Genomic DNA, 114,526 nt, shown 5'->3' with positions numbered 1-114,526 from the left:
TGTTTGGCGCGACGCGGGCGCAAACCCGCGACCCTCGGATTACGAGTCGCACGCCTTACGCGCTTGGCCATGCCGGGCCTCTCTCGCTAACAAAGCGCTGCATTTATAGATGTAAATAACAAAAGATGAATGGGCGTTAAGTCTTTAAAAATAATCAACACAGTAAGCAACTAATGATTCTTCCTCAGTGTGATCTATTTCAACTCTTAATTAATCCGAATAATAAGAAAATTGTCCCCTACGTGTTCAACAAAATCTAAAGTGATTAATACAGAAAGCCGTTTTAAAATCCCGAAATACGTTTTTATGATAAAATTACGAAATATTAAGAACTTTTAAACTAAAAAATCACTGCTAAATTTCTTTATCTGCCTACTAACAATTAACCAATAGACAAAGATTCCGAGCTGATATATTTGTGAAAAACTTGCATCTTTATGAAAACTAAACAACTTGTCAAAGGAAAATTATCACATTTTTGACTATGTTAAAGTGAAAGTTGGAGATTTTTGCTTGTAAAAAGTCCCCTGTTTGAACAAGTAAAAACTGTCAGTTGTGCAATAAAAGATAACTTTTCTGAAATGTTGAAATCGAAACTTGTCATACACAATGCTCTATATGGTATTCTATGGACTAAAGATTCGTGGACCACAGATTTTTATAAAAGGATAGCGTGGTATCTAAAACACAAATTAGTTTTAGGAAAAGAGTAATACAGTGGAGAAAAGAAGAAAGCTGATGTCAAACTTGTCTTTTAGGGGGGATTCAGAACGATTTAGAAAGGCTCAAATGCATAAAAGAACATTGTCAGGAAGGAGATTAAGAAAGAACAAGGCCCGGCATGGTCAGGTGGGTTAAGGCGTTCGACTCGTAATCTGAGATTCAAGGGCTCGAATCTCCGTCACACCAAACATGCTCGTTTTTTCTGCCGTGGTGGCGTTATAATGTTACGGTCAATCCCACTATTCGTTAGTAAAAGAGTAGCCCAAGATAGGTGATGATGACTAGCTGCCATCCCTCTAGTCTTACACTGCTAAATTAGGGACGGCTAGCGCAGATATCCCTCGAGTAGCTATGCGCGAAATTCAAAAACAAACAAACGAACAAGAAAGAACAAACTCAAAAATCGCAACTTAGTAGAAGAGAGAAATACTGTGTCAATAATATAGACGTGTTTAGAGAAGATTTTGTATTTGTAATTAAGCACAAATCTACACAATGGACTGCTGTGCTCTGATCCACCACAGGTATCAAAACCCGGCCTCTAGCGCTGTAAGTCCGACGACATATCGCTGTGGCTCTGGGGATGAGGTATTTAGGTAAGCAGTTATCTTTATGAAATTGATAATAACATAGCATTTGGAACATGCAGACACAATGGGTGCTAAAAATATTTGTATGTAATAAAAAGAAAGGAGGCGTAGATGGAAAGGTTACTTCTGATGTGAAAACTTAAAAAATGAAACGGGAAGACACGGTGGATCGAAAAAAAGACTGAATAATTTGATTAATTATTAGTGGAAACTGTTACTATATGTTTCAAAATCAGAAGATTTGCAAGACCAGTCATTCTAGTCCAACAAAACATAAGAAAATGATTCATAGTAAGCCTATTATGTTCAACTTGAGATTATTACTAGTTTGAATGAAGCCTTTCAAAACGAGGATGTCTGGGCGTGATTATCCTGCTTGGACTGTGGATCCTGGTGTTCACGGTTCATGACCCATTTCTGTAAAAATGGCGCTCCTTAAAGGTAGTGGGACTGTGGGTGTATTACAAGAGTGACAGATAAATCTCACTATTCTGTCAGATAGGAGTAGCCTAAACGTTGGTAGTGAGTGTTATAACAACCATGGTTAGCTGCCTTTCCTGTTGTCTGTCAGTTCCAAAATAGGGTCTGCTTTACGCAGATAGCCCTTTGTTTCTTTGCTTAAGGTTTCCAAAAAAAAAAAATGTAAAGACTTCCTTCTCGATATAATTGTGAATAAATAAGAAATTAACATTACAATACGGTTCATAATTCGAGAAGAGACGAGGTGATTTGTTTGTTTATTTGGAATTAAGCACAAAGCTACACAATGGGTTATTTCTGCTAAAGTGAGATAAATCTTCGTATAAGCTAGGTAAAGGTCTGAATTTTAAAATCAACTAATTCATACAGGATTTCTTAAATCGTGGTAAACGTATTCTTGAAATGTTACTTCTCGCTCCGGAAATAAGATTAACCTTTCCTGGCGCTCCTGAAATAGGGTTGACCTTTACTGGTGCTCCTGAAATAGGGTTGACTTTTACTGGCGCTCCTGAACTAGAGTTAATCCATTCCAAAGCTTGTAAAAAAAAAAAAAGTCAAGTACCTTTTACTGAACTCTTGGAACAAAGCCAATTTATCTAAAAGATTCTAAACCACACCTGAAGGCTTCATTATCTTGGTATATAAATCTGTTTAATCAAAACGTCTGACGTGTACAAAAATAGCCAAGCTACGATAAACGGGTCAATCATATAAATACGTTGTGTCAAAAAGGGACTAAGTTGTATAGAAAGGTATAAAAACAAACTGAGGGGTATTTGAGTGTTTCTTGTATTGCAACTGGAACAAGAAATAGCATAATTATAACTGAATTCAGTCTATTTTGTTTGTGATAGATATTAATAGAAAACAAGATTTCAGTTGAAATTAAATCTAACCCCCAGCTGTGAGGGAAAGCTCAATATAGACGAAGCAGGAGGTGTTTTATACCATTAAATTGTACCCTCCCCTTCTCAAGGACATTAATTCAGTAGTCTAAACCTAGTAGTTCTAAAGAGCAATTTATCATGAAACTATCAAACAATATTAATAAAAAAATACTAATACACGTACTGTAGTCGTTTAACCCTAACTCGGACTGTATCACAGTCATATCACTGTCTCACATTATAATATAAGTATGGATTTATCAACACTGTACATGGTCGAGATCTTGTGTTGTTAATTAAAACATAATCAGAACACCGTTTCATGTTATACAATAGTAAGTATCAGTTCACCTACACCGTACGTGTACGGGAACTTATTTTACATTATAACGTGGCCAGTTTTTGGTTCTGGTGTCAAGTATGGAAAGCAAGAAAACTGGTATGAAATGTGTTATGTGATACTTTAGGTTCACTTCAGGTTGATGTTCAGAGAAGATTAAATAATCTATTAGTTTTTCTCCAGTTCTCAAACTCTCGACTTGCTAATCGTAAGAGAACCACATTTTAAGTCTGACGCTCTCTCGTTCTTTGCTTGAATATCGAGTTGGAACTTGTATAAATAATCAATACTGTCCATGTACTGCTCTAGACCTTTAGCCCGAATAAACTAAATACCCGAACCAAGAAAAACATAGTATTACAACATAGAATGGGATTTATGTTCACGGTTCATGAAAGAATAAAAATAGAAGTAGTTATGGGAAGTGATATTTGTTTGTTTCGGATATTCTTGTAAAGCTATAAATGCTCGAGGAGCATCTGCGCAAGCCTTGCTAATTTTGAATTAAGAGCTTAGAGGGAGACAACTAGTTAATGTCACCCACCGCTAATTCCTGGACTACTGTAATCGAGATCTTACCGTCACTCTTATAACTCATCCATGATTCCAAATGGTAAAGAACGATTTTGCACAGCAGAAACGTGAACCATCGATCATCGGAGTTTCAATTCTGAACTTTGATTTAAGGTCACACCCAGTCCTATCAACCATGAAAAAGAAACCAAATCACACTTATAGTTTGAAAAACTAAAGTGAGAAATAAGAGGTCGAGTTGTAATATTTTAGATGAAACCTGATATGTTGTAACATTATAACATCATAGTTTGTAACATTATAACGTATAACATGATATGTTGTAAACGTTATACTGTGTGACGTCATGGTTTGAAGCATAACATAACCCTATTGTTTCTTTAATACTCCCACTGTATGACACTCAATACGTATGTTAAAAATGTTCTAATATATTCATGAAACAACACACGCAAAAATCAATTTGTTTTTTTTTTTTTTTTTACAAACTTAACACTTGTCTTCAGTTCTTCTATGCAAAGATGGTAAAGCCTTCAGCATACAAAACTGAATCAGTTGCCAGGGTGTACGTGGAGATGAAAATGGAACTGGGTACAATAGTTTATCTGGTTTTGTCATAAATCTTTCTTTCTCACTCTATCATATATTTGGAACCACAACAGATGAAGTACACAAAATAGACAAATGTACTTGCACGTAATTATTTTAAAACGTTAACTGAATGAGACTTAGAGGAGTTTCAAAACGAACAGCAAATCACGTGTTTCGTATTTTGTAACCAGTATGTATGAATGGTATCACCAATTCATTAGAGAAACAGCTCTTTTCATTAACCAGTCGCCTTTTCATAAACGTGTGTAACGAAGTTTCCCAACTAAGTCGTTTTAGTCTCTTTATTTGTGATGCTTATCTTCGTCCCTTCTGTGTGTTGTTGTACGAATGGTTATTTCCAACAGTAGTATAATAACAATATATGTTTGTATACAAACCACATAGTATACAATCGGGCAAGAACTGGTCAACTACAACTGCCCACCAATTTCCAACCCATGTATGTGATATAGTAGGATTTTAATCACAAAATCACGTAATGTGTATACACTGTTTAAGTTACATTTCACCATCGTGAATCTGGGCTTGTGCTTTGATACTTAATTTTAAAATACATAGCTCATTAATTATTACGGTAATGAGACCGAATTCTCCAGGGTTGTACGGGGTTAAATAGAGTTGTATGTCTATAATTTGTTCCTATAGATACATTTGTTACTATTGCAAAACTATTTCCTTAATCGGCCCAGCATGACCAGGTGCTTAAGATACTCTACTCGTAATCTGAGGGTCGCGAGGTTCGAATCCCCGTCACACCAAACATGCTCGCCCTTTCAGCCGTGCAGGCGTTATAATGTGATGGTCAATCCCACTATTCGTTGGTAAAAGAGTAGCCCAAGAGTTGGCAGTAGGTGGTGATGACTAGCTACCTTCCCTCTGGTCTTACAGTGCAAAATTAGGGACAGGCACAAGTAGATATACTTCGTGTGTACCGAGTTGTGTTTCGTGTTTAACTATCGTGTTTTAAAATTCCTTTTTAATTAACTCTTTTATCAGTACAACTATTTGGATATTTTTAATGAGAATCTTACAAATTTGCTTCAGATCCTAAATACAGTGGAGCGCCATTAAGCCGCGGACCAGTAAACCGCGAAATCGCTTAAGCCGCTGTAGCAAGTCTTGTGAGCGAGGATTATCGCGGCTCACCGCTAATTTAAGAACGTGTAAAAACGCGGCTTACGGATTTAATCCTGGCTTTATAACTTCAAGGGGATATTTAAAAGGATTTGATTTGTTTTTTTCTTATTGTTTAACTGCCAGTTAATAAATTCGGTATTAAAAATTTAATAATTTATGCAACTGCGCAATATCGCTACCACGAGATTTAAAATGGCGGCCCGCATGTAACACGGGAAGACGAAATATTACAATAAAAAGGTTTATTTTTATTGTAATCTTTATATTGTTAATAAATCTTAATTAAAATTGTGTTGTATATTTTATTTATTAAAAAGGGGAAAAGCGAATCATCGCAATGCATTGGTCGTTTGTGTTAAAATGGCACTTGTCAATTGTATCTGAATAGTCTGTACATTAATATTATGATAATCACTAAATGGCCCGGATGAGGCTCCTCTGCGGAGCTGTTGGCGACTTCGGCTTTTCAGTCACAAAGGTTTAAGCCGCGGTTAAGCAGGTTGACCCCCTAAATACCGCGGCTTAACGGCGCTCCACTGTATTTCCTAATCTTAATAAATAGATTTTTGAAATAAGGTAAGTACTGCAGCCATCTCCAAATGTTAACAGTCCTTTTGTCTAGATAATACACCCCATACTTTGGAACCGATGGTGTGTTATAAAAGTGGCAATTAAATCAGTCAGGTAAGAGTAGCCAAAAAGTCAGCTGGTGGAGGGGGCGCTGCTGTTGACTACAGGTGTCTTGTCTCTAGTTTGTTTAAAGTAAGAAATGGTTAAGCGTAGATTACCGTTCTGTAGATTTGTGAAAGTATTCGAAATAAACAATTTTCGATTTCTGATCAACGTTTTATAGTATTTTAAAGGGCATCGTACTGAAACACGTTTAAACAAAACAAGTATAATTTGTTTATAAATACAATTTAATTATTCGCAGTTCAATAGATTTTTATGCAACATTTTCTTCGTATAGTTTATACACTTAGATCAGTTATCATTTTAACTGTAGCTAAAGTTTCAACCTTCCTCAGTTATCAGACTTGTAATTAACTGATATTACAGCCTTCGTTACTTATATAGCTATCTATCAGGTCATCCATAAGTAATGTCCCAAAATTTAATACAAAAAGTACATCATCATTTATGTCTTTGTTAAAGGCTTTAATGACTAAAACATGTAGTATTATGCGTGTAAAAATGTTCAGACAAATAGAAGAAACTTATCCAACTCCCACTTTTTCAGATCATTAATCAAATAAACCCTTATGAAGATGGATGTGTCTGAGGAGAACATTAGGCATATAATGCTTTATGAGTTTAAAAAGGCAATAGTGCAACAGAAATTACACAAAACATTCAAGGTGTTTACGGTGTGGAGTCTCTCAATGAAAGAAAATGTCGAAGGTGGTTTCAAAAGTTCAGGTGACTACAGCTTAAGTGCCACGTTCAGGTCGTTCTGTTAAGTTCAATTATGACTTGCTGCTGGCTGCACTTAATGAGGATTGCGCTGTAACAGTTCAAGAACTAACATAGAAGCTTAATTCAACCCATTCAATAGTTCACCATCACCTACATCAGCGTGGAAAGGTGTCAAAACTTGGAAAATAGGTCCCCCATGATTTGACAGAAGCCAACCTGAGAGCAAGAATGGACATTTGCACTTCTCGTGAACGCAACTCACCTTTCTTCGACAGGTTAGTGATCGGAGATGAAAAATGGATATTTTATAAAAATGTTAAGCGCCGCAGACAATGGCTCAGTGCAGGTAAATTGGCTAAAGCACAGCCCAAAATGGACCTCCATCCTAGGAAAGTCTTGTTAAGCGTTTGGTGGGATATTGTTGGTGTGATCCACTTTGAGTTACTGCCGCTCAATGTAACGATTACATCAGATTTGTATTGTCAACAGTTAGAGCGCTTGAATGTTGCACGGAAAGAAACGAGGCCTGCTTTGATCAATCGTAAAGGTGTTATGTTATACCAGGATAAAGCTCGGTACCGTTACAGCAAGAATAACATCTGCAAAGACTGAAGAGCTATACTGGGAAAACCTTCCACATCCTCCTTAATCTCCAGACCTTGCCCCATCTGATTATCATCTATTCTGTAGTTTACAGAACTATCTTGATGGAAAAGAACATATGAAGATGTCAAAACTACCATCTCTACATTCTTTTCCTTCAAACCCCAAGAATTTTATAAAAGTGGCATTCAGAAGCTTGTGAATTGTTGGCAGGAAATAATTAATAATAATGGAACATACATTATTGATGAAATAACATTAAAAGCGTTTCAAATCCTTTCTCTTTTTCTGAACCTAAAATCGGACATTAATTAAGGGATGAACTGATATATAAAAGTAATACTGTGGTCTGTTGTATATCTATATAACTAGTTCGCAGTGTATAGATGAATCTTCACCAGAACTGGTTCAGAGGTTCATCAGGTTAATGGGAAAATATATATAAAGTTTCCGTTTTTACATTTTCAATTTTACTGATTTTATGGACATATTTGTGTTTTTTTATTTATCCCTACGACGCATCCTGTTGATGAATCTTCACCAAATTTGATATGCTAGTTTGATGGATCCATGTGGAACTACATGGAAGTTTGCAGTTTTCATGGAGAAACAACTTTTCATGTCCTAAGATAACCTTTGATTAATCATGAATTTACATAACGTCCGTCCATAGGACGGGTACTCCAGCTAGTCAGACAATTTATTAACTGGAGGTTTAGGTTTCCTCAGTTATCAGCTTAAGTTTTAGCTTTCAATTTATTCGTAATTAAGAACCAATGATATCGTAAAGTATGATTCTAACTTTTTTCCCTCTCTCCTCCATTAGTTCAAAATATAGAGTAGGCAATACATAGACAGCCCTTGTATTGCTTTGCACAATATATATATAAAATAAACAAACAAACAATTTCACTGAGTTTGAAGACTTGGTTTCAAGTAACTCGTATTCCAACAATTAGCAACTTAGTTAAACACTTTCCCTCTTGTGTTCAGTAATAAGCTTGAGGATTAATAATGCTAAAATTCAGGATTCGATCTCTACAGTGGACATAATGCAGAACCTATTTTGTAGTTGCAGTTTAGGGCTTAAACATAAAAAATTTTATTTAAATGTTTTAGTTGCGTTACTAACTGACAAAAGTGTACAATTGAATATAAACGATCTCTCTCTGTTTTTTTCTTTTGAGATTGGTGTTTTCTTTATTTCCATGATCATTTGATAGGCGCTCAGCTGGCATGGGGCAGTTGTTGTGTTTTTAATCCTGAAGGATACTTTTATGAGGAAAGTTGGCAAAAAGAGATGAATAACAAAAAAGGCTGCCAACAAAATCTTGGTTGTGTATAGCGACACCTGGCAACAAAGAAGACTGCCAAAAGTCTTGCATGTGTATAGTTATACTGATAAACAAAGAAGGCTGCCAACAAAGTCTTACTTACATTTACCAGGTTATCTCCTCTTAATTCAAGGACTCCGTAAAGCCTCCCGGTAGTACAGCGGTAAGTCTACGGATTTCTAAAGCTACAATTAGGGGTTCGATTCCCGTCGGTGGGCTCAGCAGATAGCTTCAGTTGGCTTTGTTCAAAGACTAAGTAAAATAAATGTTGTTTTTCCTCCGTGGTTCCCCATTGAACAACCCTTGAGGATGCTGTTGTTAAAATAGGTTTCGTCGAATGACTTTAGACACACGCGCATTGTGAACGTATTTTCTTCTACTACTTACTGTAACACAACTAACCTATTGTCAAAAGTCCCCGGTGAGACAGCAATAAATATGCGTACTAACAACGTTAAAATCCAGCGTTCGATTTCACTCGGTGAACAGTGTGCAGAGAAGACTCTATGTGGTATGATTAAAACACGTTCTTAGAATTACTAGTCAACCAATACCACTAGGCTGAATATTCTTTGTGTGTAAAAATATAAAAACACTAAACAAGTACTTAAAATTGTTAGATATTTGATGAATATTCCTTAATATTGTAGACGAAACTGGAGGGTTGAAACAATATTAAAAAACATTATAATTAAATATAGTAATATTTGTCAATCGTGCACAGTTATCTTGTATACAAATATTATCTTACATATACCAAAATGTACAAGATTGACTTTTAATGTGTTTTTTATATATATAGAGAGAAATTTTGTCTCGTATTTATAAGTCTATATATGTAACGCAAATAAACAAGGTAACCTGTTTCTAAGCCCTTAATTCACACAACCTGGTCACTTTGGTTTTTTTCCTGTGGAATTGCAGTATATCTAACTTGTAATCTTTGTATTTTGAGAATGATTTGTTTTCGTCGACGTGCACCATTTTTATTTACTCCACTTCCTTGTTATGACGCTAACAAAGTCACGTGATAACGTCTTACCATTTTAAAAACTTTTTGACTCGATATGTCGACAATACTGATGTGACGTCATCTATAGAAACCTCTAATTTTTCTCCTTTTTTTTCTTCTTTTTTTTCAGTGACCAATCAGAAAACAAAGAAGTTACGACTAGTGGGTGGAAAGCTAACGAATTCCTCGTGCAGAGTGTTCGCAGTTCAGTGAGTTCGTCTCGAGGGTTCGTGTACTCGCGCTACTAACTGGAAATGGTTATTAAGGTAAGTTTCTGCTTCTTCAAATTATTTGCTTATCTTTTTTTATCTCATAAAAGTTGTGAAAACATTAGAAAAGTTCAAATTAGGTTTAGTAGGTTAACAACACGACATTTTAACACTTTGTGAAATTACTTGACCAGCCTTCACACTGCATTAGTTTGTTATTTGCCATTTATTTTCTATAAAATACCCTAGTTTCAATTAGTACCAGTACTTCAATTTTCACTCTTTAAAAATACACAAATTAAACAGTCAGGTCAGGCCCAAAGTTCGAGCTTAGCCACCCTTAATTTAAAAATATATATTGACCAGAAGGATGGTAGGCAGTCGGTCAGCAGTAGCAAGCACTGTATTATGTAGCCATTCTTAACTAGATGTAGTTATATCAGCCCTCCACAGCTGAGAAAACAAAACGCGTTGGGTGACATACGGCGGCACGAACCTCGGACCTAACGACTTGTAGCTCTGTACTAGATTACTTCCAGCTCTTAAAGTTTCAAATACATTGTTTAACATCATATCATTTATAAACATAATAAAACATGTTAAGACCCAAAAATTGTTACTGTGTTATGCTAAAAAAAGATCTAAAAATATCTGTTTATGTTTATGCAGGTAATAGTTCTCAGCCATCGAAAAAAATTAATACGTGTTTTCGTACGATGTTTGTATAGTGAAGTATTAAGTTGTATATATAAAAATATTTTTTAAAATAATCTTCCAGATTAATTAATGTATTTCATACAAATTCTGATGGCATGTTAGTCTTACACTAAAAGGTGTTTGGGAAATATTTATTAGAAAAATTGTTTGCTTATTACTACTATTAAGCAGAAAACTACATAATTGTCTGTCTACGTTGTGCCCACCTCTAATATAAAAATCTGGTTTTAATTGTCATAAGTTTTTATTTTTACAGGCTTAAAGCTGAGCCACTGAAGTAATTGATGTAAGGACATGAAACTTTCGGATTTGTCCATTAATTACTTTTCTGTTGTATTATTAGAAGTTAATATTTTATTATAGACAGATATAAAAGCGAAAACATATCGTTAATCTTTGTTTTAATGTGTTTATTTTTTAGCGTAACAAGTAGGTTTAGCGAATTTAAATCGAAAATTAAAGTCTAATCCCGCGATGGTTGATCTCCAGGAAGCTATGGTTCGGAGGTCGAGGGTACTGAATGATATCAGAAAGTCATGGTTCGAATATCGTGGGTATTGAAAGTCTAGACTAGACGAGGTCCGATGGCAAGATATTTTCAAACGATTTTTATTAAAGCGGTGCTTCCGAACATAAACCACGTTTTTACCGTATACTGGCTTAGTGCTGCTGGTACCTTAATTAATGCGCAAACCTAATTTCAAATATTTATACTGTTTACGACAGTTTGGAGGAAAATAGATATAATTTTTATCCTTATTGTTTTTTTGTTCGTAGTTGAACACAAAGCTGCAGAATGGACGGCTAACTATGCTATGCTAACTACAAGTATAGAATCCCGGTTTTTATGTTATAAAGCTTAAGACTTGCTGTTTATTTGTTACCTAAAACTATTTAATATTTCAAGATGAGAATGGAATGTCTAAAGAAAAATACATCAGTGGTATTATGGTGCAAAGTCGTTGCTCTTTCTTTTTGTTCCGAAAAGTCTGCATACAGCGAACTTTGTTCAGAATGAAATATCAACAACGTGCTTAAGATTTTACGAAAGTAAGGGTTAGCGCTAACCCTAAATCGATGCCGTTTGGTTACCTAAAGTGCGTTTCTGCGTCAGAAAACTTGTCCGAAACACTTCGAAATACACGTGCTGAATATATTAAAGAGATAACTACGTTTACATTCATGTCTTATAACTTAGGCCATTAGATTTATTTTCACCCCGGTACTAGGGTTAACGGTATCTTGGAGCTTTTGAGAGGTGTATACAGTGTTATCAATACATATATTACTCTAACATACTCAGCTTTGCCCTAGTTTTTATTAATGGGGTTGACCCGTGTGAAAAGTACAAAAATAAAATGTCACGTGTTTTATTTTTCAGCGATCAGTTGGGCCTAACAGTTTGTTGGTTTCTAATCGTCTGAAATATTACCCTAAACCGTGAAATAATAAAAACGAAAAGGTTTCATAGCAAGTCAGTGTAGGGTTTGCCTAAATTGTTAGTGTGTTTGGACAGATTCACTGGATTTATGGTTCCAGGCTCGTTATTGGAAAAACGAACTCCACATTTTTTATGACGGTGATGTTAAAATTAAACTATTCGGTTAGACAAGAGTAGCTTTACAGTTGGCGATGGATGGTTAGCTAGTTGCCTTCCCCCTAATTTCACCAATTCAAAATTAGAAACGACTGCGCACAGATAGCCCTTTTTGTAGCTTTGCGCGAAAATTTTGAAACATGACAAATCTTGCGAAAAAAAAGTTTATTATTGTGACTTAACTGAAGAAAATGTTTTAAGCAAATAAATTTGCTAAAAATCGTATTTAAAACAGTGGTTTAGAGGAAAGGAAAATAAGGTGGTAAACTTTTTAAACTTTGATTATAAGACATTCGTTAGAACGGCGTGAGTACAGTTTTTTTTTTGTCATAAGTTCAGTGGGCGAGAAAAAAGTCAGTTCCTTCTTTAACTGTTACCAGAGAAACATCCCATCCGAATAGACCAATGGTTGCAGAGTTGAAAAGTTTAATACTTTCTGGATTTTCTGTATTCGAACTCAACAATGACATTATCCTTTTATAACACGTCTATTTTAATATTAGCATGACATTCCTTCTCCCCACCCCAGTTGTCCAGATTTCCAGTGTTTTCAAATTTACGGATAACAACATAAAGGTAGAGAAGAATAAATCAGGAACGTGAATTCTGTTAAGTAATAATTATTATTTTGCGTTGAAGTACAAAGCTACACAATGTAATCACCGCGGAGAATCGAACTTCTGGGCTTCAGCATTATAAGCCTTCGTTCCAACCTACTGTTACGCTAATAGGATGAGCTTCGCTTCTTCTTTGTGGGTGTTTGGGTATGTTGAATTTTTAAATACCCAGGAGGGTTAGGTACACAAGACCTCTTCCTCCATCCCTAGCTTTCATGCCGGCTACCAGTAAGAATTTGTTGTTGTTGTAGTGCTTTTGGGCCAGAATATCCCACAGTACTCCGGCCCTTTTCAGGGCAAAAATAGGATGAGCTGATTGTTTCCTTGTTTGTTTTGAATTTTGCATAAAATTACACGAAGGCTCTCTGCACTAGCCGTCCCTAATTTAGCAGTGTAAGACTAGAGAAAAGGCAGCTAGTCATCACCACCCACCGCCGACTTTTGGGCTACTCTTTTATCAACAAATAGTGGGCAAACATGTTTAGTGTGGCAGAGCCGATTGAATTACGCGTGTACTCTAACTGATTAAATTAATTTGTAGCAGAATAAAAATTTAATAACAGTAATTATTTATATCTGTACTTTTGCAAGTAACTACTGTCTTTCTATATATAATTATAATTATTAAGATAGGAAAAATGAGCAGAGTATGTGACGTTCAATCACTTCTTCACCGGGTGAAGACATCATGTGCTACTTTACAACCACCGATTCACATTTTTTTAAGGCCTTTATTACCAGTTATTTGTTTGGTAAGGATTTCCATCAAAAGAAAACGACATCAGGGCGGAACTAAGCTCGCGTGATTAGCAGCGATTGTTATTACGTATACAGGTCGTCTACCTCATTAAATTTCTTCTAACTTGTGGATGTAATTATCGTTCTAAAGATGCGAATACAAAATTAAACGAAAGGTCTCTTTTTTAATACGTGTTTTCTTGTACTAGGTGAGTACGTGATAAGATACGTCATCCAATAGTTTGGGAAGTGGTAATAAAATACTTAATAATAACATCAATTTTCTGTTTAAGTGAAATTAAACATTAATTCTTACTTCAAGGTAACCTAATTTCGGTATCCTGTGAACAAGCATTTTATGCTGCGATTGTAGGATTGTTTGTTGTTAAGCGCAAAGATACACAAAAGGATATCTGTGCTGTGCCTACCACAAGTATCGAAACCCGATATTTAGTGTATAAGCCTTCAGACTTATTACTGAACCACTGGGAGGCAAGAATTTAAAAGCAGAAGTAAAGAAGTAATTATACTATCTTCTACATCTAGTGCAGACCAGTTCTGTTATTTTAGGTAGACATTGGATCAAGTACTGTTTTCTTCGTTTAAAAACTTAATTACAAAATTCACACATTGTAGCTTTTGGTTTAGCTGTGCTCACGAGAAGAATTCGTTTAAGTGCGACATATAAAGCTCTAAGATACTTTATTCCATGTCTTGAGTCTCGTGTTCTATCGTCCTGTTAACATATTTACCTCAATCTGTAGTTTTTTATAGTACCGTCACATTTATCTATTTTTTTAGTGGCCCAGAATGGCCTGGTGGTTAAGGCACTCGACTCATAATCTGAGGGTCGCGGGTTCGAATTCCCGTCACACCAAACATGCTCGCCCTCTCAGCTGTGGGGGCGTTATAATATCATGGTCAATCCCATTATTCGTTTGTAAAAGAGAGTAGCTCCAGAGTTAGCGGTGGGTGGTGATGACTAGCTGTCTTTCCTTTAGTCTTACACTGCTAAATTAGGAACAGCTATCATAGATAGCCCTCGTGTAGCTTCACGCGAAATGCAAAAACAAACCAAGCTTTCTGTAGTATCCTGATGTACCGTCCTATTAACACGCTTATCTCAATCTATAGTTTTTTTTCTGAAACTAAGCAATCGCTGTCGTTTATTTAGTTTTCATTCACTAGACGTTGTTAAGATAATTTTATCAAGTTTTGCCTCGATTGGTGACTCCGAGTTTCAAGGTAATCAATTATAGTACATGAAGAAAATAAATTTATTTTAAAGTCATCTGTTGTCAAATCTCTCCTTTATGTAAAAGTTTCGGTTCAAATGTTTAACGTGTGAAACATATTTTTTTATGAGAGATAATTTATATTGTTAGCTTAATATATCTCGTAAATTTTCTAAGCTGACTGAACCTCGTGAAACATTTTGGGATTAAAGCTAAAAACATTACTGACAGGGAGGCTACCAATTGATGAATAAATGTTTGTAATTAAAACGACGTATTAAGCTAGCTACATTCATTACTGGATTAATTCTTAGTTCTTATTTTTGTTGATAGGTTGGTTTGATTAGAAGTTAATTATAGTTGATCCATTTTCGTTTTATGACGTCAATATATGTGCCTGTATATTCTACCTTAACCATTAAGTTACTTTCTGATATAGGCCTAAGATCCAGGCGTTAAATTGTTTTAAGCATTCGATATTTGTTGTGGATACAGCACATATAGCCTATTGTTGAGCTTTTCACTTTACAGTAAATAAACATTCAAGGAGTCAACCCAACATAGTGAAAATCAAGCATTTATCATTACTCAGAAGTGTGATAAAAATTGTAATTTTTTTTTGTCCCGATATGTAGAGTAATTCTCCTACAGGCTACTACGTTCAACAACGTCCATGGACGCCTACGAAACGACGTGGACCAATAGCAGCTGAGCACACAGGACCTGGCCCCGCCTCAATTTCTTTGCCATCTACATTTGGTAAGATACGTTTTGAAAGATCTACCAGATATGAAACTTACGAAATCGCGCATTTTTAGATTACACGTACAACTGAAATATTTGGCCAGGTGGTTAAGGCAATCAACCTACAATCTGAGGGTCGCGTGTTCGAATCCCCGTCGCACCGAACATCCGTGGGGGCGTAGTAATGTTCTGTCAATCCCACTATTCGTTGGTAAAAGAGTAGCCTAAGGGTTGGCGGTGGGTGGTGATGACTAGCTGCCTCCCCTCTAGTCTTACACTGCTAAATTAAGGACGGCTAGCGTAGATAGCCCTCGTGTAGCTTTGTGCGAAAATTCAAAACAAACAAACAGCTGAAATACGTGTATTTTACGTCACTGTCAGACTTATAATAACTTAAACAAGTTCATTCTTTTCTAGACCAATCTAATTTCAATTAATACGAGTGTATGATACTATTTCAAATGCACGTTATTCACGTTACGCCAGAATTAATGAAGCTGTTCCTTTTAATAATGACTGCTGGTGTTGAACGAAAAGCCTTATCGACATTTGCTTACAACAAAAAGAGCGTAATTGAAATTTTATTAAATAAGATTGTAGATGGATTCTGTATGGAAACAATAAAAAATGAAAGGATTACATTTACTACTAGTTTTGGTGATGTATCAACATAATATTTACTTACCAGGAAATTTGCCTTGTTATCTTGGACATTAATTCTACACCATATTGAAAATTATCTTTCTAACAAAACCTCTTTCAATTTTTGATTAGAATATAATTAGTTATGTCAGACAGATAAGTGTATTCTTTCTACCATTATTGTAAAATATTCAAGTATTAGTATCTATGTATAAATACTGCACAGAGAATCGTTTGGCTTAATAAAACAGTCGTACGTAATATCCAAAGTTATAAAATTATATACATTTTATACATAATATTTGGTTTGTTTGTTTGTTTTGGAATTTCGCACAAAGCTACTCGAGGGCTATCTGTGCTAGCCGTCCCTAATTTAGCAGTGTAAGACTAGAGGGAAGGCAGCTAGTCATCACCACCCACCGCCAACTCTTGGGCTACTCTTTTACCAACGAAAAGTGGGATTGACCGTCACATTATAACACCCCCACGGTTGGGAGGGCGAGCATGTTTGGCGCGACGCGGGCGCGAACCCGCGACCCTCGGATTACGAGTCGCGCGCGCCTTACGCGCTTGGCCATGCCGGGCCTCATAATATTTGGAAAAATGGCCAACCACTACGTTCGATGATGTTGTCTAGCTACCTTCCCTCTAGTCTTATCAGTTCAAAATTAGTGACTATTAAAGCAGATAGCTCGTAAGTAGTATTGTGCGAATATTTGGAAAAATAAACAAATGTTTAAATTTTTTAAAAATAAATAAATTTTCCAGCTACAGTCTCAAATATTCTACAAAAATTTGCATTTCAAAAACATTGTGTTCTTATTTATGTTAATTACTAATTTAGGTCACCATCAATTTAAACTTGCCAAATTGTTTGTTTTTGAATTTCGCACAAAGCTACTCGAGGGCTATCTGTGCTAGCCGTCCCTAATTTAGCAGTGTAAGACTAGAGGGAAGGCAGCTAGTCATCACCGCCCACCGCCAACTCTTGGGCTACTCTTTTACCAACGAATAGTGGGATTGACCGTCATATTGTAACGCCCCCACGGCTTAAAGGGCGAGCATGTTTGGCGCGATGGGGATGCGAACCCGCGACCCTCAGATTACGAGTCGCACGCCTTAACGCGCTTGGCCATGCCAGGCCCTTGCCAAATAGATTCCGGTTAATTTGTTTACTTCATACATGAAAATAATTTAAGAATATTCTAACAATTCAGAGGTCTTGAATGTAAATCTCCTTGAAATTCTACTTTGTTTTTCTTTCAATTTGAATCACACATGACCAAACTGAAAGCAATAGCTGTGCAGTCATTAGATAAACATCACCAAATTTTAGCTTGTATATTTAGTCAAATGTAAAGGACACGTTTTTATAGATGTCAGATTTGTTTTAATCCTTTAATGATGGAAAAACTATATTTTCAATTCCAGATGTTTACGAGACTGCAACCTAACTGGTGTTAGTGGTTTCTTTTGTAATTGTGGTAAACGCCTTGTGTAGGGTTTTATCTCCACTAGTTTTGACCGTTTTACGTAGTCCAGCTGACAACCTGTTAAAACCTAGCCCTATATATGCCTCGCGGTTGTTTCAAGTGAGTCATGAAAAAGACGGGTTAGGCCTACTTTGATCGCACCCATATATGGTCTATACATAGCATGACGCTAACGAAAGGGTGCGCAGGCGGTTCACAGAACATGAGGAAACTACATAATGATATATTATTAAAATCACATATTATAAATAAAACTTAATTTTCATGTAGGTCTTTTAATTTAAACTAAAAAAATTACCATGACAGATCTAATACATTCAATACATTTTATCTTTAACTTGAAATATATATTTATTTTCAAGTTCATGATGTTTTTATTATTTTATCTATGTGTATGTTATGCGCACCATTTTGAAATAACTTAGGCTACATAATCAGGTCGGATATTATAGGTCTTAGCGCTTATAAATTCTGTAAGTAAATAAGACATTTTATTTCTTCAATGTTCTTTCATTAACAGTATTTATTGGAATGATTAATATGTTTTTTTGTTTTTGTTGTTGTGCTTGTTTTTTAGCTTGTTAATTTAGTATCTGGATTTAGAACTAACCTAAATATAAACACTGGCCGAACCTAAAAATAGTATTGGCTTTACAACAGGTGAAACGATGCATTTTGATCAGTAAAAGCATGCGAGTAAAAATAGTATATTTACTAAATCAGTGGTTCTTAACTTGGGGAAATATTGGGGAAATCACGGAGCAGTTTGTAGTTTTTGTGGCAAGTGGCAGTAACTGCTCACCAGTGAGAAACACGCTGAAGTGCGGCAGTTGAACTGCTTCGAGATACTTGTTGCGCAACCACCTGTCTAATTTTGAATAACAATTTTCATATATTACAACATTTTGAATTGCCTAATTTTTTTAAACTATATAATATTAATACATCGAACTTAAAATTTAAATATCAAAGTTTCCATCGTATTTAGTATATTTTCTCATTATATATATATATATTATATCAACCAGGAGCGTAGATTTTTTACACCCGATGGGGGGGATGATTATGCAACCACTTATGTGGATTGTTCAATTTGCAAATTGGTAATCTCTGATTGCGTGAACCTGAAAGCAGTAAACATGCAGTCACAGAGTAATCTTGTTGCTACGATACTTACATGTATACTTAAGCCTACTGACTGGTACTTACGAACAATCGCTTAGATCGAAAAGCTTAGAAGCGCGCCTATATTAAAGATGTACATTTCGGCTACTGAAAAAGCCTACATCTAGGCCTAATTATGTAATTCGATTGGTAAGAACACGAGAATCACAAGAACAAACACACAATTTGTATGCCTGTGATGCAATAAAACAATTCAACAGACCAAACTGTAGGGCGGGATGATTGTATGCACCATATCCCCCCCATCTAAAATGAAGGGGGGGTGTATACCCTACATCCCCCCAGGATCTACGCCCCTGATATCAACCCTCACACTGAGTGAATAAGTAGGTTTTGTATGATGTTCAGTAATTCCATGGATTTGTTTAGCACTTGTAGCATTTCTCAAGGTCATTTATTTGTAACATTTTCAACAAATTAGGATCTTTATATAGTTTTGTTTTATTCTACCTTTACGCAAAGTTCACCATTACAAAAATTAGTATAGGGGTCACGGTGATACCCTGGAGAGTTTGAGGGGGTAAGACGATGAAAAAGATTAAGAACCACTGTTAATTAAATCGATTTTTTAGTTTTGATCAAAGAAAGTAGCTTGCTCTTATCAGAAGCTAATATTAAGTATCGTCTAGTTGACCATTCATTGAATCAAGATGACAAAATTACCGTTTGGTGACTTAAAACAAAGTAACTCTACAAAATGGATGATATACTTGTGAATTTGCTTACTGATTTTGATTAAACAAAAACGAATATAAATCACAGTAGTTTTATTGTTCGATAATAATTTAGATAATACATTCATTTCATTCTAAATATCACCCAAATATTAGACTAAATTGTATTTTATTCACTAGAGTCATCTGCCATTTTCGATACTTTAATCAAATTTAGAATTAAAAGAATTAATAACTCAGTTCCTGTATTAACAAACTTTTGTCAAACATCGTTGAACTTTTCTTAAGTGTGTATTTTGTAACAGTGAACATCGTATTGCATGTACGGAATACGCACGTATTAGTGGGTGTATGTTAACACTTGTATACATATCTACCTTACTCTGCTGACTTTCGTCAACATTTTCTTTTATTACGTATTACTAAATAGCGCTACAAATATTTGGAAAACGACTTTTACATTTGCGAAAACTTTTGTGAGTTTGGGTTCGGACATAATACTTGTTTGATCCTCTATATGTATTTTGTTTTTCATGTTTTAAAAATACAATAAACAAAATATATATATGTTGTTTTAGTGTCAATATATTAGACCTTTGTGTATTGGGGTATTATAACAATAATATGTAATTTATTTATAATAACAAATACTGATTTAGTTTAGTTTTGACACTATGTGTGATTAGGTAGTGGCATGTTAAATTTCTAAACCTGCATATTGCTTCAAAGGAAATCCTACTTAAACTTTATGCCGTTTTGTTGTTGGTTTGTTTTGTGTGTTGTACAATTTAAACGAACTCGTGTTGTGTTCATTTGACAATAAATTAAAAAAAACTTATTTAATCTAGGCCCAACAAGCAAAGACGCAAGTCATTCTAAATCTCCATCGTACACATTTGGAGTGAAGTAAGTAAACTGAGGTCATTGTCGTTTTAGATAATATCATAATTATAACCAAAACTAAGACACTCCTCCTATAATCAATTCTAATTCTTATTATCTTTCTTTTTTTATAGCCTCATCTATGGCTGAAGGGCTAAAATTTGAGTTTCGATACTGGCTGTATTCGGAGCACAGTTTGGCCATTGTATAGTTTTGTGCTTAACAACAAACAGACATATTGTGTCAGTCAGAACGTTTCATAATTAGTCATTATTATATAATTCACACACTTTAAAAATAATATCTCTTTCATTTATCATAAACTTTGGCTCTTAACTATTAGACTGTCAGCATGAAGTTTTACTGTTTCAACAGTCTTAAAAATAACTTCGGAATTAATTACGAGAATTACAAGAAATTAAAAATGTTTGAACACTAAATGGCACTAGTTTTGTTTTGTCTATTTTTTAATCCATAAATTTTCATATACAAAAACTGAATATTAACTAGTGTAAATACATTTGTGCGATGCATAAATGTGATTGGAAAACACCACTAGGGTTGGTTTCAATTTCTACATAACCAGGCGGTTAGGGCGCTCGACTCGAATTCTTAGGGTCGCTGGTTCGAATCCCTCTCTTACCAAATATGCTCGCACTTTCAGCCGTGGGTGCGTCCTAATGTGCGGTCAATTCCATTATTCGTTGGTAAAAGAGTAACTCAAGAGTTATGGTGTATGGTGATGACTAGTTGCCTTCCCCCCTAGTCTTTCACTGCTAGTCCCCCGCTGAGATATCGCTAAGTCTTCGGATTTACAGAGCTAAAATCAGGGATTCGATTCCCCTCGGTGGACATAGCAGATAGCCCGACGTGATTTTGCTATAACAAAACACACACAAAGTTTCACTACTAAATTAAGAACGGCTAGCGCTGATAGTTGTCATGTGGCTTTGCGCGAAATTTAAAATAAACCAAATTAATTTCTACTAGAATAGTTTCTGTATTGTAAACAAATTGTTTCATGTTTCATCACAAATATAGGTTTTGGTATCGTTACACACATCAGTTATTATGATCAAAAACAATTGTAAAGAATCACTTTGTCTTATATACGTATATATATCACATAATCTGTAATTATTGAAAAAAATAATTATTTTTCCATTTCAGGCTACTTTACACTCAGTGTTTTTTATGGATCATTTCTCTGTTTTTGACAACAAAATGCATGCTATTGTAAAACTTAAACACTCGCTTAATTTTTAACGTCATTGGGCAGGTTATTTAATTAAAATTATAAGAAAGTACAAATAATAGGATATTTCTAATCGATATTCGTTTTAATTCCTATGGCTACGCCTTAAAACGCCACCTGTGTGAAATAACTATGTTATTGTGGTAGGGTTGAAGAAAAGAGAAAGGATTACACTCCCGGTCCAGGCACTTACGAAATTTCTGGAATTTCGGAGAAAGGCAAGGAAACGGTGCCTGCACCTTCAATATCTGGAAGATTGAAAGAGCCTGAAAAATTCAAAACCCCTGCCCCTGGAGCCTACACCCCAGAAAATTGCGATAAAACAGTTTTGAATGGTTCTCCCAGCTTTTCGTTCGGAGCGAAATTAAAGGAGCAGAAAAAAGACAACTTTCCTGGTAAGTTGAATGTTCTGGCTTCGTCCATTAACAAGGAGCTTAATTCCATATTGGTAGCAGTTTAATTATAAGCCCATTACTTCAGTTGTATACGTTACGAACATCAACGTGGTGTTTTAATTAAATTGGTAACATATTGGAATTACACTTATAACATAGCTTGGTCAGTGGAAAAAGGACGATAAAATAAATGGTTTGATACCTTTAGAGAGAATACGAAAACTATTGGTGTTGAATAATGGACTGGAACAAGTGGAAATAGAGGACGCGTAAAACGGACCCTTTAAGATGATTGTTTACTTTCCATTTGTCCTACAGATTTGTTTTTCTGCCTTCTAGCTAAATGGTTTTATGATTTAATTACAGCTTCACTGTATGTCACCATGATTCATTCAATACATTACTTAAATATCCAAGATAATACTTTTGCAGATTTGTTATTTGGTTTTTAAGTACTAGTAAAAAAGTTCAACTGATTTTTCGAATATTGTAGGAGTAAAATGACGCATATATATATATATATATATATTCAGTTTTCTAGGAGTATTTTCTGCGTTATTTTATAACCAGCAATGTCTGATAACTTGTATTTTGTGTAGGACCAAACCAGTACAATGTTAATGGGAAAGACACCACATTTCCTCATTCTCCTTCTTATTCCATGGGAGTGAAATTAAACCACGAGAAAATCAACGACGTAAGTAAAAGACTGCATCTAGTGGTTGCCAAACAAGACGACAACTCAGACGATAGAATTAAGGTGGGAAAAGAGAAGAAGGTTGAAGTTTTTGACTTTCTCTCTTCACCCCAACTGAATGTCTGTCGGTCAGAAGTTGCGTTTCAGAACTTACCATCATAAAGTTTAAAGAAAACTTTCTTTCTTTCTCTGTTTTGTTTAACTTCAACATATCTGATAGCTTTATTATGAATAGAAAGTTCTAATTTAACCCAGACGAGTAGCTTTTATTAATAGGCTGACAATAACAGACGTAATGTTTTTCGAATAGTTGCATTTTTTTCGTACATCGTGGACATGTAAACTGTATAACAAGAATCGTCAAGTAAACTCTACTGCTGTTTTAGTATTTAATTTTTTTAATAAATCGTTGATTATTAAGTTAATAAAAAGTAACTTTAGGTTTACAATATTCAGAAACAACACGCTTCGAACCATTCTTTGCCGTAATGAAGTAATGATTTAAGTTAGTCAAAATTACAGAGACAGACAAAAAAAAAATCAAAACATCTGAAGCTGTTAAATTTGAAGTTAGTTGGGTAGAATTAAATTAAAATTACCTGATTTCTACAGGTAAAACTATTTTGCACCATTAGACTCTCTATTATATTGAAGAAAAATATGTAGTTAAAAAAATAATCCCGTATATTTACGTAGAAACTAATTTTCCTTTAGGTGCCTGGCCCCGGAGCTTTCTCCCCTGAAAAGGTAGGTAACCATTTTCTAGTCTTAACGTTTCTTTATCACAAAGTATACAGTGGTAGCTTAGAATAACTCAAATATTTATTTTAAATTTTGTCTCTTTTTCTTTATATCATATCTTTTTAAAAATATCAAAAATTCGAGTGCTTTCTGTCCTTCTTCAATGGCCTTATTGATAGCTCGAGTTTTGGATCATATTTATTGTACTTCTTGTGTTTGATTCTGTGTTAACTTTTAATCAAAATTTGCATCATTGAAAAAAAATATCGTTTTCAAAAGAATCAAACAAATAGGAATAAAAAGAAAACATCCAGCAGTAGCTTTAAGTTCAACAATTATTACATTGTTTAGTTTTAGAAACTTGGTTGTTATTTCTGTATAACTGAACGCAATTATCTCGTTCAAATCTTAACCTCGCCCACCAAATTTTCAACTTGGTTTTCCATCTTTTACCTCCTGCTTGTGTAGGTGTGGATGAACAAACAGAATTCACCACGTCATAGTTTCGGAATCAAACATAGCCCATATGTCTCCATAGTTACCAATTCTTCCTAAGGGAAGGTAGGATTAGGCCTTTACCCTTGAAGTTCCCTTAAAGTTAATATCTGTTGTACCATTTCCAAAACAAATAACTGGTTCGTGTACAGTGAAAATTATACTAAGCTGAACTGTTTTAAAGTTTGTTAATTGTTTTTGATCAATTAAAGAAAAAAAATATAGTTTTTCAAAAGCTCCAGTTTAAATTTTTTTCATATTATCGGAAGTTAATTGCATCCTTATTTTTTCACAGAACTTAGAACAGCTTTATAGAAAGTTAAAATCTACTCCGAAGCAAAATCTTTAGGATATAATTTATATAAAAATTACCCTGTCTTTAAATTTAGTTTTGTATAAGGTTTTTCAAGGTCAACTTGTTACGTAGAACGTACGTCATATTAGTTTCCTTGATGTACTGAATTACAATTATTTTATTTTAAATATCAGGGATTTAGTGAGTCCAAAAAAAACAATAAAAACACAGACTGTACATGAAAGTTCCAAATTTTTCAATAAAATCATGTGATTTTTTTTCATTCTGTACCAAGTAAAATAAACCTATTTTTCTATCATCTTCAGGTGTGCATTGTCTCCCAACAAACTCCGGCTTACAGTTTTGGAATTCGCCATTCACCTTACGCTTCCTAGTCTGATGTTTGCGGTTTAAATTCCACGAAGCGACTAGTCGCGACCGTAATTCCACCTTAGTGTTTCAGAAATACTAAACCTTTTTTTTTTTTCCAATAAATGCTTTAAATTGACTTTATATAGAACTTTTTTATTTGGAGTTATTATCAATAATAATAATAATTAATAGAAATGTGAGTAATCGTTTTGGTACAATAATTGTTTTTCCTCAGATCTGGACTCGCATTGAACTAAAACAGCTTGCACTCGATCGTACGACGCACGTAAATGTGTATTTTGTAATATTTTGTGAAAGAAGTTAACACTTATCCACAAAAGCGAACAAAACGTTGTCATGAACAAATGCACTTTCTTCCTTTATACAAATAACCAAGTGTCTTTTATCCTGTATAAATTAATATTAGAAAACATGATCATAGTTTATACGCGGTAGAAAGTAAACATATGTTTATTAAAACAGCTTAATACATAAAAAATAACTGGTGTGTTTCGTCTTGATATTGTTATATACTGGGTACATTGTCTGACATCAAGTATTTAAGCAAGGTTTAATGTTAACATAAATTACTGACGGAAACATTTTCTTCTAAACGATTGGTAAGCAAACTTCGTCATTCAAATACAATTGTACAGTGTTTAAAAATATTTATTTTTCACCTTAAACAGATTAGATAATAATATATTTTTGAACATCGAAAAATACAAGTTATGTAAGAAGTACAATAATTGGTAAATAATCTATAATTCAAGAGAAACCTTTTTTAAATGAACATATTTATAAGTGGCATGAACTACAAAAATCACCTAATAATCCCACCACCTGGGCTTATGACGTTACATCATAATATATAAAATTTATACCAATAAAACAAATGGCTTATGGGAATATATATTTTCATATAATTTTAAATATCCAGATATCCTATGAACTAAATAACAAATATTCTTATCAACCTATATAAGAGATAAGGTGAGGGTAAGTCCAAGTGGCTATAATGTTTTGATGTTTTTTTTGTTGTTGTTTTTCTGTAGCCGTGGTTTACTGTAGACAGTTCATACTTATTTTGTTTTTATAAGCAGTGGTATAAAATGTTAAATTTTCATTAATATTTTTCCTTACATACTGACTCTGAATTTGGTTTACGATTATTTAGTTGATATTCAAATATGTATTTTTTCAATCCCATTGGTTCTTAATTGTACCTCTAAAATTATTTGTCATCGCCATAACTGTTTATTTATCTTTAAAATTATTATTAACAAATATTATTTTATTACTTTCCTTACTGTTGCTTTGCTAAAAATAAAGCGAAATACGAATACATTTTTCTTGAAATAAAAGGGATATATTTACAAATTGCTATCCTATGTTGATTAAATTGCAATAATACATTGTAAATAAGCGGGCTTTAATATTGTTTTTACCTTCGGAAATATTTATAATATTCATTGCCATTTTAAAATAACTAAGTTAAAGCTACGAAAAAATATGTGTCAGGCAGCTCTTGTTAAATATTCTTAATTTGTTTTTCCGTTCGTGTTATTAGTTTTCTTTTTTCTCTTTTTTGTGTTTGTTTTGCATATTGCGCCATCGCTTGAGAGTTCTAATTTATATTCATTTGTTTAAATTAAAAATATTCAATTAATTATTTGGGAGACACTCGAGCCTTCGTTAAACGAATTACTACGTTTTACTAATTTTAATTAATTTTTATATAAAATAACGTTCAATATTTTAAATTCACATGGAAAATTTTTCTGGGTTCTAAAATTCTGTGATATTCTTGTGCACTGTCTGTTGTATTCAGTATCGGTGTTGGATTTTTGATGGGAAAGTGTTTAGAATTAACCACCAGTTTGATTTATCGTGTTATTACTGCGAATTATGTAACGATTAACTTTACTTAGATTTAATAAATGTTTGTTTGTTTGTATCCTTTGTCTGTTTATTTTAGAACAAAGTTACGTTGAACTATTTGTTGTGTCTACAGTGTGGAATCAACCCCCATATTTTAGCGGTGTAAGTCTATTAACTTACCGTTATCCCACTGAGAGACAAGAATAATTAATAACTTCAAGATATTCGTGTTTGTTATACAAAGGTGTGGCTAGATGCTTAAAATATTCGAGGTTCAAGAATTTTAAGTTTCGATACAACATCGGCCATCATTTTCTACTCTGATTTGTTAAGACACTAACTGGGAATTCAAGGCACGAACCCCGTGTGCCAGCGCCACATCTGGTATTATTTAAACTTTATCTCGGTTTGGTCAAAATTGTCCTTCTGAAACTGCGTATTTTATAAGCAAACAAACGCGCAAGATATATGATTTATATTAACCGACAATTTAGTGACCTAGAGGTTAGAGTAATCAATAGTTGACGATGAATGTTGACTTCTAGTAGCTTTCTCTCTAAAGTATGTCGGTTCCAGATCAGTAAATTACAACACGCACTCTGTAAACACCAAAATTAAATAAAACTAGAACGTTTCAGCTATTTAATAATATTTATTTACTCGTACTGCAGTATTCAAACCAACTCAACATGACTCCAAGTAAGATGATCACCAAACTTAAGTTTTACGAAATCAATACTTCACTTCCCATTTCTGAAATTATGGGTTAAGAAAATACACCCTTATTTAACATTATTGAACTTTTAATCACACAAATATAAAAAAATTATCTTATATTTAGTTTTCTTCTCAAGTCACTATATACAACAATTTCACTTAAAAATTTATATAAATCAATTTTTTTTTTAATTCATTAAATTTTGGGGGTTGAAAGAAATTGCGGTCCACATCTTAGTGGAAAAAACTATTTAGTAACCACATGAGTTTTGCTTATTTGTTTGGAATTTCGCGCAAAGCTATACAAGGGCTATCTGCGCTATCCGTCCCTAATTTAGCAATGTAAGACTAGAAGAAAGGCAGCTAATCAACACCACCCACCAACTGCACTAATAAAAAGTAGAGGCGTCACCAATCCCAGAATCTTAGATCCACAGATCAATACACTCAACCCTACCATTGAAACGTAAGGAAAACATTTCACATTTGGCCATAACATGTCTAATTGTTAGAAATACTTTAAATCAATATTTCCGAAATTTTAACATCAAGTGCTGGCTCATTGCCTTCATAAGACGTCACGAGCTACTAAAATACAAAACTATTATAATTTACAAATGAATATCCAGTGTTTGTTTGTTTTCTTGAAATCCTACAGACCAGCAAGGTGGTTCTGACGGACCAGTGGTTGAGGAACACTGTTTTACGTAACTCGGGTTTAATTATAACAACTAAGCGAGAAAAATAACAACAATACGATACGTGGTATACAGTTTAAACAGTTTCTTTATTCACACACACACACACACACATATATATTATATATAAACTTTGACAAAGGTATATATACATTTCTTTGCTTATAAAACAACTGCATTGAAGTGCATCCATACTTATACTAGTACTTGCATTGTTAAGTTGGTATTCAACGCAAAGATGAAATTCCTTTTTGTTTAATCACATATTTGGCTTAAAATTTGAAATTTCAGATACAGTTAAGCAGTCCAGTTGCCATTTACACGTGTCTAAGTGAAGTCTGGTATGTTTAAAGACCCCTCTCAAAAAACTAAACAATTTTCTTAAACTTGTATCTATTTCAAACAAAATACGTTAAAATTTATATCTGAACAGACACTTTTGTATACTTGTTATTAGGCAAAAAGCTACACAACGAACTATATGCGCAGTGCCCACCATGAATACATAAACCCAGTTTTTATTATTAAAAGCTTTCAGTTTTAACACTGTTTCACTGAAGGCTTTTCAACAGATAGAATCACCTTGCTCTTAAGAGTGAAACAATGGTCTTTTAACTAAACGTTTAATATAAAAAAACTCAAAACACCTGTTTAAACAACAATACAAAAATCAAATATGGAATCATTTTATGGTCACTTGTCTAATCAGTAGCTTGAGGAATTGGACAGCTCAGTTTGAGCATGAGTATCACATTTCTCTGTAATCAAAACTCAAATCTATTACTAGAGAAAAGTAAAAATCACACTGAATTCCAAGTAACAAGCAATTGTAAAAAAATTGTGTATTTTTATTAAGTATTATCAAACAAATCTTACTGGTGTGAAAAGAAGTTGATTGGATTCAATAGCACAACATTAAACAATCTTAAACAGTACAGAAACATAGCATCCTCGATTCAATTTATACAAGAATCAAGAAATTTACTGTCACAATTCTGAAAAATAGTGGTATCATATAAGGTAACTTTATAATCCAAATATACAAAACTTAAAGCTATTGACAGTTTATATACTTTATAGTAAATCCCAACTACCAAATCTTCAAAACCTCAATAAAAACAGAATCTGTTCATCAAAATTCAAATCAGTCTTAAAATATCTCTGATGTCCAAAAAATTAAAGTAACGTATAACAACCTTCTCATTGTTCATCCTACATACCTGAAAATGTTGTCACAAAAATTCCCATAAAAAAAAACCAAAAAGCTATGAAAACCTTTGTTCACCTCCTGGTAACTGATAATAGTTTTGCAAAAAACAATCTTTCATGATGTTTGTTTGTTTATTTTGAATTTTGCACAAAGCTACACGAGGGCTATCTGCGCTAGCCATCCTTAATTTAGCAGTGTAAGACTACAGGGATAGGCAGCTATTCATCACTACCCATTGCCAATTCTTGGGCTACTCTTTTACCAACGAATAGTAGGTTTGACTGTTACATTATAACACTCCCACAACTGAAAGGGCGAGCATATTTGATGGGATGGGGATTCAAACCTATAACCCTCAGATTATAAGTCGAGTGCCTTAACCCACCCGACAATGGTGGGCCATCTTCCACGAAGTAATGTTTTATAGAAATCTGTTACGTATTTCCCATTAGAAACAACACACAAATCATTGTCACCTGTTTTATGAAATAATCTATTTCTTACTCAAGACAGTTTGTTCTAACACAGTTAACCTAGCAAGAACTATTAAGTCTCAACTATTGACAATAAGGAAAGATGAGAAATAAAAATAAATGCTTTGGATGTGAATTTTAATGTTGTAATTTTTTTGCTATCTTACCACATGGCTCAAATGATGTCTGTGTCTGTCACAATATAAATTTATATTTTGAAACAGATAGTGCTTTCAAGACTAAAAAGGTACACCTAACACTATGCCAAAATAATGTAGATACACAAATACAGAAACTTTATTATTATTTTTATCTTTCTTATAATGATAGAGCTGTCACATTCTGCATATTAAAAAACTGAAAAAACACAACTGACATTAAGGTATATCAAAATGGCATAAGAAATGGAAACATTCTAAAGTAAAATATTTGGTTTCAGAAAGCTCACAGTTTTACAAATACTTTATTACATTATTTTTATATTGCAATATGTTTGTAATATCTTAAAACAAAAGTTTTTCAAACAGAAACAAGTTATTGTAAAAGCCTAAAATCAAAATTTATGATCAACACCAAATAGTGAGGTATAACTATACAAATGACTGAATAAACTCCTAGCTGTCCATTATCAAGTCCTAACAATATGAAAACTAACACAAGTTTGTCTTTGTTACTGCTTTGTGCTTAATGGACGTTTAAAATATCTTCATTCTTAAAACACAAAAAAATATTTTATGTGCTTCTCTTTTAGATAACTAGTTAGCAACAATGAAATAAAGAATTATGTTTCTTAACAAACAATGTAATATAGTTACAAGTCTACTGCATGGAGTGAGCAATTTTAACAATTTTCCTCCCCCCACATCTCATTCTGCAGGACCTGATACTTATCTGCAGGATGCATTAAACTACAATAAAGCCTCTTAAAACCTTTCCCATAATACATGAAATGAGTAACATTCTCTTCAGACCGCGTGGTAAATTGATCGCAAGTTTTCTTTCCCAATTAAATTATATATAGTGAAATGTTTATGTATTTTAGTGTGTAAAAAAGAAACAAACTTTTTTAATATTCACAATTAGGTTATTAAGAATGAGTGAAGGACCTTACACCAAACCCAACAATACTTTTCTCATCCTTGTAGTTGTTCTTTAGTTATGGAACAAACTTTAATCAATGAGGTCCAGTCTATGCAATGTCCACTACTTTGTACACTTGGCATCAAATGTTAAACTTCATCATGCATCCCACGACATATTTAAAAAGTATTAATACAGAAAATCAGTGTCATGCAACTTCAAGTTTCTCAAAACCCTGTGAAAAACAAGTTACTTGTAATTTTAAGTTTCATAAAACTTTGTAAAAACAACAACAACAAAATCTACCTATAATTTTAAAACATCAATCGATGGATGAGTTTAAAATTTTAAAAAATATTCTAAATTACCATAAACTGTTAAGTTGAAAAAATATCCACAATGTGCCCTACACAGTCAAATATATATATGTATAAAATTCATTTTATCTTAAATCTAAAATTTATTACCATAAACATTAGATATCAAAGTAAAAATTTCCACATACTGCTCATATTACATGATTCAAGAAAAAACAAAGAGTTGTAGCTTTCAGAAATTCTTTCTTACAAATGTTCTTTAATAAAACTTCATGAAAAAGACGTCAACTCAGTTCTCTTCTTAACAAAATAGCCATTTGTTTTTTGTAATGTTTTAGTACTTGACTGTCATATTATAAGATTTTTTAGTCTCCATTACCTAGAACACAAATGTTCAAATTTCATAGTTTAGTTACAAGTTTGTTTTGCTACATGAAATTGACTATTGAAAATCAAAGAGATGTTTCATATCAGTCATGGCTTTTTCAATCTGTTGAGCAAACTGCTGGGAGTTCTGATCAAATGAATAAAAAAAATAAAATTATCAATAAATTTCCTTTTATATACAATGTATTATGTTTCTAAAGAAATCAATTTAACATGGTATAAAATCACATTGACATGGGTAATGTTCTTGGTCTTAACACTGGTGCAATTAAACTAAGAAACCACTAGCCTTAAGTTAGGAGCAAGATGATATTTAATAAACCAGAAAATATATTTCTTAACACTGCAGCACTGTAATACATGTTACTGCTTCACAAACTTCTGAAATACATTCATATATTTTTCCTATAATAGTTGATAAAAGGTAATTATGACAAAAATAAAAAACACAAGTATACAGAAATGTTCATCACAAAGAGAAGTTTTATAAATGTACAAAAAAATTCTAAATTGAATGAGGTGTAAAAATGAATGAATGAAGATTAGAATATAGTACTTTACAGAATGAAACATTTAATTAGTTCAGATGAAAACCAAGGTAGTCTTAATTAAAGACATTAATGTTAAGATTGAAGATAAAAAAGTGTGATAATTTTGCAAAGATTTAAATGAATCAAACGTCTATGATTTAGTTTTATATCCAAATAATTCAAGCATAATATCTCAGATTATAACAGTTCAGTTGCCTACAACATTAGGATGTATGAAAGTATTCATACTGTATACAGGGGCAAATTTCATCAGATATTCAGAAACAAATGATTTGAGAAACATAAAAGTGTTTCTACTAAATTATAACTATACAGTACAACCTTTACACTACTTAAGTTACAAAAAAACATAAAAATCATGACGTGTCTGGGTGGGGAGTGGGTCATAAGCACTTTGTATTGGTAACCAGCACAGAATGCACTCTGTTACAGAACATAATATATTGATAAATACTGGTTAGTGAATTGTTTTCTTAGTATAACATTGTGGCTAACACTGGCAGCTTGTGTTTTTCAAGTATAACACAATGGCTAACATTGGTAACTTGTGTCTTTCTAGTATAACACAATAGCTAACATTGGTAACTTGTGTTTTTCTAGTATAACACAATGGTTAAAATCAGTAACTTGTGTTTTTCTAGTATAACACAATGACTAACATAAGTTAGTAGTGTTTTGCTTGTATTGCACTATGGCTATCACTGATAAGTGGTACTTTCCTACTATAACAAATGGTTTACCTCACAACTCTTGCATTTTTTTGCTTGAAAAATAGAAATATTTTTATGTATCAAAGACTAAAAGCTAAATGTTAATTAAAGCCTGTAAATAAAATCAAACAATGTGTTATGCAACTGCTACTGAATATATTTTTACAAGTGTAGTGATTACACATGTGTACAATAATCTAAATAAAAATGGTAGAAGAAAAATAATACAGAATAAATATTTTTTCCATGCTACAGAAAAAAAAAAATTATTAAAACAATACTTACGGTTTCCGGAGAGGATCGTTTGCTAGAAATATGGAAAAATATGATATTCTCCCCTGCAATGATGTAGGAGACACCGTATCCATCATCTGCAACCTGAGTTGAAGAATTATAATTGCATTAACAAGATGATAAAGGGGAGATTGAAAGTAGCAAATGTATTCTTCCACTAACAAACTGAATAAGTATGCTGTAAAAACGAGAATAGGCAGTTGTCCACAAAGAATGTAAAACCAGTAGACGTGAGGTCACTGTGCATTTTACAGTAGTGTAAGAAAGGAACATCACACAACAGAATCACTTACAGTAAAATCAATATATTAACTTAGGACCACCAGGTGCAAAACACTGACCCAAATTTAGGAAACATGTTAGAGCCCAAAAAGAGATTGGAGGCACCAGACTACAAAACCATAATCCAATAATACAACCTAAAAAAGCATATTCCCCTGATTGAAAAAATATTCTTGTAAGTGAAACCTCTAACATTTCTTGCTGGAACCATAAACATAGAAAGGAAAGAGACTGTTGTGTTTATAGATGCTGTTTACCTTTGAATTCATGCTCAAATAAAGCAACTCATATTAACTAGAAGCAAAGAAATGACACTGAAAGTGGGGATAGAAGAGTAATGAAAAGGACAAGTGACCTGAGAGGTCAAAATCAAATTGTATCAGAAGAAAGCAAGGTTTATGATATTGATTCTGAAGAAGATGGAAACACTGAAGCCTCTAAAACTATTACTCCAGGCCTTGGTTGTTACCAATAGCATAGCTTTAGAATGTTTACCTACAGAGGGGTATAAAGCACTGTAATGTCAGACAAAGACAGAAGACTGTTCAAATATACACACAAATAACCAGTACATTACTCCAACTTTTGCATTTGACTGATCCATTTGAATTGAAGACATACTTCATCAATAAACTACAGTATAATGAAAAATAAATGACAGAACCTATTTCCAAAAGCTTGTGTAAGCTCACTTGTTGGGTGCAGAAACATTTCTGTGGTTGCTCAAAACATTTTGGCAAATTCACTCATATAATGAATTCATAGTCTACCAAACCAACAAAAATTGCTTGTACTCATTGAAAAACACTCAATGGGAAAAGTGAAGTTTTCATCCATATGAAGGCCATTTGTCACTCTAGAGTGTGGAACAGATCTACCAAGACATAATAATATGTTCCATGTGGACAGCCTGAAGATCACAACAGCAGTTACATTCATTCAACAAAGCCTTCAAGTAGAGACGAGGCAAACATGAAATGTAGGGTTTGACAATGACATATTTTCAGATATACCAGCCTATGAACAAGGTGGATAAAGTATCAAAGACCTTCACAGAGTGTATAAAAACTCTTTTGATAGCCATGAACAGGTTGAAGTACATACATTTCATGACACTGTTAAAATGATGAAAAAAATAGGTGAAACAAAAGTTGGTTTGTCAACCTACTATCTTTGATTCAGATATGTAAGTTCAGTATTCGAGTCCATGATGGCATGATTAAGTAACATGAATTACCCTGAAGAAATTTCAGCAAATGGTATTCAAGCAAGCATTGATAAAATCATCAATCTTACAGAGATAGAAAGAAATGTTATTTCTGACACATGAGCACACACACAAGCATAAGAGTTTATCATCTGACGATGACACCCAATACTGTGTGTTTGCACTAAGTGGACAATAATGTTCAACACAATGCCTATTGTGTTAAGTGTAGCAAATTTTTCAACACTTTGGTTGCAAAAATCTTGGTTCATGTTGCTTCATTACTAATGGATGTTTTTGATACAACAATAAATTAGAATCAATGTTAATTCTACAAAACACAGTATTATGATACATCACCCATAGGCTTAGAGCAAAAGTTCATTTTGGGGCAACCAACAAAATTAAAAAATGAAGACTGATTCATCAATGATTAATGAAAAAAATCAAGTTGAGACCACAGCTAAATCACTAGCTATTAATCAAGCAGTGTCTCCAGTCCACTGTAATCATCCTAAAGTGGATATAAGCTTGTTTGTTTGTTTAGAATCAAGCACAAAGCTACACAACGGGCTATCTGTGCTCTGCCCACTACGGGTATAGAAACCCAGTTTCTAGCAGTGTGAGTCCTCAAACAAACCACTGTGTTACAGGGGGGGGGGGAATATAAGCAGTATAGGAGGTGAAATTATTACACTCTATACAGGAAATACAAAAGATTAAATGCCCAGGAAGTGTCTGGATGAGTTAATCAAGTTATACAAAAATGGAAAAAGAAACAAAAATCAGAAACAAAAATTTTATTGGTGTCCACCAATAAAACTCATCAGATTCTGATGAATTCAACCCTTCCAGGAAATTGGCAAGATAGATTTCACATCACCATTTCCAAGATAAAAACATTCTTTTCTTTAACTCCAACTAAAATGAGAGTATTGGCTGATAGAATAATTCCCAGAGACGTGGATGACAAAACTAAACATTCATATTTGTAGGAAGAAACTACTGTAATATTTTCTGTCTCACTTATTGATTTAAATATTCAAACATATATTAACTTAGTTGTGGCAAACAGCAAATTTGCATACAACTGTATTTTTTTAATATACTTCATGGATTTCAAATTTGAAACAAAACGATTCTGAATAGTACAGTCAAGCAGTTTATTTCTACCAATCAGTGCCTCCTGGGATATAATATCACAAAATTTGATGTAATGCCTAGAGGGGTTGTTTTTTTGCAACTGAAGGTCTTAGAACACTATAATAAATAATAGATATTCACAAAAAGTTTTTTTTACTGTTTGCTTTTTTATGAAATTATTTTAGTTGAACTAACAACTGTTAAAAGATAGCGAAATAAAACGTAATTAAACAATTTACAAGGAAATCTTAGAGAAACTAAAATAAAACTGAAATACAACAAATACGCTCAATTTTATTTTTTTAAAATCAGAATTAACTTAGATGAACAATTGCTAAACAAATCATAAAATAAAATGGTCTACATATAAAAATCCACACAATAAAAAATTATTTTTTTACAGAATTCTCTTGGGCTGATAGTCGTAAAAACATTGTTAAATATTGTGCACTCAAGCTTTATGTTTCACATTTAATAAATCCAGATTTTGTTTTCCCTTTGCCAACTTATATACTTTATGCCATCTATTCCTAATCACAAAGCTTACTTATTAACATAAATTATTGTTTTGTCCTTCTTAGAATAAGGCTTAAATGTATGGTAAACAGAAATGAGTCTCTTTATCTGTACCATTACATCTGACATGTGTGTTATTTATAATTTTCCCATTTACTAACAAAAATATGTCACCACAAATAAATTAATGCACAGTTTGTGCTAAAGTTTACTAATTGTTCATACAGCTGATTCCAATTTCAAGAGGTTTTGTCACATGTTATAAAAAATTGTTACTGGAAATGTACACTCCATAACAATACTAATGTGTTCTTTACATACATACAGTGATAAAAAAACAACTAATTGGGTAACTTACCACTGGTCCACACATTTATATTGATGCAAGATTATGAGTGCTTTGTTACAACATCACCAAACTGAGAATGTATATACTTACTGGTCCAAAACCTCCACCAGCAGAGATATGATTGGGATACTTGTTTAGATCAAACAGACTGGTCTGTCCATGTGGTGTCTGAAATAAAAATAAGAGTTAAAAGGTTGAAATAGAATGTTGTTTTTTTTATGGCAGGGCACACATATAGCAAAACTCTTGAACTATAGATAACATCTGTAAAAAATAAATCAAGCAGTGGATACAACAAATATATGATTCAACTTTATATTGTATATTTTTCTGGATACTGTACTTGTAGCAGGGTCCTCAAGGGAGAATACAGAATTCTTTCAACTTTACTCAACTGTGTGATAATTCAATTGTTTACACTTACAAACAGGGAGAAAAAAACACCTTATACTGTTACTTACTGTTGTACGTCAGGTTTTAATTACACGTCACCAAGTATTTTAGTTGGGTACCAACTTTTCTCTAACATTCATTTCTCAAACTTTTATTGCCCATTCAAACACACTTTAAGACTAATGCCATTATCAACCTAGCTGATAATTTACTCACTAGCTACGACTGAGATGCTACCTGGCTACCATACTGGTGTTGATAAAACTTAATGGTTAAGCACAGTCGCCATGTTATGATTAAAGAAATCAATATTTTAGCTTAGTTTACAGAACAAAAATACAGTACAAAGGAAGTTTTGGGAAACTGCTCAGTTTATGATAAAAGATACAACAACAGAAACTGGTTTAAATTTAAACAACTTGGAACACTAACAATACTTCAAAATTAAAGAAAAAAGGTACACAAGTTTTCCATAAATTTCAAATGAGTTTAAAATTTATTTTAAACCACTACAAATGGCAGGTAATAATAGTACAGATCATGATAAAACAAAATGGTAGACATAAAACTGTTTATTTAAAAACCACCTTTAAAATGCCGAAATATTAACAATGACTATTTCTGATTAGTGGCTGACCAAAACTAAAGATTCTTGTACTGTAAAGTAGCCTAATTTGTTTTATATATATATATATATATATATGTGTGTGTGTGTGTGTGTGTGTGTGTGTGTGTTTTTTGCTTGTGTTTATTGAATGAATCAAAATTTCACTATTTAAACAAGTTATTATCTGAGTCAGTAAGTACACAACGTTTCCAGACAAGCAGATAGAAAAACCAACAAATGTAATCAGTCATAATTTTTCACAAAACTCTTGTCTGGGGTCCCATGATTCTTTTCTTGCACCAGAAAGGATACTTTTGTGAGTTTGTGTGCATGTATGTGAACATGCAAGTGTATGTAGAAAAGCTAAACATTAAAAGAGAATACACCATAATAATGGATAGTGAGAATCTTACACAATATATCTAAACCTAAGATGGAATGCAATTAAATTTAAATTCAAGAGCAAGAGAAAAGTAAAAAAATTGCAGCCACAATACAGGCATAAACCATAAGGTAGGTTAACATGTAATGTGCCCTAAACCATAAGGCAGATTAACAAGTAATGTGCCCTAAACCATAAGGTAGGTTAACACGTAATGTGCCCTAAACCATAAGGTAGGTTAACACGTAATGTGCCCTAAACCATAAGGTAGGTTAACACGTAATGTGCCCTAAACCATAAGGTAGATTAACACGTAATGTGCCCTAAACCATAAGGTAGGTTAACACGTATTGTGCCCTGGTTTTTAGTTTGTTTCATTACTTCCTCTCTTCTCTCTCATGAACGTGCATTTAATTAAACATACACGTATATATGAAAGTAACTGCAAAAGTAGGATCAACATTGTGGTGCAGATACACAATCTATCAGTCTTAGCCTACTTTGGGTATATAACTGGCCTTGAGATGCCTGTGAATACTTTTTTACCAACCTGACTTGTGGTATTTGTAACTTCAGTAAACAATTCTAGTCTAGCTTAAGATCCTAGTAAACAATTGCTACCTGACTAGTGGACAGTTTCCATGGTTCACTAAGAACTTCCTTCAGAAAAGGAGAGTCCACTTCTAAGTACTTGGAGACAACGTACAAACAAAACAGGTGACGATCAATTCCCTTCCCACACATAGTGTCTTGATATCCTCGCTGGTGACGAACACAGGCTTTTCTCAATAAGGAGCACTTCTCTTCTTTCTAAACTCCCACAAATTAACACATTTTCTTTATTTTAACAACTCTTATTTGTTCTCTGCTTAGAGATGCACAGACAAGTAAAATGGAAAATTCTCCATCAAAACATTATTACAATCCATTTTCTTATTTCTCCTTGCTGAAATAACATATCCAATTGAATCAGTACAGCCCAAAGAAAACCAAATGAACTATTCATAATGTTACATATTTGTTAACCTTCAAATAAACAAAGAGATCTGAACAACAAACAAACATATTTCATTCAACGGTTACACAGCCACAGAATTACCCCCCGTTTTCTCTTTCCAACATGTATTTTTCCTGAAGTAACCAACATCTAATAAACTAAATTCTCCACTTGTTAAATACATCATGAAGCTTCCTTTAGTATTTCTACTACAACCATAAGGACAACTACTTAACAGTAGTATCTAATTACAATTATTAAACCCACATCTAAGAATGTGCACATAGCTTAACAGTTTAAAGAACAAACTTACTGAACAGTCTGGATTTTCCATTGCTTTTACCCAAGCACATGATTCCATGCTAACAGATCTGACAGTTTCTGTTCGTCCTTCTCTAAATAATCTTGTCATGGAGGCTTCGTAAGTTAAACTAAACTTCCTGGCATCCTGAATATAATTAACAATGAAAATGGGAGAGTTCATATTAAAAAAATGTTGTTTCTCATTTCTTTAAATAATGGTTCTATTTGACTTTAAGCTAGTTTTTTTACCATTTTAACCACGACTAATTCCACTTCAGAAATTCTTAAATTTTTTATATTTTCATAAACTGAACATTAGTTCTCTCCAAAACATGTTTCTCTTTACCCTTTCAAATACTGGCAAGGGTTTCAGGGTACTTTGAAACTTCTAAGAATAGTTTGCTTATATACTATCAAACACTTCTGATGTTCAGACAGAAAACAGCTCTCTAATCCAAGCTTATCAATACTTACTGCAAGTTACCAAAGCTTATTCACACTAAGCATAATGTAGTCTGTTATTCACAATTATATAACATAGCTCAATACAGGAATTCCCATAGAACCAAGTTTCTACCCAAGATAGAAGGTCAGTCTTCACATACTTTACATAAACCTTCTACTATACAAGTACGTGAGCTTCCAAAGTTCCGTCTAAGTAGACAAAAGTCACAATGGCTCTACCTCATTTAACAATCTTGCTATACAAATATCTTTTCTGGAACAAAACTGTGACATATACCTCAAGCCATTAATCTACCATGACAGTTTTGCATAATTGGACCTACACTGTGAATTAGATATAAGATGATAAATACTTTGTCATTGTTACTACTGTTTATAGCTGTGTCTATATACAGCTGTTTTACCATAAGTAAAAAAAAAAAAAAACTCACACAGTCAAACCTTTAGTAACATTTTATATATATATAATAGAAGCATTACTCATAATACTTCTCTGTGGATAATACACAACAGTACAAATTATGCTAAATTTCTTAGCATACATAGACAAATCATCCTCACTTCTTTTCAAAATACTCAAACACTTTCTTTTTTGTGTGGGAGAAGGTTTTGGGATATAAGTATTTACAAATCTAAAGAATTGTTATATATTTTTTCTCCTACTTGTGTTTAACTAATGACTGAACAGCTTTATTTTTCTCCTACTTGTGTTTAACTAATGACTGGACCACTTTATTTTTCTCCTGCTTGTGTTTAACTAATGACTGCACCACTTTATTTTTCTCCTACCTGTGTTTAACTAATGACTGGACCACTTTATTTTTCTCCTACCTGTGTTTAACTAATGACTGGACCACTTATCTACATATGGTTAACAATATGCATTTTAAGTAACATTGTTTTTTCATGTGAGCATAATTATTGATAATATTATAATATAGTATATAATTGATAATATTATAATATAATACATGATTGATAATATTAATATGTACCTGGTGAGTATGAACCAAAGTGAAGTGGCATCATTATATTGACATACACCTGCCTGGTTATCCTATCAACACATGCTTAATCAGTATGTGCTTCAGTGTCATAGTAATATCACCATATTAGCATGTACTTGGTCAGCATGTAACTCAGTAACAAGACATCACCATATCAACATAAACCTTTACAGTATGGAACTCAAACAGCATGACATCACCATATCAACATAAACCTTTACAGTATGGAACTCAAACAGTATGGCATCACCATATCAACATAAACCTTTACAGTATGGAACTCAATAGCATAACATCACCATATCAACATAAACCTTTACAGTATGGAACTCAAACAGTATGGCATCACCATATCAACATAAACCTTTACAGTATGGAACTCAAACAGCATGACATCACCATATCAACATAAACCTTTACAGTATGGAACTCAAACAGCATGACATCACCATATCAACATAAACCTTTACAGTATGGAACTCAAACAGCATGACATCACCATATCAACATAAACTTTTACAGTATGGAACTCAAACAGCATGACATCACCATATCAACATAAACCTTGAGAGTATGGAACTCAATAGTATGACATCACCAAATCAAAATAAACCTTTACAGTATGGAACTCAATAGTATGACATCACCAAATCAACATAAACCTTTACAGTATGGAACTCAAACAACATGACATCACCATATCAACATAAACCTGGAGAGTATGGAACTCAATAGCATGACATCACCATATCAACATAAACCTTTACAGTATGGAACTCAATAGCATGACATCACCATATCAACATAAACATTTACAGTATGGAACTCAAACAGCATGACATCACCATATCAACATAAACATTTACAGTATGGAACTCAAACAGCATGACATCACCATATCAACATAAACATTTACAATATGGAACTCAAACAGCATGACATCACCATATCAACATAAACATTTACAGTATGGAACTCAAACAGCATGACATCACCATATCAACATAAACAATTACAGTATGGAACTCAAACAGCATGACATCACCATATCAACATAAACATTTACAGTATGGAACTCAAACAGCATGACATCACCATCTCAACATAAACCTGGAGAGTATGGAACTAAATATCAAGACATCACCATATCAACATAAATCCTGACAGCATACAGTCAGTAACGTCAATGTAACAAAAACAAATCACATCAGAAGATTTAGAATAAAACTCAGTTAATAGAGAAACATCTTAAAACCTTGTATGGAATGCTAATGGTAGCAATAAGAAGGTAACCATAGATCAAACTGACCAAAATGGTCAACAAAGCATCAGTGTTAGAAAAGTTTTAAACAAATCTAATGAAAACATTTTCTAAAGAGTCTAAAATATTTTTTCAAAGTAATTTTGTTTCATATATTTTAAAAACTTACTCTATAATAAGCCAACTGCAGAGCCATTTGGATGTAAGCATCGGGACTAACTTTACACTTCTTTATAATACCTTTACCATACGCATCATGCATGTACAGCCTGAGGTCAACATCCTCAAGAAGAGTATAAGCAGAAAGAGCACAGCTTTCGATGATTTCAATACACTGATAGTAGAAAAAAAAATTTTGATTATTGTTTTGGTTAAGGTACACATACCATGGTACAAATAATGTTAAACGAAACATTTTTAATGGCTTATGGACTTCTAAATTATGCAATATTATATTTGAGAGAGAACTTCAAAAACATTTTTCTTATAATATCGAAGTAAATCAAAGTTTACTAAAATAACCATGTAAAAACTCAAAGGTTTAGAATCCTCAGTCACTGTAGTAGCACAAAGCCCAAGAAGTAAACTGTTATTTCCTGCTTGTGATTGGTTAAGAGTAAAGATTCTAATTGTAAATAGAATAAGTCAGTTCTAAAATTTTACTTACATGGGAAGAAATATCCCATTTGAGTCTAGAAGGTCTGGGAAGTTCATGTGTTAATTCCCCTACAGTGTTTCCTTCCTTTGTGTAACTACAAAACAAAAAATGAACTTCCATTAGTACAAGAAAGACAGCTAATATTTTTAATAGCCAGAGAAAAAATTACACTTTAATGCAAGGTTTTCCAGCTACATAATTAAATCAAGTTAATGAATTAATAAGAGAATTAATAAGTTTTTAGAAAAGAGAAATTACAGATATCCATAAAAGCTAATAACAATTTGTATAACATAATATTTAAAGACAAACTGGTACAGCATCCCTAAATAAGAATTACTATCATCAAATGAGTGATGAGTGCATTAAGTTATTATTAACAGCCTCTGCTTTTGATGTTATTTTTAAGATAATGAAATTATGAACTTACTAACTTTACTAATTCAGAAAAGTGTTTAATTCTTTTAATTATAAATAATACAGATATTTAATTCATAAATACAAAAATATATATTAGCTGTCTGCCTAATTTTTTTTCTAAAATTCCCATAAACTTCGTAGAATAAATTTTACTGCTATTATAAAAGTTTTGTGTTGTACAAAAATTAGCCAATCAACTCAGTAAGTTATATTCATTTAAAAATGTATGCTTGAGCCATTAAAAACACATTTTCACAGAAAAATATTTTAAGAGCATAACTGCATGAATATAGTTCTCTTATTTGAAATAATTCATAATATAATTCCTGAGCATCTTTCATTTTTTCTTCACTACCTTTTTAATAACTGTGATGGTAGATAAAGGTTTAACTGTTTGAAAAATAAAAACACATTATTATTACACTAACATTATTCAATAATTACAGTATTTTCTTATTATTGCTTACGAAATATAAAAGATTCCCCTTACCCAAGGCTAAAGAAGTCTTTAGCAAGACAAAATTCCCAAAGATGAGCCAGGATTGGAGCATCAGCCCTTAGAAAATGTAAGAGTTTCCATTAAAACGTTTATGGACTTAAAACATTTTCATTTTATCCACATTTCTCTCACTTTGTGCTCACTTTTTCTCTGTACATGATTATCTTAAACTTAAATAAGCTGGCTGAACAATTACTAAAAAAACCTTTTTATATTTATATATACTGAAATCCTTCACTCAAACACAAACTTTGATACTTTCATAAACTCTACAGTAATTTAGTTTTTTACTAGAAATACTTTATTAAACATGAAGAATTCACCACAATAATCATTATTTTACTGTGATGGAAGATTAGTGCTATGTGTCTCTAGAACTGAATGAAACAAAGAAATTCCACATATTTACCATGAATGTTCTCCATTAAAGCCAACCTAAAAATAGATAATAAATCATTAGAAAGAAAAATTATGGAAAACAATGCATACACTTCTTTTCTGAACAATAACCTTTAGACAACAATTAAAATGGTAATTACATCTTCAAAAATAATTTAAAAATACATAATTTAAGACTTAAGGAACTTCATTCGCTTTATACATTTGACAATTTCAGTAACAAAGCATAAGACTCACATTAAATGTAAATGACCTGTAAAAATGTATAATTAATAAATTCCATACAAAATTATAACTAACAATAAACATCACATGACACCAATTCAGAAATCTAACTAATGCACTGGCATTAAGTTTGTAATGGTTGTGTACATTTTAAATAACAGACAATGAAAAATAATAATATGTCCTATAACATTTCTTCTTTAAAATTGCACATCACAAGAGAAATAGGTAAAGTAATGTTTATGTTATCATTTAAGTTATGGAAATATTACTTTTAATCTGTCATAGCACAAAGATAATAATCAATCATAGTTTATATTACAGATTCAAAAAGAAAGAAAATAAAAATGGCATACAAATTAACATATAACCTGAATTTCATTTAACACAAACTATTTTTAGAAATAACAATAAATAACTAAGTTCACATTACATCTACTCTTTCTGATTCAAACAAATTTGTACCACTTTATTATATTTTAGAATTTCAAGAATCTAGCTGCTTAGGGTTCTAGTATCTCACTTACCCTTCCATTTCTTGACACAACCAGATTAAAAGACTTGTCATACCATCTATCATAACCTTTTCCATGTAGCAACAACTGCCCAAAAGAATCAAGTTTGCTAGGATCTTTCTGAAAGTAATGAACATGAAAAAGACCTGTTAATATATTTTTAAAACAAAATGGTGTGGGAAAAAAAACACGATTTCCAGTTAATTTTAGTGGCCTTTGCAGAAAGCATGATTTTTAATTGTCTGAAACAAAAAGTTCTTAATGTATCTAAAAATTATATCAAGGAAGTAATTATTATACTTTGTATGAATATTTTATTAATGAATCTTACCAAATATATGTATGTGGTCTTCTAATAATTTGTACATTGGACATTATATTTTGAATTAAAAGTATAATTTTGATGGGAATAAGGGTAACAGTGTCATGAAGGAAAGAAATCTTATTGTAATTGTTGATCAGTCTCTCAATCCATTCAAGTAGTGTGCTGTTGTTAGTTGTAGGTTGTTGTTAGTACTGAACACAGTACTCCATATGTGGTCTAACCAATGACCTATATGATAAAATTATAATCTCTTTAGACTTGTGTTCAGTCTAATGAAGGACATTAAATTGTTGGAAATGGTTCACACAATGGTTAATAGGATGGTATTTTGGATGGAAGTAGTTATACAAGGATAGATTAACAACTTTTAAATTGTTTACCTCTTAAGATAAAAATAGTTAAAGTGGATTTGATAAGGTGCTTATAATTAAGGAACTGATTATGCTGATACATCATCTTTTCCCAATCTAATGGTAATAATGTTAGGACTAGGAGACACAAATATAAATTTTGGTAGTGTAGAAGACATCTTCAGTTTAAACAGCTTTTGGAATGGATTGCTTATAAAGCAGTAGGTGCAGTTAATTTAAGGGACTGTTAAGGAAAGGTTTAATAAATATTTAAATGATAAGAACTAGCACTGGTTGTTTTATTTTTATTTTAAAGTTTAGAAAAGTGGATGGATGGCCTAGATGAACTAAGAGATCCTTTGTTGTCCTTAAATTACATAAATGTTTATGCATTATGATTATTTATTACAGAAACACTTTTCCTTGATGATGAGAAACCCATTTGAAATAAAAATGTGTCTCAGAATGGCTGTTATGGGTATTAACACTTTTATTGATAAGCAGAGAACAACATTTCAACCTTCCTAGATCATCTTCAGGTTGACAAAAAGAGTTTGCAACTGATCATTGCCTAAGACATGTGTCCAGCCATTCTGAGATACAGAAATGCTACTTGATTAAATAATTCTCTCAAAATTGAGCTAATAATGAAAATCATACTCTAAACCTGACTTAGACTAATCTTCTTTTTAAATAATTAACAATGAATAACCTAAAAAGGTATTAAAATTTTTTATTTCCAAAGAACCTTAAGCAATTGAACTTATTTGGAAAAATATATTCAAATTCTATATTTAAAAACTCAACTAGTAGTATAAAACCATTTACTACAAATCATTTTCAATAAAATTAAAGAAAAAACAAAAGAATAGCTAAAAATTTCTTTCTGATCAAAATAAACATTATTCATATTATAAACTTACAGGGTCAAACTGAAATTCCTCATCTTCTAGTATCAAAACAAAAGCAGCCTAAAAATGAGAAAAAAGTTATGAATATAATATATAAATAATTGATAAAGTTAAAACATAATGAATGTATAAAGCAACCTAAGATGTTCATCATGTGCCCTCACATCAAGTGTTATTAAAATATAAATATATTTTTCTCATCAGTATGAACTTCCTTGGAACTTTAAGGATCTGATGGCATGCCATTGCAAAATTGATATTTGTTTGTTTTGTTAAATTATGCATAAAACTACAGAAGAACTCTCTGCACTAGTGGTTACTTCCACTATTCAGTGATAAATAATAGTTCCATAGTTGGCTGTTGGTAGTGTCAATCAACTAACCTCCCTGATTCTGAAATGATGAATAGAGCGCGCCTCACCTGGACAACATCACCAACCATGAACTCTTGGATTATTCATTACCAGTGAATAGTGGGAGTTCCCATCACGTTATGATACGCCCACAACAGAGAGTAAATCAGACTCACAACCTGCAAATTACAAAACAAATGTCCTAGTCATCAGATCATACCACAACATTTGAAGTTTGTTACATCAGGTCAAACGTACAGATGAGTGACGATGTAAAGTACGTACAGTACGAAACGTATTTCAGTTACTACGTTTCATACTAATACATAAGTTATGAAGCTTCATTAAAAAAAAAAAAAGGTCATATTTCGTGCAATAAACCATGAAGAATTAAGGAAGGTAAATAGAAATAATTAATCACGAAGCCCATTTTAGGTAAAAAAATTGATTGTGTCTAGCAATTAAATTGTTTTGTATTGTTTTCTAATGAGACTCGAACAACATAGTGTCATGTAAAGTTTCAAGTTTCTTTAGGGTTTCACTATAAAAAATGTTTGTTTGCTTGCTTTGAATTATGTGCAAAGCTACACAATGAGCTATCTGTGCTCTGCACACCAAGGGTATCAAAAACCCAATTTTTAGCAGTGATAGTCCACAAACATACCACTGGGGGCATATCAAAATAATTTCAATACTTTAAACAGATTATTTCTATTCAGAATTCCTTAAAAGATATTCAATTTGGTGTTACAAGCTATCAGCTACTACCTTCTCAATGATATCGAGAGATGTCTTGTTCAGCCCTTTGGAAAAATATTTCTCTCTTGTGGTGGCCCACGTTATTCTACAGAAATAAAATAACTGTTTAGAAAGAACACATAAAAACAAAAAATACATTCAGAGCATGAGCCAAACTTTTCAACAATCAAACCTAAAAACTACCAACTATAGATGACTCACTATTCACTTTACAATTATGACTTGTCAGTAACTATTAATCAGAGAAAGCAACCTGTACATTTCTTGTGGGACCTCAGGCTCTAGTCCATAAAGTCTCTGCATTAATCTAAACCTGTTTATACCAGTCTCAAAAATAAGGCCTAGCATGGTCTGATTGATGGTTTGGGTATTCAATTCACAAGCTGTGGGTCTCAGGTTTGAACCCTGTTATCAGCCATGGGGACATTATAATGTTACAATCACTCCCACTTTTTGTTTGTAAAGAGTAACCAAAGAATTGATGGTGATGACTAACTGCATTCCTTCTATCACTTCTAAATTAGGAACTACTAGAGTAGATAGCATTCATACAGCTTTACACAAAATTTAACAATATAAACACAGTAACTTACCTACATACATCACAACTAAAAATCAATCAAGTAATGATGAAAACTATTCTTACCTTTAATGATTAGAAATGCATTGTTTCATCGGTTAAATACCTTTGTTGTTAATCTGTATTTTCAGCCATTTATTTACTTTTTAGACTTGTTTTTAGGATCTTTGCATGTATGAATTGGCACAACTATGTGTGTTCATAATAAATCTCAACAAACTAGCACTTAATCTTTTATAAGGCATCACAAGAAAGTTAATGAGCATATACAGATACACGAGTACACAACAAATCAATCAAGTTTTGCTGAAATAGCCCCTCCCTTCATCCACTTGCACTGTTTGTTTGTCTCGTTAAACACAAAGAAAAACAATGCTTTTTTCTGTGCTCAGTCCACCACAGATATTGAAACCTGATGTTTAACATTTACTACTCAGCTATTAAGGGACCCATTTTCTTAATTTTTTATTATTTTGTGTAGTTAAAAAAGATATATATCAATTTTAACAGTTAACAGTTCAAATCTATAAGGTTTGAATATAAAATTAAAGCTTGTAAAAAAAATGTAAAAATCATATAATTAAAAGTATATTAAAGGCAAAATAAGGAACTTTAGGAATCTAAAAAATTAATTTGTGTACATTTCATTACAAATATCTCCTCCCAACAAAACTTTAATCTACAATATTATTAGAATAGTTTAATTATATGAAGAGACTTTAAGATAATTGAAGGGTTCAAAATTAGTGTAACCACTTTGATTTGTTTCAGAAAGGATGTATCAGGTGCTAACTTGTACACCTTCACAGCATTTTCTATATCTTTAATTGCTTATGTATGTTTCAGCACATTTAAACTTACATGTTATTATTAACAGCATTTAATTATTCATTCTAAGCAAAACCTTTCAACTGATTTGACAATAACTAAGATCTATACCTATCAGCTGCAGTCAATGCTCCAAGCTTTTCTTCGCCAGGTTGTAGTGGGCTGTTGTCTTGTATAATTTTTTCTAATTGTCTGTATCATAAAAAGGAAAAAGTGAAAAATTCCTTGTAACTTTGGTTTGTTCAAAGCAATTGCATTTTTGTTTTTACTTTCTATATTTCTGGACTGCAATCAAACAAGGTCTGTAATAAACAAATATTTCTTTTTTTGTTTTCAGTCTTCAATTCAACCTCAACAGCTAAAAAATAACGTAATAAAAGCTATCAAGTTATCTCAGAGTTAATGAACTAATGTGTGTAAACGTGTACACTAGTCCAAGACAGTGTTTAATCTTAAAATTTTTCTTAAACAGTTAAAAAAAAGTGTTACTATTACTAGTCACTTAAATTACTCAAAAGTCCTAATAACTTCTGTTAATTCATGTAAACATGGAATGCATAATAAACAAACAGAAACTTCAATAAATATTTTAGGAGATGGATTTTTTACTCCAGCTTTTGCAGAATTTCTAATTTGGGTCATTCTTAAAATAGTGTAATACAAATACATAAAACTAAATTTATACACACTAGTGGCATTTCTTAAAACTTCCATGTGCATCAAAACAAAAACTTGAATAAGAGAAAAATGTCATAATTGAATAAAGACTGTCAAATTAATAGAGAAATTTTTTATATAACAAAAGATAAAATTATTATACTTTCATACAGAATTTATACCCTAAAAACCTCAGTGTGTTAAATAATTAATTTTTGTTTCTAGCTCACAGTGTATGAAATAAAAATGTTTTAAAATGTGACAGAAAAAAGTAGAGTATATTTAATATTAGCTACCTCTGTAACTCAACTGGACGAAGAAATCTGGCTTTGTAGTACACCGGTAACTTGAAATAACGTCCTTTATGATAAATGCAGACATGTTCACTGTCGTTCAGATGAACTATTTTATCTTTGTGAAACAGCAAAAAGCAAACTGTTAGTTACAACTATTATAAGTAAAACTGACACAAATTTTTTACTTTTTCTTACTCAACAAACCAACATAAGAACTATAAACCACATTATTCATACCAGAGCATAATAAAAATTAAATACTTATAAATTTTATTGAGAATTAAAATGACTTATTTTCAAAGTATGTATTAATATTATTACTACATAATATTTTCATGATTTTTTTCTTCGTTACTGAAGGTTAATTCTCATAATTAAAATCTTCACACATGTGTATTCTGCTTTTTATGGGATTAAAGCCTACACGCTCGTGTATTCTTTTCTTTATACTATATGACATAAGCTACAGCATGAACCAATATCTGCCACATACAAGTTTAATTAAGTCTTTGTCTACATGTGTGGGTCAAAGAATGTCACACTTTCATTCAACATAGTATTACACGTGTAATGTCAGAGTTATCAATTATTCATTTTACCCTACACTGCTGATTTAGTGGTAAAGGACTATAAATAGCAGGTAAGAAACAGTGAAGAAAAAGTGAGAATACACATGAAAGGTTCCAGAGGTCTAGTGAATGTAATATAAAAAGTGTCCAATACACAGCAGTGGTTTCCTTCTTTACAAGAACATCACTGCCAACTCCAACATCTGAGAATCTTAGTCAAACTGGTGTTGTCAATTCACAGAGATGTCTTGACTACAAGTACTTGTGCAACATATTTGATTTTTGGTGAATAAAAGACTTCTATATTTTTTCTATATTCTAAATTGTGAATTACAGTCAGTATTCCTTTTCCTGCATATCTGATTAAAATACATATGCACATTAAAGTTTGGATAAAACTTGTTAGTTAGTTGTTTCGACACCATACATTGCAGCATATTTTTGCCCAAGGTTAATTTTAACTTTTACTAAATACTTTATGCTGGTATCTAGGATACACAAGAAATTTCTTGTGAAAACTGCAGACAACAAACTTTTTTTTAGTGCATTCTAACAACTATTATCATTCTTAGAGGCCCGGCGTGGACAGGTGGTTAAGATATTTGACTCGTAATCCGAGGGTCAAGAGTTTGAATCCCTGTTGTGGGGGCATTATAATGTGACAGTCAATCCCACTATTCATTGGTAAAAGATTACCCCACGAGTTGGCAGTGGGTGGTGATGATTCCCGCTAGTCTTGCACTTAGGGATGGCTAGCACAGATAGCCCTTGTGTACCTTTGCACGAATTTCAAAAACAAAACAAACACTCTTAGAATAATACATTACATTAAACTCCCACCTGTCTCAAGGCCTGGAATACGTGTAGTATTAAATAATCTTTCATATTGCCAGGAACACAAAGGCACAGTTTTCTGGACCATTATCTAAAAGCCAAAAAATATAAACAGAGACACCATGCTAAAGTCATTATTTAAGAAAAAAATAAAATTATAAAAATAATGAGCAACTGTAAATCTATCTTGGAGGATGCAAAAAAATAAGTCATTAGTTTTTATTCAGTATTATTTCAAGTATGAAATGAGCCATTATCATAATTTAGACTGGTATACTAGTTCTGTTTACAAAAACACACTTCATTTTTTATCGTGCAAACCTACATTACCTATTCATATGCCTAAACATTTTTCACATTTGGTTTTGACTTACTATGACCATATATTTATATTACAGTTCATTGAAAAAGTACTTCTAATTCATTGAAACTAATAATTTAATGAAATTAGGAAAAAAGACATACTGGCTCTAATGTCTGACTGCTTATCTCTTTTTGGAACAGGAGTGCTGCATAGATTAAGTTAGCCGCTCGAGCAGCTTGGTTTCTAGTAGGATGAACAAGGATAGCATCCTATCAAAGAAACGTATTAAAAACAAAATTTTAACACATCTTAATAATGGAAAAGAAATTTACTTGTAAGTTTTGAACACTACAACTTGTTCAGTCACCACAACAGTTAACTAACTATTATTCAGTTTCCTGTTTAATAACTAAACTGAGCGTTAGTGTTCTGTTTTCTTAACCGTCTCACTTAAATGCATTTCACCAAAAAATGTGCATCACATTAAAGGCAGATAAATCTCTTTGCTTCTTGCACATAACAAACCAACCAGATGCATTTTTAGTCTTATAACTTTCAAATACACAACTTTAAAAATGGCTTGACCTTAACAAAGACTTTGAACAATTTTTGGACATGATCAGTCATTAGAGAACAAAATAACATCTTTCAGAATGTATGTTACACAATATAATTAAATCTGCATCTACTCACAATTCCATAAAAGTTGCTATTAATCATCAAAGATGACCTTCCACGTAAATAAACATATTCTTCCCACCAATCAGTTACCTAGAAAAGCCACAGGTACAAGTTCTTTTAAAAAACGAAAAATGTAATAGGTTTTAAAGTTACACAAATATTTAAGAGAAAGTCTACACTATTCATGGTATTTTTGTTTTGCAAAAACAAATTAAACAGTTTAAGTCAAACAGGTCTATCTAACTTTAAGCTTTAATTTATTTTCCAACCTGGAAAACAAAGTAGGATCCAGTAACTTAAAGATATTTAAAAAAACAAACATTCTCACAATGAATTTGAAACTAAGAAACCCAAAACTGGATTATAATAGTGACCACAAAATCAACTCAATAATTACAGCAAATTTAACTTTAGGTACGATCAACCAATCAAACACTACATAACTAAAGAAGCTACCCTGTTATGAAACAATTAAAACATGTCTATTATTGGAGATAAAAATTATAACATCTATAGTTATAACGTTCTTATTAAAACATCAATGTAAATCAGACAAGTTAATATATAAAACTGGATATCATGTAAAAAGAAAACCTGTGGAACATTTGTTAAACTAAAGGTTGCCAAACTTTAAACTCCACTGACTGTTAATTTAAGCTGAGCCCTTTCTATGATGTAACATGCCCTTAAAATATTTGTATATTTCCTTTGTAAAATAAACAGTGTGTGTTTCTCTCAGTAAATAATTGTTCAATATAAGAGAACTCTTGAAAATGTTGAAAACTGTATACAATTTAATTTGTATCCAAAAACAGTAGTTGAAAACATTATTTTAGATTTTACTTGGTATTGTGTATCACCTACTATTAGAATGTTAATATTCTAATAATTAAGAAAATGTATGACAGAGCAGTTGCAACTATCCTACATTATGAGAGACATGTTTAAAACATAACTATAATATACACTATGCATTTTCCATAGTCTGATTGTACCATGTTATAAATTCACCTTAAAAATAGAAAAAGTAAAACATATGTATACAACAACTCAACTTTATAACTTTTTTTTTATATGACAATTAGAAAAGATACAATTGTAAACCAAAATATTTATTAATCTTAGGTTCAAGTTGCTTAATAAGACTTCCATTATTTTGGTAGTTTATAGTGTTCTCTTTGTTGAGAATTTCAACATTGTCAGGTTGGAAGAAACAACACATGCTCATAAACATTGGAAGGTGTTACATTTATTTGTTTGTTTTAGAATTTTGTGCAAAGCTACACAAGGGCTATCTGCACTAACGTTCCATAATTTAGCAGTGTAAGACTAAAGGGAAAGCAGTTAGTCATCATCACCCATTGCCAACTCTTGGGTTCCTCTGTCACCTTATAATGCCCCCATGGATTAAAGGCTGAGCACGTTTGTTGTGACAGAGATTCAAACCCACTGCCCTCAGACTATGAGAAAAGCACCCAAACTACCTGGCCATGCCAGACCAAAGTGCTATGTTCTGTAGGAGCCTGTGGATTTCACCAATGTAAAACTTCTCTTGTTGTCCACAATTAGTTTGACACATAGAATCAGAATCTTGACATATCTTTTGACAGATGTTGTCCTATTTTTCTGTCAGGAAAAAACACAAATTTCACAAGGAAGTAGGTGTGGTTTCACATTTTTTTCACAAAACTTTGATTAAATGTGACACTTTTGGGATAAAAGAAATTGAGCAGTAAATAGGAAGTTCATTATTACTTGACTTGTGCTGAGACCTCACTTTAGATACAAAATAGTCATTATTACTTGACTTGTGCTAAGACTTCATTTTGGATACAAGACAGTTGTTATTACTTAATAACTGGAAGTGTGGAACTTTGTCACATCTCTTAAGAAGAACATTTAGAAATGGAAGAGTATAGTTTTCTTTCTGCTTGTTGTGAACAATGTCTATAGTAAATTCACTGTTTAAGCACTTTCAACTGTCTTGTGTTCCTTAATTATCAGTAAAAATTACCTTAAAAAAACTATACAATAACTCTTTTGAAAACAAACCCTTGGCTACTACCTACATAATTAGTGGACCACCAAGACTTGAGCCACAAATACTTCTGAAGCTTTGGTCCAATAGTCATCTGAAATTCCTTGGCTAATTTTTCCTTTCTGGCATACTGTTCATCATCACATAAAGGTCGGACAGATACCAAGTACTAATGAAACAAAAAAAAGTTAAGCAAAATAAGTTCCACTTCATTAAGTTGAAAAATAAAAATAAACATAAATTAAAGTATTAGAAAATTAAAGTATCTCCAGATTAATTCCAAATATGCTACTAAACTAGTTTGAAAACTTTACTGGAAATCATTTCAACAGTACCATAATGACAGGACAGGTTTTAATTTAACAATACAATACATAAATGTGTTTGATGAAATGTTGAAAAGTGTGCACATTACGTGAAATAGATTCATAAACTAACCCTCTGCATGGTGTCTTTCAGTGATGGCAGAGGCAAACAGGGAAGAGAATACTGAAAACTGTACAACATTGGTTTCTGTCCTTCAATCAGCTTAACAAATAGCTAGAAGAAAAAGTGAAATATAGGTAAGCTGAAAAAAAAACCTTTTTTACAAGTGAGAAATGTTTTTTTTATGAGCATACTCAACAAAAATTCACAAATCTGCCACCAGGAAGAAAAATACTTCAAAAAATATAAAAATAACTAAGCCTTGTACATTCTTCTACAATCTTTTCAACTATTTCTCTTATATTTTAAAACATATATTAGATTTTGAACTGAATTTTGATAATGTTGTTTGCCTTAATTCTAGTTTTTGCTAGCTTCATTACAACCTTAGATTTACAATTTCAGCTGAATTTCAGCTCAGTTTTGTGATGGGATTAAAAATAATTTGAAGGTAGAATTCAACTAGAGGCCTTCCAATAATACAAAGAATAGTAGGACTAATCATAAGGAAACTTAAGGTAGAGTTTATTAAAATAAATAGTAGGACATGACATTTTGATCAGTATGATCAGCCAGACTATCATTTGAAAGATTTCTACTGCAAATTATGAACCCAAAAAGATGACAATCAAACCCTTTTCCTTCTCCAAATATACAGCAAAATAAGGTTTTCTTGGTAGACAACAGAGAAATAGAGAAGCCTTGAAAACATAGAAAATAGAAAGGTATGGAAGGCTTACCATATTATCTAAACAAACAATTAATCTCTTGTGGTTTTTTGCAACTTTTTATACATTTTGGACAATAGTACATATAATTAAGGTTTCACTAAAATTCAGAACAAATATTTATTACTGAAGTTTTTTGGGTTTTTTTCCTTGTTTGATAAGCATGCTGTGAAAGCAATAAGGATAAAAAACATCAATTTGTTTAGTTATAATATTAAATACCCACAGTACAGTCATGAAAATTATAGATCTTATAAATATACCATGACCGCTGTCCTGGAAAACACACTGTCACATGTTATGAAAGCATTGATACAAACTCACAAGGCACATTAATCAACTCTGCTGTTTCCAGCCTCTTTATTAATGTATCAACCCCTGACATGCTTTACATATACCATCAGCAGCTTGAAAATGATGGAACTCTCAAAGAATGTACCCACCTGACGATCTAACGATAACAAAACTTGGGACACTTCTGTATCAACACAAGCTACTTCCTGTGATAGGTAAGTTACTTGTCTTCGTTACACTGTGACAGACAAGTCACGTGCCTTCGTTACACTGTGACAGACAAGTCACGTGCCTTCGTTACACGGTTAAGGCGAGTTACGTGCCTTCGTTACACTGTTAAGGCGAGTTACGTGCCTTCGTTACACTGTGAAGGCGAGTTACGTGTCTTCGTTACACTGTGATAGGTGAGTTATGTGTCTTCGTTACACTGTTAAGGCTAGCTATGCGTCTTTGTTACACTGTTAAGGCTAGCTATGCGTCTTTGTTACACTGTGAAGGCCAGTTACGTTTTCTTTACACTGTGAAGGCTAGTTACGTGTTTTCTTTACACTGTGAAGGCTAGTTACGTGTTTTCTTTACACTGTGAAGGCTAGTTATGTGTCTTAGTTACACTGTGATAGGTGAGTTATGTGTTTGTGTGACAATTAAGTTTATGAGTTTATAAATATACTATCTTCAACTTCCATTCTAAATTAAAATGCAGGATCTTATCTGTTCAGGTACTTCAGGAACTCCGAAATCTTGTGTTACTGTGTTATCATAGGTTACTAACAACAAGAAGGCCTAGCTGTAGGCTTGCTCACACTTAGTGCCAGTGTACAGCAGCCTCTATAAGAAACATTTTATGTTTAACAGTTTATAAACCATATGAACAGATAACATCCTACCATACAATTCACAGTAGGAGTTGAAGATGACCACTCCAAGACTTAATGACTACCAAGACATATAACTCACCTACAGCAGAAGAATACATATAAATATGTGAACTGTATATCAAACCACCCCAAAAGTGTAAAAAAAGACATTGTAGACCACCTACAGTCCAGAACAAACAACTATAAGATGTCAAAAAGCAAAAAATAAAATACATCAAGACAATTGTAATTGGCAAAAAATACATGTAATGCTTGATAATCAAGGAAATAAAGAACGTAAAAACTATGAATAAAGAGTAAATTAGAGAGAAACAGATGTATTCCCTTGTATCAAAGGTACCTGATACATACAGAGGAAAATAAATGTACAACAGTACTCAAAAGTAACAACACATCATTTTGGATCAGAATTAGTATAAACTAAACTACCTAACAGAAAGAAAAACACCATTTACAACACTAGAGATATTATAGACATAAAAGACTCTGCAACAGATTATTATACCAGAGAAAGCAATACATTCAAATAATATCAAAATAACATGGACCACATGTTAGAAAAAGAAACAAAAAAAAAAGCCTTTTAAATTCACCTAATAATATGCCCAAACATCGTAGCACACAAAATGTAAATACCCCATCCCCCAATCATTAAAATATGTTAATTGTGTAAAATGCTAATAGGGGATACCACACATCAATGGATAGAATGCCAGTCTCACTATGAATAACATCCATCCACAATGAAATTTTAGATACTATCATCACAGAAATAGTCTTCAGACTTCCATTATGGTGGCAGTACATCAGGATATAAAACATAAACAAAACTTGTTAGTAAGTAGTTACGACTTTTAAATCTATCAGTAGTTCATTTGGTAGTTAAACTCAGATGATCATGTAAACTATTAACCATGATAGAGATTTTAATATTCTAGAGCTTGCTGTACTGAAAAATCTATGAATTTAGTGAAAGAATCTCACATACAAGCCATGCTTTTGACTTTGTGGACATTCCTGTTCCACCCCTTAGCTCAAACATCCATCCTTTATACATAAGAAGCAACTTAAGTGTATATCTCTGTAATAAGATCACACCAAGCCATATCAATACACTGTAGAGTCCACAAGTAAGAATGCAAGCAACTGTTGGAGCTAATTGTTCCCTGCAGCAAAAAACAAACAAACAGCAATTTAAACTTGGATAAAAGAAAATTCAATAATAAACTAATTATGTTCCAATTTCAATATCTTACTGCAGTTCATCTTACCTTAATAGCTAGGTCTGATACTACATAGTACATACAAAATATAAAAAGGCCTATTTAGTTAAATCAAATTCTTTTGAAATTAAATTTCCTTTTGTTCTTGTGTAATTGAGCAGATCATTTCTGAAATATTTAGTTTTAACTAATTAACCTATTTTATACACAAGAAGAAATATGGAAAAGAGAATTTGATGAGAATATCATCAAGTTAATAAATTATTGGAATATTCTATTTAAAGGAGATTTTTGGTTTCTATATAAACCTAATATATATAACACAGACATGATCCATCAGGCATTCAGTTACTAAACATAAGTACTAATTCTCCAAATGTAATCAAAACTTCATTTCAAATCAATAAATACAAGATAAAACAATGGTTTTAAATCTCTTTACAGTTTTAACATATTTGAAATTTTGCCTACCCTGGTATCCATAACTCGAAAGAATTAATTAACCCACAGGAGAGATCAATTCCAGCAAAATACAGAGATGTAACTATGGCATAAATAACGAAAAAACTTCTGAGGGATCCTGGATACACTCCATTATGGAAGTTGTTCTGGAAAATGAAAATCAACCATGATCTACTAAATTGCTCAAGATCAGATAGGAAACTATTTTATTTACTGAATAACAACTGTAAGAACAATTAAAAGGAAAGAAAGTTACATTAACTATACAAAAATACTGAAAAATATAAACTGACAAAAGAAAAAATATAGTTAAATCAGTTGTACCACAACAGGTAGCTATGTTTTTATTAACATGTTGCATGTGTGTGTACCTCAAAGGGTAGCTATGTTTTATTAACATGTATGTATGTATACATCAATAGTTAACTATGTTTTTATTGAGATGCATACATGTCAAGGTAAATTTACATACAACATCTAAATAAACACATATACATGTATTTCTCTTCGTCTGACACTATTAAACAAACACCTAAAGGAACATGTAAACAACTTGTATGTGTGTTTCTCTTCCTCTGATACTATTAAACAAACACCTAAAGGAACACATAAACAGCTTGTACATGTGCTTCTGTTCCTCAGCACCATTACACAAACATCTAAACACACAAATGAAATACACTATGTAAGGTAATACTCCTTGAAACAGGTATGGCCACAGCTAAGATATAGTAGCAGTTTCAATCTTAATTTAATTATCTTCCTCAATCTCTTGGCAAAAGTCCAAGCTTTTAAAGATAACATGTTCAATCTCACTTTATGTCAAAGGATCATGTTGTAAAACAAGGTCATTTAGTTTGAATGAATGCATTAATTTCATTTAACTCTGTAACTGTGGATGTAAACAATTTTTTTATTCAATGATTTATAGATACATACTGCCATAACAAACATTTTATGTAATTCAATTGTACTTACAACAACAACAACAATATAGAGAACAAAATAAACTTATACATTCTGTACACAAGGTGAAAGGTAACTTTGTTAGTCATACACTAGCTGTAAAATAAGTATATAAATGGCACATAATACAGTACTGAGCTGAATCTGTATCCACACTGATAAGCTTGTGTTTAATATAACATCATGTATGTTAAGTGTGAGTATGTAAATAACTAATTATCAACATTCAACTAAATTAAAAAAACAACTAGTAGTTGAAAACTCTAATTACAACACTGATAAACTCAACAACACTCAATTTTACTGTAATAGCCAAAAACTGAAAATGTTATGTTCTATTGTATTACTGTTAAACTAAGGTATTTAACCAAAATACGATACACTATATAAGATTTTTTATATTTTGTTGCTTACTAATAAAATCTTTTATCTGACAACTGACTTACACAAAATTAAATATTTATATAGAAATATGTATATAATTTTCATTATTTAAAATTTTGCTTATCAGTTAATAATAAATGTGATATATCACATCCACAAAAATCAGATATCAAAATGCTCAAAATTCATTGAGATAAACATTACAAATTAAAAAATACATCCCATCTATAAACCACACCTTATTGAACAACAAACGCAAGACATCCACATAATATGTGCAAACCATTCTTGTGCAACACACTTGAAATGCTCCAAATTTTCATACTTAACTACTAAATATTCAGAATCTATTTCACTCCAAGATTGGCTTCAAATGCCAATAATTAAAACAATAATTACTAATTTTCTGTAATCTTAAAGTATATCTATAGATACACGAATTTTCAACTGTGTCACTTATATAAACATGCTCATGTTGTAATTATACATATATATAGTTAGAACACAAAAACTTTAAGAATTTTCAACCAGAATCTTGTGATGTTTCTATTTAATTAAAAAAAAGACAAAAACGAATATTTGCCTAGTGTGTATTACAAACTGATATTGCTCATAATGTTTTAAAAATTATTGCAAGGTTTACTTTTGAATTTAGTAAAAGTAAATATATCAAATGATACATTTCTTGATAACATTTCCAAATTCCAAAGTTAAAGCTTGAATATCCATGAAATATAGACAGCTAGATAGGAGACAGGATTAGTCATGGTAAGAAATTCCAAGTTTAAAAAAGAAAACACAATAAAAGCACATTAAATAAAAATTCAAAAAGGACAATTCCACTCCATCACATAACAGAAACGACATCATCATATATTTAACCATTCCCTTGAACAAATACTCCATTATTACTAGCAGATTCCTCTTAATAGTAAAGGTTAGAGGTTGCATGGAACCTGGAATTTCCAAAACATTATTAGAACTAGATTGCCTTTAGACATCCACTCAGCAAGTTGAAAACTTACTTCACTTACCTGTACAATCAAATTGAAAAACAGTTCAATATAGTCTCCTCATGTATCAGAAATATCATACTCTTCAAATGATCTTGTATGTTAAGATACTTCAATTATTCAGGAATGAGTTTTGTGTGGTACAATCAGTCATATAGATACAGTATTGATGTACTAAACTTAAGATGGTCAACAGCTTTTTCTAATCCATAAAGAGGAACAAGTAACAAATATATTCCAATTATTTCAATTCAAGAATAGCATGTAACCTTCTACTGCTTTCACCTTTGTGTATAATAAATGTTCTAAACCTACTACATAGTAAACATTTAATAGAAAAACACATTACCTTCATATAAAAATGAATTTCTATCAATATGGGATCATTCAATAATTCTGTTATTCTTTATTTTCTGCTCAAACTGAAAATTCAAACTAAATAATATTAATGTAAGGTCTTTAAAACTTATGATAAAAGACTATTAATGTATAGTTTGTGATGTTGAAATATTTTATTAACAAAATTACTACATTTAACTTGCATATGTCCTAACTTATAATTATCACATTTAACTTGCATACATCCTAACTTATAATTATTACATTTAACTTGCATACATCCCAACTTATAACTATTACATTTAACTTGCATACATCCTAAGTTATAAGAATATGAAAGAAAATTAAAATCCCACACATGTGAACAATATTGCACTCACAACTGGGGTAATGGCATTGAGGTATTCATTTGTTCCAACCAGAAGATAATTTTTTTACTTGTTGCTATATTACAAAACATTTTATTCAAATATTAATATAAAGTATAATTATGTGGTTTGGTGGATGAGGAAAGGGAGATAAATGAAACATATGGTTTTGTTTGTTTGTTTGATTAAAAAAAAAAGAATGAATATAAATGAATGTGTGATTTTTTGTTTGTTTTTTAAAACAAAGAAGGGGAATGTTAAGATTTGTGTGTCATGCACCTTGACATCACCCTCATGCTTTGTGATCGCGTGTCATGCACCTTGACATCACCCTCATGCTTTGTGATCGCGTGTCATGCACCTTGACATCACCCTCATGCTTTGTGATCGCGTGTCATGCACCTTGACATCACCCTCATGCTTTGTGATCGCGTGTCATGCACCTTGACATCACCCTCATGCTTTGTGATCGCGTGTCATGCACCTTGACATCACCCTCATGATTTGTGATCGCGTGTCATGCACCTTGACATCACCCTCATGATTTGTGATCGCGTGTCATGCACCTTGACATCACCCTCATGATTTGTGATCGCATGTCATGCACCTTGACATCACTCTCATGCTTTGTGATTCTGTATCATGCACCTTGACATCACTCTCATGTTTTGTGATCGCATGTCATGCACCTTGACATCACTCTCATGCTTTGTGATTCTGTATCATGCACCTTGACATCACTCTTATGCTTTGTGATTCTGTATCATGCACCTTGACATCACTCTCATGTTTTGTGATTCTGTATCATGTACCTTGACATCACTTTCATGTTTTAATATACAAAAGTCATTACTCTCAAGATGAAAGTATTACTTGTTAAGCACTTATACAACACGACTCTTTAATTCCATGTCACATCAGTACTATCATTAACCAATAACAAGTTAAACTTACTCTAATTCTGGCAATTCTCTTTTTGAATGAGCGAACCCCACTTTGCCACACAAGATGAAGAACTTCTCTGTCAAAATCTATGTTTACTCCTTCGTGTGTGATGGTAAAACTGAATGCTACAGCCTGATGAGCCTCCGCCATTGTTGATTACCTGCTGAGCAACTGAAAACAATTATGACTTCAAGATCATTATGCTTACAAAAAAACACAGATTAAGGAAATGTTTTGGCCTTTGGAGTAAAATGATTTACAACATAAAAACTTAAAGAATAATAAAATCTAAATTTAAGTGGCACATTAAAAGCATTATACAACAGAAGTTTCAAAACTGGGGACTACAGACCCATGGGAGACTACAACAGTGGTGGGGGAAGAGGGGGCTACAGTAAATACATAAAAAAAACAGTTATGGAGAGAGAATCTCGGACACAACAATGAACATCCTGAAATCACAGTGCTGAAAACATTTGGGGACCCCTATCCAAGAAGTATACACACTGACAAAATATGAATAATAGATAATGAGGTCACATACACTTAAATACCTAAATAAATAAAGGTTTTAATGATACCTACAACAATCAATTGTAAAAGCTTTAATTTTACTTCGACCATATAAAAACCTTTACAACAACAGCTTATTGTTTCATTACTAGTGGACTAGTGCAACACTCAATTTTTATTAAAAGAAAATAACTGTTGCAGATACATGTAGCTTTGCAGCTGTAGTTACAAATACATTTCTATTTCAAAATTTTGAGATAAAACCTTTGTGTAAACCTCACATTGTACACTATCAGTACTTTATAGGTATATAAAACCTATGGCAAATGGAATAAATAAATATATCACTGAGTACTCTATATACAATATATATTTCAACAAGAAAAACATAATACATACAACTACTGTAGCTCAAATGATAACATAAGTAGGCTATCTCAATTAACTCAAGGCCAATAGATCAACTCTGAATACAGGTAACACTTCAACTTTCACTAGTTTTTTTTCACTACATGTCATTTAGAAATTCTGTAATCTTACTAAAAAAACACAACTTAATAATTTGCAACTACAGAGTATATAGTTTGAAGTACATTTGAAAGAGCTCTGAATTAATATGAAAACTGTAAATGTCGTAAAGTGTTATGATACTGGAAAGACACAAAAACATTAATAACACATTTTTCAACAACACTTAAGATACCTGACACAAACAGTGAATATTAATTTGATCATTTAAATTTACCAATATCTTCTTAAAAAGTACAAGTTATGGACACCAATAAACTTTAACTGGACCAACAATATGAACATATGTGTTCTTCATCACGTCTATTAGACAAAACATTGTCAAATATATCAAAAAGGAAAGATTTTTTTACCTAATGCCTAAATAACATCTGTAGTTGATACTTCATATTATTAACACAGTATTAAATATTTAATCAGAGGATTTTCTTAAACACTATTGCTTCATATTGCTGACACTATGAAACACTATCAAATCATTTTTCACTTTTTACATTCAAATAACATAACAATGTACTAAGAGTTTAAGAAGGATTATAACAGATAAACTGTATGTGAATGATTAGATGGTAAACATCTGAGTAAATCTAACTGCAGCTTGAATAGCCAAATATTGAAAGTTTGAGGGATTTACAAAAAACTGTGGTATGGATAGATAGATAATAAGAGTCAGGAGAACTATAACAGAAACTGGAATTTGGATGGATGGATAGATTGAGTTCATAACAACCAACCTGAAATGTAACCTACTTTGTTTCAGTAATTATAAAACCCAGATGCTTATAAACCATAAATAATTTAATCTCAAATTGCCTTTGATAGCTATCATATGCATATAGCTTGTGGCATTAGCTTTCAGTAATTAAAAACAATCAAAATTCAATAGCTTACAAACACACACTATCAAGCACTTAAAATAATTTTACGTCTTACACATGTTTACAATGAACATAATTGAAATGTTTAAAAAGCTCCATCACTTGGAAAAATTACATCAGTTAGAAAAAATTAACTATGTAAGTCATTATATGTATGAATTGATATCCAGTCTACAAGTCAGGGAGACATATTTGGTAGGTTGAGTCTCACACAAAGCTCTCTGGCACTTTTATTTTGTTCTACTTTGAAGTTGAGATGTATGGATCCCAAGCTGCTCATTGGCATGGCCAAATTCATGCATTTTCATGCTAAGAGCAAATGAAACTCCTGTCAAAAATTCCACATAAGATATGGTAGTGTCTGCACACTGCACAATACAAGATCTAGTTTCTCAGCTCTATAAAGCTGTTTTCTACATGTTTATTGCAAGTTCTGATGAAAGAAATTCCTAAAGAAGGCTCCATAAAGCTTTCTTAATCTGTAAGATAGCTAAGTATAGCACTTGCCTGAAAATGACCACTTCTACTATATTTCTACACACGGAACTCTGACCAACCCCCTAAATTTCACATCTTTGTGAAATTTAACATTATTAGAAGAAGAATTTTTTACAGTAGATATTGGTTCTTTAAGATCGAGAGATTTAGCCCTTTATCAGGGTATATTTTTTGGTTCTTACTTCAATACTGAAAAATAAATCACACATAGCACAGAAAAACAAGTAAACACATGTGGCCAACAAAAACAGTACTTACAAAACTGAGAGGATGGGCTTATGTTATTAATTATAAACTTACTGACCAACTTGTGATCTGAATTACCACTATCCAACTGTTAAGGTCAAAGGAAGGTTCAAGAGCTAAAGACAACATAAAACACAATGTGACATAATCAGGAAAAAAAAAGACCCACTTTCATAGTCACATTAATCTAAGGGTGATATCCTATAATACTCAGGTTGCATACTTCAAACACTAGTTCACAAACAAATTTTAACCATCCCAAGAATGTTTCAAACCTAATGCTGGACTTACTGAGTCCACAAGTTCTTTACAATGGGGTACAAATGATAACTTACATTTTAATTCCCATCTTCCCATACAATTCATCATACTAGGTACACCTGTACAATACAAACAAGCATAATATAAATGAAAAGCTTGAAAAATACAAAAACAGTGCTAATAAAGCATGTAGCACATGTGCTGATACACAAAATTTTAAAAGCAGATTGGCCCCTATTTATTCATTCTATGATCAGCAGAGACAGGCAGAATCCTCTTTAGCTTTACCCTGGTTGCTAGAGACTTACAAGTAAAAAACCCATCAGGGTGTAGAAGGACTTAAAAGGAGAAAGAAAAAAATCTTACGAATATTCCAATAACACCAATTTATGACATCCCCATGCCAGCAGCCAAAAATACCTGTTAAGGGAGTGATGATACCTGGTACATGAGGATAAATGCTTGAATGGTTGTCAAGAAATGTTATACCACTCTAATATCCTGGTTTAGTAATTGAAAAGGCCATTTGGGAAGAATGCTAGAATAACTGAGAGTAGTTGAAAATGTTATCTGACCTAAAGAACAGACAAAAGTTAGATCCAAATGAAGACCAGGTCAAAACAGGATATGGTTGACACATTTGGTAAAGTGGGAACAAACTCCTTGTACGTTACTGCCCAGGCAACTTTAGATGTTAAATCACGATTAGCTTCGAAAAATCTCAGTGCATAATGTTGGGTACAGGATGCCAAGAAAGATAGCCAAAGAGGAAGATGCAGAGATGTACTCACTTGAAAACACTGAAGAAGAAGAAAACATGGTTAGACTGGCCAATCTGGGGCTAATAACAGCTCACAAGCAGAGAAATAAAGTATAGCCTTAACTCTGAATAACAGAAAATTTAGGGAAAAGCACAGAAGATTAAGCCTATCCAATCTGAATGGAATACATCTATCAGCTAAGTCTGAGGATGAGGAGCTGAAGACTCCAAAAGTTGTAGCTGAGAACAAATGAGTGGCCAAAAGTGATCAATGGAGACCCAAACTTAAAGCAAGTCTATTGGAAAAACTGCACAATGGAAAATGCATTTGATTACGAGAATGTGAACGTTGAGACTGACAATCTAAGAAATTCATTGTCCAGAAAAAATTGGAAACCAAAAGACTAATATGAGTAGAATAAGCCCAAAAGAAAAAAATAAATAAATTCAAAAACAGTTTACAGAATACATTCCTTTTTGATAGTAAATTTGAGAGCCCACTGTGGAATTGATGAAATGTCTTATGAGATCTAGACCCAGCCTTACTGTATGTTGAACAGCAGGGAAATCTAAATTATAGATGCAGAATGAAGATTCGTCATCCATTCATATGTCCTAGATTAACAAAACACCTCATCCCTGAATGGAAGTATCTGAGAAGTAATAAACTCATGACAGAGGAGCAATAGACATTTATGTACATGCATAAATTACAAAAGTATATATATAAAACACACACTAATGGTAGGGTTCATCCAAACCAACCACTACTCAAAAATTAAGATATTGCTTTTGATGAAAGATAGGAAGATGTAGAGGATTAAGTTTCAGATGCAGAAAACCAAAGGGAAAGCATATATCATTATCACAAAAATTCAGATTTTTCAATAAAAGCCCACAAATCAAAGGAAATAAAAGTATCCCTTAAAGTAAGAACCTACATTCCTGTTTCATAGCCAAGAGAAGGATGAGAGGTGGATGAAAATGTATACAACCCATCAGAAGACATACAATGCTGATGCTAGACCAAAGGATATATCCCTGAACTGTGAAACCTGATCATTGTATACAAAACACAGCAAAAGGTAAAATGAATTCATTGTAAGAATATGAAGAAATGCCTCAGCAACCTCAAACCTGGACATTCACCAACCTGGTTAAGAATGCTAACAAATGGTGAGAAAGAAGACCACTGTAGAATAGGAAAGATCACATAATGGGTTGAGATAAGAGCAATGATTACCTACCAATCCTCCCTTGTCCCAGTCTCAACAAATAAACAGGAAGAACATCCCAGAAGAACAGGATTAAATGTCACTATCACCTCCACAACCAGTAACTCTGAAAACTATGCAATGTAAATGAACATCCCATTGTTCAGGTAGGAATGAAAAAACCACAGATTAGTAGAATAATGAAGGTGGACAATTGAATGACAAGACTATTGATTTGCAGTTAAAAGAAAATCAGGTGTTCATCAATAGTGGTAACCTCACTTTGATCCCTGAGTACCACCATCTAGGCAGATACAGATGCAGTTGACATCAGTTGTCCCATACGGAAGGGCCCTGAAACTAAGGACTGAATATATTCAGCTTCTGGAATCAAAGAAGGTCTAGAGGTCAACAGCAACAACAAAGCAAGTGGACAACATCAATTCATGACAGAAACACCTCTGAGATACTTGTGAACAACAAGCAATGAAGAAAAGAAGTCACTTGTAAAATACAGAGGCTACAACAGGTAAACAAACTCCCTTTGTCAAGAAATCTGTACTGAAAGAACAGAAGCAGTCCAGCTATCTGACCAAGATAAAGTCTGAAAAAGACTCCATTCAAACACAAGAAATGAAGATCAGTAATGGGTTTTAATGGGTTCTTTTGTGTGTTTTTTGAGGGAGGAGAAACATCTCAAAGCAGGAGTGAGAATTAAACAAGCACAAAAATAGTGATTACATGACCCAACATGGAACCACACATATCTAAAAACAAAACATACATTCACCTGTAGGTGGAAAGCTAAAGCAGGCTAACAGACAAACAAGGGTACAAGGTCTTTCTATACCATCATGTAATAAAACAGTAAATCTTCCAGCATGAACCAGAAATATAAGGAGAAAGAACAAATAAACAGTCCTCTTCCCACCTATACACAAACCAGGTACGAATAGATCAAAGTACACAATGGAAAGCCTCAAAATCTCACAAATACAAGTAACAAACTGATGAAAAGGAGTAGACATTTGATACAAATTGGACTCATGAAAAGCTGACTTAATAAAGATAGATGTCAGAATGAATCCAAATTCTCCCCAGTATCAACAAAAAGGACACTTAAAAAATCCTAGTAAAAATTTATGTCTCCATCTCCCAACAGATCAAAACATGGACAGTCTCAACTGAAAGTGATCCCCCAACCATAGAGAGATGCTAGATAACAAAGAAAAAATGGTGGAGATCGAATTAGCCACCATGCCGACAACCATAATATGGGAATTCATACATACAAATACCATGTCTAATTTATTTTTTATTTTTTAAAAAAAGGAAATTATTATTATGTGGAAGTCCACAAGGTGGTGTAAAAATTGTAATCCATAAAGGAACAACATGCAACACTTCACAGAAAACTATGAATAATGAACTGTCAAGAAAAAGATATTAAATAGTCTAACTAAGATGCTTATAGATGGTACCAGGATAGAGGGCACACTGACATGAGTAGAAAGATATCCAAGTTAAATATTTTCAAGGGCAGATGAGTTGGGTATAAAAGACTGGAGCATGCAAGACCATGCTCAGACAGGCAAAGCCTTGTCAAAGAATATCTAACTACAGCATCAGCAAATAGTAAATGTATTCTGGAAAAATAAAATCACTCATAAACTTTGTGACAGTGGATACATTGTAAGAGTGGCAGTCAAATTACACTGTTCAATTTAAGCAGCTTTAGAATTGGCATAGGATACTTTCAACCATCCATCATACCTTTAGTCCCAAGGACCATACAATTCATATCAACCAGCAATAAACAAGAACAAAAATATTGTTTTAAGGTCTCAGGGACTATACAATTCACATCAGCCAGAAACAAAGAATAAATAAAAAGTGTGTAAATATAATTAAACATTAAGAGGTTTCCACTGTAAAACCAGTTGGCTACAGCAGCCTTCCAATATAATTTTTTGTATGCAAGAATTGTAATATTGAACAAAATTAAAATAATAATAGTCCTTTTAAATATTTTCATAAAATTTAGTTCAGTTTACTTCCTTTTTCATTCTGATTGTTCATTTTTAGAAGTCAGTATATAAATGCAGAATTGTTTGCTGTCACTGCAAGAAGAACATTTAAATCACTGTTTAAAAAGTTATTACAAACATAACAAATACTTTGTCAGTCATATATAAAAGCAATACATGTACTATTACATACATCTATAAAACATATTAGCAACTTTAACACGGCAATTTAATTTGTTTTATTTTGAATTTCACGCAAAGCTACATGAAGAATATCTGTGCTAGCTGTCCCTAATTTAGCAGCGTAAGACCAGAGGGAAAGCAGCTAGTCATCACCACCCACAGCCAACTTTTGGGCTACTCTTTTACCAACAAATAGTGGGATTGACCATCACATTATAATGCTCCCATGGTTGAAAGGGCAAGCATGTTTGGTATGATGGGGATTTGAACCCATGACCCTTGGATTATGAGTTGAGCACCTTAACCGCCTGGCCTTAACATATTGATGTAATGATAATAAGTTAACAATGAACTGAATATATAACAAAATTATTTCAAGCCAGCTTGAATATTTCAAGATATAAAATATATTAACATAAGCATGTTGGTACTGACTAAAATAACAGCTGAATAAAGAACAAAACTTATAAAGATATTTCAAGGTAGTTCCTAACCAGAATTTAAAACAAGAAATATTACTTGTTCCAATTCTTATCACATAGCCTATCGCCAAGCTTCGCTAAGTGTTCCAGTCCTTACACTGTATCTATACAACTGGTAATGAAGATTTTCTGACACGTTTCTTCTCTTTGAGTTATTCCATTTTGAACACCGTCAAAAGTTTTGAATTATTCTGTTTTACGGAATATGTAATATTATATACCCACAAAACTGTTACGTTTTACGTATTATATTAATTCGTCAGAGCCAAAAAAAAAAGTTTAATTTTGTCAATGGCTAAAAGCTCTCCAACATTGAATTAGTAGCTTCGAAACTTGTTTACTTAATGTATACGATGCGTGATAAATTATTTTAACTTATTTTTGCTCATGCGCCCGCGCAGCTCTCACAAATTACGTAACTGCGTTACTGAAGGCAAGATTTAATTACGTCACCTATCAAGCACATGCTAGCATATTCATGAGCTATACGTAACAATTGTTTATTTTACTTTTAAAACTTTCTAGGAGAATAAACATGGGAACGTGTAGCATTTGTGCCAAACTGGAATATTCTTCTATCGAAATGTAATATCCATTAAAGAGTTATGTAACTTCTTGAAAAGTCATTCCTTCGCGATATGTAGGGTATATCCTTAGATTTAATAAACTTTTCTTTTTTATGGGGTAATATTAGACAGAAAATAGAAAAACTATACGTAAATAGTATCTAAAGTTGGCGTTGCTTACAACTAAGAACCATTTCATTTCCCTGGATTACTACTGGTTTTTATTTCTGAAAATTCATTCTGTATAATTATACTAAACATGCTGTAATAAATTTTGTTATTTTTCGCTCCAGTGCCACTCAGCTAGTGTTGCATCACGCTAGAGGCCCGGCATGGCCAAGCGTGTTAAGGCGTTCGACTCGTAATCCGAGGGTCGCGGGTTAGAATCCCAGTCGCAACAAACATGCTCGCCCTTTCAGCTGTGGGGGCGTTATAAAGTAACGGACAATCCCACTATTCGTTGGTAAAATAGTAGCCAACGAGTTGGCGGTGGGTGGTGATAACTAGCTGCCTTCCCTCTAGTCTTACACTGCTAAATTAGGGACGGCTAGCGCAGATAGCCATCGAGTAGCTTTCCGCGAAATTCAAAACAAACAAAAAAAGCACCACGCTAGAAGAAGTATATGGTAAGTACAAGGCATTCCAGAGTAGCAAACACAATATTCCTCCGCCGATAAAATAATTCTAACAGCTCAGCCAGTGCCCGAAACGATCGTTTGAAACTAGGACAAAAATTACGATTTTTGCAAACGCTTAAGGTTTTAAAAAACTGTTACTGTCCTGGGCAAACTGGAACGTTTGTTAGCTTTATCTACACAAGGGTGATCAACGTAACGCCATTCCTCATCTTGAAATGATAGACCAGAGAGCAGACTGCCATTCAGCAGTCTTCACCGCTAGCTCTTGGGACACTTTTCTTTGGCCCTGTACTCTTGTTTTTAGTGCACCAAAGGTCCCCTCAGATTCACAGTTGGAGCTCGCTAATCAACAGATCATTCCTGGTCTTATCTAAAAACAATACCAATTACAAGTAAAGCGTGTCAGAGCAGATAGCAAGTGATTTGATTTGTTTTTTTGGTTTATTTGTTTGTTTGTTGTTGTTTTTTCAAAACAAAGTTACACAAAAGTTATTTACGCTGTATCCGCCACTGGAAACGAGACACGAACTTAACTCTTACAGGACATCAAGTTTACAAGTGAAAAAAAAAAAAAATCAGAACCTCATAAATGCAAATATTTAAAAAGACAAAAAACTCAAACCAATTACAAATTTAGATCGTTAAATATCCAGTTGTCGATTCCCGTGGTGAACACAGTGGATAGCCCAATGTGACTTTGCGCTAAAACAAAAACTAGGATTAATAAAAAACAAAAACTAGGATTAATAATGTACTTAATGAAGAAACAGTTAATAGAGTACAGCGGTAAGTCTTCGGATTTACAATCCTAAAGTCAGGAGTTCGATTCCCCTCGATGGACTCAGCAGATAGACCAATGTGGCTTTGCTATATAAAAACAAACAAACATTTAATAGATTAAACTAATCCGGTAATCTAATTTGTTTTAATTCAAATGCAGTTGATTACAAAATTCAATCCCATAATGATCGATCATTTTAACACATTGAATCATAAACCACGAAACAAGCCCGGAAGTACAGAGAGAGCTAATACACATGTTCTGTACAGAAGTTGTCCTAAAATGGAGATAAATAGTGATCCATACCCTGACCTAACTCGTGACGAGTCGGCTACAATTCTCCTGAAGAAATAGGAAAGACTTTGAGACACTTTGATCCCAACTCATAGACGTTGTTCATGTCTCGGGAGTGTAATACGAGACAACCCATGTTCTCCAGCTAAAGAAGTGTGACAAAACATTTTTTACAGAATGTTCTAGAAAAACCTGTATAAAAAATCAAGCAAATGAAAGAAAGTAAATCGTCACACTTTAATAATTATATAGAAATAGTGTAGATGAGAAAATCTGTAATTCTAAATAGATAAGGCAAAAGTCCCACTTTCTTACCAAATTTATGTCCTGAAAGGTGCCCACAGTTAAATACCTTGGAAGCAGAGTCAACCCGACCTGAAATGTATCACGTACTTTCAGGCAGGCGGTAGATTCTTTGAGCGTAATTGGAGAAGCGGGAAGGATAAAGTGGTACATTCAACGTTTACATAGGGCGGGAAAACACTTCCAGTTGCTTAAGGGTGACCCCTTTTTTTTCGATAGTGGTCCTTAATATAATTCTGTGATCTTTAACACTGAGGCCACTGTCGCTGTTTAACTCCTTCCCTAAAGACTTACTTCAGTATGTTCTAGTAGTTTGAAGTAGGTCATGGATAAGCTATCACTTCAGATAAAATGCCATAACTAAAATGTTGTTTCTGACACTAAACACCTGCCAATAATGCACTGCTTTAAAATTTTCTTTACATAAAATTCAAGTACGCTGTGTAGCAAACTGCAAAAAGTGTGTTATGCAAAGTTTATTTGCCATCTAACGAACGATAAAAAATGTACAACGTTTCGGAAAGCTTGTCACATCATTCACAAGATATAAACTTTTACAGCCCATTCAAGCTGAATCCAAACTTTGTGTTCCAAAACGTAAGTTCTTCATTGTCAACTTTGAGTTCGACGTAACAAACCCAAACAGGCTCAGAGACCTACTTAAGCTTAATAGCTCAAAAAAGGATTTCCTTCTAATGTGGTAGTTACAGTTAAATGAAGAAAGATTAAGGAAAATATATCCATAAATTTTAAATGACAAGTTCTGGCTCTAAGAGTTTCATCTTAAACGTTTGTTAAAGGCCAGATGATTAAGGCACTCAACTCGTAATCCCAGGGTCACGGGTTCGAATTCCCGCCACACCAAACATGCTCGTGGGTGCGTTATAATATAACGGTCAATCCCACTATTCGTTGGTAAAAGAGTACCCCATGAGTTGGCGATGGGTGGTGATGACAAGCTGCCTTTCCTCTAGTCTTACACTGTTAAATTAGGGACGGCTAGCACAGACAGTCCTCGTGTAGCTTTGCACTAAGTTCAAAAATAAAACAAACAAAAATAAAGTTTGGTGAATGGATCGGTCTGAATGGGCCAAATTGTTCCACGTGTTTAAATTATACGTAAACAAAAATAAAAGTTATACGTGAGTTACAGTTTTGTTTTTTTTCAAACAAATACTTGTATTTCTAGACTATAGTTTACACAATAAATTTCCGGTCGCACCAAACATGCTCGTCCTCCCAGCCGTGTGGGGGGGGGGCATTATAATGTTACGTTCAATCCCACTATTCGTTGGTAAAAGAGTAGCCCAAGAGTTGGCGGTGGGTGGTGATGACTAGCTGCCTTCCCTCTAGTCTTACACTGCTAAATTAGGGACGGCTAGCACAGATAGCCCTCGAGTAGCTTTGTGCGAAATTAAAAAAACAAAAAAACAACAACAATAAATTTCATTATTTTTTTTTACCAAGTGGTTTGGTACGTGACTGAAAACGTGTCATGAAAACATATTTAAACAACAGGGGCAAGTTGAATGAACGATGTGTTGCTGAAACGTTGTCGTTATTGCGTTTTTTTTTATTATTTACTGTTGCTCACGGATTATCGAGTCCCGGATCCTAACGTCATTCGCAGACTTATCACTGTCCCATCGAGGGACGTTACTATAACGTTAATTCTAAAGAGATTACCGTAAAAATTGACAGATCAAACCTCAAATTATTAAGAGTATAGACAACAATAAGCTTTCCGGTGGGTCGATGGTACATTTATAACTTTAAAATGCTAAAATCCAGAATTCGATTCCAAACAAAGACCAGAGCACAGATGGCCCACTGTGTGACTTTGAACTCAGAAAGCAACGATATAACATTAAAAACCCCAATTTTCTTTTCTTACTAATGTAGAAAACTTCGTTTACAATCCTTTAAAAATATTGTTTTGTTTGTTTGTTTTTTTGGATTTCGCGCAAAGCTACTCAAGGGCTATCTGCGCTAGCCGTCCCTAATTTAGACTAGAGGGAAGACAGATAGTCATCACCACCCACCGCAAACTTTAGGGCTACTCTTTTACCAAAGAATAGTGAGACTGACCGTCACATTATAACGCCCCCACGGCTGAAAGGGCGAGCATCTTTGGTGCGACAGGGATTCGAACGCCTTAACCCATCTGGCCATGCCGGGCCTCCTTTAAAAAAATTTCAAAGAGCTACGAGTGGAAACAAGGTAGGGTATATGTTATAGAATGCCAAAAACGCTATACTTCCCACATCCAATGCTAACGAGGCCCTTCGCCTAATATCAGCACTCAGCATGTATATGGTAAACACAGTAGTGTAATATTATCAACTTTTATGAACTCTTAGGATGTAAAAATGTATTCTCAAGATGGCTGGTATGGGTATTAGCACTTTAGTTAAAATAAAGTACAGAAAAACGTTTCGACCTTTCAGGTAATCTTCATGTTACAAAGATACTTTGCAACTATTAGGATGTTACACACTATTTATTCCCACGGTCATTTATTCGAAGAACCTCAGTTTTAATTTGTGTGGGTGGCTGGGTGGGTATTTGAAATTACGTGAGAATATCCTATATATTTCCAATTTATTGATTACAATTTATATCACATATGATTTCAAACGAATGTAATGCACTCTAATGACATCCAACAAAAGTTGGATTTTCTTTTTTAATCGAAACAGACTTTGAACTGGACTAAAATCGTCTATGTTTTTCACAAATCCTTTTTTTATTTAGGCCTTATTAAGGATTTTATCGGGTTAAAGATCACACAATTCAAAAATGAGTATATATGAACTCTTGTTTAGTCATTTTTAAAGCAATCAAGATTACAATTGACACAAATATAAATGTTCATGCACCAAACACGCTGACGTACAAAAACATTGAATTTTGAGTCGTTTTAAAAGAGAAGACGAGTCAGAGTTCACAAAAAAAAACAACATAATTTTATGAGGTTTTGGTCAATTACTCGGCCATATTTCTACCAATTTACATTGATATAAAGATATCTTCTTGAAGGTCCCAAGCAATGATAGACTGCATTCGATTTTTCTGATGTCAAAACTAATCATGTTGGAATTGCGTGATGAAGACATGATGCATTCGTGAATGTGTTTTTTCAATTATTTACTCATTTTACGCATTTAAGACCAATAATGCTTTTATAAACACTTTTGTTGTCTTATTGAAATATTCTACACCGACAGATAAAAATGCTGATTGAACAAAACTATCGATTAAAAAAATTGGTTGTTTAAAAATTCAAGAGATTTATACAACCTACCGAATGTAATGCTGGTAATTAGTAATCTTAGCTCAAATTTATACTGGTATACCGGCTGAATACTATACGTAATGCAAAAATTAAATCTTCAACCAGCTGTTCTGCGAGGGTCATACTAAATACTATCAAGGTCTCACACCTTGCAACAGTTGCTAGAAAAGCCGGAAGCAGTAACACAGTCTTAAAAAAATATGGCATATCTAAAGCAGTACAGAAGGTTATACGCTGTTAGTAATCCTCGTACGTACCTACCACCATATTCGAATTAAGTCGAATTTAAGAGGCTTAAAGACAAAAAGGACTAGAAGGAACTTCACAGTAACCAATCTCTACTTCCCACTGGCTTACATTACCAAGTGTGAAGAAGAGTGTCGTCCAAATACGATTATATAACTATCTTCACGCCGAAAGGTTTTGAAATGAGGCAAAATACCGTATATTAACGCCTTGTAAGATGCTACATCGTGAAAGACGCACCTTAATTTTGGAAAGACAATTCTAAGAAAAAAATATTTTGACTCAGAAGCCAACACCTTGATGTAATCTTGACATTTTTCAATCTACTGAGTAAATACAGTCAAATACATCATATTCTTCACAATATATCGAGAATATTAGTTAAATTGAATGTTTTATGCTGTTGAAAATACTTGTAATTGAGAAGTAATGATATTACGATCTGTATGAGAGGCCGTTTTGAGTAAATCCTAAGCTAGCCTCTCGTCTTAACCCATCACTTTGTCTTGGAGATACATTGGGATTTTTCAAGGTATTTTTAAAGGAAAAAGAGCGTCTTACAAGGCGTAAAATACGGTAACTAAAAATGGAGTTTTTGGATGTCCTACTCGATTACGATGGACAACCACCATTACGAAAATGTTTACTCGCAATATGTCATATGATGGACACTTTAAATATCGAACTGTGAAGTGGGTATACCGTAGTGGCTACCGTGCTATACTGTTATTGTTTGTTTGAGGTTAAACACAAAGTTACATAGTAGACTGTCCACGTTCTGTCTCCAAATTGTATCAAAACCCGATTTCTAGCTTTGTAAATCCGTAGACAAAACGCTTTGTCACTGAGGAAGGAGTGGGACACTATACTGTGAAACCGAGGGTCCACGGTTCGTATCACTTTCACGCAAAACTGAGTGTGTCAAACTCCACTATTAAGTAGCGCTAGATTGCGTTGACTAACTACTTTCCCTCTAGTCTATCTATAAGTCGAAAATTAGGGCCTTTGTGTAGCTTTGCGCAGCTATCCGAAACAAACAAACCAAAGCTTTATTGTTCAACTAGGCCAAAGTTCACCAAGATAATCACAACATGGCTGGACCTCTCTGTACTTTCTTATATTTCACAAAGTAATAACCCTAGACTTACTTTTACATTCCTACCCTCACTAGCTGGTTTGTAAGATGTGTATCTAATTCCATTTAATTAAATAGGCTAATTAGCTTGCACAGCAAGCAGCTTTTCAGTGTTACTTTGAAAATTATTTCTTTGCTCACTTTCCTATATTAATTGACGTTGTATGTTTTTTCACACTTGACATGAAATCATAACACACGTTTGAAATGCCATCAAAACATGGTGAGGTCTTTGAGTAAGTTGTAGAGGTCGCTGAACCCGATAATTCTAGCATCGAATTTTGTGTTTCTTGCCCGTGTTCTCAAAAAGTGGCGGTATCTAATGTGGAACACGTGCTGGGGTATCACAGTCCTAACCGGCTTTGTTTTAATAGATGGAAACAATGGTGAAGCAACATTGATACATTGGAACCTCTGAATCATAAGGGAACCTTTTAACCACAGATCAAAGTATAGGTATTTTATGTTGGTTAGTATAAATAACCAATACCTTTACTAAGCTTTACAGACGTGTTGAAACTATATTTGCTATTAAATACTGGATTGTAATAAAAAACACATTTTCTTTTCAATAATTGAAGACTGGATTTCTTTGTTTGGAATTAAGTACAAAGCTATACAATGAACTATCTGTGCTCTGCCCACCATGGGTATCGAAACCCAGTTTCTAGTGGTGTTAGTCCACAGACATACAATTGTACAAATGGGTGGCTTAAATACTGGAATTAATTAAGTATTATTCCATTAATGGTTGGGTTAGTTATTAACATATTGACTTTGAGAAAGCCTATGTATTCACCTGGATTATTTCACAATTTAGAAAGGTGGGGAAAGCACAATTATCATAACTAGCTTTCTTCTTTTAGAGGAAGATAAATATTATACATAAAAGAAAACCCTTTGAAAACCCACTTCCTAACTTTACACTAGATTGTTTAATATATAACGTACAGTTATCAAAAATAAAAGTGTACAGATAGAAACATAATTCAGAGATTATACACTGAAACTGAATCTACTTTTTACTTTCCACATTCTGAACTCAACATAGATGCATTAGAACACTGAACAGATTTCTCTTTTAAAAGTGATATCACCCTGCTGGAGGTTATAGAAAGCCTACTGAAGTTTTAAACCCAAGTCACAGAGTTGTTTGAAGACAGAACCTCTCGATAATAGGCCACAGTGGACAAAACACAGATATGTTTCAACACAACACTTCACATGAAAAAATTGTTTTCCACAAAAAGTAAATATTGCACATTTCATGTCTTCATTAAAGTACAATCAAATATTAAAAACAGGTTTTAGTGCAAGGTGTAAAACTGGTGAGAAAATTGCAAGTATTTATGCAATAATGTGAACATAAAAGTAGGTCTAGTAACTTTTCCAGCATAAAAGAAAATTTGTTTATAAGGGTGTCTTGTGTTGTACTACTACATTATAGAAATAACAGTATACTATTTGATTCATTCAAATATTACGCTTTGGAAAATACATTTTCATGGTGATGTGATAACAACTTATCTTAATAGTAACAGAAATACTATTCTTTACTTTGGTTACCAAACATTAATAGAAGAATAGAACATAAAAATAATACAAATAGAGCTACATTTCCATAACTATCAATGTTAAAACATACATTTCTTTTTCAATTTCCAGGTAAACAGAGATATACAATGATTTTTTCCTAGTAACAGAAGTGTTACTTGCTAATTCAGTCACTATAAATCATTAGAAGCACATGACACAAAAATAACACAAACAAATACAATTACACATCATTAGATACTGACATTAAATCTACACCTTTTTCTCAATCTGTAATCAATTAAATATAATGTATACTCAAGGGTCAAGCTTAACTAAGGATACAGTTGCAGTAACCTAGGATTTGTTGGATTATTAATTAATTTCTATCCAAGTTATTTGGTTTCTGAAATTAATGCTTTGTATTTCAAATGTATGTAAGAGTTTCTTGAGTCATTTTAAGGAAAGAATAGATGATTTTTAATAATATTAACTTCCATTTATTGTTGTTACTTTGTCAACTGTCCATTGTTTATATACCTACATAACATGTTTAAAGCTTAAAAACAGAATAAACAACTTTATTTTTCTTATTTGTGATGCAACCTTGGCCCATGAGTTACACAATTTATTTGTGGCAAATAAACTCACAGCATGCAAGTTTTAAAAAATATGTTACAAATAACCTGCATATGTATGAATGACTTCAATAACAGTGTGCTATATGGCTGTAATCTGATCTTATACTTTCTGCTTCTGACAGTGAACTCAGTACTGATCCAAATGGTTAAAAGCTGCCACCTGGTAAGCTATGTTAACAACACCATTACTACTTGAGTTGCTCCAGTAACTGCTTGTAATAGTGTGATTGACTAAACTTTTCCATATGACAGTAATTTTCCCTTTCAGGAATGCTGGTTACTTTCAGACAAAGCTAGGAGTCCAATAAAATTCCTAGTTAATATGACATACCATTATCCTTTAGATAAGATTACGTTTTTGTCATCTTTAATGTACCAATGTGCAATGAACATAAAGGTATGATTTTATCACTGTGGTAGATAAGTTTATAAAAGAAGCAAGTATTGTATACAATGGCAAGTTTATACAAATGGGTATTTAAATACTCACTGCTTACAAACATGTCTGTAATAAAGAATATTAGCTTGTTAAAATATAGTTTTGACAGCAGTGTCAGTATAACTGAAGGTTATATTAGTTTGTAACTTCCAGTTCATCTGTCTCTTTTGAATTTCTGTCAGTTAATATTTAGTGTAAAAAATATCTTTTTTTTTGCACCCTGAAGCATAACTGATAATGAAAACAGAAATGCAGCCGTTATGATTGGCAGCCACAGGTTATGAGAATTTTGATACCAACCAATATATTAAATGCATCATCTAATTATATTCTACAACGTCAACTAATTTATCTTTCTATTAGAGTTTAAATACTGAAAGTAATAAGAAATGTTGGCAAGTTATAATGGTTTAAAACCTTACAAAACTTTTAAAAGTTCACCGTTTGGAACAATGACCTATAGGTTCAAAGACTGTTCTATATATTTATGAAGGCAGCTGACTCAAACGTGAGTTGGCTACAAGCCAATGAAAACATGTTACGTTCACTACCTAGTGTAATATTTGAACTTTTAATACTTTGCTAAGTGTTTAATTTATAATCATTTTTACTTTGATTTCTATTTCTGTAACGATATTACGACCAAATTTGGTGCCAATTGTACGGACACAATAGTATTCTATACTCAATGCAACTGAGAAATTATAGTAAAATTTAGTATACAACAAGTTATAATTTATAACTTACATGCATCGACACTTGTACACGTGTACTTTAAGTTTAATTGGCCTTTACTGTTATATACTAATGAATGTTAACGTACATACAATGTGAAAACTATTTAATTTTAAATGACAATATTAATATACTAATTAACAGTAAACAAACACTGCAGTTGCATAGGGCTCGTTGGAATACGAAATTTTCGATACAAAATCTACAAGTAGTAAGTTATAATAGATTAATACACGTACAGTAAGTATTCGTGTAAAATAATACTACCATGCACTACACTTCTTAAATTAAAACAATCGAGTTTGTTTAAAGTCTAAGTTAATCTTTCAATTTATCATGATATTTAAATAACGTTACGTTTTGTTGTTGTTTTTTAACATAACACATATTGTTTTAATACTCGGTTCATGTAAACACACATATCTTTTAAATATACATTTTTAAAGTCACTCACTCAGTTGTTTTAAAGATGTCTTGTCGCAGTCTACGGTCTTTCCCGATATGTTCCTATAAGTACATACTATTTTATATATGACTCTAACTAGGTCGCTACTGAGATTAACTAATTTGTTATTTTACTAGAACAAATTATAAATATACACAACCACCTATAGGTGTCACTAATGCAAGTATCATGTCTTGCTACGATGAAAAAATTATTATTATTTGTATTTTTTTATTAAGCAGTTGCAAATATATAAATAACTCATTATATATATTTTTTTTATATTTAGAAGAATTGAAAAGTAAAGTACCCACAAGAAGTCGTCTCATTCATACTTGTAGTTAACTTTCTGCAAAAACGTGTAATCTATTTTAATACCTAACTTTTTTTATTGAATTTTGCTCAAAAGATACTCTAAAGTTTTTCGTGATTGTCGTCTCTTAAGTTTGAAATCATAGACTATACGAAAAGTAACTAATAAGCATTACTCGTTGCCAATTCTTGGGATAACTCTTCAGGCGAAATTAATGTTCAATGGTGGGACATGATCCATAAATTGCGAGATGAGCGCCTGAAGCGCCAGGCAATGCCACATATAACACGGTTTAATAACAAATAATAATAATTTTGTAATATTTCCTTAAAGCCAAAGCTAAAGCCGTCAAAATAAATATACTAATATAAAACTAAGTTTTATCTGTCCTGAAACTGTGCACACACCTTTCCATTTAAATTCAGCTGTGAGCACACTTCATTTCAACGTATGTAAATAAATGGCAGGTGTAAAAATAGTTTAGCAGATACTTTGTGAAACAACACATTGAAAGCTTATCAAAACATTTTAACAGGTTTAATATTATATCGTAGAATAATTATAATTTTATTTCATTACAGTATAAAGTACGATAAAGTTTTAGCCCAAACTGTTTGTTTTGTTTGTTTGTTTTTTTAATTTTGCGCAAAGCTACTCAAGGGCTATCTGCGCTAGCCGTCCCTAATTTAGCAGTGTAAGACTAGAGGGAAGGCAGCTAGTTATCAACATCCACCGCCAACTCTTGGCAATGATTACTTTTTTGGCCTTAACCCAAACTAGAGCGAAAAACCTACACAAGTTACAGTGTTAATTTATATCTAGGCCCGACATGATCAGGTGGATTAAGGCGATCATCTCGTAATCTGAGAATCGCAAGTTCGAATCCCCGTCACATTAAACATGCTTGCCCTTTCAGCCATGAGGGTATTATAATGTTACGATCAATCCAACTGTTCGTTGGTAAAAGAGTAACCGAAGAGTTGGCGATGGGTAATGATGACTAGCTGTCTTCCCGCTAGTCTTACACTGCTAAATTAGGGACGGCTAGCGCAGATACCCTTCGTATAGCTTTGCGCGAAATTCAAACCAAACCATGTTTAACCTAGTGAGTTATAGTAGGCCCGTCGCATTTGCCTAGGGAACCTAAGGATGTCGCGTGATTGGTCACCCTCAAGAAAATATTGGTGAGACATAAACGATATTGGAGAATACTGCTTTCGATTATTTTTATACAATGTACGGTTTTGCAACAGCATTCTGTTGGATACATGACTACAGTTTTATCGCCAATGATGTCATAATATGAAGTAATTTTATTTTGTTTCATTGAAACTTGGCATAAATTGTTTATTTCGTCACTTCAGTACTTAACTCCAACTGTGTGCACATCACTATAGATATGAAATGATATTAAGCTTGAAGGTATAAACAAATGTAACTTGTTTATCTTTATAACTTTGTGGCATAAAACACGTTTTTGTATTCATGTTACGCTCGATATTACGTTGCTTTGTGTGGTAATGAAATTCCAGGATGAAACATAAAAAAACTAATTAGATTATTAGTAAATATTAACAATAATTTTTTGAAGGATTAGAATTAATCTTCTAGATGTAAATAAAATAATATATGCAGACAAATAAACAGGACTGCTTGAGCGCTTTAAAACTTTTGATTGGTTAATACTTAACTTGAATGAACCGTGCGTGGGATGTTTGAATCTAGCTGGTTTGAGGCGTGGTTTCTACCATTTTAAACTAATATTATAGTACTAACTTTAAGTTAACGTTGGAAGTACATGTACAATATGAGAACAATGTGAGTTACTGGTTGGCGTATTTAATTATTTTTGCTTCTGTATGAATTATTTAGTTTGCATTTTAACCATAAGTTTTTTGAAATTTAAAATCATTTGCTAATTTGTGACTGATAAGACTAAGAGTTACAAACTAACATTGAAAATGTTATAACTATAAGTATAGTAATTAATAATAATGTAGCGCTGACAACGTTAATAATACCTGGACAGTGAATAACAGTTAACATTATCAAGTTATACTAACACTATAGTGAGCAGTATGCCATGATTATGAAATGTAAGAAATAATGCATCGGTTTTAATTATGAAATCATTGCTCTTCTTCGGCAAAATTCTGCTTCTATTTCAACGTGTTTTCATAATTTATTATTCTTTTTAACTTACATGATAATTTGTTACTACCAGTAGTAAGCGTTTGGGATAATATTACTAGTACTAACACGTAATAAGAGTGTTAATGTTACTAGTTGTATTAGTACTAAAGTCTTACTTTTAGTAAAAGATAAATAAAAAAAACAAAAATTTAAAACGAAAAATCAGTAATTTAGCCTATATTTATAAATTCTAGACTGAACAGCTGGACATATAACTTTTTTTTTTTTTTACTGTACTAAGTTACCCTGTATCTAAATAAGTGAATCAGAAAAAATATTATTTGGACTTCACATGTGTCAATTGCCATAGGGTTATTAGTTAAGAAAAGTGAAAGCCCCCTGTATATAGTTGGACAAGACTAAGCCTTTTTGTTATAACTTTACTGAAAAGTATAGCTACAATAACATTATTTTTGGTGCATATAACCTAAAAACCTACAACTTGTGTGAAATTATGGGACCTCATCGTTCAGGATGCATGTACACTATCCAGTTTACTTCTAAGAGTAAAATAATACTGAAGCATTTGAGGGGAAGTCATAAGTAAATTGACCATATTGTTAAGCCATGATAGTTTTAATTAATTGTTTAAGATTTATTGACTTTATCATGAAACTTATGTTTATCAAAGAAAATGTTTGAGAACATAAGTTATTTATAAAATAGGAACAACAACAAATTTAATTCAGAGCTGACTTTATATGATCCAACTCATCATCTGTCTCCTTGCTTTTCTAGTGTCCTGAGAATAGACTAAATGATAGAATAGCAATCATTCTTTTAAAGTAACTTCTATAAGCACCACAAAGAAACAAAAAAAGCAATACAAAGTTAAATGAATCCCTGATTTCAGATGTAATTATCTGAATCTTTTCAGAATGAATTTAAAGTAATGGTTTTAGCAAACACTATTATTAGACAAGTTATTCTATAGGTAGGTAACCTACAAAGAATTTTCATGGATTAATAATAAAATAAAAAACATCATAAGGTTATGACTGTAAGAGAAATTATAAAAAGCAGAGTGTAGTGTCCTATAAGTATTGGTTACCGTATTAAATAGGTGTAAGCTTTAGAATATTGGTACTGGTTGAGGTAAGACCTCCGATGTTTTTGTATAGGAGCTTTGCTTAAGTATATTGAAATTTTGAAATATGATAAAGTTCATGGACAGTTTAGCAGTTAATTGATTGTTCTCTGTATTTTTATAAATAGATTTTGATCTTGTATCTCAAGACTGCTGGTATGGGTATTAACACTTTTATAAAGCAGAGAACAATGTTTCGATCTCCTTAGGTCATCTTCAGGCTAACATGTCTAAGAGGTCAAAACATTGTTTTCTACTTTATTTTGGTAAACGTGTTAATACTCATGTCAGCCATCCCGAGATACATTTTTAATTCAAGTGGGTTTCTTATCATCACGAGATTTTCATCTCGTCACATCTTTTACTGTCTTAACTTGCAGTAAAAACTTGCTTCAAAGGAGAGGAATTAGGGAGTATGATTTTTAATAATATATGGAGTTGTTGTAAAAACTTGCTCTTAAGGAAATTAATAAAGAATAGTGGCATGTGATACATTTGTTTTTTAAAGAAGGATGTGGCTTTGATTGTCAGATAAAATATATTTGGCAGTTTAAGACTTAGAGATGTTTCAGATGAAGACAACTTTTGTTAAGACACCTGCAGAGTAAAGTGTTAGGATAAGACTTGCACCTGAGAAAAAGAGAGTTTTCACAGAAGAAGAGCTGTTTTTCACACAATTTTATTTGTGGAGTTGTTATCAGCAACAGGAAGTATGTTTGAAGATATTTCAACCAATCCCATTGAAATGTCGCATGTTAGGTAAGAATGCATAGTTAATGTATGGTTTAAGAATAAAGGCTGTAGATAAAGCAATATCAAGAAAATATCCTTGAGTTTTAAGGTTATATTTTATATCATTTTGTGGGTGACCAAAATATTAAAAATAATATTTTTGTTGTAAAGGATCATTGAAGCTGTAGATGTAAAAACACTAATGAGTATTTTAATACATCTCACTTTTATGGCTGCTATTGAATAGAGTTCCAGGTTTTAGCTGTTATTAAGAAATGTCACTGCCAATGACATCCATCAATATAATTCTAGATTTGGCCCCATTAAATGTTTCCTTATCCCCCATCACACACACACACACACACACACACACACTTATTTAAGAAGAGTTTGAATAACTAGGACTGTTACATAGTCTTTCCAAATATAAAATGATGTTATAAATAATTTTGATGTCTTTGATAGGGAATTTTTTTTTTATGAGTAAATGAACTGAAAGCTTATAAAAAAAAAAAAAAAAATGTTCCTGAATCTGTTAAAAACTTATTCTTGCTGTATTAATACCACTGATACTGATAGGAACATGAACAGTGAGATTAATTCTGTTTGAAGAAACAAGCTACAACTATAGTTGAGGTTTTTGGGGAGTTGTTCTCTCATGAAAAGGTTTGTTATTAATGTGCTATTTTAGTCATTGTTTTTAGTGTTGAGGAAGATGTGGTTGATGTAAAAATATATTTGGGAAAAAAAATTGTTTATATAGTCAATAAGAGGCATTTTTTTCAATTTTATTGAAGCCAACTTATAAGAAGGTATTTTAAAGTGAAAGACTGAGTGGCATATATGAAGAGTAAAAACATTGGAGCTTGGGATGTTTTATGGTTAGTTAAATTGAACTAGACAAAAAAAATATTCCTTCTGAAATTATATTTCACCAAGAAGCTGCCAATTACTGTTAAAATTAGTGAAGAAGGAAATGTAAACAACTAAAAAATTGTCAAGTTTATGAAAATATGGATTTTTTTTGTAAAATAGTGAATGTCAAGGAAACTATAAAGCCTGACAGGGTGTTTAAAACAGCTAGATTTACTTCAAGAATTGTTAATGGTGTTAATATTAGGTTTAATTTTTTATGGTGTTAGTGGATCCGGGACAATGTTTCACTTCCATGATTACTGACTCACACTTTAAAACAAACTTTCTTTTCATGTTGAATTCCTGTTCATAAATGTAGAGTTTTACAAAAATTTCGCATTACTTTAATAAAGCATTAGATGCATACCTTGTGGAAAATAACTAGGACTTGAACGTGGTAATCAAATGAAACCAATCACTGAAATTTCACTAACTTTTATACACATGTAAGAAGTGTTTTTGAACAATGCTTCATTTGTGGGCAGTTGCTCTTAGTTTCTTTACATGAATTAAATCATTTTTTATATTTTGAAAACAATTGTTTTTTTTTTCATACAAGTATGTCTTGTGTATTTAGCAATTATTTTTTGAAAATGTTTGTCTGGTATTTGAAAAATGTTTGACAATTTTTTTTATTGAAATAGAACTATTTCTTTCTAATGAGATGTCAATTTTATGCAACAAAGTGCTGAATTTTTTTGCAACAATGTGTAATTTCTTATCTTAAAATTCAAGCTAATTACCAAATTTCTAACTTAATTAGATTCTCACTTTGAAACGAACAAACCTAACATTGCAAACACAAGTTTTCAAGATATCTTCAAAAAAGTGTAATAAAAATTAAATAAAAATATTATGTAAAAAATGTTTGGGTGAGATGTCCTTCTTGTTTCAGATCTGATGACATTGTCTGACGAGACATTGTTTCTCAATGTTAGTGTTAGGTTTAATTGTTTACAATGTTAGTAGATAGGGCTGATGGTCAATGTTCTTTGTAGTGTTAGTGGATAGTGTTAATGACATGAAAAAATATTTTCCAGGTTGTCCACTACTGAAATACTAGAATATTTCAAAGATGGGTTTACTTTGATATAATATTTTTATTTTTTGATATTAACCTCAGAAAATGATTTCTAATGGACATTTTATTAATTCTCTAAGTGAAGTGAGATGGTCATACATTGATTGGCTAGCTTATTAACCCAAATTACCGGGTGCCATCTATCGGTACTTATTCACTATTTCCAATTTTTGTTGTTAAACTTTTATAAATAAAGATTTATTATTTATACTTTATACATTGTACTGTTTGTGGTATCATTATTACTAAACATTTATGGTTTTGTTTCACAAAAATTGCCTTTAGTAAGTGGCAAATTCAAACTGTTAAAATATCATACAATATTAAAATATCTATTTGTCAGTTTAACCATAATGTGTTCTTCATATGATGCCATCCATGCTAATCTGAATTAAGTTAATTTTAAATTGTTTATATAAATATCCCAGTGTTCTAAAGTTTTGTCACTCACTATCTGGACCCAGGACAGAACTTGGTAGGTGAATTCAGTTAGATATTAATACTCTAAGTATGCATGTATCAATTTTATATTGGCCAAAATAAAAGGTTTTTATCATTTTGAAAAACCATAAAATCCTTACTTGTTACATAAAAGAACTAAAATTTCTAAAACTGCGCCTAATTGTTTTATTGTTTCCTGCTATTTTAAGTGATCAAGTGATGAGTTATTTAGATTATTTGAGGTTTTTGTAATGACCTTTCTTTGCAGTGACATACTGTACAAGGAGGATAGAAGTCAATTCTTGGAGCCTCCACGCAAGTCCAGATGTTTTCAGTTCCGATCAGTAAGTAATTTTTAAGTTTTTACAATAATTATGCACAATGTTAGTGTTTATATGGAATGTGGAAGTTTGCTGTATGTATCATAATCATGGTTTGAAGTGGACTGCTTAACTTAAGTAAATGTACTATTAATGAATCAAGAACAATGATAAAATTAGCATGTGTTGAAAAGTTTGTAAGTGTACTTAATTAATATTTCTTTGACAGAAGTAACTTTATCTTTTGATAAATATTATATAATTTTGTGAGAGTTATTAACTCAAATGCAACATGGGGCTAATACTTTGTGATGCTGCTCTTACCACATGCGAGGGAGCAGTACATGTACATAGTGTGTGGACAAAAGTCTTGATGGGGGCCCTGTCTGGTGATTGGCTAGGCCATAACAGAGTTTTGATGTCTTGAGTCTCTTATGACTTTTTTTTATTAAATTAAATAATTGTTTAACATGTTTGAAAAAAATATTTCTATTTCAAAGATGAAATTGTTTTTATATGTAGAAAGGAACTTGGTATTAAAATGGCTTTGCTTAATATTTAATGAAGCATTCTAACATACAGTGTGGAACTTTCCAGAGCTTTTGTTTTGTTGCTTCATTGTATACTTTTATGCAAGGTGGTTAACTTTACTGCAGTGAGTTATAGCATGCTTTAAGAGAATTCTTACAAGATTCATTTTCAAGTTTAGCTTACAGTGAATGTAAACTTATGTCGATGTACAAGTGAAATGTGAGTTCAGTCTACCAACTGAAACGATAATTTCCCCCAGAAGCAAACTGTCTACTCAACAAGACATCTGAAGGTTTTCTGTAAACATTTAAAACTATTGGCTTAATTATATGGTATGTTTGAGAGCTTTCTTTCTGTTTGTTACCAGTGGTAAACCTTGCTGCTGGCACCAATTATTGTTTGTCATGAATCATCAAACCACACCACTAGTGGTACACGTGGCTCTTAGAAAAATGAAGACATTTTTCTTTTACAATGTCTAGTTTTAACAAGCTACTGACAGCCCAAACCTGTTGCTTTCAAATTGTCTAAATTAATTTAGACAAAGGTTGCTTGAGCAGAAGAGGCTTCTGTTGATGCTGCCATTCCTATTTTTAGATGTTCATTCTGGTGACTGGTGCTGCCATTCCTTTTTTTAGATGTTTACTCTTGTTACTGGTGTTGCCATTTCTATTGGGTACTTGTTTTTATATGTAAAATAAAAATTAAGAATTGCTGAATTTCATACTTTAATGAATCATTTTTTTGTGGAAGTAATATTAAGCTAAATGTTTATATTCATGTATGTATCACATTTCTTCAGAATGCTGATTCATCACAAAATTAATCCAAGTGAACAACCTTAAAATAATCCTATAAGAAGATTTTTGTTTTTCAATTAATTAACACTTTTAATTACAATTAGTCTGTAGAACATGACATCAGAATTTTGAAGTATGTGACACCATTTTTTTAGTTAGTATAATAAAATTAATATTTCCTGTGAAAAAGCTATGTTTTAGTTTTTTAATTGTATGTACTTACAAAAAAATGTTCAATATTTTCAGAAAAAGAGAAAACAAGAAAGTGATGAAGACAACTTCAGTGTATTAAGTTTTGATATTTCCATTCTCAAAGTGGGTATCAGCTTGAACACTTTACAAATTATTATGATATTTGTAGAGAAATCTTAGTTTTGCAGTAATCTCGAATTGTTTCTGCACAAAAATTGAAGGAAAAAAATTGTTTCACTGACCAGGTAGTAAAGTAAAAGAAATTAATACCTAAAAATAAATATTGCTTTTCTCTACTGTTATCACAATACAGTCTGGGATAATTTCACTTTAACATCATAACTGCAAACTTACGATCATGTAGTCTATAACTAAATAATCAATTTTTGACGTGTATTTAAACCCCAACAGAATATTACAATATTCAATGCAATACTAGATATTCTGATGAAATAATACTTGTTTAAACCACTGAGAGACTTGGAAAGTTTTAGCAACATGATCGGATAATATCATTATGATAAACAATCACTAATTCCTAACAATTGAACTAAACAATGTAGGATTCATAAACAATTACATAAACTTGTGATAAAAAACTGCTTCTAAAAGTAACTAAGTATGATACCTGTGGTATGTAAAGTATCTAAGTCACAACGCTTGCAGCCTGGCATTGCCAGGAGATTAAGTCGCTCGACTCATAATCAGAGAGTAGCGGGTTCGAATCCCCATCACACCAACCCATGCTTGCTATTTCAACTGTGAGGGCATTACAATGTTATGGTCAATCCCACTATTCATTGGTAAAAGAGTAGCCCAAAAGTTGGTGGTGGGTGGTGATGACAAGTTGCCTTCATTCTATATCTATATGTAATATTATATAGTTACAAATATCTAGACATTTATTCACCTTGTCTCTAATAATTTATATTATTGCAACTGTGTAGCCAATTACTATATTAAGCTGTGTTTAATAAATTGTTATTGTAATTGTTTAAACAATTATTCATATTAGGGTATATCTGAACCATGCTGTTTTTTCAATCACTTGCTACTTTAAAAAAAATAATAATAATAATTGTGATATTATTTTCCAATGTAGTAAATCCAGGTTCCCTTATTTTTTTTTTTAAATCAATGTGGGTAACTTAACTTGAATGTTGTATTTTTTAACTAACTGTTTGCATTTTGACATCACTGTACCTATGGATATTTACATGTGTACAGTATACATGTATATTAATGATAATGGTTAAAAAATGTGCTTGGTGTGTGCTGTCAAGTGAAATAATTATAATTATTTACTACTGCAAGTTTTTCTGTAGCCATTCTTTGTAATAAAAGATGAATCTAGTTTTTATCACTTACAAATACAAATTTTATTTGGTATTCATTCCTAGAAAGTCAGAAAACTAATAAAGGAACAAAATCAAAAGAAATTACCTAATCAAGACACTAGTTTTATTGAACACTAAGATCAGCCTTCCTTCATGAGGGACTGTGTCTTTATTACTTATAATTTTACATCAATTATAAGATGAAATGTTTGAAACATTAATATTTGAGTGCTTTAATGTAGGAAGAATCAAAGTTGAAGCAAAAAAAGAGACTTGGGAGCTTTGGATCATTAGCATCGTTGCTGTCTCCAGCTAAACCAGTAAAGAGAGTGGGAAAGATAATTCAGGTATTACTTGTATTTATGTATTTGACTAAGAACTGGTTCTTCAGCCTAAGACTGTGTTATATAATTATTAACTGTATTTTACAGCTTACAAAAATGTGGTTCATTGGGTCAGTGATTTCTAGTTTTATTATCTTGTTAGATTTTAAATAACCAAGTAAACAGCTAGACTCTTTCTTTACCAGAGAAGTCAAGTTTAGATATACTAAACTATTTTCTGTTTTTAAAGTAAAATATTAGTAAACTATAAAGAGCTACTGTAAAGTACAGAGCATTGCAACTTGTGTTAATTTGTAAAAAACTTAAATTTACGTTTTTCCAGAAAGAAAAATATTTAAAAATTACAAATTTGCCTGAATGATGCATATCAAAATTGAAAATAATTTTGAGATTAACTTCAAGTAGTCTTTTGGGACAAAAATGTTCATGGTGTGTAATAGTCAACTTCTTTATTAAATATAGCGTTCCGTAAGCACTTTCAACGTAGCATCCAGTAATATATCAATTGCAGCCTCTCCCACCCTTATGCTTCGGAATAAAAACTCTGGTAAACTGTGTAAAAGGAACATAGAGAATACAGCTTCTTTTCTTACACCTTACAAACAACCCAAAGTAACTCCAAGGAAATTCAGATCTCGGCAGTGGTTGGATACTTTCTCCCAGGAAAAGGCCAAGGAAATGAAAGAGAACATGAACCCCAAAGACCTGAAGCACCAAGAGGTAAAGCTATCATCTTCAGGCTGTGTTCTTTTTATTAAAATATTACGTTCCGATTCACACTGTTATTCTTTTTTCTTCAATAAATAACTTCTGAACAATATAAACTACTTGCTTAGAACTGAACTAGTAGTTAACTTCAACAGTAAATAATGTAGCTAATTTTGTATACTTGTTTAATACACTGTCATACAATAATGGAACTCTTGCTTATATGATACTGGAAAAACTTTTTTATTATGCAGGGTGCAAACCCAAATTTTGAAAGTTTTGCCATTTCACCTCTGTTTCCCTTCACAGAAAACTTTATTTTTCTTCATTCTCAGGATTAGGAATACGTCACGTGCAGATCTAATGCACTGGTGCTATGGGTAATTAAAAATAATCTTTCTACTTGTGAATTAGTAGAACTGATCTTCGAAAACAAAATAGCTTAGACTAAATAGGTAAATCTAGAAACATTGTTGTGATCACTTGAAACTTGCCATGACAAAAAATTTAAAAGTTTTGAACCCAAAACAAACATTAATTACTTTTATTACATCAGTAGAAACATATGGACCATTCTGTGAATTATAATGGAAGAAACTTTTAATGATTTTGATTTGAGTCATCCATTGAATGCATCACTGTGAACAATATTTTTTTACTGTTGGTTCTGATAATATCTCATGACGGTAGGCCAGTGTAGGAAATTTAGGTTAGACCAGAGTTAGAAATGCTAAATATCTCCATAATGTGTGTGTGTGTGTGTGTGTGTAGACTAAACTTGTGTGAATTCATGATTAAGGAAAGGTTATCATAGAACATGAAAAATTGCTTCCCTTGTATGTAGTTGTAAAAAAACATGTTTAAAAACCTAAAAACACAAAATGTAAAACTAAAAATCTGTATGTACTCCTGCATGGACCAAATGAACCTTCATACCAATTCTGGTGAAAGTCCATCCACCCACTGCAGAGTAGTTGCATGGACAGACAACAGACAGTGGCATTATATTTATTTAGATGTGTTACATGTATTTATTTATTTTTCTTTTATATGAATATATAAATAGACACTTAGACTGATTAATATATTATCTGTTTCATGGTTCCAAGAAAAGCATCACTTCACTATAATACAAGTTATCAGAAGTAACTCAAAGGTTTTAATGTGTGTGTCATTGTAGGTAAAGCAAATATTGAGAAAGATTTGACAAGTGTATGCTCAAATCAAACCAAATAATTTGAAGAGTTTGTAAATATATGACAAGACATCTGGTGGTTTTGTGAAATTAATAAATATTTTAGAAGTTAGAAAAGTTAATTGGAATATTTGGTAAATACGTGTAAAATCATTTATCAGTTTCATGGGTTGTGTAAAATGTAACACAAGGTATGTGTGTGGTAGTTTTATAGAACAAGTTGGCATGATCCTATTTAAGGAGTAAATTTTAGGTGTTTAATGGTTAAAGCTGAAGTCCTCCATGATAAAAATATTCATGTATTCTTTATTTCAGTGAAGTTTTAATTATGTTTAAAAGGGAAACAAAACTCATTCTTTTAATGGATTGTATTCAAGTATTTTGTTAATTGAAACTACCTATTATTAATTAATTTTTATTTTTTCTTCCAGGCAATATTTGAACTGTATCAGGGAGAAGATGATATGGTGGAAGACCTGAAGTTGGTGCTACAGACATATCGTCACTCTCTCTTCCAGCTGGGAATCTTATCCAGTGAAGAACTGGGATGGATATTTGGACCTATGGATAAAATTTTATCACTCCATGAAGGTAGCTGTCTTGTAGTTTTCTGAGTAGGTTAAACATATAATTGTATAGTGATGTTGTACTATTTTTTTGAATATCTGAATCTTGTGAAGTAACACAAACTTATTTCTTCCCTTTATACTATATGTTTTACAGTAACTTATATTAAAGTATTCTATTCCAGCTATTAGCTCTGAAAGATGGAGGGTGAAATACAATCAGTATTATTGCCAAATGAGCTATTTAAAAAACTGATTATAATGACTAGCTGAGACTGAAAAAGGATGTCTTAATGAATAATTAACCAAATTTTATTTTTAGATAAATCACCTGCTATATATTTTTGTTATGAATTTACATTGGTTATAATTTGTTTTTAATCTGTTATTGTGTCAGTTTTTTACAGTAATTATTGGTTTGAAGTATTCAAAGTTAGACAGCCTGGTATAAATTCAGTGATATTTATTCAAATAGAAAAAAACCATGACAACAAAGAACTATATACGTACCAGTGAAATGTTTGGTGCAACACCAGCTATGTTTTTTATTATGTTATTTACTGTTTATGTTTGGTGTTTTTGCTCATATTTGTGGTAGTTGTACATAAATATCAAATAGTAGAGTAATACACAATGCTATCTTTATTTTGTACATTTCTAAATCTTGATACTACAACACCATAGACATCATTGTATTAAATTCTATAGGAAAATTGTTTATTCATGTCAGGAGTGGGATGTTAATATTTTGTTATAACTTGTGATTTGATTTTCGTTTCTGTTCAAAGGTTGTATAAGATTTTAACTGATAAAGAATAATATGTTGTTGGCACAACCACAACAGTTAGATTTATATACGCATTATATTCAAGTCCTTATTCATGTCAATGCTGTACAGTTCCTAAACAGGTTTAGAAAAATTTAAATTATAATATCAGTTTTATTAATAAGTAACTGCTTTACTGTGAATGAAAAACAGAGACCTTTTTTGGGGGGTAGAGTGAGAGGTAAAATATTTATTATAGTTTACAACCAACTAGTTTTGGTAACTTTTTTTTGTACTCCTAATATAGTGTCCAAAAATAAATTAACTTCTTTTATATCATTGAGATTTGTCATAAATTTACAAAAATTATTTGGTAAAACAAATTGGCAGAAGAATTAGATAAGAATTGAACTACATTACCTCTTGACTTGAAGAAAGCAACCTCTAGTAGATTAATATGAACTTATCAGACTTAATAAAAACCATTCATATGAGATTACTGTTTAAACTGATTTATTTTGGTCATAAAATCAACAAATGACCGAGATTTAAAGACCATGAACCTCACTGCTTGGTAGCTGGAACTGAGTGATGCAAAACATTCATGGTGAAAAGGAATGCACAGTTATGGATGACTCTTTGTGTGCATTCAAGTATAATTAGCAATCAGCTTCTATTCTAGCCAATTATTTTAAATCAAGAAACGTGGTAATGATCCCTGTGCAGAGACTGGTCCAGTTAGAAATGACTGTACATTGTGTGGTAGCACCTCAGCTAGGTAGCCAGCAAAACTCAGCCAAAATGATAGAGATGAAAATCCCTTAACTAATGAAGTACAAAATTGTCTCTTAAGTTTAGCTAACCATTCTTGAGGTTTAGAAAATGGAGGTAAAAAAGACCATTTTTTTTTCTCTCTGAGCTGTAACTTGTAACCCAAAGTGTACTTACCACCAGCCTATACACCAAAACATTTCATTCCTTCCTAGGATGTACCTTTTCATACCTACAGCAGCAAATGATCCACAATAGGTTAGTTACAGCCCACAGTACTAATTATGGTCTCTGGTATTTAAGCCATTGCATACATTATACAGAAATAGATAATTTTCCATATACCCTTTAACACACCACATAGTATCCCGGTCATGACTTATCTTGCTTTAAGAAGTAACGACTATAGATTGTAATGGCACCCTACAGAACAGCACTGAATAAGTTAACAAAATGGTATCTTCCATCCAGAAGTAATGCAGAATCTCCTCCCATTCCAAATGCTCTGAAGTTTCTAATCGTTTTTTTTTTTTGTCCAATCATAACAGTTAATTTCTTTCATGACAGACTAACCCCCCCCCCCCCATTTTTTTTTGTTATTGTTGTTGGAAAAATCCAGTAAAATATGTAACATAATATTTTATTCATAACAGCATCTATACAAGTTTGCTATTATTTTATAAAATGAATGTTATATTTTCTCTGGTAGCTCTGCTTGATTCACTGAAGGAACGGAAGAAAGAAGATGGAGCAATAACTTCTCTTGGTCAGATTATGCAGAAGTGGGTCTGTATTTCAAGAAGTTTCTTACTTACAAAACTTAATGTAATATTGCTTCAAAGATGAAAAATATATTAAATTTTAAATTTAGCATCCATTCACTAGATGCTTACTAACTTGGCATCATTTTGATTTGAACTGAGTATCTAATTTTTTAAAACATCTATATGAAGTAATCTTAAAAAAATATTGTAATCACTTATTAACCCAAACTTTGCTAAAATTTATACAAAGTGTATTTTACTGTATTCTTTTAAAAGAACCTGTGGAAAATTCTAATTACTTTTGGTTCATTAATAAATACATTTCATAGGAAAATAGGAATATCTTTAGTTTTTGTTGTTTGTTTTTTAACAGATGGAAGACGTGATTGTTTGATATGACTAAAAGATTACAGAAAGCAAAATCAAAACCTTCATGTTCCTGTTTTTCTCTAAACATGTGGATCCCTCTCTGTACATGTGCCCCTTGGTGTGGATTCCTTTATGTGGTGAGGACACCTCCTAGAGAATGTTTTGTTCTTTCAGTTTACATCCTCTGGGATCTAAACATCCACCCATTTGTTTCTCGTGCATGGCTCCCCATGAAGAGGAGGAGAGGATACTGGTGGTTCAGGGGTCCAAGCCTAACACACCACTTTGGCCTTGAATTCCTGTAGACGGACAGCCTTGGGGTGGCTCCCCTTGGATCATTCGGCTGGCCCACAGTGTTAGATGTTTTCAACAGCTGTTGTGGACACTGTATCTAATGCTGGTGTTTGGGTATAGTTCTCATGAAACCCTAGCATTGCTGCGGTGTTCTTATTTGACATTGTAGTGTGTTCCCTCATAGAGCTCCATGGTGGGTGGGGTCAGTGGGCACTGAAATATTCTGTTTTTATTATGGATCCTCCAAATAAAAACTGAACTAAAATAGTGAAAAAACAGTCAATAGGTAAACAATCATATCTTTAAGATTCTGAGCAGCAGTCTTCAACATCTGTAACACCTGTTGTACCTCGTTTTCTTATCCTGCATTGTCTTTCAGACAATCCTTGTGGGCAAATGTCTCCCTTTTTCATTCTGAAGGGACTAGAGGGACTTGCTGGCTCTCCAAAGTCAGAAAAGAAGCTATGATCTGGTGACATATTGGTGGAAACATCCACATCTCAGTGAACTCTTCTTACATTCAAAGGCAATTGGGGATATACCTATTGAGGTTACACCTCATGCTACTTTGAATTCATCACTTTGAATTTGAAGCATATCCCTGAGTCAGAGATTCTTGCTGGTTTTTTCACTCAAGGAGTTTCTGCAGTGAGGCATATCTCCACCCACAGAGACGTAATTACGATGCTGACCAACATCCTCCTTTTGACATGTACACGGCCACATCTACCTGCCACCTTCCAGGCATGTTATCTTAATTGCAGGGTATGGCTATACATTCCAAACACTTTCCAATGTTTCCAGTGTCGGCGATTCGGTCACTCAAAGATGTTGTGTCATGGTTCCTCGACTTGTGCTTGTTGTAGTGGCAAGGACCATGATGCTTATGAGTGTGAAATGGACCCTCATTGCATCAGTTGCAATGGCTCTCACCTATCCTACTTTTGTTCTTGCCCTAAGTCGTTGGAAAGAAAAGAGGTGCAGTGTTTAGAAAGGATTCATAACATTACTTATCCTGAGACTCAAAAGTTGCTGTCTACCACTTCATCTTGGACGTATGCTGCTGCACTTCATTCCATTACTATAGTGGGAGTGCAGACAGATCTCTCTATGCCTCCAAAAGAATCATTTTCAAAATAAATGAAAAGTCTTGTGACCTCCATGGTTAAAAAAATTGATGAATCAACTTCAACACCCATCTCTGTCCCTTGCATACTTTCCAACAAATCCCAAGATCCACTTCCTTCAGTTTTGGGTTCAAGCATTTCCTCAAATACATCTTTTTCTCTCACCCCAAGATGCAAAACAGTCATTCGTTTACGTCCTCATTCACTGGAATCCTTTTCCAACAACAAACACCTGCGTGATCGACCCAAGGCAGGATCCATAGAACTCAATAGACCTCCCTTGAATAAAGACAGTAAAGAAAAATGATGTGGTCATAAACAGAAGGGTTCTCCACCCAATTCGCCTAAACATAAATAAAAATGGCTACCTTGATACAATGGAACTATTGAGGTTTATGTTCTAATCTGGATGACATCAAAACACTGATTGCTTCCTACCATCTTGTATGTCTTTCCTCACAGGAAACATTTCTGAAATCTGCCAATACAGTCACCTTTCAGTAGTTTTCTTTGTTCAGAAATGACAGGCTGTGTGATGGATAAGTGCACTGTGGGTTGATCAACATGTTCCCACACTATCTTTGGCACTCCACACCCTTGGAGGTGTTAGCCATCCGTGTTTCCTTGGGTCATACCATCACTGTTTGTTCTCTACCTGTTGCCTGGAGAGACATATGATCAATCAGATCTTGATGCTCTCATTGAACAGTTGCCATCTTCCTTTATAATCTTGCGGGACTTTAATGGGCATCATTCCCTCTGGGGAAGTGCTGATACTGCTAGGAGGGGTCTCTTCATAGAGCATATGCTCTCTGATCACAACCTTTCTCTATTCATTACTGGTTCTTCTACTTATTTTCATGCACCTAGTCAGTCCTTTACTGCTATTGATCTTTAAATTTGCCCCCTTTCACTATACTCCAATTTTTCATGGAGGGTTGATAATAATCCACGAGCAGTAATCATTTTCCTATAATCTTGAGAGACACTGGCCGTGGTTGATACCACCTGACCTGTGTGCCTCAGTGGAAGCTGGATCACACAAACTGACCCTCTTTGATTGCTCTCACAGAACGTGATACTGCCATCGTGTGTGAGCCATCAATAGATGACTGTGTGGCAGCAGTAACTGACTGTATTATACAAGCAGCTGCTCAATGTATTCCTAAAACCTCGACACGTTTTCCACGATATTCTCGTCAATGGTGGAATCCTGCCTGCCACATGGCATGGAAGGCTCAAAAATGGGCCTGGGATGGTTTCCGTAGATATCCCACACTCTCGAACCACATCGCTTTCCAGCAGGCCCGCACACATGCTCGGTGGGTAAGATGTCAAAGCCAGAAGGAATCTTGAATTAAGTTCACAACCAGCTTATTTTCTACCATGGGTTCCAAAGTCGTATGGCACAAGATTTGAAAGGTCAGTGGGCAATATAATTCTGTCCCCCTTTCGATCTTGCTCTCTGATGACCAGGAAGTAGCTTATATCTGGAATATTGCCAATACTCTAGGTGAAAGTTTTTGCCAGGTATCTAGCACTTCTGCTTCTTCCTCCACCTTCTTAGCCATCAAGACTCAGGCAGAGCCATCACCTCTTTCCTTTCGAGCTGATTGTCTCTATGACTATAATATTCCCTTTGCATTGGTAGAACTCAAACTGGCCCTTCCTTGCTCTGGCAGTACATCAGTTGGATCTGATGATGTACACTATGAAATGCTGTGCCATCTAATTCCTGCTTCTCTTGTTATTCTTCTGGCAGAAAGATGTTTTTCCTGATGCCTGACACCAGGCTATTGTCCTACCTTTCTCTAAGCCTGAGAAGGATCTCAAAATTCCTTCAAACTACTGTCCAATTGCTTTGACGAGCTGTATCTGTAAGACCTTAGAGAGGATGGTTCATGCTTGTCTTGTTTGGTTCCTTGAATCAAACAACCTCCTCTCGCCCACCCAGTGTGGGTTCTGAATACAGTACTCCACCATGGACCATCTGATTTTACTTGAAATGCCAATCAGAAAAGCCTTTCTCAAACAACAACATCTTGTATCAATATTCTCTGACATTGAGAAGGCTTATAATACAACATGGATGTATGGTACTTTACGAGTCCTCCATATATATGGGTTATGTGGCAATTTGCCCATATTTATTAAAAAAATTTTAATGGACTGGAGATTCCAAGTTCATGTGGGTTCAACACTTACCCATTCTTTTCTACAGAAACTTAGAGTCCCTCAGGGCTGTGTTTTGAGTGTCACACTTTTCAGTATAAAGATTAATGCCATCACTGAGAAACTCCCTCTCACTGATGCAAATGGGCTCTATGTCGACAGTTTTCACATCTCATGTTAGTCGTTGAACATGAGGTATATTGAGCAGCAGCTATAGACTGCCCTCAATTGTTTACTGAAGTGGACCACAGCAAACGGCTTTAACTTCTCTCTCTCTAAAACCATTTGAATGCACTTAAGCTGGCAACGGAGTATTCACCCTGATTCTGAACCTCCATACTGGTGAAGTTGTGGTCCCTGAGACAAAGTTCTTGAGGCTTATCTTTGACCATAAGCTGACCTTTATACTACACATAAAGCACCTATGGGTCAAGTGTACAAGAGTACTTAGCATCCTCTGTGTCCTCTTTTCTGCCCCTTGAGGAGCAGATTAATGTTCTTTGTTAGAGATATATCATGCTCTTATTTGTTTGAAACTCGACTATGGATCACTGGTCTATGGGTCTGCCAGAACCTCTGTTTTAAAGACGCTGGACCCCACTCATCATCAAGGACTTCGGCTCTGCAGTGAGGCTTTCCACACTTCCCCAGTTCAGAGCTGATACATAGTCTCATGAACCTTCTTTGCACCTTCGCCATTTGCAGCTGTCTTTACTGTATGCTTTGAAACTTTGTTCCTTACCAAAGCATCTCACTTAGGGTTGTGTTTTCCTTCCTCAGTGGGCCATACTTTTTCAGAACAGATGATCTGCCACTGCTCCTTTTGGTCTTCATATCCAGGCACAGTTTGAGTTGAGTCTGTCCTCGGATAACATTGCTGTTTCCACTGGTCAGCCCATCCCACCATGACTTCTTACAGTCCTCAAATGTAACCTATCTTTAAGTTATCTGAGAAAAGCAGACACTCCTGATTGGAAATACTGTCTGTTATTTGCTGAACATCTTTCGAACCATCCTTCCATTCCTATTTGTACAGATAGTTCAAAATCAGGTGACTGTGTGGACTCTGCCATGGTTTGTTGCGGTTCAGTGGTTGTGTGCAAAATCCCCTCTACAGCTTCTGTGTTCACTGCTGTAGTGTATGCTATTTCTCTTGTCTTGGATCATATAGAAGCTAAGCAGTACTCAAACTGAACTGTTTAAACTGATTTGCTTAGTTCTCTACTGGCCCTGGAATCAGTTCACTTTAGTTCACACCCTGTTCTTGCTGATATTCAAAACCATCTGGCCCATTTCTCTTTAACATCTACTTCTATCCAGTTTTTATGGATATCGGGGCATTGTTGGTATTTGCGGTAATGAGCTCACCAACACTGCAGATAAATCTATCTGCTCTGGCACTATCACTGCTGTGCCTGGTTCCATACATGGACTATTGTCCTGTATTCAAGGCTTGTCTCCGTGCCAGCTGGCAGTCGACTTAGAGTGAGCAATGCGGAAACAAGCTTTTCCAAATAAAACCCTATATTGGACTTTGGCCGTCTTGCTTCCATAAGGATCGGAAAGAGGAAGTTATTCTAACAAGACTACACATTGGTCACAGTTTTTTAACTCATTATTTTCTTTTATCTGACTCTTAACGAAGGCACCATTTTAAACATGTTCTGTCCCAAAGTTTATTCATCACGCTAGACAGTGTCATTGGTGATGGTGATACTGCCCACCTTGGAAATATTTTTAGTTTTTTAAAGGCCATTAATCTTTTTAATACTATTTAAGTTTTTTAATTTATACATTAGATCTTGTTTACTCTGATTCCCTTTTAAGGATCACAGTCCATCTAGTTCGATTTGAAATTAGAAAATGGCTGTAACATCAAATAACTTGAAACCAGGACTGGAAAGGCCAACTTCATGTGACTAACACTGTTGTTTGAACTACCCATTAGTCATTCTGGCAAGTTATTAAAATTTTGCTGCAAGTCTTTTAAAACTTTTATTACTTTTTGAAAATGGCCATGAAGTCAAATAACTCGGAACCAGGACTGGAAAGGCCAACTTCACGTGACTGACAGTGGTTTTTGTACTTACCTGTTAGTCTTCCTGGTGAGTTATGATAATTACAGTTATGCTACAGAGAGTCCTTTACAACTTGTATCACTATAGTTTTTCTCTTAACATTATAGACTAGATATAAACTTTGTTTTGTTTACCTTAATTTTCTTTTATGAATTTTATTAAATTTACTTTAACTTTTTACTGGATGTTTGGTGCAGATAGCTTAGCTGCTTTGTGCCATAAAACACTAAATCAACCAACCAACTGTGCTTGTGTACAAATTTATTTAAGATTATTTCTTTATTGTGAAAATTTTGTACACGTTTTCAAGAGATAATATATGTTGAACGTATCTGTAAATTTGAAGTGTTGAGTAGTCTGAAGGTAAATACAATGTATACTTTATTCTCCAAGCCATTTTCATCCTGAGAAAAGCCATTTATTTTATTTCATTTTTTAATGTCGAGTACATAGCTGTTGTTAAAGTCCAACAATGGTGAAGGAGGTTGTGACATAATCAAACAGACTTCGGTTAACTGGAAATTCTTTGTGTATATAACATACTTGTTTCTTCTTGATCAGTGGATAAAACAAAACATTTAAGCTGTAACAAGAAAAAAGTCTCAATGCCTCCTAAGGTTCAGGAATAAGTCTTTGGAATTGTAATGTCATAATTGGGTTTTGATACCCATGGTGAGCACAGTGCAAATATCATGATGTGTAGATTTGTGCTTAACAACAAACAAACAAAAAATAAACATCAGTGTTTTTTTATAGTGTTATCAGTTTGATTTATAAACTTTTAACAAACGCATATTGGTAGTGTATTTTTGTTGATTTATGTGGTTTAAAATACTGTTTCAACATTGTCTTTCAGAAATTCAGTGGGTACTAACAACTTCCAATTTTTCATATTTTTATTCATGAAAAAAAAGTAAATATTTAATAATGAAGCTGCCAGTATTTCCACAGTTACAACTTTCATTTGTGACATAACTACTGATGCCAGCTAGTAAATGTTAAATATTTACTGCAGTAGTTAAATGTATTTGGAAATAAACCACCACTGACTTTACCTAATCTACATTTTTATTACATTTGAATTATCAATTGAGCAAAATCTAAAAGAAGTTTTAAATGAGTAATTGGACCGAGGTTCATTAAATATCTGTCGGAATCCTTAGAGTATGTTTTCAAGTTGCTATAAATATAAAACAGTTTTTGTACTTTTTTCATATGAAACCAGTGAGTACTTCTCTCCCAGTGGTGTTAACTGCCCACTTGTAATTAGTTCTTCCTTTCTTAGCTGACACAAAGTTTAAGAAACAGTGAGGGAAATTCTGTCCAAGGTTAATGGCTTGTGTTTACATGGCTTCTCAAACAAACATTACCAGTTATTATGGTAGTACAGTGTACTAGACCAAAGTTTAATGGCTTCATGTCCCTATTTTACTTTGTGAACAACATTTATCAGTATTTATAATATTGTAATGTCCTAGTTCAAAGGGTAACGACTTTACATGGTTTGTGGAGCAGTCTTCATTCAACAATATGATACTACAGTATCTTATGTCAGAGAGTAATGGTTTAATGTTCCCATATGTTTTTTTGGACAAAATTCACCAGACCTTATGATATTGCAGTGTGCTGAAAAATAATGGGTCTGAATCATTGAAAGTGGAAAGCAAAATGTTAGAAATGAAATATAAAATTATTCATTTGTTAAATCACAGTTTTTTTTTGTTATCAATTGTTCTTTCTGTATGTGTATGTGGTTACAAGATATTAAAAATCTGAAAGATAGATTAAACTTATGGACCCAGCTTACAAATGGACAAGTATTTGTACTTTTCTTTGTTTAGTATCCTGGATTGGAAGCATATGTGTCTTACTGCTCAAACCAGATCTATGCCAAAGCTCTTCTGGAGGAGAAGAAGGCCCATGATTGTAGATTTGATGACTTTTTACAAAGATGCTTAGAATCACCATTCAGCAGGAAACTTGACCTGTGGAACTTTCTTGGTAATCAGCCTTAGTTTGAACTTTTTATGTGCAAGTATATGTGAACTGGTGATTAAGGATGTGTGAGTGAACTGGTGATCAAGCTAATCCTTTTATCAGGTCATCCTTTAAGTAAGGTCCAATTTTAGGTTCAGAAAAAAGAGAAAGGATTTCAAATGCTTTTAATATTATTTAATCAATAATGTATGTACCATTATTATTAATTATTTCCTGCCAACAATTCACGAGCTTTTGAATGCCACTTCTATAAAATTCTTGGGGTTTGGAGAAAAAGAATGTAGAGATGGTAGTTTTGACATCTTCATGTGTTCTTTTCCATCAAGATAATTCTGTAAACTACAGAACAGATGGTAATCAGATGGGGCAAGGTCTGGAGAATAAGGAGGATGTGGAAGTTTTTCCCAGTCTAGCTCTTCAATCTTTGTAGATATGATACTTGCTGTATGGGACCATGCATTATCCTGGTGTGACACAACACCTTTACAATTGGTCAAAGTAGGCCTCTTTTCTTTCAGTGCAACATTCAAGCGCTCTAACTGTTGACAATAGAAGTCTGATGTAATCTTTACTTTGAGTGGCAGCAACTTAAAATGAATCACACCAACAATATCCCACCAAACACTCAAGACTTTCTTAGGGTAGATGTCCATTTTGGGCTGTGCTTTAGTCACTTTACCTGGGGACTCATTTTTCAAGTTTTGATGCCTTTCCAAGCTGTTACAGATAACTGTTGAATAGGTTGAATTAGGCTTCTGTGCTAGTTTAACTGTAACAGCAAGTGCAGCCAGCAGCAAGTCATCATTAAACTCAACAGGATGACCTGAAGTGGCACATCACTTAAGCTGTAGTCACCTGATCTGAACTTCTGAAACCACCTTCAACATTTTCTTTCATTGAGAGACTCTGCATCATAAACACCTTGAATGTTTTATGTAGTTTCTATTGTACTGTTGCCTTTTCTAAACTTGTAATGCATTATGTACCTAATGTTCTCCTCAGACACATCCATCTTCGTAAGGGTTTATTTGATTAATGATCTGAAAAAGTGGTGGTGTGTTAGTTTCTTTTATTTGTCTGAATATTTTTATACACGTCCTACTACATATTTTAGTCATTAAAGCCTTCTACAAAGACAGAAATAATGATGTATTTCTGTATTAAATGTTTGGATATTATTTATGGCACGCCATGATATATACATGTTTTTAATGATATCTGCTAGTTAACCCTACACTCGTATCAATATCTGCAGATGAGTGTATAAGACTATTTTGCCATCAAATAAAAAAAGTGTCATGGGCTTGTTATATTGGAATGATCTATTTTAAAGTTATTTACAATATCATTCTCATTTTGATGAATAAGCAACTTATTTTGAATTGAAGGTTTGTCTTCAAAAATTTGTGTTTGATGTAAACCTTGTTTTAATGTGTTTAGTTAACAAAACTAGTGTATTTTCAAGTTAATATTATTATATTATAAAACCATGACTTAATTTATTTGTCACTTGTCGGTTACATTTGATGGCATTATTTAAAATAGTCAGTCAGTATAACTTGTTTTTTTTTGTTTGTTTTTTTCTAATATTGATTTTTTTTTTCCACATACAGATGTCCCTAGGACTCGTCTGGTGAAATACCCATTGTTATTAAAAGCTATACTTAAACATGTAAGGGTTACTTTTTTAACTTGTACTTAAATTAAAATGTACCATTTATTAAATTTTAATTTTTAGTACTCTTAAAATACACCTGATCTGTGCTTTACTTCTTAATAACAACACATTTGAATAAATTTAATACTTTCTATTTTTTTAGAAATAAATTAGTGAACGATTGTTGTTTTTTGGCATGATATCAGTCTTTGTAACTGATTCATCAGGTGGAAAACTAAGTTTTGTAGTAAATATAAAACTTTTTAATGCCAAAAAACATCTTTATTATGGATATTTTGTAATATTTCTTTTGTCATACATTACATCAGTGTTACTGTTTAAATCTGTTCTTTTTAAACTTCCAATTCCATATAAAAACTTACTCAATGCTGATGTTTTTTTGTAGTTCAAATATTATAAACATTTTTTTGTTTTTACATATAAATGCTGATAGTGGAATTTGAGGAAATTCTGAAATGTCCATAGTAAAGATGTATATCAGAATTTCATTAAAACAATGAGGTAACAAGGTTTAATCTAGATCATTTGTTTCATAAATTTATGGATAAGATAAATTTAAGGTTATATAATTTTCCAGATGCTAGAAAGTTAGCACTAATGTTTTCTCTCCCCCCCTTTTGTGTTGTACCATACAAGGAGGTGGAAAAAAGTGTCCCCCCTTGAAAATGTTATTAATTTATCTCTTTTATTAGATAATGGAGAAATATGTAAAACATTGTTTTTATAATGCACTTAGCAAGATCTGTTCAAATATGGTCTCAAATACTAATTTTAACACTAGCATTTGTCATACCTGAACTTTTTGTGTTCTTAGTTACATTTTCTCATGAACAGTGTCGTGCACCTGCTATAGTTTCTTATACCTTCTTATTCCAATTAGCCTAAAAAAATGATCAAATAAGTTTCCCTGCAGTTGTGAAGTCATTAAAAGATATCATAGAAATAAGAGAATTCTTAATGATGAGAAACCCACTTGAAACAAAAAATGTATCTCAGAATGGCTGGTATGGGTATTAACACTTTTATTAATTAGCAGAGAACAACGTTTTGACCTTCCTAGGTCATATTCAGGTTAACAAAGATGACTTAGGAAGGTCAAAACGTTGTTTTCTGCTTATTAATAAAAGTGTTAATGCCCATACCAGCTATTCTGAGATACAGATATAAGAATTGTTGTTATGGGATGTCTGGGTGAATCATCCAGTATTAATGTGATTGAAAATTTATGGGCTGAGTTAAACCGATTAACAAAAGATTGCAAGTCAGATACGGAAAATGAATTTTTTAAAATATTCAAAGAAGGGTGGCAGTCGATTACTAAGGAATATCTGCACAGACTCGCTGAAAGCATGCCACGTGAATGTGAAGCAGTACTGAAATCCAATGGAATACTAACTAAATATTAACTTGTGAAACTGGTTTGTGTTATTTTGAGTTTCATTTTTTACATTTGATTATTGCAGAAAAACTTGTTTTACCATTTTGTAGGCTACTTTTAAGTAAGAAGATCTAAGAAACTACAGCAAGTGTACAACACTTTTTGTGAGAAAATGCAACTAAAATCGTGGAAAGTTCAGGAACTGATGAAATACAGTGTTGAAATTAGGAATTGAGATCATATTTGAATAGATCTTGTTGAGTGCATTCTAAAAACATAGTTTCACATATTTTTCTCTTATCTAATGAAAGATATAACAAATTAACATTTTTGAAAGGAGCCACTTTTTGTCTGCTTCCTGCAAATGTATTAAGTCACATTAGATACAACAGTCCTTACTAATGACTGTTTTTAAGATCTGTCTTTTCTTAGTACAATAATGCAAGTTGTATTAAATATATAGCTTCCCTTCGAAAAGATCTGGTGTTTGATTTTTCAAATAATTTATCAATTTATAATAGACTAAATTAGTAAATAGCTTAATTACATAATCAATTTAGTAGAAATGTTTATTGTACAGTAGAGAACTTAACATTCAAGTTTTATGAATTAGTATTCAATGATGTAATGAAAACATATCTTTGTTTTGTGTTAAATATTATTTAAATAGGATTATTTCTCTATTTTAGACACCCCAAAGTCATGAAGACAGAGAGTACTTACCAGACGTTGTAAGTATGTTCCACATGATTAAGGACATAACAGTATTTAATAACTCCCTTTTAGTACTAAAAACTGGTGCATGTGCCCACTGTCAAGAGAACCAGTGACCAATGGTTTACAGCATTAAGTTGTGCTATTCAGTTTATTATTAGATGATTTAGCATTCTATTTAACAGAAAGCAATTGCTATGTTACCTTGCATTACGTGTACTATGTATGATACTTTAACATGAAAATTGTGACTAATAATAATCGGTTATATTGTGCTATACTAACATGCACACCATGATCCTTGATGTCTCATAAACAACTGATTAAGGTAAAATTTCAGTTAATGCTATAGCCAAGTGAATTCTGGTTAAAATAAGATAGTGGTGTGAAGAATTGCATACACTTTCTGAAAATCAAGGTTTTTACTAGATTAGATATAAAGGCTTTATTACAGTTCCTAATAAAAATTTATAAACAGTTTCCAACAGTACTTTATTTACATGTATAAGGTTACTACTCTGTATATGTTTAAAATGTATTTTGAACAAGTTTTCTTGTGAAGATTCTCAAAATGGAATAATAATTTATTGGTTTTTGAACAGAATAAATTAGTTGGTATTTGTTTTGTGTTCTTGTATAAAATTACATAACTTGACACTTATTTCGGCCCATAACTTTTGGTTTAGCCTTGTTGATACAATTTTGCTCCTTTTTATTTATTTATTTAGATAAAACAAATTAACAATATTATCGAGTTGGTTGACAGGAAAACAGGAGAAGCTAATTGTCAATTTATCACAACTAAGCTGGATTTTTTGGATGAAAGACAGGTAGGAAGTAATTAAATATATTTTATTACATGAAAGTTTGTGTATATTTAAAAGAATTTCTCACGTTATGGTGACTTTGGGATAAAAATCCTACTTAATTTATAAATGGCACCTAAAAGTTTAAAATTAATGAAATATCCTTTTTTTTTTTAATAATAATCAACTTCTTTTCACCATAATGTCAACAGTTCTAAATTAATAATGGATTTTTCTGAATTTTAAGATGTGCTAATGTTTCAACAAAATATTAAATAAGCTAGAATTGCTATTCATGTAATTAATTTTCTGTGAGAAGTGAAATTTTAAGGAACGTTCTATAAACCTGAACTTTTGAAAGGTATGTGTGATGTCCAAGTGCTGTAATCTAATGGTGGTAAAATTGTTCAAAAATACATCTACTTTTTATATTTATAAATAGACATTTTTATTAAATCATAGAAAGGCATTTAGCAACTTTATAAACTTATGAGTATGGTCATTATTACTCAAACGTAGAAAGAAATGTAATAAACTTAAATTTTAATTCTTGCTTTTGTGGTCTGACAAGGTATCAGACAAGGTATTTTCTTTTAAAATTTGTGATTGTTGACTGGAAGGACGTATTGGTTTTTAAAATGTTATGGGTTTGACTTCTATTTATGATTTTTATATAGCAGTGAAATTAAGTAAAATGCACTTGTCTCATTCATTTCATTTACTCAAATAGTTTTCTTTCAGAGAGATCCACTCATCCAGAAAGCCAAGAGTCTGTTGTGTTCTGGAATCTTGAAGAATAACAGGGGAACAGTTAGTATTTTATTCTGTCAGATGTAACTTTAAGGATGTATGTTGATTACATACTAATAATTATTTGCAGACTATAAGAAGAGTGGTTAATGCTACTCATTGTCAGTAGTAAACAGTTTAATATCCAGAATTATGTACTATTGCTGAACACTGTGAGCTGCTGCAATGGAGTTTAAGGGCAGTTTGTTAAGCCATTCATCCTTACAAGCTATTTATCTCTGTCATCTATTAACGTCGACTGAAAGATCACGTTACAACAAAGTTACACACATCCTTTGAAGTTGCATTAACGAATTTACATGGAATTGTTTTCAATCCAGTTTCTTCTACCATCTTGTTCGTGGTACCAAAAGATATAGACCTGGCATGGCCAGGTGGTTTAAGGCGTTCGACTCATAACCTGAGAGTCTGGGTTTGAATCCCAGTTGCACCAAATATGCTCGCCCTTTCAGCCTTGGAGGCATTATAATGGTTATAATTTGTTGGTAAAAGAGTAGCCCAAGAGTTGGTGGTGGGCGGTGATGACTAGCTGCCTTCCCTCTAGTCTTGCACTGCTAAATTAGGGATAGCTAGTGCAGATTACCCTCGTGTAGCTTTGTATGAAACTCCAAAACAAACCAATAAATATGCCCAGCCTTATCACAATGGCTTTTTTGGTCAGGAATTTCTCTTTCATAGCCATAGTCTAATGATATCCTAAATTCCATCCTGTTTGAATTTTTCCATTTCCTTACAAAGCATTAAGTAAGGAAATTTACGAGATCCACTAGTAAGTGTTGCCATCTTCCTTTATAATCTTGCGGGACTTTAATGGGCATCATTCCCTCTGGGGAAGTGCTGATACTTCCCTCTAGTCTTGATTTCTCCAAGCCCGTTTCCTTGGCTGTGGTTTCACTAGATAGTAGATAGGGACAGTGGGAATCTCATTAATCCATTCATGTGCGTCACTAATTAGATGACATTGGCAGCTTTTATTTATTTCAACTTTCTCTAATTATTGTAAATTAAACCAGTTTTTCGTGTACAAAATAATATGAAGGACAAGTTATTAAAAATCTTTTTTAATCGTCAAGAAATTCTCTTCTTTGTAATGTTTATTTAACAGTTTTCACATGAATATCATTCCCTGGAAACAACTGCGTACATAGGTATAAGTTTTCAAGAATAAATTAACATAGGTTTGTCTTGTCAAATGTTTAGAAATTGATCCCAAACCAAGTGTACATATGATTAACATTTTATCATTTTGTAAGAGCAACCTGCATTCAGTTACTTGTTGTCCCACATGTGAGTTATGATAACATGTAATTGAATACATAGTTCTAATTAAATGGTGTTAATTCTCTCATGTCATTCTGAAGGAATTCACTTTTTTATCCACTTACATTGGCAGCTTTTATTTATTTCAACTTTCTCTAATTATTGTAAATTAAACCAGTTTTTCGTGTACAAAATAATATGAAGGACAAGTTATTAAAAATCTTTTTTAATCGTCAAGAAATCTGATTCTAATGTGAAACTCGTTCTGATGGTAATTGGAACATGATTTATTATTCTGATACTGTTCACCGTGATTTTAGCAAGCATACCATATAGCAAACCTTTCAATAAGCAGAATAATTTAAATGTCACTAGGCTGTATAGAACAGTTTGATGTTTTTTAATCTGAAACTTCACATTTTGAATGAATTACTTCAGGCTTAGGTTTCATGTGTTGTGAAACATTTACATGCTTATAGTGCACAGAAATGTCCATATGATTATCAGTGCCACAGAACATATCAGTCACTGGTCAAACCCTAAAATGTTTGTCATCTACTTCCTTCAGCATCGTCCAGCACACTGACTTTTTTTTTTTCTTGTTAACCCTAAAACAATGGGAATGTTGTAAAAAGCAGCATTAATTTATGATAGCTGCTGTTTAAGGGTTAAACAAGTGGAGCCTGAAGATTCCTAGCTAAGTGGTCAAAAAAGTGTTCCAAATTACTTTAACTGTCAGTTTCAAAATTATGATGGTTTGCCACAATCTTCAAATGTCCAATTCATTATTTATGCAGACTTATATGTATCCTAATCCAAAAGTATCTGTAGATTTTGTGCTTATTTGTAAAAACTTAATGAAAAGTCATTGTTTTAAAACGTAAGGTTATATTTCTGAAATTGTTAGTGCCTTTAGTAGAAAGTTCCTCAAATCTATCAATAATGATTTTATTCTGTAGAAGTTAAGATTCAATCATATAAATGATTAAAGACTATTTTTCTACAGAAACTTCACGTTTTCCTTTTCGACACCGGTGTTTTACTAACTCGTTCTGCCACAAGATGGAGCAGCAATAGTAGTATGGCAACTTCTAAAATAAATACCACAAGATACCAAGTATATCGTGAACCAATTCCCATTCATCAGTTGGTGGTGGAAAACATCAGAAATGGTGAAGTTAGAATGGGAGGTTCCTTCAGATCTGCCTTTTCTTCTACTGATGGGGGTATGTTTATTTGGTTTAATCCTCACTCTCCCATATCAGGTTTAACCTTAAGCCTAAAATGCAGATGAAATATTCAAAGCAAGCCATTAAATCTGTCATGTTGCAGATGGATCTAATTAGATTGTAATCTTCAGAACATTGATATTTGTGAGCAAAACTCCCAAAATAAATATTGCATAAGATTTTTTGATATTTTTGCAAGAAAATTATAAATGAAAGCAATTTTTATTCACCAGATAATTATTTAAAAGAAAAAAATCCTCCTTTGCAGCTCCATCAAGGTTAATAATATAATAACTGTTTACTGTTGATGAAATTGCAATGGAAAATATTGGCTAAAATAAAATATTTATTTTGTTATTTGAAGAATAAAGTTTTTGGTTTTTTTGTCACTTTATTGCAAAACTATCTAAATTTCTTCCATATGCACTACAAATTCTGAAAAAAATAGATTTAAATTGTTAATTTATTGTACATTGTTTTGTAATTGATGTACCATTGTAGTCTAAATTGCTGAATCTTACTCTAACTCCAAAGTACCATTCTTAATTACTATAACTTTTCCAATTAAAGTTAACCACTTACAAATCCAATATTTTTAATAACTTTAACTCTTGCTTCTCAAACATCATTTCTTAGTGTAAATTTCATGCATATCTTAAGTTGATTTAATATTTACACAACCTGTCATTTGAAATAAGTTTTCATTGTTAATTTTAACTGTTGCTGTAAAACAGAAGTTGACCACACATTTGCCTTCCATAAACTGAGTAATCTCTAATGGTGACTTTTGTTTGTTTACAGCCAAGCACGTGTTTAGGTTATCTTTTGCAGATAAGAACTTGGGACAGTCACACACGTTACAAGCAAGTGATGAACATGACAAGAAACAATGGCTTCAGAACCTTAATAAGCTAATTAATGGACATTGGTTAGCATCCACTAGTGGTATGAAAGTAAGAGTATAAAAGAAATTGAATATGAAAAAAAAACAACGAAAAAACATATCAAAAAGCCATTAGTTTGTATATAATAAGAAGGAAACAACCAAACCAGTAAGTAACAAAGCTAGTAATGCAGTGGAAATTTCCAAAACTTGATGAAAATAAGCTTCATAAACAAGAAATGATTAAATATCAATATGATTTTATGTTCACATGAGTGCGAATTGGTGAGGTAACCTCAAAACTTTTGTCATTCCTTCATTCGACCACACCAGTATAGTGATAGAATAATGGATTTGTTTAATGATATTGTAAACCACGTGGTGTTACTTGTTTAAAAATAAATGAATCCTTGTATATTCAGTAGGGGGTGATTAAAAAAAACGTTTTGAACGAGTTGAAGCTTTTTAATTATGATGTTCCTGCTCTCAGTACAATTAATTTCATGAAAAATAAACAAGTTGAAGAAATACTGTTATCACAACGAACAATATAGATAATCTGAGTTCCAACCTAATTAAATATATTTTTCTGCCTTTTTTCAATTGCCTTGATTGGTACAATTAATTTCATGAAAAATAAACAAGTTGAAGAAATACTGTTATCACAACGAACAATATAGATAATCTGAGTTCCAACCTAATTATATTTTCTGCCTTTTTTCATTTAGTACTATTGCTTGTAAATCAGTATTTGTTTCTTTGTGAACATTTTTCCCCATATTGTATATGATTCTAGCCATAAACTACAGGACATTACTAAGTTCATAAATTTATTTATTTCAAATATGCTTTGGTTTATGTTAATAGTGTGTTAGTTATAAAAGTAAAACAGATTACAGTCAGTGCTGAGAATTGGACAATGTGCATGGCATATCAAATAACAGCTGTTGATTTCATACATGCAATATGTAGATTGTTCATCGATTTGTTTTTTATCCTGCCTTAATTATAATATGCATTTTTTTTCAAGAAATGTTCTATTTTTGCTCAGATTTATGTAAAAATCATTTTAAAATTATTTTCTACCACTAGCCACATTGATATTTATAAACAGATATTAAGCTTTCAAATTATATTTTAATAATAGTGACGGCTAATAAATTCTTAGTTTTTATTATTGATGGGATATTTTAGATTTGTAATAACAAATAATGAAAAAAAATCAAAAAAATTTCTCTATGTATGTGCAAATATTACATGTATCTTGTACTTTAAATGTATGACAATGTTTAACTCTTGGGATAGAAAAAAAATCTGTATTGGGTATTATAATAGTAGCTTTAACTGGGGCTTGTATCATCGTTAACTTGTGCATAATTAATTTGCATTTTTAGCATCTCTTGTGTTCCTTTGAATGTAATAATGGGACTATGCCAAATGACAATGTTTGTTTTTATTTTATGTAAACATTAAAATGGTGCCTTGATCAAAATGATAAAATGAAACTTTTTTTTAATATACTTGAAAGATAATACATGTATATTTCAAGCATAAGAATTTTGTTATAAATGTTATCACAGTAAAAGAAAAAAAAAATGAATTTCATACTTATATTTCAACTAGTAGGCCTCATTTTTTCAGATTTTCATTTTATAAATAACTCATGACATTTCCTTTTTTGTTATCTGAACATTCAGAGGAGCAGATTAAAACTTACCATAAAATAAATTTATAGTATTTTATTACATGTTTTCATATATTCCAACTGGTCAAGTAACTCCAAGTATGATTTCTCATTATGTTTGATTAATTCAAGATTACTCAACTTAGTTTATTAATGTCACAACTTACAGAAACCTATTTTTCCAGTTATTACATTCTACAATAAATTTAGCTATTCAGGTTTTAATGATAATTGAATAGTT

The 114,526-nt window shown here is 32.6% G+C and overlaps 3 protein-coding genes across 19 annotated transcripts; 2 read left to right on the top strand and 1 right to left on the bottom strand.

Annotated features, from left to right (window-relative positions):
- The first annotated feature begins 8,762 nt into the window (after positions 1-8,762).
- On the top strand, positions 8,763-26,608 carry LOC143253438 (uncharacterized). 3 transcript variants are annotated; one of them, XM_076507330.1, is made up of 9 exons: positions 8,763-8,819; positions 9,799-9,934; positions 15,417-15,540; positions 20,368-20,425; positions 21,804-22,051; positions 22,651-22,748; positions 23,463-23,495; positions 23,958-24,050; positions 24,606-26,608. In XM_076507330.1, exons 2-8 carry the CDS (start codon positions 9,923-9,925, stop codon positions 24,042-24,044), a joined length of 660 nt encoding a protein of 219 aa, XP_076363445.1. In that variant the 5' UTR covers positions 8,763-8,819; positions 9,799-9,922; the 3' UTR covers positions 24,045-24,050; positions 24,606-26,608. The 3 variants fall into 3 exon arrangements, with proteins under 3 accessions (XP_076363445.1, XP_076363444.1, XP_076363446.1); XM_076507329.1 differs by lacking the exon at positions 8,763-8,819 and having other exon boundaries at positions 9,780-9,934; XM_076507331.1 differs by lacking the exons at positions 8,763-8,819; positions 23,958-24,050 and having other exon boundaries at positions 9,780-9,934.
- A 1,409-nt stretch (positions 26,609-28,017) lies between these two features.
- Positions 28,018-80,897, bottom strand: LOC143253437 (carnitine O-palmitoyltransferase 1, liver isoform-like). Of its 10 annotated transcripts, none has more exons than XM_076507318.1 (23): positions 80,759-80,897; positions 62,118-62,279; positions 58,103-58,239; positions 57,397-57,574; positions 54,521-54,622; positions 54,114-54,251; positions 52,057-52,134; positions 51,525-51,632; positions 51,066-51,150; positions 49,657-49,771; positions 48,815-48,895; positions 47,305-47,380; positions 46,196-46,243; positions 44,610-44,717; positions 43,868-43,893; positions 43,450-43,515; positions 42,549-42,633; positions 42,051-42,215; positions 39,159-39,293; positions 38,470-38,658; positions 36,557-36,634; positions 32,961-33,053; positions 28,018-31,541 (listed from the first exon to the last, which is right to left on the bottom strand). In XM_076507318.1, the coding sequence occupies exons 2-23, from the start codon at positions 62,256-62,258 to the stop codon at positions 31,470-31,472; spliced, it is 2,304 nt and encodes a 767-aa protein (XP_076363433.1). In that variant the 5' UTR covers positions 62,259-62,279; positions 80,759-80,897; the 3' UTR covers positions 28,018-31,469. The 10 variants fall into 10 exon arrangements, with proteins under 10 accessions (XP_076363433.1, XP_076363437.1, XP_076363436.1 ...); XM_076507322.1 differs by having other exon boundaries at positions 62,118-62,268; positions 80,759-80,896; XM_076507321.1 differs by lacking the exon at positions 80,759-80,897 and adding an exon at positions 72,293-72,445.
- Positions 80,898-82,466: 1,569 nt separating this feature from the next.
- LOC143253436 (neuroepithelial cell-transforming gene 1 protein-like) lies at positions 82,467-114,210 on the top strand. 6 transcript variants are annotated; one of them, XM_076507316.1, is made up of 15 exons: positions 82,467-82,484; positions 84,915-85,101; positions 87,780-87,855; positions 89,409-89,477; positions 90,934-91,038; positions 91,498-91,755; positions 93,370-93,529; positions 95,751-95,827; positions 103,687-103,846; positions 105,457-105,515; positions 107,589-107,630; positions 108,342-108,443; positions 109,161-109,229; positions 111,496-111,715; positions 112,520-114,210. In XM_076507316.1, the coding sequence occupies exons 2-15, from the start codon at positions 85,055-85,057 to the stop codon at positions 112,681-112,683; spliced, it is 1,608 nt and encodes a 535-aa protein (XP_076363431.1). In that variant the 5' UTR covers positions 82,467-82,484; positions 84,915-85,054; the 3' UTR covers positions 112,684-114,210. The 6 variants fall into 6 exon arrangements, with proteins under 6 accessions (XP_076363431.1, XP_076363427.1, XP_076363432.1 ...); XM_076507312.1 differs by lacking the exon at positions 82,467-82,484 and adding an exon at positions 82,723-82,880; XM_076507313.1 differs by lacking the exon at positions 82,467-82,484 and adding an exon at positions 82,729-82,880 and having other exon boundaries at positions 84,892-85,101.
- Positions 114,211-114,526: the final 316 nt, after the last annotated feature.

This window comes from Tachypleus tridentatus, chromosome 6 (genome assembly GCF_004210375.1).
Source record: "Tachypleus tridentatus isolate NWPU-2018 chromosome 6, ASM421037v1, whole genome shotgun sequence".
NCBI classification, from domain to species: Eukaryota; Metazoa; Arthropoda; class Merostomata; order Xiphosura; family Limulidae; genus Tachypleus; species Tachypleus tridentatus.
This window is presented reverse-complemented; position numbering and strand designations above follow the sequence as displayed.

Excerpts from the sequence above, each read along its gene's own strand:
- LOC143253438 (XM_076507330.1), top strand. Across the intron at positions 22,052-22,650 it reads GAAAAAAGACAACTTTCCTG|GACCAAACCAGTACAATGTT; the intron begins GTAAGTTGAATG and ends TATTTTGTGTAG. Across the intron at positions 22,749-23,462 it reads ACCACGAGAAAATCAACGAC|GTGCCTGGCCCCGGAGCTTT; the intron begins GTAAGTAAAAGA and ends ATTTTCCTTTAG.
- LOC143253437 (XM_076507318.1), bottom strand. The coding sequence starts at position 62,258 with ATGGCGGAGGCTCATCAGGCTGTAGCATTCAGTTTTACCATCACACAC. Across the intron at positions 44,718-46,195 it reads AGGAATTTCAGTTTGACCCT|AAAGATCCTAGCAAACTTGA; the intron begins GTAAGTTTATAA and ends CATTACTTTCAG. Across the intron at positions 31,542-32,960 it reads AACGATCCTCTCCGGAAACC|AACTCCCAGCAGTTTGCTCA; the intron begins GTAAGTATTGTT and ends TCATTTGATCAG.
- LOC143253436 (XM_076507316.1), top strand. The coding sequence starts at position 85,055 with ATGTTTGAAGATATTTCAACCAATCCCATTGAAATGTCGCATGTTAG. Across the intron at positions 91,039-91,497 it reads GAGTGGGAAAGATAATTCAG|CGTTCCGTAAGCACTTTCAA; the intron begins GTATTACTTGTA and ends TATTAAATATAG. Across the intron at positions 93,530-95,750 it reads AATTTTATCACTCCATGAAG|CTCTGCTTGATTCACTGAAG; the intron begins GTAGCTGTCTTG and ends TTTCTCTGGTAG.